Source organism: Eleginops maclovinus, chromosome 21 (assembly GCF_036324505.1).
Source record: "Eleginops maclovinus isolate JMC-PN-2008 ecotype Puerto Natales chromosome 21, JC_Emac_rtc_rv5, whole genome shotgun sequence".
NCBI classification, from domain to species: domain Eukaryota; kingdom Metazoa; phylum Chordata; class Actinopteri; order Perciformes; family Eleginopidae; genus Eleginops; species Eleginops maclovinus.
The window spans coordinates 12,318,747-12,427,101 of NC_086369.1; the positions used below are offsets into that span (position 1 = coordinate 12,318,747).

The 108,355-nt window shown below is 40.6% G+C and overlaps 2 protein-coding genes and 1 long non-coding RNA gene across 9 annotated transcripts; 1 reads left to right on the forward strand and 2 right to left on the reverse strand.

The window, feature by feature from the left end:
- Nucleotides 1-234: 234 nt before the first annotated feature.
- Nucleotides 235-66,923, reverse strand: col11a1a (collagen, type XI, alpha 1a). 4 transcript variants are annotated; one of them, XM_063873972.1, is made up of 67 exons: nucleotides 66,583-66,923; nucleotides 61,836-62,000; nucleotides 61,254-61,467; nucleotides 58,649-58,811; nucleotides 52,301-52,426; nucleotides 50,374-50,466; nucleotides 49,014-49,109; nucleotides 47,226-47,507; nucleotides 45,940-46,005; nucleotides 45,700-45,741; nucleotides 45,513-45,575; nucleotides 43,935-44,009; nucleotides 43,772-43,855; nucleotides 42,631-42,687; nucleotides 41,524-41,577; nucleotides 41,353-41,406; nucleotides 40,296-40,349; nucleotides 40,102-40,155; nucleotides 39,179-39,232; nucleotides 38,751-38,795; nucleotides 38,537-38,590; nucleotides 38,378-38,422; nucleotides 37,863-37,916; nucleotides 36,997-37,041; nucleotides 36,547-36,600; nucleotides 34,913-34,957; nucleotides 34,243-34,296; nucleotides 34,088-34,132; nucleotides 32,780-32,833; nucleotides 32,578-32,685; nucleotides 32,396-32,449; nucleotides 31,272-31,325; nucleotides 30,855-30,899; nucleotides 30,689-30,742; nucleotides 30,452-30,496; nucleotides 29,287-29,340; nucleotides 28,618-28,671; nucleotides 25,240-25,293; nucleotides 24,862-24,969; nucleotides 23,184-23,273; nucleotides 22,353-22,406; nucleotides 19,964-20,071; nucleotides 19,735-19,842; nucleotides 19,237-19,290; nucleotides 18,996-19,049; nucleotides 18,571-18,678; nucleotides 16,534-16,587; nucleotides 16,401-16,454; nucleotides 16,147-16,200; nucleotides 15,626-15,679; nucleotides 13,971-14,078; nucleotides 13,526-13,579; nucleotides 13,319-13,372; nucleotides 12,295-12,348; nucleotides 10,145-10,198; nucleotides 8,887-8,994; nucleotides 8,515-8,568; nucleotides 8,148-8,201; nucleotides 7,266-7,373; nucleotides 6,168-6,221; nucleotides 6,043-6,078; nucleotides 5,731-5,784; nucleotides 5,369-5,615; nucleotides 4,247-4,359; nucleotides 3,835-3,903; nucleotides 1,980-2,213; nucleotides 235-1,702 (listed from the first exon to the last, which is right to left on the reverse strand). In XM_063873972.1, the coding sequence occupies exons 1-67, from the start codon at nucleotides 66,695-66,697 to the stop codon at nucleotides 1,556-1,558; spliced, it is 5,430 nt and encodes a 1,809-aa protein (XP_063730042.1). In that variant the 5' UTR covers nucleotides 66,698-66,923; the 3' UTR covers nucleotides 235-1,555. The 4 variants fall into 4 exon arrangements, with proteins under 4 accessions (XP_063730042.1, XP_063730043.1, XP_063730044.1 ...); XM_063873973.1 differs by lacking the exon at nucleotides 50,374-50,466; XM_063873974.1 differs by lacking the exons at nucleotides 47,226-47,507; nucleotides 49,014-49,109; nucleotides 50,374-50,466 and adding an exon at nucleotides 49,319-49,504.
- Nucleotides 66,924-78,585: 11,662 nt separating this feature from the next.
- On the reverse strand, nucleotides 78,586-80,990 carry LOC134883788 (uncharacterized). The gene is made up of 3 exons (XR_010168331.1): nucleotides 80,751-80,990; nucleotides 79,857-79,931; nucleotides 78,586-79,366 (listed from the first exon to the last, which is right to left on the reverse strand). It is a non-coding gene; the product is annotated as an uncharacterized LOC134883788 (long non-coding RNA).
- rnpc3 (RNA-binding region (RNP1, RRM) containing 3) lies at nucleotides 80,807-92,550 on the forward strand. Of its 4 annotated transcripts, none has more exons than XM_063912208.1 (16): nucleotides 80,807-81,008; nucleotides 81,609-81,765; nucleotides 81,860-81,907; nucleotides 82,024-82,133; nucleotides 82,334-82,423; nucleotides 83,969-84,080; nucleotides 84,684-84,752; nucleotides 85,169-85,311; nucleotides 85,549-85,674; nucleotides 86,027-86,169; nucleotides 88,241-88,426; nucleotides 89,157-89,251; nucleotides 89,467-89,525; nucleotides 90,191-90,323; nucleotides 91,983-92,060; nucleotides 92,197-92,550. In XM_063912208.1, exons 2-15 carry the CDS (start codon nucleotides 81,613-81,615, stop codon nucleotides 92,049-92,051), a joined length of 1,536 nt encoding a protein of 511 aa, XP_063768278.1. In that variant the 5' UTR covers nucleotides 80,807-81,008; nucleotides 81,609-81,612; the 3' UTR covers nucleotides 92,052-92,060; nucleotides 92,197-92,550. The 4 variants fall into 4 exon arrangements, with proteins under 4 accessions (XP_063768278.1, XP_063768274.1, XP_063768275.1 ...); XM_063912204.1 differs by having other exon boundaries at nucleotides 80,942-81,033; XM_063912205.1 differs by having other exon boundaries at nucleotides 80,942-81,033; nucleotides 92,487-92,550.
- The last annotated feature ends 15,805 nt before the right edge of the window (nucleotides 92,551-108,355 follow it).

The following is a 108,355-nucleotide window of genomic DNA, read 5'->3' on the forward strand; positions in this document are numbered from 1 at the left end:
CCTCGGAATGAAAAAAGAAATCACTTCTCCTGTGAAGTTAAATGGCCTAATGTGTGTGCTTCTTGAATAGGCACTTATTACACTGAGATACAAAGGGAAATAAAGATCAAATCCATAGCTATTCCTTCTCGGTGATCCTGAGAAAAGAAGCAAATATGAAATTGCTTAAATAAGATTGAAGTTTTTAACTATTGAAAAAAAGGAGACTTTACTCATTATGTACTCAGAATGAAAGGAACTTATGTAAGATGTCTTTATTGGTTTCAAGAGATGCAATTGCACCAGCCCAGTCTTAGTTGAATTATCATATCCTTGATTTAAAGTATGTACAGTAGGTAGATCTTACACAAACCATTGAGACATTCAGTTCACTGTTGTTTAGAATCCAGTTTTTAATATTTAAATGAACTATAAAAAGCACATTAAAACATTTTCTCATTTTAGTTACAAAAATGGGTCACCTAAAGGGCTTCTCATTGCATTCACAGAAGGATTTGAACAGTGGATGTCTAACAGTTAACGTATTTCTCTCTTAAAAAAAATCCCCACCCAAAATATATAAACTTAATTGCTTAACCAAGGTATATACAGGGCATATCATCCTTGCATCTTACAGGTTATCAAGAAAGTTTGAGGTATACGACCAAAATAAAAAGCCTGTCAGAAAACAAAACAGAAAAAAAAACAACAAATAGAATTAAATAAAGGAAAAATGAATGCCATGATTGCTTCCTACAAGCACAGGATCACAACATTAGTGGGAGATGTTGCCGTGTACGGGCTGGTGTGTTACTTCCAGTTGTTTCTTAAGGGCAAAATAGCGAATAACCTCAAGCTTTGGACTGTCAATATATACAAAGGGAATACAGTCTAATTTAGCAATAGAGAATTGTTTGAATGCTCAATTTATTTGCTTCATGACAAATACACAGTATGTGTTGAACAAAAAAATATCAGAATTATAAATGTATTCGATTGAATGATGTCTTTAACTTACACTGTATAACTTTGAACCAACATTGAAATTAAAGAGCCGGAAGCAGAATCACATACACATGCAAGTTTTGAAAGTGGATTCAGAAAGAACAGTATTGTACAAAATAATAATTACAGTTTTTTTTATTATTATCAAAATACACCTTCTTTCTTAGCACCTCTTTATATTTTTTGTGTGTTTGAACAAGCACCATTGAAGTCGTTTTCATACAGCACCTGGAGAAACCAGAGAGGAGGTCTGTGTCCCCCCATGTCTCCTGACCCCTCTGATGATTACCTCCAATTCACCCTCCTCTGCCACGCGTTCAAATGTCCTTCACCTTTGCTCCATAACGTGGTTAAGTCATGTGGTTCGAGCCCTACAAGGGCAACAAGTATTTTCCTGGGTTACACGTACATACATGGAAAGACATGTTTGCTACACCATCTCTTATTCAAAACTTGCATGTGGCATAGAAAGGGGTGGGGGGCTAGAAATGGGGTTTGATGGTACCCAAAACGTCTCAACTTGACTTTCTTTTCTGGCCCCATCAAGTCCTTTTTTTCTCTTTCTTTTTATTTAGCCAAGGAAGCAGACGGGCCCAACTTCAAACCCAAACTTCTGGCTGGGGTCCCCAAAGTCAGTGAACATGACATCGATGATTGGAACCTGATCGATTTTGGGAGTATTAATCTCCATCACAGTCTTTCCATAGCCCTTCCTCGTCTGCAACAGGGGAGACACACACAAACACACACACACACACAGAAACCCATTAGACAAGCAAAACAATACACACACATTGGCTCACATGTTCCTAACAGCACACGTTGAAATGTATGTTCATGCTAATCATTAGGTCTTCAGACTTGTGTGTCACAGCCATTAATGGGCAAACATCAGCTGCAATGTTAGCCTTCCATTCTTCTTGATGCACTGCTGATGTGATTTCATTTCAGGAATACATTACTGCTGAATGGAAGAGACAGAGGACTGGACTTACCGCACATCCGTCTGAGAGGGCCCTGATGTAAGGGTTGTTGTCGTAGGACATCTCCTCATCGTTGGCGCCCAGGAAGCGCATCGACCTGTCGTAGCTGTTGCTGGTGGCGTCGTGCCATGCCACAGACTGGTGGCAGCTGAGGGTGAAGTTTTGCCTGGCAGAGGCTGTCAGTAGTCTGAGGAAGGTCATCTGAACCATGTTTATTGAGTTTCCATCTACGTCAACGTAAGAAAGCTAATGGTGGAAGAACAGAGAGAGAAACACAGGTTAAAGGGAAGAAGAATGATGAGTCTACTATCAGATTTATTATTCCTCAACATTTGCCATCATCTTGAATTAAAAAGCGATATTAATGTTCGTAAGACTGAATAGAATCAATTACTAACATGTATAAAAGTCTAACCCTACCCCCAATAATGAATTCATATCATTATTGGACAGGGTTTTGAGAAACATTAACCACGGCTGCCTCTCTTAACCCATTGAAACCCAAAACAGCTTTGACAATAGTTGCCTGACCAGGAGAGTGAATATGGGCCCCGGCCGTGGCACAACTGGCTGGGGCACCTGCACCGTACGCTGGCGACCCGGGTTCGATTCCCGACCCGTGGTCCTTTCCGGATCCCACCCCGACTCTCTCTCCCACTTTCCTGTCACTCTCCACTGTCCTATCCGATTAAAGGCAAAACCCCCCAAAAACCATCTTTAAAAAAAGAAAAAAGGGAGTGAATATGCCCACTAGAAGACGCGTTGCTGCCATAAAAGCCCCCTGTACAACAGAGACACATGGCTCAAACAGACAGGCCACACTCACACAGATAGAGTCAGGCTTCTTGCCCACATCCCCCAATCCAAAACAAAAACTACTTCACAGACTGAGGACTTCTACACTCAAGCATCAGTTATTCTGGTGCTTAAATTGTAACCAACATTATCACATTACTTTATCAAATCTGGAGTTTTCATTAATTGGTTAATTGACAGTGGAATAGCACAATGTGTACAGATATTTGGTCCCTATGTAAAGGAGAAGGAAACCCGGATATAAATGGCAGTTTAAATGCTCATTGTTCATCAAAGGTAAAATTGTAAGTCTCACTTTATGAAATTTTACTTATTTCGACTTGTATTTTTGTCTCTCCAACAAAGTTTAAGTCAAAGTATCCTCAGAGCACCAGCGACCCTGACTGAGCCTTTAACTGTGGGAACCTTGTCTGAGTATGTGCATGCAAAGCGCCCTTGATAAGTTACCGGGAGATGTACGGTTGTTTGCAGCGCTCTGTCGCCGTCAGACTGTTAAAGTCTGTTTTGTGTGGAAATACATCAGCTTGACAATGGTACGATGGAGCGGAACAAATTCTCATTTCTGACTGCAATAAATAGTAGTTGATGTTTACTGGAAAAATGTTTAACGGTTCAAGGCCAAAGAGGCGACTCCTGGAATAATAAAATACTGAGGCATTGTTCTAGAATCCTCTGTTATGATTTATGGATGCTCTTTCTATATGGAACCGTTTCAAATGTGTAATGACTGAAACTGAAAATTAAGCAATTGGTTTTTTCTTCCTGATAATCTGGCTCTGCCTAAAGTATGAATTTACCTAAATAACTTAATACTGCTTAAATGTCTTTTTGGGAGGCATCTTTAGTCGCTGCATCACAATTTCAGGCGTAAAGCTGCTATTAGAATATATATGCAGCTCCGTGCCGTTTTGCAGTGTCCTTGAACAGGTACAAAGGGGAATGCAGGGAAATAGGAGATGGAGCAATCCATCCAGTTCAGCACTAAGTGAATGGGGCTGTGTTGTGCAGTAAACTCAACGGGCTGGATGAAAGAAGAGGAAAAAATACTTACTATTTGACCACGCTTAAATTCACTGAACCATTTTCCAGGAAGTTCTTTGGGCCATGAAGATATTTTGACCTGTGAAAAGCAAATCACATTAATACCAGACTTGTCATACTCATGACAATTAGATATGAGATCATGGACATGAGGGCTAATGTCTTGTTGAATAAAGTAAAGCCTCAAGGAAAGTTTATAATGTAGGAGCAGGAAATAAATATGTGTACTATTTGAATATTTTTGGAATACTGTTTTCACCTTTTGGTGAATATCACATCTGTCTAAGCTTAGCCCTGAAGCAAATCCAACTTCAGCCGAGTGCTTTGCTGTTTGTGGATGTTGGATTTCATGATGTCCTAATATTTGATGAATGATGATTATAAGGTTGTGAATCCTATGGGTACAATCCAAAGTCACTTACTACATTAGACTTCTTATCAGGATAGATGCAGCTTTCGCCTCCGGCGGTGAAGTTACAGTAGACTTTGAAGGAATCCCCAGAGCAGCCTTGGTTTGGATCAATCCAGTACTCGCCTAAGGAGAAGCAGGCACACTCAAACATCCTGTTTCACTTATGTCCACAGAAATTGGCTTAACGCTCCTTTTCAAACGAAGGCATGCTAGAATTCCTAAACAGTAATTCCATTATCTTTGTCATGGCTTATAAACTGCTGGATAAGTTGCTTTTACGCCTGATCAGGTATACCTTTTGTGCAGCAATTTTCTAAATATTCTCCTCAACTATGTCAAATAAATAATGATAAACTTAAACCAAACCACACAGCTTGTATTATCCTCATTGCTTCACCTTGCATGTCAACCACTCTTAATTGTACTAAGTAAACTGAGGGCCCAGAGGTCAAATTGCTTCAATAAAGTTCAGTTGGGTTCAGTTAGGTCCAGCAGTGGCTCAGTCAGTAGGGGCTTGGACTGGGAATCGTAGGGTCGCCGGTTCAAGTCCCCGAACAGATATGAAATATGGAAAGTAGACTGCTACTTGGAGAGGTCCCAGTTCACCCCCTAAGCCCTGCTGTGGTGCCCTTGAGCAAGGTACCGGACACCTCCAATCCCCCCTCCCCATTGCTCCCCGGGCGCTGCACAATAGCTGCCCACTGCTCCTAGTACTAGGATGGGTTAAATGCAGAGGACCAATTTCACTGTGTGTGCTCTGCTGTGTGCATGTATGTGACTAATAAAGAGGGTTTCATCCTCCGATTCTATCTCTATTTACAAATGTAGACGAACCAAAAGTACAAAACAAAAAGGGAACTGTTCTAATCTTCTCAGGGCAGTGTTTACAGCCACTCATTTCAACAAAGTTGAGTTTGTTTCTTTCACTTGAGTCTCATTTTTTTTGATAAACACGTGTATTGATGAACAACAATAGTTGAGAAAATCAAAGCGTCTTGATTCCTTCAGATTGAATGAAGGTCTTCTCTGCTGCAGCCTGTCTTTGTGATTTTCACTGTGGCCTGTGTTGTTATATAAAATGTCTACTAGCTTTTTCTCTAAACTCACACACTCCTGCTTTGGTTCAGCTTACCATCAGGGAACTCTGGGTGGCAGAGCTGCAGGTCCTTGCATGTCCTGGCAGGATTGTTTTCTGTGCCCATGGGGTATTTCATGCGCTCGATGTCTTGTTTGAGGTTGTTGAGTGAGCCGAAGATGTCCTCCATGCCCTCGCCGTAGTCCATGATGATAGCAGCTGCGTCTGACTGCATGTCACTGGAGCGCTTGGTCTTCTTAGGGGACTGGATGGGCAGGGGCTGGATAACTTCACCAGGAGGGCCCTGTAGATAAGGTTTAATGAAATAAGACAGACCTTTAATGTTGTGCAATACTACAGTAGAGACAAAATACTACATCATGGGAAAAGAGACAACAGTAGTAGTCTTAACTACTCACAGGAGGACCAGGAGGACCGATGGAACCAAGGTCTCCCTTTGCACCAGCCGGACCCTGAGAGAAAAGAAACATGTTAACCAAAATAAATCAAATGTACTCGTACCTTTATTTATGTAGCACCTTTAAAACAAAAGGAGCTGCCTAGAAATGCTTTATAGTCAAGGCAGATGGGTTACCACTTGTGTAAATACGGGTGTACTGTGACAACAAATCATAATAGGACTTATGTTATGAGGGTGAAAACAATATGAGGGGGGTCTCATACTGGGACACACAGTGAAAGGATGTCTTTAAAAACTCGATTGTACTCACAGATGAACCCTTGGATCCCTTGGGACCTTGAGGACCCTGCACAAGACAGGACAGAAGCACAGCAATTTAGGAAATTCATTCCATCATCAGTGTAGATTGAACGACTGAATCAGTAAAATACTTACAGGCAGACCAGGGGGACCTGGAGGACCAAGAGGACCAGAAGATCCACTGACACCCTGGGAAAAGAAGATATTTGGAGAGAAAAGTATTATTGTGAGGCTTCAATAATGAGTGTAATACAAAGATATAATTTTGGCACATGATGTGGAAGGGAGATTAGTTTATGAGCTGAATAAAAGCAGAATGAGCTTTTTTCTTATTACTGAGATGAGAATAAATCTTGATTTCAGCCATCAAGAGACGGCCAATCACTACACTTGCAAGATTTTGTTTCTTTGAACCCAGCAATTCACAATCTGATAGCTCAATTTTGTCAGGAATTAATACCAAACATTATGAGGCCCATTTATTTCGAGTCTAAAATAGAAATGGTAAACTGAGTGAAAACTTTTCTGAAGTCTGTGCCCTGACAAAGGGGTCATTATGATTTCATTAGGCTTAATCTCTAGATACTTAATCCAACCCATCATCTTAAATCACTAAGCTAGGGCAGTCCAAGGGCCACAGCAGGACAGAATAGCATATTCAGTCATGCTGCAATGTTTATTTAAAAATGGATGAAGGCTGTCATCAGTCCTTATCCAGACTGAGCCTTAACCTTCTTTCAGGACTGCTGCCTGTTTTTATGGAGGGCTCAGTGGCTGACTTTAATGCTTTAGTTCAGAAGGAAACCTTTTCAGTGTTTTCCACCATGCAGTTATATTATCAGGGCAGGCATCAAATACACAGAAAGTGAATACCATCTAAGCAAGTGCAAAAAACAATTCTGTGTTGGCAGTGTTAAAGAAGCTCATCGGCAAACAGTGTGGGGACATTAAGAAAAATATCTGATTTCCTTCAAACATACATAATAAGTATAGTTTTATCCTTCCCAACATTCTTTATAATCCAATCTGCCAAAAGTTAAAACCAACAGAATGTTTGATCATTGAGGTAATTGAGAGTACAGAGAAGCAGTGCATGCTGGGGAGCTGCGCCGCACTGCAGTGTGTTTCAGTCAACAGGGATTGTGGAAAGACCCATGAGCCACAGAGGAAGGGCAAGATGTGAAGGGCAAATGGCTTGAGGACCAATGTGGGTACGGAGTCATTATTACTTACACCGTCACCCTTGCCTCCGGGAGAACCTTGGGGTCCGGGCAAACCTCGGTCGCCCTTCTCTCCTTGCTCACCAGGGGGTCCGATCAGACCAATCAAACCTGGATGACCCTGTAGGACGAACACAAATGTGCAAACACAAATAAGATTGAAGTGTAACAGCAATGTCCTCAAACTTTAAAGCCCTTGCATACATTTCCCACATGGTAAAAACTGTAATGGCTTTCTTTCATAACACTTAACGCACATGGGAGGCTGGGAAGGGTGAGTTCCATTACCATACAAATACTCAGGTATTAAATTGAAATGTCTCTCCAGCAAACGACACAGGAGAAACACTCAAAAAAACACAAACAATCCACAACACAAAGATGATGAATTTGAAGTAGGCAAGTTTAAACCAGGCCCAAAGATTTGACAGCATTATAAACGCACAACAGCGCGCCACTTCTGTGTGCTCTAAACCGCTCTCTCTCATGCCATCATGTCAGTGTGTGGGAGGCAATTTAGATAGAGTAATGTGTGCTGTCTGAATATGCTCTGCAGTTATATTTCAACAGAAAATATGACGGTGGCAGCGTAGAATAATAGCAAAGAAAAGATTAGACGGATTAGAGTGATACATCACATTCAGCTGCATATTCAATCCTGTTGAGAGGTTTTCTCTTAAAGTAAGGTTAAAACTAATTTGGTTTCCATAATGTTAACATAAGTGCTATGATCATCACTGCTTTGTAATACTAAAAGATGTGCATTGATCAATTGCAAAGATTTGGAAGCTGTGTGCAGAGTCCTTTCACTGTTTGTGTTTATTGTCCAGACTATTTGGAACCTGGGAAATGTAATCAGCTGCAGTCAGTGACAAGAAAATGGGGTTACACTCACCTTTTCACCTTTAGACCCAGGATCTCCTTTCAAACCAGGAAGGCCAGGAGGACCCTAAACAACAATAGCAGAAGTACAAACTCAATTTCACATAGAAAAAAAAAAAGAGAGGATATCAAATGCACAACTAGCAAGACAAAACATGTCAGAAAATTAGGCAATAAGGACAAAGAAACACGAGATGAAACAAGAAGAGGCATATTCCATAAAGAGAAACATAGGAAACCATCAATGTTTTAATGAGATGACTTAAAGGGACAGTTCTGTTTGTCAAACCTCTATAAAACTATTCCAAATCCAAATGGTTAATAACTAGTGAGAAATTGTGAGAAAAGGGGAGAGAGAGCAAGAAGTTACGCATACTAACCATAGGACCAGGTGGACCATCTTGTCCTGGGGCTCCAGGCAGTCCTTGTTCACCCTGTGAAAAGGCATTAAATTGCAGTGAGCATTATAGCTTGCTGTATTTTCTCCGGCCTGCCATTGATTTGCTGTGCTCAGCACGATGATTAATAGCCCAAACAGGGGAAAAAGTGTGTGGAATAAACAAGCGAAACTAAAGTAAAAGCCAAATGGGCGTATTGATTATTCCATGAAGTCTATCATCATGCCTAAGCAGTTCCTTTTTATGCGTACACTGTATGTGTGTGTCTGTGTTTGTGCATGTTTGTTTGAGAGTGGAGCTGGATTGTAAAATATTGTATCACAGCGGAAGATTACTGTTGTAGTTCAGACTTACCACAGGGCCAGGGATTCCACGCAGACCTTCTGGACCAGGCTTTCCTGAGGGTCCCTGGGGTCCAACTGGTCCGGTTTTACCTGCTGGACCCTCAAGTCCTGCTTCACCCTGTATACAAATGTGGTCAAAGCATGATGAAAAGTATAAGAAGTAGACTAAACCTGATGTATTGTTTTCATATTTTTCAGAATGATTTAAATTTGATTACATTTATGTCTTTATTCATTTGGATTTTTTTTACGGTTTTCTTATCAAACAGAACCGACCAAATTCTGCAGCTTTGAACAAACACATCATTTGTTGTTTTCAGGGTTTCTTTGGAGCCTCTGTATCTCAGAGTATTTTTATCGGGATTCAGCGGCAGGCTGCTTGTAGCTTTAAGTTCTGCTGAGACAGTATGCAGTGTGAAGATGGGGTGGATAGGGACAAGTATACAAGAGTGTAAGATATCAAATGTGCAGGAGTGCTCATGCTCCTCCAACTGAGGTTCTGGCACACACACAATAATATATGATGCTACATCGTATAATGTTTATATTTCAGGTTCATGAACATATTGTATGGCCTCAGGATCAGTTTGCCTCAGCTGCCTTTAATCTGAACCACATCAATATGCACAGAGACAAACACAGCTCATGGAAATAAGACGCCAAGCATGAGCTGCAAGGTGTTTCAAGATTACAGGCTTACTGCAAAGTGTTAAAACTACTTTACTTAGTGTTGCATATGTACACTGAGAGTGAAAAAGGTTATATAATATAGAAGCATAGTGTACTAGAAACTTAAGTTTTGAATCCATACTGATGTACCCAGAATGGAAGTAGAGAGGTATGTTTGAGCAGTCAGTTTGAATATACTCAGCATGCACCAGCTGCTTATATCTGAGTGAGCTTCTGCACAAACCAACATGTGTTTAGATCTAGACTATGAAACCAGGAAATTGTTGTAAAACACGTGTTAACTCAGGAACACTTGATTTAGGCTCTGATTTAGACGAAAAGAAGAACAAATAGGATAGCTCTGAATACCTGAGGGCCCCTTTTTGTTAGAATAGAAATACAGTTACAGCACAATGTAAGAAACAAGTGTGTCTTAGTTTCCTTTAAATAGGCTGGATCCATACATTTCCTTTTAATGTGTGTGGGGTTAAATTACTTTGACATTTTAGCACTTTTAATTCAAGAGAGGGAACGCTGAGGGGGGTTGGGGGACTTGCTGAGAGGACTCTACTGTGCGGAGGATGAATTGATTTTGTTACCTTAGCGCCTTTCTCTCCTTGCCTGCCCTCTGCACCAGCAGCCCCCGGAGGTCCCTGAGGAGGAGAGGACACTGCGTTAGCACTTCAACACAGCATCAACACAAACTAACTGTACACGACCGGGCAAACAAGTAAATGTTCAGCATTGACCTTTCACAATATTTAGTTTCATGGTCCCCAACAAGGGATGATCATCACCACTAGAAATTTAGTAAGGTCATCACGACAGCCCCCTGTCGTTTCCGTTCATGAACCGTGCCATGGGATGTCAGGTTGTCTTGTTTGTCTGGTTAGATCCACCTCCAGTCGTCCCTCTTCAGAACTGCTCTTCATCCAAATTCCTCTCTCATCTTTGGCCGACTGAAGCCTGAGTGCTATTGACTGAGAGTCTATAATGTGGGTTCGCCCCCTGTCTTGGAGCTTTCATCTTCTCCTGACGTGTGCCTCTTACTGGTGGGGAGGCTTGCTCTCAGCCCAAAGAGCCATCTCAAGTGTAGTATGATATAACGCAGCTAGAGTCTTTGTGTAGGTGCGTTCTCTTTTCAAGGTTGCGAGAGCGCCTTTTGTTTGGCTCTGCAGCATCAGGTGTGTCTTAAATGCGTACAATTGCTATCAGTTACTGAAATTGGATAAAAGGGTAAACATTTAAGAAGTAGAATTAAAGCCAGATAAGACTCATAACTTTTTAATGAAGCAAAGTTGAATGCAATTTAAGCATTAAGGCCTTAGCAAATGAGATTGAATACTATTGGCTGTTATACTAAATGAACTTATTCAGAATCATAGTCTGTGCTGGAGAGAGACTGTTGCATTTTTCTACAGGCAAAAAGATGAGAGGACACAAAAAGGGCCACCAGATCCTAAGCAACTCCTGCTGTTATGTATTCTAGAGAAGCACCTCTCGGGGAGCAGCAGGATTCATCTTAGGTCCTATTTTTTCCCTAAGCGATTAAAGACCTATGAGTGATAAAATAGCCCTATTCTTTACCATAATCCCTTGGCCATTTAGCTGCAGCATATGCTGATACCATGCTAAATGCTCAAAATGCAAATTTCATTGGGCACATTAGAAAAGCAATCAACTCTGGTTTTAAAATGCAAGACATGTTCTTCTCCCATTGGACTGAGCCTATGAGTCTTTCTTTGAAATGCAGTCAGTCATTTGAGATTGTGACTTTTTCTTTCAAATTCAGGAGAGTAGCAGCTCATTTCCATGTGGACTTAGAGCTTCACATCATATTGGAAATATATTAATGTTTAACTTCAGATGTGTGCATTCAAACAGCAGCTTACTGGCTTTGATTTCAGTTATCTCAAACTCATACTGGAGGTTGCTGGATACAGTGAGAGTAAACATCATAGAAACATACACTTTTCATTTGGTAACTCGTTTTTCATAACTGTGAAAGTAGTTCTTAAAGTATTATCCACTTAAAAAAATCACATCAAAAGTTTTTATTTTAACTAATTAATCTTTTGGTGAGAAATCCAAAAGCCCCCTCTTTCTCCTGTCATAACCTCCTAACAACTTTAGCTGGTCTATGTTATGCCTTTGTTTTGCTCTAACTGTCAGTCCAGCAGCCATGGATCAATAATGTGTCAGACTTGCTATATCTCTTTCGCTTTCTTCCCACAGCCACAAGGGCGTAATGAGTTTGGACCCAAGGCTCTTTTGTTCCAGCTACTTTGGAAAGCCTTTTCAATTTCTTGCTGAAAAAAAGATTCAAGACTTTCACATCCTGCCATTCATTTCTCAACAGGCTTTAAGGGGGATTTCTTTTGCAGACAGCGCAACGCCGTGACCCCTGAAATCTCCCACTTTGCTTTCCCCACTCTACTTTTAATGAAAATGAATCTCTCCTGCTTTTCTGCCAAGATGGAGTTCTTGAGGAGGAGTTGTTGTAAAGCAAAGTGGGATACGGGTCTGTTGGCTACAGAGTCCGATTACAATGCCAACAGATACACACAACCTGCATCTATTTTAAAATAGAGCTATGTTTTTTAGCTTGGGCTCATTGAGTCATGTTTATAACACTGATGAAAGCTTTGGTCAGTAACACATTTCATATCAAAACAACTCACTCACGCATTGATAATATGCCACAGTCAGACTGGTCTATCTTGGGATGTTTTGATGGCATCACACTTACTCTTTTGCCAGGTGGTCCAGGTGGGCCAGATTCTCCTGATGGACCTGGAGGTCCCTGAAAACACAAAAGAGACAGGAGGATGCTATTAGAGACACAAAAACAAGTTGTGTTAGAAAATGAGTCAGTGCTGATATGAATTTGGAGATACCAGCATGCTTCACCAAATCTCCCCTTTTTCTGCCAAAAGGACAATAACAAAGAGAGCATATTGACATTGGGGAATTTTCGACCAGGATCGTCCAGAAGCGTAGAGCCAATACTCAAAGTCGGATAAGGCACTTAACTGCCTGAAATGATACATACTGTGCTTCCTGACACACTCTCTTCCAATTATGTGAGGTAATTACAAGCAATCAAGCCAATTTTTTTTCATTCGCACTGGTAAATATTTGGTAGTTCTGACAAGTCAAGGCAGTATTTCCAGCTGTTTTATAGGACACAGTTAGATGTTAATCACAAATAACTCAAGGATAGATATAGCTTCCTCTTAAATAGCACTGTGCCATCATACTGAAAGATTACAACCGATTTTAATATATCTTTCCAAACACTGTATTCCATTTCAGTGTTCAATCAGAGTTCATGAACATGCATTCATTCAAAACTGAAATATGTAACATCATGGAGTAAATAAAATCATTTTTGTGGCATTGATAAAGGCTCATTTAAATTCATGAATGCTAATTGAGAGTTGTGAATCATAGCGCTTTGCACAGAGCAAGGACATTACTGGGTTTTATTTCTAATGACATTCCATGAATCTGCAAAGCAGATAAGTCTATTTACCTTACACCCCAGAGAATGGACTACATATCATGAATTCAATTGCTGCAGTATTACTTATTTACTGACTAGATGTGATCACAGCTATGACTGCAGTCCACTTTTGGTGGTAAAGTAGCATTGAAAAGTTACATTATATAAGGTGTTTGTAGAGTTTCCCTTAACTGAATCATATGAAGTACATGTTGTATACTCATGCAGTCATTTGTTCTGGCCAAATATTCGGGAAAAAGCAACTTACCGCCTGTCCAGCCTCCCCATCCTCTCCTTTCTCTCCTGCCTCTCCATCAGTTCCCTGTAAAAGAGGGATGAGCTGGTTAGAAAATGTCTGCCAATCAAAATATTTATCCTATACCTTATTGCTTCATTAATGGAGTTAACATAATGTATAATGTGAAAATACATGAGCCTGTATAAAGTAAACATGGCTACAATATTTCATACTTACAGCAACACCTGGCTCTCCAGGAGGCCCAGGGTCTCCAGGGAATCCAACAGGACCCTGCAAGATAAAAGGAATGCATCAGTGTAACAGTAGTAGCCTGAGGCGCTGCAATTGAGACATCTTTTCCCTGGCTACTGGTATTAAGGAGATGTCAGTAATTAAGGCTGTCATGGTTCTAGGTGCATCCGATGACAACCATTGAAGGCATGTTGATGGAATGATGGTGATTTTGCAAATCCATGATAAAAAGCCTCACTGCATCCCTTAGCATGCAGCATAACATGTAAACTCTGTCAATAAAAAGGCTTTTTAGCTCTTGAATATGTTCTGGGATAAAATTGCCTGATTCAAGGCTGGGGAAGTTTCCTTTAAGCAGTGTATTTGAGCCTGTTCGACTGAGCGCTGGAGAAGGCTCTTTGGTGATTGTGAGAGTATTTGGCAGACTTACAGGGTTACCCTTTGGACCGTCATCTCCAGGGGGTCCTTTGGCACCGGCAGGTCCAGCAGCTCCAGGGGGGCCACCCTCTCCTTTCTCTCCTCTCTCGCCTTTAGGCCCCTGTAGTAGTGGGGGGTAAACGAGGACATTCATCAGTACAGTACCACGGGGGGCCGCAATAATAGTCCACACTGAACTGGGTATAAACTGATGTGTGGACACAGCCTGCTGAGCGAATGTTGGATTCAAAGCGGATATCAGTGTGAATACCAGAGGACCACAACCCCGCTGAAGTGGAATAAGGCTACACGCATTTTTCAGCTGCATGAGCTCTTAGGTATGATGTTACTGGGTTTCTACAGTCCTGTTTTGTATGGTGCATGAAGGGAATAAGCATAGCAATGTATTGTAATATTGTGTCAAATGAGTCATCCCATTTATGTGTGTGAGTACTAATTAATACACACAATAATGATGTCTACAGTACATTGTATAGCTAGGATTTATTGACTAATTATTGTCCCAATGCCATTAGAACCTAATGTAACACTTCAATGTAGAATGACTCTAAGGATAACTGAAAGGCTATGGGCGGAGCTGTGCTTTTCATTGAGACGTAAGCTGCACACTGACTTTGGCAATGTCAATGACACCAGCAGTTTGCTGGAAAACTAGCAGGGGACATTATGAATGCCTGTAATCATGCTCCACTCCCACTGGAGATAGGCCATCTTTCCAATCTGCTGTTGTGCCTCAATACTGATAAATGACACAGCAGAGCAAATAGAGCCATCAATGGTGTTTGGTAAAAGTTAAAAAAGCTAATCAAATAAATCTCTGTTGGGTAATTACACAAGCATGCACCTGGATATGGTAAATGCACATGCAATCTTTAGAATTGTTTACATATCACCATAACAAACACTAATTCGAACAATCTACAAACATGGTATTGAAGAGGACTTACACAACTTTGTTTATCATTCACTTCTGCACCATTGTGGCTATCAAAATAGGGTATAAATTAAAGCCCTACAAATAAGGTGTGTTGTTTTTATGCCAACTGCAATCACCGTTCTTTAAGACAGAAGCACCACAGCATATCCTCCTGGTAATTATGTCTTAAGAGTCTGGGAAGAGACTCAATTTGGCAGGCCATGTGGACATGGTGTGCAAAGCAGAAGAGCCATGCTGAGATGAACTAGCAGCCTCAATTTGAGGAGAAATTACTTTCAGTGTGATGAATACACAGTGGCACACTGAAGGAAAAAAAAAGCCTTCTCGTCAGATTGGATTTTGCTCTATATGTGCCTTAAGCTATCCATTAAGCATCTGTTTTCATGCCGATAAACTTCAAATGTATATTGCTGTTGTTGCTGATACTGTTAACTACCCCGCTGCAACAAAATTACATTTTACCAACCTTAGTGGGGTGTACTTTTAAGTATTGTAGAGTAAAGAGCGGGTATTTTTTTTTATAAAGGACAGCTGTAAATAATCATTTGAAATGTGAGTGGTATGTTAAAGACTACGAATCTAAAAAATGTCATACGTAAGCTATAAACACACACATATACATAAACATGATGGCATAAACATACATAAAGGAACACAAACATGAGTTATTCCTGGAACAAATATCCAGATTGACAAACAGTCTCACTTACCCCAGTTCCAGCCTCTCCGGGTTGTCCTGGGTTTCCGGCCTCACCTTGTTCGCCCTGTGGTCAGACAAATGTCAGAGTCTGGACAGAGAAACCTTTACCCTCCACATGGAAGGCTTTCAAATTCACATCAAGTTATTTAAAAGCTATACACTAAGATGGTTCCAACAGTTATCCATATCAGCAAAAGACAGTCATATAACTTTACTAATTCTATTACAGCAGTTTATACAGCAACTGTGCCCCTTTTAAAAGTTGGTAGCCCTTCATTTTTCATATTCCAGACTCATTTAACTGACATGCTAAGGCATAAAGCACTTATAGTGCAGGAGCCTGCAGTAAAATGGACATTACTAGTGTCATGGCACTGAGTCGGACAGAAAGCCTGGGTTTATGAAGGGGAAAGCCTGCTGGTTGTAGCAAAGGGGGCTGGATTGAGTTGGCCAGCAGTATTTCATTCTCATTGACAAACGTCCCATCAGGCAGGCTACAAACACCCTGGGTTGCCAAGTTGTGACTCTTACCTTCTCGCCAACTGATCCCATGGGGCCCACACCACCTGGAGGGCCTTGGGGACCCTGTAGCAGGAAATGAAGAAAGAGATGAGTCATCCTCTATTTGGTAATGGGGTACACTTGATGATATCAAGGCGACACCAGTTAAGACAGGTGAGCTATGGCCAGTAACGATGTAGTTTAACCTTATGTCACAGTCATAAACACAACCGGTAAACTAAGAAAATATAACTGTATCTGTTATCAAACGTATGCATACATACATCAGCTCCACTAGGACCCTGAGGACCTCTGGGACCAGGGGGACCGGGAGGGCCCTGTAGAAAAAAACACAGTGTTTTTAAAGTGCATTAAACAATTATAAAAGTGTTGGCAAGAAGCAGATGAGTGTCTTACCATGGGGCCAACATCACCGTTCTCTCCCTTCTCACCAGGAGGTCCAGGAAGCCCCTGGGGATAACAAAACCCAATAGAGTTTAATCATCAGTGAAGAAATTAATCATCATATGAGCACAAGATGCTGTTGCATGAATAAGCAATTGTTATCTTATTGATTTAAAAATGTTTTTGCTTTTACATGCATTCACATCAGCTGTAACTGCTTGATATTTTCAACTTTGATTTGACTGCGAGAATAATTGTAGTGATGCACTCAAATATTTAATATCTTCCAGGGCCAGAACATGCATAAATGAATCATTTTGAATCCATGTTTTAGCTGCAGTCTAGTCCTATTATCTGTTCAATAAAATATTCAATGAATATATGCTGAGCAAGGTCAAGAACAAGTCCTACTAGATTAACTGAACAGGAGACCTTCAAAAACAGACAATGTTGTGCAGGCAAACTGAAGAGGACTAACAGAACAAGGAGCAGTGAAATTCAGTGATGACACTGAACAAGGAGTCATCTCAATATTTATCCATAGCTCTTTGAATGAGGTACAAGGCATAGAAGGGCAAGCATGCCATGCATTGAAAAGTCAAACATAACCATGAAATATATTTTCATAGTGAAGAACTCATGTATCTGACATTTTCACATTTGGATGTCAGCAGGTTTTAAGCTCCCCTATCAATACTCAGGCAGATCATTTTATTCTACAATGCTTTCCCCGGCTCCGCTAACATGTAATACAAGACTCTTCTTGGTTTTGATTTTCCTTTTGTAGTCAGTGAAGGTTTCATCTTCGCACAAAAGGTCCAGACATAGATCTAGCTCACTCATGCATGGTAAATTAGCCGCTTGGTCAAGACCTCATATGTGCGTTTGATCCCTGACATTTCTTCCAGTAATTGCCATGATTAAATAGCTGTACCCTTTTTCGCCTTCTCTGTGTTTGTGTGTGTGTGTGTGTGTGTGTGTGTGTGTGTGTGTGTGTGTGTGTGTGTGTGTGTGTGTGTGTGTGTTTTTAATTCAGAGGCAGTTTGTCATTAGTCTAAGGTGTATGATTGCAAGGGAGGATATCAAAGAATGCATCCCTTTACATGTGGTTGGACCATAAACTGACTATTCGCTGACCTTTTGTGCATGATGGGCATCGCTATACATCAAAGCTTTGTTTCACATGCCCCTGTCTGTGGGGGTAAAAAGTGTATGTAGCTGCATGCTGATTCCTGCCGTAATAAGAAATCTCATCTGTGGAAAGGTCTCCCCTAGTCTGAGAACATTAGCTGAGCATCTAATTATGCAGCAAGGTGAATGTGCTCAATGAGGAACTGACTATTGGAGCAGGTCAATCCCCACAATTAATGGAATAGCTATGGGAAGTAAATGACTTCCAATTAAAAGTCCATTGACTACAATCCTGCTGAGATAGGATAGTACCTTGGCAGAATGAACAGTAGTTTATGTAATTTCATCAAGACCCCAATCTCTGCAGTAAACTCGTATGGTGTTAAGCTAAAGGAGTTGATCACTAATAAACTAATAATTACAAACAAATGGGCTACTAAAGAGAGGAAAGACCTATCTCGTTAGATTATTATTACAGTGATGAAAACATCATTAAGCCCAGCTGTAGCATGGATTGGTTGTGTGTACATCAAGGTTATCTATTTCTTTTTATCCTTATTATTTTCATTGGGGCTTAAACTAAATTCTTGGTTACCTTACACCGTTAACTACAAAAAGCAAAATGTAGCACAGATGATAATGCCTTTTTCTCATGTGGCAACAGTAGATGGTGTTGCTAGGAAATAAAGGCAGTAGATGGAATCTTTGGGGCTAATGGCTAAGTTAACATACAAAACGCACCACAGATCTGATCAAAGAGTAAACTGCATGGACTGTGTAGGTGTTCTTCCCCCCCCCCCCCCTTGTACAATTAAACCAGATAGTGCTTTCATTGCAACGGGGGATTTTTGTAGAGCATGCTATGCAAAGCAGTTAAATGACAAACATATCCCCCGCAAATGTTTGAATGGCACTGACCTGCAGACCGATTGGACCAGGGGGTCCAGGGAAACCTCTGGAACCTTCATCTCCCTTCTGTCCAAACATGCCCTGCTGACCTCTGGGACCAGGCTCTCCATCACCTCCCTTAAAAAACACAAACATACACACACACATTCACTGGGTCCATTCCTCCCAGGTTTAACAGTTACTGCATGCTCATGAGTTGTTAACAAATAGGTTCTTCTACAAGCTTTCAAAGCACTTTTGGCAAAGATGGTGTCGCGCGCAATTAGTCAAACAGTCATTAAAATATGTGTGTATCGATACGCTATAACACAGAAGACACAGTCAGGAGTGTCTGGTCTTAATCAGGAAATATCCTTTCATTTGAGAGGACTTTCTGTTAGGTTTGTGATGCTGCAGAAATCACACATACGTTTTTTTAGGACAGTTGTACTTACAGCAGGACCTGGTGCACCTATGGGACCTTGGAGACCAGCTGGGCCAGGAGGACCCTAAACACAAACAAGAAAAAGATTACACAAATGTAGAAGCATTTTATGTATTGGGATAAGTGTGTGGTTCTGTAACTGGGCATCTCTTAAGGAAATATTTCACACCACCAACTACTCAATTGCTTCGAATAATGAATGTGAACGTTTGTGTTGTCCATCAAGGAATAAATGGACTCTGAAAACGCACCTGTTCTCCCTTGTCGGCTTTGCTTCCTTTCTGACCGGGCTCTCCAACCTCTCCCTGGAAAGAGAAACACACACTCAGCTCGGATTCGCTGCTTCTCCAAATGCCAACAGCTTGTACAAAAAAGATTGCAGCTTTACAAAAACAACCATTATCTGCAGCTATACCTGTATGAAGGTACAAGTATGGACATGTAAGATTTCACTGTCCACTTCATTGCATTGTTAAAGCCCTCAGTGACACATGTGTGGCAGCTCGGTAGAATGCCATAAAGTGTCATTCAGGGGCCTGATTATTGCAGGAGATGGAGCTACAGTATTTCACTTCAACATCTCACTAATTGTGTTAGCTGGCACATTTGGTTATGAAGATGGATAGGCAAAAGTGAGAGAGACATATTTCCCATGCAGATGGAAAGTGTGAACTGAGTTTGGGAATGGAAAAGGAGTTGTAACTGGGCCAACAACATGTGGTGGGTGGTGGTGAGTGTGGGTGACTGACCTTGTCACCATCTTCTCCAGGTGGACCCTGAGGTCCAGCAGGTCCGGGCAGACCAACAGGACCCTGGACACCATCACGACCAGCAGGACCTTGAGGCCCTTTCTCACCCTATGAGAACAAAGTTTTAATCATTGCTTGAAACACTTACTACAGCAATTCAAGTACTGCTGTTTCTTAGATAACGGAAAGACCTTATGTTGGCAACTGTAGGAAAGAAACAAATACTCACAGGTGCTCCTTTCTCTCCTGCAGGTCCAGGGGGACCCTGAGGGCCAGGTCTACCAGACAGGCCAATTGGACCAGCAGTACCAGCAGGACCTCTTTCACCAGAAGAACCCTGCGTGTGTGAAAGAGAGAGATCATTTATTTCTGTTAGCCTGATTCTAAATATAACCTGAGTATTCTGAACAAAGCCAGAACCCACTAAGTCGCAGTGCTAATGGATCAACCCACACCTACACACCTACATACACAAAGCTCTTTTAAGAAAAGAAAACAGCAAGGGCAGGTGGCTTTTAAGTTCTCAGAAAGCTGTTCTGCTGCTTGAAAGCAGCCAGCATTATCTGCTGTAGGGGAGCTGAAATCTTGGTGGCTCTCTGAGCAGCTCTCTGCGGCTGCTGAAAATGCATTTCTGGATGAAAGAGGCTGCTGCCGCGTATCAGTACTCAGATACGCCTAAATCCATAAGACATGACGGTGAAAAACACTCTACAAGTTCTTGGATATCTGATGCACTCAATGATCTCAATTCATACATGTACACATTTGCACAGTGATATAAAACAATTTGTTAAATGCATTTAGTGAATTTTCATATTACATGAATTCTCCTGATGCAAAGGCTGTGTGGTATTATAGCAAAGTGAATCACACTGCTATCATGACACAACTTTTAGTGTCCCATTCAAAGTGTAACCCTGTTATTTCTCTACAGTGTGAAGTGAGTAACTCTTAAATAAATCAACTATGTATGTCTGGTGACATAAATATGATTTTCATTATGATCTCTGAAAATCAATGAACAACTGCTGTTAACACCTGTATTCACTTATGCACAAGAGTGAGGGACGCAACAGTCATGTCTCAATAATGAGATATTTAATATTAATTCAACTAACGTTTGAGTGCAGGTTACTGTAATGAGTGAATTGTGTTGTCTTGAGCAGCATTTTATGGGTCCAATTGATGCTAAATTAATCAAAACATGTTCAATCAAGATATTGATGCATATGTAAGTGCTAAAGTATCTCCTGAGCGGAACATTAACCACGATACACGCTACGTTTGCCATTAACACAATCCTATTATGCGGACACCTGACTTTAGACTACAATTAATAACATTCATTTCAAACTGTAACATAGTTTTTCAGATTGAGTCATGTGTAGCAGCTGGTCTTTTGTGATTTGACTGTTGTTATACAAATACATGGATTGGTGCAAAAAACAACAACTTCCTGATTAAGAATGAAAAGAAAAACAATCTACTTTGACAGCGGCACCCCGTCACGTCGTGCTAACCTTAGCGATGAGTTTTGTGAAGAAGCTCTAGAGAATATGTGGCAATCTGAGATATATGAACACAGCAGGCGTAAAATGCCACGGTTCAACCTTTTGGGACGGATGAGGCAGGTGCAGCAGCAACACCGGAGAAGACCAGACTCTGTGACTCACCGTATGGCTGTGGGGGTTATGTAGTGTATGTTTGTGTATGTGTTTGTTTGGATCTCTTTCTGCGTGCCAAAGCGCAGTGGAGCAGTTAGTCCTGATACTCAGATTCTCTTTCGCATGATCGCTCCTACGACAAATGGTTGTGTGCACTGGGACAAGAGGAAATTTGGTGATGCTTTCATTGGAAAATGTATAATCAAACACTGATTACGTGACCATGATGGCTTAATGAGATGATGTTTACTACACATGTACTTAGTTTACTACTTTATGCAACTAAATGAAGTTTCTCTGATTTTCTCTCGGCTGACTTTAATGCCATCTGCAGTTTCAACTGTTCTTATTTACATATAAGACCTGCTGGATTTGAAAAAGCAGAGGCTCTCCTTAATCTGCTCGAGTTTCACCTAGGATGATCATGAGCAAGGCATTTAACATAGCTGCTGCAGTGCATTTTCCAAGGACAAGAATGTGTGTGTGCCTGAATACATATATGTGCAACACTGTCCAGCTAAGAAAGATCATACAGCTGACCACAACTTACCTGGGGCAATTGAAGTTTAAGATGAATAAATAAATAAAATATATAACTCTGTTCACAAGTTTTCCTAAAACATCCCTGATGCTTCTGTCTTGGCCGGGTTTCCCTTGGAAAATTGATTTCCTAATCTCCATTGGGCTTAGCCGATTAAATAAAGGTTTAATTAAATAATAAATCATGAATGAAAAGCCAGTTTAAAAATGGCCTGGCAGATAGGCAAGGGTACTTTCAGTACTTTTCCAGGCCAAATTATGTAAATTGCCCTCTGGTGCTTGGCATATGCCGGCTGCACTGAAACATGAAATACACTGCCCAGGCCTTCACACTAAACAATATCACATAATAAATATTAAATGTCTGACGGGGAGGAAAGAAGATACTTTGATTTCAGGTTGAAGTATACTTACAACAGGACCAGGTGGACCTTGGGGCCCCTCTCCTCCCTTCAGACCTGCAGGGCCCTGAGGAACAGAAGGGATAATCACATGAGCTCTCCCCTGACATGTCTGTTGAACATTCTTAATATGGCGCTGCATTTCAAAACCTCTCTCCTAAGATACTAATCGGCCACAGAAAATCCTTTTGAATGTGAGTTTCATTTGCACATGCACAGGTGTGTGTCATTTGTTATTTCTGGTATGATTTGTATTGCTAACATAGCCTTATGGGTAATAGCTGTTGGCTGTGGCTCGGTGCTGAAGTAAATTACAATGGGAGAAAACATTCAGTAGTGCTGCTGGCCTGCAGAGCGTCCTTGACCTTGAGAATGCAGGAGGCACAACACTTCCTCTCCCCACAGTCTATCCCTTTCCAACCACAACAGTCTAATTGCTAACATTTCCCACTTAATAATTTATTAGGTAAATAATAGATTAAGAGACAAACAAAGCACTTTGCTGTTCCCTTGACCTAAACCAGTGACGTTTATTTGCAAATGGATCTCTAACAGACAAATTCCCTACTTCTATAATAGAGGCCCATGATGCATTGTGGCGGTAAAAGAGTGGTGTCGGTGTTGGTGGAGCGATGCATAGGCACGCCTGTTCATTTGTAAGGTGTCACTTTGAGTTTCCTCTGGACCCGATTGATTGCACAGAGTGAATTCCAGGGCTGGTGTTTCTAATGAAGAGAATGGCTCTAGATAGAGGCTGGTTATTTGTTATGTAGCAATGATCTGTCACTTTTTACTAGCAAACTCATGTAAAGGGAAATAGGTTCAGGTGCAGTGTAGCTCTTACCGTGGCACCAGGTAGACCTCTCTCTCCAGGGAAGCCTCGAAGGCCAGGAGGTCCATCTTTACCAGCGGATCCCTGGGGTCCTGGGTCTCCCTTTAAACATAGGCACACATGTTTGGGTTAGAATAAGTGTACTTCAATGTACTTGCTTTAGTCCATGAGTGGAATTACTTGCTAGAATATAAAGCTTTGAAATTAGCAAGAGGGAATAATAACAAAAGAAAAATATAATAGATTATAAACATCCGACAAATATAATGTATACTAATGGCTCTATGCACCCCAGCAGGAACAGAAGTATATTTGTTTTGTAGCTGATATCCATCTCAATGGGCCATTAGCCGCAATTAGTTTGAAGTATGTGTGTTTTCTGTGGATTCAATAACAGTCAGCACTAAGTTCCAACCGTCTCAACCGATCTGCTATTGCTTCAACAGAATCAGCCTCAACATGAAAAGATTTTAGCTTCTAGACTCGAACGAATCCAGGGACAGAATTTTGTTTAAAATGTTTCATAATATATAGAAAATATGTATTGTTTAAAGGATGAAAAGCTCTAACCAAAAGTTAAATATATCAAGGGTGACTGACACCAAGAGGATAAGGACAAAGACTTATTTTGACTGGTATGAGCAGGCAGTGTGCATGCTATAAGAAAAGACCAATAAGACATTTGAGCAAAAACTTTGTTCAGATTCTACAACTGATTGAGCTCACCTTTTCTTAACCCCCACCAGAGAAACTTTTACAGTTAGAGCCAATAGTTGTAGGGCAACCTTGTTTTTTTCTTGGTTGATTTTGAAAACCACAAAACAAGAACATTTTGACTCCAGAAAAAGTGACTTCTGGCTTTGTTTGCTTGCCTTATTTATTGGCAGGCAGACTTCATCTGCAAACATGGAGGCACAGTAGAGTGGGCTTGAGAGGTAAAAGAGGATTTGGGCTCTGCTGCCAAGACCTCCACAAAGTGTCCCTGGCATACAGATGCACAGGACTGAGTGGAGTGGGGAGGAAAGTGGGGCTGTGAGTGGCGGCGGGTTTGGAGTTTGCAGACGGACTTGATTAAACTGTCTGCTTGGCGAAGACAGGAAGAAAATGAAAGCCGAAGACAGGGTGTTTGAGGGAGGGGATGATCAGGGCAGGCTGAGTGCTTCTGGGAGTCAGGTTTTTTTTGGGAGCAGCCCATATTTCTACAAAATGCCTACTGTCTGTTAATAATGGGCACTCAATTGCTGGCCAGGAATAGAATGTCCCCAAATCTTGGCTACTGTACCTCAGCAGTTGTTTCCAGAGACTCATTATATACATACAGTGTTGGTGGAACTCTGGAGTCAGCTGATGTGTATTTTCGGGTATCATTTTTTAGCATATACATCTGTTTGTTTTTTGGCAATTTTATTTAAGCAATCCAGAGAGTAGTCCATTGAGCTTTGCATGAACTCCAGAAACATAACTGTTTGTGAAAGCAGCTGGCCACTCTCCAGAATCTAATCCTGTATGATAATTGCGACTGTGGCAGTCCAGTTCTGTCTGTCAACTTCCCGGGCTTTCTTTTTTAGGATGCCACAAATCTGATACAGCCAATTACACAATCTGAACCCACCCTATTATTAAGACCGCAAACAAGAGAGCATTCATTTCATTGTTGGGAATACTTTTCTCCCCCAAGTACTGAACATACCTTTGCTCCCTCCTTGCCAGCAGCTCCTGGAAGACCCTGCTCTCCGGGTGGGCCGGGTGGTCCAGGGTGTCCTCTCTCACCAACGGGACCTGTCTCTCCGGTTGGTCCCTAAAAGGCCAAGACACAGTAGATATTATTTGCAGTTCAAAAAAGCAAAAAGAGAGGATCATGTCGAAGATCTAGTCCTCACAGGAGAGGTGTTACTGCTGCATTGACACAATACACTGCTTGCTTCACATGTACATACAAATGTTAGCAATGGCCTGAAGAAGCTGTTACAGTGCTTTTCCTAAACAATAAGCATTTGTTTAAGATAATTACAATGTCCTTAAGATGTCACATTCAAAGACGTTTCTTTAAATATCAAAAGTCTCTTACCTGGGGCCCGACGACACCGCCTGGACCTGGTGGACCAGTTTTTCCTTGGAAACCCTGGAGAAAAAAACATCACAAAGGTTTATTTATAGGGTTTATAATATCAAAGTGAAGCACATTGTTAATCTACTAAAACCCAAGGAAAGAAACCAAAGGGATTCCACTGGAATTAGTTTCAGCAGATAATCAGGGAAATATGTTTTGGCTTTGTATTTGTGTTGCTTAATGTAGCAAACAAGGATTCATTTAATAACACTACATTGCTGACTGGTAATTGCCTTTAGGCAAATATACAGTCTTGTGATATATTGTAAACAGAAATCTCTAAATGTAGTAGAAGTTAGAGGGAGAAAGTTCCCATTGGTATGTATAGTAAGCTGTATACACAGGTACAGGGGTGAAAAAAGATGTGTGTAGATATAGTATGTTACACTCTTATATCAGGGTGTGTATCCATGGATGCAGTATTTACTCCGCAAGTAAAGATGCAGGACTGAAAGCTTTCCTGAGAACTGAATAATAGCTTACATGCACTGCAGCTTGTAAACCCCTCTGCCTGTGCATACACATGTGAAACTGGAAAAAGGTTTTAAAAAATATTAAAAAGCTTTGGTAAACTCTGTGATATGGTGATTCACAAATCTCATTGAAATGTTTGCCTGGACATGATTATTAAATATCACATAACACTGTCGGTCATAAATCTTCTCTCTGCTGTAACCACATCCGCTTCCAAGAGCAATACAATAACATAGAACCTCTAAAAACATTATGAATGAAAATCCTGAAGTGCGTCTTGCACAGTTTTCTGTTTCAAACCCTGATATGATATCTAGGGGATAATGCTCTACTGAAGGTCTCTTGCTAGAATGAAACCAAGCCTTCAGGATGCCCATTCATGAAGTTCATGACCTGAGACAAAAGGCCAATATTTGACACAAATGGATCAAGCAGACTGACAGGATGTGGATCAAGTGCAATTGAAAGGAGCCATTACTTGTTTGGCCACTGGACCAAGGGGCTCGCAATAGGATCACCAATTCAGGAAAACAAATCCAATCTCCCTCACCACTGGGAACGGGAGGGCTCCCTACAATGCTAATAACAAGACCCATCTGTCACTCTGCTCTACTTCAAATGAGAGAAGGCTGAAGGCCACAGACCTATGACCAGGTTGCCATACCTGCACAAATCCAGACAACTATGCCATTTGCATTTTGTTTGTTGCACAAGTTTACATTCAAAGCCCATAGTTGATGTGCTTTGTGTACAAAGTAAACAGCAGAGCGGGACCATCCAAGCGAGATACAAGTTCAACATCTCAAGTATCGACTCAAACACTGCAGCACAAAAGAAGATGAACTTATGTCTGCAGGGTGAAAAGCAATCCAATCTGCATTGGTCTTGTCCAAGAACTCAATATTCCCAAAATGGATGGGGTGAATTAACAGAGCAGCAGTGTAGAGATAAGGACAGGCTGGTATCTTTACCCCATTTTTAGTCATCTAATAGAGACCTATCTGCCATATATAAGTTGCTAAATGCTGGTGTAATGCCAGGCATGTAAACATGTAGATATCCATTAGGGACACAGTAAATGCGAAGGGATTAGCATAAAGCAAACATATCCAACTCCAAGGTCAGAGTTTTGGGTGCACACTGACACAGTTTGACTTTGCCACTTGATTTTTGAATACAGCATTCATCACACTCCATACAAAACCACTTTCTAAAGCAGGCACTGCATTTCTATGTCATTTCCAATTATAGTTTATTACCATACAACCAAGCAAGAAAGTTTCCTAGCTTAGAAGGAAAATCCTGGCAGACTTATGACTCCTGTGTTATTGATCATTGTGATGTGATTTATGGATGTGTTTTATTCAACCCTCAGGCCAGGCTGTTACAGCCACAGCCCTGATTCAGAGACACCAATTCAAATCTGTATTTGCACTTCCTTAAATGCAAGTTGTGTTGCCGGGAATGTGTGCCTTTGAGCGTCTTTATTGCCGTGATCTATTCTCATACTGGATGCTTCTGGAGCATGTTCATAAGCGCAAAAATCTACAGCCGTTAACATCTTAATGAAGACTTTATCGTTATCACTTGAATAGCAGCAAAGGAGGGGAAGCACTCGTGTGGGGTATTACCTTATCTATAGGAAAGAGGCAGGTTGAAAGGGAACCTTTAATGATAGAGGCAATGATCTATTGAGCTTTTAGTAGAATGTATTGCCTCGGAGTCTCGTCAAACCAAGGTTCACTGACGCATACCAAGTACAGAGGTATGGCAGTTGAAACAGGGCAATGCAGCTAGATGTGATCACAGACTCAAACTTTGACTTGATTCAGTTTTTTTTAATGTCCCATTGGATATGCCATCTTTTCACCAACAACAACAACAGGTTTAAAACTTGAAATGTTAAAAGCCTATTCTCATTAAGCTCATATTTGCATTCTTTAAACTGCACGAACCACTGTTTTGTGCAGCTAAAACAAATGGAAGTCTACTGGTGTTGTTTACCTCAGTAACCGTATTATTGCTCAACTATTTTAGAGCAAGGACACCTTGTTACAACTGGACAATCTAAGTTTAGCATCCTTCCATTGCATATGTGTAAACTTGCCAATGTAATAAGAAAGAAAAGCTGCACCAGAAAAGGATGATTTCCCAGCTCCCTGGTGTCCATCTCTATGAGATAGGAGTCTGAGCCATCTGGATTTACTCAGACAGAATGCAAAGAGCACGTGTGTGTGTGTGTGTGTGTGTGTGTGTGTGTGTGTGTGTGTGTGTGTGTGTGTGTGTGTGTGTGTGTGTGTGTGTGTGTGTGTGTGTGTGTGTGTGTGTGTGTGTGTGCGTGTGTGTGCGCATGCAAATAGAGACAAGACAAGCAGATAGACTTAGACAATGTTCACAAGGGCTTTGTCCTGAGAGTTATGCTTGAAGAGGCATGCCTGCCCCTTTGGCATCCCTCTGAGAGGATGCATCAGTGAATGTTATCCCCTGCATATAAGAGCAACAGAGATAAGATGTGGGAGAGTGGGAGATTGAATTGAAGTGCAGCTCACTGATTGGAAGGATCAGATCTGTCCTGCAATCGAAAGGCAATTTGAGGAATGAGAGCTAAAAAAAGGTATCGTTGGAGACTTTAACCTGAATAGCAGTGGGTACCATTAACAACAACAAACCCAATGTATGTGGGATTAAGACTAGAGCAATGTGAGGAGATTCATATTTAAAGTTATGAGTTGTAGCTCCTGCAGTGCAAATCTGTCCATGTGTGAGAAATGTTGTTTCATTGAGTGTCTTTCTGAGTTTTAGTCCTGCTCTTCCTCCACTCAGCTGAAAGCTCTAACAGGATAATGCATGTTTAGGACTCACCGTCTCTCCACGCTGACCGGGGTGTCCGGGCAGTCCATCCTTTCCAGGTGGGCCCTGTCAGGTTGAATTCACAACACACACTTTGTAAGTAACCAAGTGCATTCATCTTAAACACATTCATATCTGAAGCGAAACACAGCTGTATGACATTGGCCTTATTGCTTGAATTCTCCAAGCATTGATATTTATTAAAGCAGTTTATTGCAAATGTTTTGATGGCACAGAACAAACATAACACAAACATAATTTTCAGACTAGCCAAGTCATAGTTAGACAACTGGAACACTCTAATGAAGAAATTACAGGTTCTGTTGAAAGGAACAACATCACTAGCTAAGGGCTAACAGCCTGCTATGAATCTAACCTGAATCGATATGTGGAAATTACCACTTGTCTCCTGCCTAGACTGGGGAGTGAGAAAATTGGTTCTGCTTCAGTAAAAGTGTAACTAATGATCCCTGCACAGAATTAGGGTTATTGCTATATATTACTGCACTCAGTGAACTTCTCAAATGCAATAATGTAGACTGACAATGTTTGCAAACTAAGCTAATCTGCCGCTGAGACAGTAGGAGGAGCAGAGTGCAGAAAAGAGAACTTCAGGAGCCATACAGCCTTAATCGTTGTTTGACACTTGGAGTAAAGTATGAACGCAGGAGGAATACTTACAGGGGGGCCCTTAGGTCCAGAGAAGCCCACTGGTCCCTGAGGTCCTTGAGGCCCCTATTTTAGAAAAAAAAGAGTCAGTTATAAAGTCTCTTACTGAGTTATGCAAAGATAACCAAAGTAAACTCTGCTAAATGTTCAGTGAACAATCATTAGAGAACTCTTCATATTGTATCACCTACTGTACAAAGTGAGGTTAGATCAACGAACAACTGGTTGGGAAGGGATCAGACAGTCAAAGGGATGTCAAATTAATGAGTAAATATGAAAGGTGATATTTATTTAATTTGTTCATTTAATAATGATGGTTGGGAGGAGCTGAGATATAGAATGCCAGTGAAAAATGATACAAACGAAGAAATAAATGTTGGATCCACAAACGCTGAGACTCTGGAAGCTGACAGATGTTCATATTCAAAAAGAGTTTTTGACAAATTAAACATTTTGATGAAATGTGTTTTTGGAAAGGGTGTTATTGGGAATCTGTTATATTATTCACATAAAACATTCAGTAGAAACTGATTCAAGCTTTTGTTTACAGGTTCACAACTTTTCAGATAGTCCAGCTGGACTTTCACAACTTTAAATCCCATCCCACCTCGAGTCATTAAGATTGAAAGTTAAAAATTGCCTATCAAGAGCTGCTAGTGTTCTGTGAAACTGCACTTTCAGCCACAGGTAGACTCAACACATATTGTTTAAAAGTTCAAATCACTAGAAATGGGGAATGCTCTTTATCACAGCTATGAGAACCATTGACAATGCAGAGGGATAAAATGCTGCTGTCTTCAAATGAAGGTAGGAACAGGAACACGGCAGCAAGTGTTTCACATGGCAATATGTGTCCTGTGTGTTTCAGTAAGTGAAACACTGTCTTATCTTTTGTGACCAGTAAGGGACCTTAAGGGGACACCTTAAGGGAACAAAAGAAGCATACCTTCTTTACCTTACCACTTTTCTTTTTCCTAAACTTTTGAAGGTGAAGGTTTGACCAGTTTGACATGTACATACTGAATAACTCTTGGATTGAATGATTAAAATCAACTTATATTAGTTTACAATATGTTGAGGTCCAAACATCGTCATCATGTCATTCTTTTGGGGATAATAGGGAAATATTTAAGATATGAATGACACTGAATGGCCTAAGACAGAATAGTAGACTTACTCTCTCGCCAGGTCCACCTGGAGGCCCGTCGTTGCCGGATGTGCCCTGGAACACACAAACAAAACCATCATCACTGAATACTGATGTGTTTCAGGCATGGAGCTTAATAAGAGCAGTAGAAGCATTGTTAAGAAGGGGCTTTCCTTATTTTTATTGCCCAGGTTTTAATTTCTGCTTGATGGAACATATGAAATAAGTGTGAGTTGTGTTTTGTTGTGAGCGCTATAACTCTTGTACCTTGGGACCAGGTTTTCCTGTTGGACCTCTGGCTCCTCGACCCCCACGAGGACCCTAGAGAGAGAGAACAACAAACGGGTCAAAAGAAAATCCAGAAAACAGTCACATTAACTCATCATAACAATGTTGCAATAGTATAATTATGATTTGAGTGAGATATACATACCGTTGGCCCTCTTTGACCTCTTGGACCAGCTTTGCCTGCAATGCCCTGTTAGATAACCAACGGAAAAACACTGTGACATATTCGTTTGAAAAGGATACTTATTTTCACTATCTCCATAATCAAGATAGGCAATGTCATAGTTTACTGTTGAGTACAAAACTTGCCTCATAAACATTTACTCATGAATTTTTAAAATGTACAAGTCTAGAAATGAGGGAGAGGGACTCAAGGAGAGCACATTGTTTCCACAGCTTGTGTTCCCTCCCAAACATTGATTTTGTTATTTTCTTTGCCAAGACACAATACAGGTGCCTTTGTAATAGCAAGGTATATCATTGCGTGGTGTATTTGAAACTGAAACAGGCAAAGTGTGTATTTTCAGTGTGTGTGTGTGTGTGTGTGTGTGTGTTCTCTTACCCTTGCTCCTTTCTCGCCATTGGCTCCAGGGAACCCAGGGAAACCGCTTGAGCCCTGTCAATAGCAGAGGGAGTTATCATGGAGGGGAAATAAGGTGCAGGAGGGGTCAGGGCATGTATGACCTTATATAAATTCCATGATTTAATTTTTAGGATTTTAATTGTTCTTAGAAATATCCTCAGGTACGTTTTTAAATTGTTAATATTATCCTAAATATTCCTGTTAAGTGAAAGTTTTGCACCAAAATCACATTGAAAAACCTTTACCTAGTATCCAAAGAGAATATATCAAAGTAACAATCTTTCCCCACTCTACTTTTTCTAAAATGTTCATCAAGTTGACATAATAGAGGAAGTTTGTCATGCAAGTTCTTTAAATGAACATGAGCACACAAACACATACACAAAGAGAGGAGAACTTCAAAATACAAGGCTTAGCCTAAGACCATCGTAAACACAAGCCAAGGTGACATGTTTTTGCCTTTAGTCAAACTCTGTGAGCAGGGGATTAAAAAGCAGCATACCCACTGTGCAGCACCTCACTACAGGTTGCATTTGGGACATTCAATAAAAAAGTCAATCAATGACAAACCATGACTTCCTCCAAATGGAATAATTCTACAAATCCCTACTGCCAAATAATGTTGAAAACAATAAATATTGCTCTGTCAAACCTTGATTTGATAATGGTTTAATATGTGAGATGCCTCATTAAAAGGTTGTACCAATATTTACCAAAGGCACCTAAAATAATATTAGGTATGCTTCATTTTTAAAAACAGCCATGTTTAAGTGTTGCCATATCAAAGCATGATGTAAAACAAGTGTTTCACAAAAGATCAGCACCAAAGCCGTCCTTCTCCCCATGAATGCACGTAATGTTTATCTGCTTTGACCGTCGCTCTGTACTCAATTGGTTATTTTGAAAAGATAAGTGCCTCACTATGAACACTTTCCAACAAATGTTTTCATGGAACATTTCTCCAGTGGTACAGTTTTGGTCTGTTGTGTTATGCCAGTGTACTCTGATAACTGTCATGCCTCTACAGTTCTGAAGAAAGAGTAGGTGCGCATTTAATAAACGAAAAATAACATCCCTTATTGCGTGAGAGTGTAGTAAGTTACCTTAGGTCCTTGTCTTCCGGGATAACCTGGCAATCCTGGAACGCCCAGTTTACCCTGAGAGACATTAACAACACAAGTCGTCAGTCCAGCAACACAACTTAATCACAAAGAGAGCAACAACCACTCAGACACATGATTCTTGTAACGGCTTTCTATCATCCCTGGTCATTGAGCCCTATTACCTTTTCTCCAGCTGGACCAAGGGGACCTGACTCTCCGTTGGGGCCAGATCGGCCTTTGGGACCCTCAGGACCATCCTCTCCACGGGACCCAAGCATGCCAAGCTCACCCTATGACACAAACACAGAGAGTATCAGGATGACGTGTCAGAATATCTGACTGGACACTTGGAAAGATATTTGTATGACAGATGATCTTCCTTACCCGGTCTCCTTTGATTCCCATATCTCCCTTGAACCCTGGGAAACCATCCTCGCCCTAAAATAAGACAAACATTATTACTGCCAGAAATTGTTTGGTTATTTCATTATATGTTTGCTTATTTCCCACCAAGAGACGTTTTATAATCTTTATTAACGGCAGGAACTAATGAAGTGTTCTGACATTTTGTATTTAATGGCATCTGTTAAGATTTCTGCCTGCTCATGTTCACTCTGTGGATCACAGGGTTGGTGCTGCCCTCTGCTGGCCAGAGAGTGGAACAGCATGTGCAGGGAATTGTGTTCATGCATGTGGAATGTTTCGATGTTATACTAATATCTCATGCTCAGATACGACTATTTTAAAGCATTTTGGCAGTACATTGAAAAGAGATTTTATGCAATAAAACCTTAAATCAAATCAAACAGAGACTGAAGTACATGTTTACTTTAGCCGGAGCCCTTTCTTTTTTATTCTGTCACCTGTCCATGTCCTCTTCCTAATCTGATGCATAATGCCCCACTGAGCATGTTTGTTGCCATCAACTCCCATCACAAAGACCACACACACACACACACACACACACACACACACACACACACACACACACACACACACACACACACACACACACACACACACACACACACACACACACACACACACCTGAGGTAAAGCACATGCTTGATTCATAAAACCTTTCTCCTCAAGGTTGGCTTTTGAATCTTTTTCCATTGTGTAAATAATTTATCAATGAATAAAACTAGAACAACACCCCCCAGTAAATGGATTTTATACAGCAGCATAGTTTTATTGATCTCAAATAAATGTCATGAATATTAAAACCCAAAGCCTCAAGCAGGACAGCTTTACGTTCAACAACTACTAGAAAGTCTCTGTCTGCTCTGGAGATATCCGGCCATCCACTCCAGCTCAAAAGAGCCAAAACAAAGTTGGGAGGGAAGGTGGACAGCCACAGCTACAGGCAGAATATTTGTGAGATGAATATATTGACAGGCTGCTGTCTCCGCCTTTATCACAGAGTGAGGAAGGTTTAGACAAACACCCTGACAAGAGCATGTGGATTTGGACATGTATTGAACTTTAAAGTCTCAACTTGTCCAAGCTGGATCAACTCAGCTGTCATCAGTGGTCCAAATATGAACAAAATCTTTCTTTACAAAACCGCGGTAAATCTTTCTGGAAATTAATTTAGTAATTGGATTAAAATAAACTATATCAATTAAGACCTTTGATGCTGCTCAGTGGCTATAACCAATTTAGGAAAGATGTGGAAAAAAAGGTTTATACCTTCTCTCCCTTTCCCCCCTTTAGACCACGGACACCATCAGCACCCTATTTGACAGAAAAGATGGATTAAGGAGCATTAAAAACACAACAGAATTCAGCACACGTAATTACAAATAATACAATCCAATGCCCACATAAAGAAACTGAATCCTTACCTTGACACCACGAGGGCCAGGATAACCAATAGGACCCTGTGGACCGGACGGACCCTGCAGAGTAGAAAACATCATGATAGTCAATGCTTTACTGAGGTACTATGAAAGGTGTTCAGAGATGTAGGGATGCACCACTGCATGCCTTCATGAGCATATAAGACGCAACTTTGAGGACTTGGTATGAAACTTTAGGATGTCAGTTTATATTATGTTTCCTTATACCTCATGGCCAGGTTAACACTATGTCCACAATTGTTATGAAAATGCTAACTATACTAACTGTACTATCAAATATGAATGTCCATCCATGACAAACCCCTGAAGACGTATTACCTGATCTAAAAGTAAAAAAATAAAATAAATTAAAATTAAAATATTGCCATCTAACCCTGACTCTTTAGAATTTAACTCCATTCAATCATAGGAAACAATACAATTTGGATTGACAAAACACTTGTGATTAATTTCTTGAAACCTAATCTCGATCGTGTTGTTTTTCGAGCATGCATGATTATTCGTCCTAATGCAAAATATGTGACCCACATGTTATCCTGTAAACACTATTATCAGTACTTCAACTGTACTAAGACATATTGGTAATCTCCCCAATGCAGCACACACAAGCATATACATATCTTACCATATTCTTTCTAAAATATGAAATACCTACCAGGGCTCCTTTCTCTCCAGGTGGTCCCTCTTTACCAGGATGACCCTGTAAAACAGGCAGTCACAAATTTGATAAAAGTGCTTGTTACTATGATGTGTTGAACACTCAGCAATGTTAAAGTATGTTTTGGCGTATCAGTATATGTGAATTGGTGTTAATATCATAATCTACAGGGGGAAAATGCCTTTGTGTTGGTCGTGAAAGCTGCAGATTGCATGGCAAATCTAAGAAAGGACAGCAAACACCAGACAAGGAGCTCACTAACTCATGAACTGTATTGATACAAAATCACACAGAGTGATCTGTAAATATACCTTCTCAAATCAAAGCCGATCCAAACATGGATGAAAACCTTTTTTAAAAAGGACTTTGTATAATTCACACCGACACAGTTTGTTTTTCTTTTCTGCTGCACACACTCAGTTGTTAGTGTTAAGTGTGGTGGCCACTGGTGGTGTCAAGGTAATAGGACAGGTAGGCATGCCCATACACACTTCAGCATATGCATCTTTGCACACACACCCACACACACACACACAATTACACACACACACACACACACACATCCTCCTTCAGCTGTGAACACCTGGCACCTTCAATTTGAGGTGCGAGGTTGAAGCAGAAGGCTGTTAATCACGAGGCTTTTGGGGCCTGAGGGAAACTAAGGGCTGCCTGCATCTTGAACTTAGACACCTCTCCTAGCGAGGGCAGAGAGGGAGGAATGACATGAGCTGCAACAGGTCGAGAATAACTAAACTCAAAGGCACATTTCTTATATATCTGCCTTGAGTGATTTCTAGGGCCATAGAAGTATTTCACAAGAAGGCTCTGTGTGTGTGTGTGTGTGTGTGTGTGTGTGTGTGTGTGTGTGTGTGTGTGTGTGTGTGTGTGTGTGTGTGTGTGTGTGTGTGTGTGTGTGTGTGTGTGTGTGTGTGTGTGTGTGTGTGTGTGTGTGTGTGTGTGTGTGTTACACACCAAAAGGGTAAACCCATCAAAACAGAGTGTCTATATATCATACATTATTTATATTATTACAGAACACAGTTTACAAACCTTCTTAAGAAGACACACTCTCTAAAATGCATTATATAACACGTTATATATGTGTTATATATCTGTATCTATTTCTAGATTGGGATTTGTTGTAATGTCAAGATCTCTAAAATAAATAAATACTTTAAATGAAGATGATTAATGTCACTTTTCTTATCTTAAGGTTGGCCACAACATTTTACAAAATATACTTGAGCTAGACAAATTAAAATGGTTTTATAGGTTAACCAGCAAATTGTAAATGACAATGGTTCAGAAAGGCAGGAATGTCACAAACTACCTGGCCTGCACTCCATGCTTATATATTGTGCAATCGTTTGGTTAGGATATTATAGGTTATCAAATGTGCTTTGAAAGGTCATAGAAAGGTCAGCGCTGTGTGGTAGGATGAACCTCTACATCCACCACTTTGCTTACTGACTTAAAAGGGATTATTGTATCCATTGTATGTCGAGAGAGTTTAAGAAAGAATAGGGTCTGAGGTTTGGGTTGATTATATGGGGGTTAACCGTGACATATTTCTATTTGTGTGTGTGTACTGATATACCACGTGTACGTATACAGATAATAAGAGCACGTACGGGAGGCCCATCAGCTCCAGGTAATCCAGCCAACCCCGACCTGCCGTGAGGTCCCTGTATGGGGAAAAGAAAAAGACATATAAAGTCAAAGGTCAGAGGTTACAATCTACTTTCAAGAACTATATCAACAAGGTCTATTGCATTCATAGTATTAGCCAAACATTAAACATTTTAGACATGTCCTTTGTTAGCTGGAGTCGGCTTTAAGAGAGCAGACTGTCACTGAGGAAGCGTGGCGAATGAAACGTGTTTAACTACATATGTTTGCTTAAAATAATGCAGGGAACGTAATGCAAAAAGCAGGTGTGACACAATGCTGTGATACTTTGAAATGATGCTAATTATCTGCGTACAGTATGATAATATGCTGTAACTCATTGTGGCACATATTGTGCTCTGATTTTATTGGTACTTTTTCACATACTATAACAAGCAATAGAGGTTACATACTTTTTCCCCAGGTGGTCCGATAGGGCCTTGGGGACCAGGAAGACCCTATAAGAAAGAGACAAAAGGGAATGAGTCTGTTGCTATAGCTACAACAAGTATTCTCAAACACACATACAAGCTGGATAAACAGAGGAGTTTGTTGGAGCTATAAATAGTTGAGCTAGTGAAGGTTTGTTAGCTTTGTACCTTTGTGTGTGTGTGTGTGTGTGTGTGTGTGTGTGTGTGTGTGTGTGTGTGTGTGTGTGTGTATGTGTGTGTGTGTGTATGTGTGTGTGTGTGTGTGTGTGTGTGTGTGTGTAATACGGGGGGCACATTAGCATCTAGCATGCTTGTGGTACTACTGCATACACTTCAGTATTTGTGCAAGTGTTCCTAGGTTGCTACCTGATGTGTGTATATGTGTGTGTGTGTGTGTGTGTGTGTGTGTGTGTGTGTGTGTGTGTGTGTGTGTGTGTGTGTGTGTGTGTGTGTGTGTGTGTGTGTGTGTGTGTGCATGCGTGTGTGTGTGTGTTTGTCGCAGGGGTAATTTGAGGCACTGAGCTTGCCCCAACAGGTGTGGCAGCTTTGCAGGAATTCCACCAACATGAATAAGATGCTTTCAACTGGATCAACCCCGAAACATTCCCCTTTCCCAAGGTAAACCCCTGAATAATATTTGCGGGGGTGCGTATATGTGTTCGTGCAAGATTTGTTCGTACAAATCTTATTTTCTCTGTGTGTGGGGTGTAAGATCAACACGCTCATGAGGCGCAAAACAAAATGCATCTGTGGCCACTTCCCTGTATGAGGAGATGCATTTATAGGCAGTGCACGTTGTACATATTCCTTTGTCTTAGGTGTCATGAGTGTATGATGGATTTGTTCACCTGTGTCCCAGGGATTCCCTGCTGCCCGGGTGGGCCTGGCTCTCCTTGTGGTCCCTGAAAAAAAATGCAAGATATCAAGCCAAACTGTTGGCCCAGACTTATCTGGTTTTCCAAAAACTGCCACCTGAATGACACACATCAATGTCATTGTGAGCGATCCGATGGATACCATACAACTTTCAGTTAGCTGTTTGAAGATCGACCTGTGTGTTTACTTCCCTCACTGCTTCATCTACTCCAAGATGACCCACCATTGTGTCCTGATGTGATCACTTTGTTCAATGTTTTCAAGGGCTTGCTTATTTTTTAGCTGTTGCACGTTTCAAACCATGCCAGTTAAACTTGTTACACTACTTTACTTCTCCAAGGTCTCCAGCTGTGAATACTAAACGGATTTTAACACCTAGCCTAACCAAGACAGTGCAAAAACAGTCAGACACCCACCTGAAACTCTGCCTGATGAGCTTATAAAGGAACTTATTTATCAGTTTAGTTAGAGTGTGTTGTGTTTATACCATATTTCCTTTTGGACCTGGAGGCCCGTCAACTCCAGCAACACCCTGCGAAGGACAGGGGGAGAAGCAACTCATGTATATCTTATATATATATATATATATTGTATTCATTTATAAAATTATACCAGAGATAGGTATGTTAAAGGTTATGGTACGTACAGGAGATCCAGGGGGTCCGGGAGAACCACGAGGTCCCAGCAAACCTCTAGGACCCTATGAAAAATTAGAAGCAATGACTTTTATTAGGGCAATTGTGTTCCTCTGGTGGATACTTTTGATCACTGTGATGTAGGATTGAAGAGGATTTTGTTACAACATGTTATAATCACATGTTTTGGATAGCCTGATAAAACAAAACCACCAGCAGCCTTACACTCTCGCCAGCTAATCCTCGGGGCCCAATCTCTCCATCCTCGCCCTACGGGAAGAAAAAGGTCAGATTAGATGTATTGAATTGGTCTTTATCACAGTCTCATTGTTTCATTTAAACAAATAAAATCTGGACAGTCAATATCTATCACCGTATTTAATAGTAAGCCCTCAAAAGCCTGTATTAAGAAAGGCTTATTCTCAACCTAACCAATATTATTGAACTGCCTGGGGGTGGAGGTGGAGGTTATTGTGGGGTAGTTAGTTTCATAGGGAGGAAAGGTTAAACACAAACCCTCCTCCTTCCAAGTTAATAGTCCCGCCCAGCTGCGGCTGCCTAAGGCCTGAGCTGGCGGACCACAGCTAAAGGAGCTGAATGTAGGGGTTCACCTCAGTTGAAGTCCTTTTGCTTATAATTCTATAAGTACTTACTCTCTGTCCATCCTCTCCAGGGGATCCTGTAGGTCCCATTGGTCCTAGCTCCCCCTGTGATAGAGAGAAAGATAACAGAGATGAGAAAGAGAGAGATTTATGAACTGACCTAACCTTGGAATAAATCAACTCTGGGCTTTTTTTCTTTCCATTTCTTACATATATCTTTACATATTCTGCTTTATATATATTGTTTTTATTTTTAAACTCAATAATAATTATGCTGTATCTCATGCAATATACTTAATACTTAATCGTACCGTTGTACTCATGCGATAATTGGTTACTTAAAAACCTTTCTGTCATCCCACCATCCAACTTTATGAACTACAGCTTATTTTACAAACTGGAACACAGAAAATATGGCTACCTGCCTTTAATACAACACTGCCATCACATTCTTCCATGTGAAATTAAATAGTGTAGGCATATTAGAGGAACGAAACAAATAACAACTTCTCATTCAATAATAAGCCCCATGTCATGGCAGTATTCACTCATCACACTGACATGTACTCGACCCACTCAACACTCACTGACTGCCGCCAAATATATTTCATTACATCTAAAATGCTTGCCCTCTCAAAGCTACCCAACCCTCCGGTAAATCATAATAATCTAAGAATACAAATCCCCAATCACTAAAGGATTTCATTTTAAGGCCAATTTTGCGTCTTATCAAATGAAGAAACATTTTTTTGCTCATAAGCTTTCATAAGCCTGAACAGATCTACAGGAGTCCTTTTTCAGGCAAACACTACTCTGTTGTTCATGAGGATTCCCCAAAAACTACTCTGGTGTATTATTACGTTCAGTGGACATATTTCACAGGTCTTCAACCTCAATGGAATCAGCAACAGTAAAGGTCTCAATAGGTGTTTTTGAAATTCTGAAACTGGTCACAACTACCATACTTTACTTACCCTGTGTCCCTTTTCACCAGGCAGTCCGGGCAGTCCATCAAAGCCTCTGTCCCCCTGTAAGGGAATACAGCAGAGGATGTGACCACACCGCACAGCATCCTCACACATCAAAGGCATCATGCACTGCAGTATGCATGTAGCAGGGCTGTGTGAAAGTAATACACATTAGTGACATGTGTCATGACATGGGTTACCTTGGATCCCGACTCTCCAGGCATTCCACGGGCTCCGTCAGCTCCGGAACGACCCTGGAAACATTAGCAGGAAAATTACACATCTAGATAAAGACTCACATTTGTAGTGAGTTGAAGGGAAAGAAGTGTAAGATAATAAGAAGTGGTTGTATGGTGTTACTGTTGTGTAATCTGTTCAGCCCTTTCCTGATGGTTAGTTGGGTTGTGCAGGCCTTGCCAGAAATAGGAACAATTAAATCTGCTTGATATTTCTTCAATCAGTGTATAGCATTAGACAATGTTGGCACTAAAAGTGCAGGTAATAGAGAGAAATAATGCTGAGTGACACATAATGGTGTTTAACGAAGTATTAAACTCGATATACAAATCATTAATCAGTCAATAGGTGTTACTAAGGAAGAACGGTAATCTAAAGCATGCTGCCAGTATTCATTACTGATGAAGTACTGAATGGATAACTGCTGGAAAGAACAGTAAGGAAGAAAAAAAGAAACATATCTTTATATTGTATTACTGTTGCAGTCATGTTTATACAATCCTCTGAAACTACCAACTTATTCCCATATTATTCTTTACTAGATTCCTATCAAGGACAGAAATGCACCATAAGAAAAACGTGCCCAATAACAGCAGTAGATGAACAGGTTACATATTAACACTCACATCAGCAGCTTAGTGAATGACATGAATTATTTGATGGTTATGAAATTGTCATGTCTTTTTAATTGTGTTTCCTAATGTTTATTAATAATCAATTTGTTCAGAAGTGTGGCCATGCAGAGGGGTTGCACTGAGACACTATCTTCGTCCTATTGCCAAAACCAGTTTTCCCAATTTGGCATTTTCAGGCCGATTTGCTGCCTGGCCATTGATCCGAGGATTGCAGGCAGTGCCGGCCTTTAAGCACATATCAAGCAATTATTTGTTGGAGTGGAAATAAGCTTCTCAGCGTTTGAGCAGAGACCACAAGTACAAACAACCACACAACACACACAGAGACATGTGAGCGCACACACACAGAACAGTGAGAGTTGACCAGGTCAGCGAGTACACTCACCCTCTTGCCAGCTTTGCCAGGTTGTCCTGCAGACCCCTGGATGCCACGGGGGCCCTGTACAGACATATGATGACCACTTAGTGACAGAGGACTAATAACCTGGGAAGTACGCCTTCAATCACCAGTGAGGGATATAATAATATAATGTTTGCGTGATCTCGTCATACACACCTGAGGACCATGGTCTCCACTTTCACCTTTAAGTCCAGTAGAACCATGAAGACCCTTAACAGAGAAAACACAAACCAAACATAAATACTTTTTCATTAAATTGTGAATTTGCAGTTTGCTGCAGGGAAGATAAATAAAGAATGGCGCAAAGTAAACAGCAGATGGCAATGTTTAGCTCAGTGTATGCATTCTTTTTGTGTGTTCTTCTGAGGAAAAATGAATCCACACATTCCTGTTACTACAGATGCATGAAGTATCTGGGAAAAGATAATGACAGTCAAAGACAAATGGATACTTTAAAGACTTATAAATGATACCACTCTTCTGAGACTTTCTATGACAAGTGTTCTATAATAATGGATGATTTGCAGTGTTGAAAGTTAAAAGACATGCAGGCACATCAACAAAACTGTTTCTTTTAGCATGTATTGTACTTAGGTCTATAATGCAGTGCTAAATGTAAGTTCTGGGAAGGAATTGGGGGCATAAAATATAGTCTTTCTGCAGACAAGTATGACTTCAAAGCTGGTGGTTTGACAATTACAGACAGACATTTTAGAATCATACATAGGTTGACTGTCTGAAAATGTAGGTTTTAAACATGCAATCAATCAAAAAAAGCTACAGCCACAGCAGCCACATATTCCTTATCTCGTCCACTTTGATTTGAATCTATTTGTTGCCCTATGATTTCAGATCATTATTCTGAAGTCTGAGAAGAGCAGATTAAACAGAGGGTAATTCTTGTGTCTTTTGCATGGGACTTTTCTTGCAGATAAATAGTGGATCTTGTATCAACAAGCCCAGGAGAAAGGAGGAGCAATTTTCTTGGCAGCTGCTTGCACCGGCGTTCAGGCAGCGTGGCCACCGAGCCACCAACCATTAATGCAACAACATTTATCAACTGGTTTCCGGACACTTCAATGCTTTGTCCTGAAAATACTAGGATGATCATTCTTTGACAATGCAAAACTGTCGACAGCGCTTTGATAATAATACATTCAGAAATATTGGTTTGTGTTTGATAAAACGATAATAAAGTCATAAGTAATAAACAACTGGTGGAGAACAAAATGTCCAAAAAACAAATACAACGAGCAGACTTACCACTGGTCCTGATCTTCCTGTCAAACCCATCGGCCCTGAGGGTCCCCTCATGGCCAGCTGTAGGTCAGATGCAAGAACAATGTCAAATTTCCACCAAATCTTTTCCAAATAATGAAGTGTGTATCCATTTTTAGAAGGAAAGTAAACATTCCATATTGATTACATATTATTTGTTCACAAGTTTGTATATTTTTCACATTTTAATTGTGTTGTTTTTGGTTTTTTTTATGTATGGCTTCAATGTTATACACAATACCATGTTACTCTTGAAACGATATCACTGATTACGATGAACTCGTGTTGCTTGTCGATGTTACGTGGCTAATTGATGCTGTGCTTACTTCCTTTTTACTGTGGCGAGGGTTTTTTTCTGTCATGATAGGCAAATGGCCCATCGTATTTCATATTAGCAATTACATATTCTGATTGGACAAATCCCAACTCAAGCAAAACCTTTACTTTCTAACAAAAATATTTATCTTATTTTGCATATCTTGCTTATTTTGCTCACATACTGCCTACAAAAATATTCAGTGTAGAACATGAACAACAATCATTTCTTCATTTCTCTACATTTTATTTAGGTTACCCTTTTGGTCTATATCCATATTGTTTTTATCCGGGATCATTCTTTAAATGCTTCCTAATGGTGTTGATTTATGGTAAAGCAAAGTCAGAGATTTATTTCCACAATGAGTCTTTTGTTTACTGTGGTGTTCGACTGTGTAATTAATGTGGGAAATTTCACATTAATCCAACAGTTCTCCTTAATATCAAGACCAGATTTTCTCCCTTTCTCTTGACCGCCCACCTCCTCTCCGAAATATACACAAAGATATTTTCTACACCTGTTGGTTTAGCCCACCCGCAGATTGAGGGACCCTAAAGTATTTTTAACAGGCTCTCCTGTCCATCTGTTCAAAGTGGCCTTTTTATGTTGTTGCTCTTCAGTCTGCTTGGCATGTCTCCTTTTAGCCTTGCAAGGCCAACAAAATGCAGTTTTTCCCCTCCCCTCCCCACCAAAATACTGTCTCCTTCATCCTTTCCCCCTACAGCTGTGTGTAAGGAGTGGGTGAGGGTGGGGGTTTGTCCACAGCCTTTTGGCCTCCCAGTGACTTTTCAAATGTCCTTTTCTACTTACTCTGGCCTGGGAAAGGATGGCCTGGGCTTGGGCTTCTTGGGCTGACACAACTGGACCCTTCTCACCATCCCCACCAAAACGGAACTGTTGAACACACACAGACATCAAAATGGTGCTCATACTGTTTATAAAAAGAATTCAAAGCAATATTCTGAACACTTACTGGCAGCATCAGCATGGTACCAGGGGGCCCTGGCACGCCATCAGCACCAGGCAGACCAGCACGACCAGTAGGACCCTATAATACAGAGGAGACACAGCCAGTTTATGCAACAGTCTTTAGATTAACAGTAAGATTTGTACAAGAATAAAACAAAACAGAAAAAGGACAATATGACGATTGGGATTTGGGTTTCCTCTTCTTGATTGTCAGTCATTTGAAAGATACACAGATACTTGTATGCATGTAATGTTTATAATGCTATTAATGTTGATTATTAAACAACACTCTTGATTTCTGTAAGACAGTTCAACAAAAAAGAGTAGTCAAAATGAAACTATACACAAACTAATGCTTAGAAATGCTGTGTTACTCTTTGAAAAATGTCCCTTATCCTATGTCGTTTTTCATTTACTCTGAAATCGTGCTTTTCATTCACTGTTGTGGAAGTAATATGAATGGAAACACAAACATGAGGAGACACACAGATGAAGCTGTAAAGGCTGGAGGTGTGCTGTTTGTAAATCTGATTAACATTTGCTCCTCCTCCTCCATCACACACAGACTGGGCCTGTGTATCTGTAAACCACGCTACTGTCCACAGTCCAAGAACAACATCCTCTTCCACTAACTCTGGTGCGCATACTTGTGTGTGTGTGTGTGTGTGTGTGTGTGTGTGTGTGTGTGTGTGTGTGTGTGTGTGTGTGTGTGTGTGTGTGTGTGTGTGTGTGTGTGTGTGTGTGTGTGTGTGTGCTGCATGTTGGTGGAACAGAGAGTGTAAAGAGCAAAGCGTTAGATATGGATACCTCTTTACTAAAGGAAAACCAGTCAGTATCTTTACTCATCTTCTAATCCTCAAGAGGCCAACGTCACTGCTTTGTAAGGGGTTAAAACTCACCCACATATTTTAGGACTCTCTTTCTGGGGAATAATTTGTGCCCATATTAAGTTTTAGTATGAGCAGGAAATATTGTGAAACAAAGGATGTAAGGGAGCTTGGGAATGCCAAATGAATTAAATCAATTCTGTTTTAATAAGGTATGGATATAGTCAAACTGTTGAGCAATATTCTTTTCTGCCATCCGACAATCAAAAAACATGTCTTGTGAGGCCATTTGGAATCAATAGCTGTATTGTTCTTTATGTAAATATAGCACCAACAGCACTGGAATACTTATCTTTTGTTTATCAGATTGATATTTGATGAGAATGTCTTACAGGTGACGTTTTTAAAGTGATGAAAAAATTCAAGGAAATAGATGATTGTCTGTAGGGTTAAATGCTAAAACATGTAAAGTTGCTAGCACGATCTCAATAGATAGAATGTATTAACTTGAGCAGCACCAGAAGGACATTTATAAATAGACAATATGCAGCTGATAAGAGAGTGTTATGTAGACAGTTGGTAAACTCGTATATATTACTTACACAAGAGTCCCTGCATGGATTAGCCAAGAGAATGATCTTCCAGTTTTACCTTGGTTGGACTTTTTGTGTCATTTCAGAATTGAACAGGTAAGCCGATACTTCGAACACACATTATATTTACGGCTTGAACATTTTTTTTTAAAGACCACTCACCCTGTCACCAGAATCTCCAGAAGGACCTGGGGGTCCCTGAAGGCCTGAGGGACCTGGAAGCCCCTAAAAAGACAACGCTCAGTTAGCACACCACTAGCATGCAATCTTAATACATTCTGACAGCAATGGTGTATAATCAGGCCCAGGAGCAAACACTAACTCATTCATTTTTTAACGGTATACTCACAAATGGGCCTGGGGGTCCAGGAGGTCCTTCAATCAGCATGCCCTTTAAAAAACAACCATATAGTTTCTCATCACAAACACTGTCCCGTGAAACATCAGGCAAACTGCAAGGTTTGGGTGTTTCAAAGGATTTTAGTTATCAAAATCTACTTACTGCTCTACTGCAAGTTCTAATAAAAGTGTAAGAATGGCTCACAGTAGATTATAATTTGGCCTAAAATGATACGATCACATGACTTACAGGCTCAATGACAGCCGGCTCGCCCTTGTCTCCCTTCTGGCCGAGGGCTCCTTCAGCCCCAGCAACCTGTAGCAACAAAGCAAGCAAAGAGGTGACATTCTTAACACAGCAGCTTCAGTCCACAGGTGAGTGAAGAGCAATAATGAACAAGGAGGAGGCCGTTGAGCCGTCAAGAAGAAGGGTTAGTGCTTGAACAATCAATAGATTCAACACTACTGCAGCTATTTCAGAGGGAGAGAGGGAATCACATATAAACAAAGGCGTGGTGACATTGAACCAAACAGGTCAAATGTTAGTTGTGATGAGCAAGAATAAACCTCTATGTGCCCGAAATGCAGCAATGCTGTCGTTGCATTGCCATTGTGCAGTGTGGCTTTTGGTGATCAAACACGTTAACTCAACACCAGCAGGTTATTTTTGTCATGCAAACTTCACAAAATAATATAAATCAATACATATAAAGAAAGACAGAGAGAGACTGCCTTACAACACACCTGTGTTTCATTAATGATAGAATAAGTTCAGCTGTTGTGTGTTTGTGTCTGTTTTGGATTATTGTCTAAGAGTGGAGGGCGGGGGATGGTTATGTGCATGGGTTGGTAATAAAAAGCCATGCAAGACCATTTAACTTCTTGCCTCTGCAACACTAACAATACTAGGGCCATATTGTAATAAAAAACAAATATAAAAGAAGCATGGACGACATGGGGAAGGAGGTCCAATGTTTGAGAGGGAAGTGAAAGGACTCAATATGTGTGCGAGTGAGTGCACTGTGAAGACAGATGCCTTTGAGTTATGGGCTAATTGAAGTGCATACAGGGAGGGATATGTCAAAGACGGACGGCTTGTTAAAATGGCAGATGAGGAGAGGGAGGGAGGGATAAAATCCGACTGCTGAGATGAGGGGTGTGGAGGGGGCGGTGTGGCTCGTTGGGAATGTATGGGTGGTGCACAGGTTGGGCCGACACACAATGACAGAATGCTATGAGTGGAGCAACATGAATGATTTTTCTGAGCATACACTGTACAGTATGCCATAATGAGATCTACTAAATTAGGATGTAATCAGTTACACCCTTTCAAGGTAAACACAGAATCATGCATTGTCTCTTAAAAAAACAACCAAACACACACCAGTAAGACAGCAGCAAGACCCCACATCAACATGTCAAGCAACCAACTACAAAGGCGTGCACTTGAAGACAGAGTGAGTCCATAACACAGACAGAGTCGCGTGCCGGTCATGCTCACACCCCTCAGACGCCAGGTTAGGGTGTGGTACTTACGGCGCTCTCAGAAACGTCAGTTTCAGCAGCGACCCCAGGCCCCACCTCATCATGGTAGGTCCCCGTGGGTTTGGGCCCGGCCCTGCCGTACTCATCATATGCCCCGTAATCATACAACCTGCTGTCAGCCTCGCCCAAGTCATACTCCTTTAGGTCATAATCCTTTAAGTCATATGCTTCCGCACCAGTGTCCAAGTTGTCCACTGTTTCTGGGACAATGGGCTCCGGAGCAATGGGTGTGGCCTCGGTAGCATATGCACCGACATAATCCTCCTCCACAGCCTTCCAGGTGTTAACCAGGCGGAGAGGGGGAAGTAATGGTGACCAACCAAGGAAATAGAGATGTTAGTTAAGCAATCAGTGCAAATAGTCTACTTTAAGATGTTATTAAAGCAAATTCAAACTTCAGCATGATATGCAAAAAAAGGAATTTAAAATAGCAACGGTAACACATTATTTAAACCAAGAACAACTGTTCATTTATCCTGAAATAACTGGCGTGGCAGTGTTATGTGATTGGAATTTGAATAATACAAAAGGGTAAGTACTGCATACATGTACCAATAAGGATCTACAATAAAAAACCTGTTGTTAAACCCTTTAGATCGATGTTACCAACACTGTATGCTCTCTTAAAGCGCGTACTCAAGGAATACATAATTGCAGGATTTCCTACAGCATAATTAACTTCTGTAGAAACGTGTGCTATAATTCAAAGGAATAAATAAAGTGTTACCATAATGACTAAATATGATGATCAAAATGTTGTTTACTACACATATCAAAACATATGGGATGTTATTTCAGCCTTTCTTTCTCATCATACACTCATGATAAACTGCTGCAGACAGTCAGAAAGAAATGGATGTTTGAAACGACACAAGCAGCAATTAGCAAGGACAACTTATCAATCATCAGATTGTAGTAGCTGTGCAGATATACAGAGTGCATAAACAAACACTAAATAAATTAAAAAACAAATCTGTTTAGCTAGATTTGTTTTGATCAGCCTGCAATTGAACCCTGGTACACTCACAGTGTATTCGGCACAGCTAGTACAATCACCCAATTTGTGTTCTTTGATTCTAAACTGATCACTGCTTAGCGTTAGCTTTGAAAAACAGCACAGTGGATGCAATCACACATTATTGGTAGTACTCCATCTTGTTAAAATACATTTAATTAAAATTGCCTGTAGAATTACATCCACTTGTCAAACACATTGGTAGACATTGCACAGCTGGCTGTGAGCAGTTTTTAGCCTTGGAGATCACAGTTCTTTTAGAGGTAATTAGCAGAACTAGTGATTAATACCAAGCCTAAAATGTGATGGACAGGGCATATGTTGTTAAACAGATAATCTCATCTATCAATTACTTTAACCAGGATTAGCTAATAGAGGCTCTGTCTTTGTCAACCATTTCATTCCTGGATTAGGCTGCAAATCTTGTCAAATCTTTTCTCAAATGTGTCTTTCTGAGAACTGACAAAACCTGCAGCCTTATCCAGAAAGATAAGACATGAATCGCCACATTGCCCACTGCATTATGTAGCATTGCTTCCTTGGAACCCACATGCTGTATGCAGAAGGACATCAAAATATGCACACTGTCCATCAGTTCTGCCACGCACCATAAAAGGTCAGAAAGACACATCGATTCATTAGAATGGTTGTGTCTTTGTCATTTCATACCAGATACTTCGTTGGGTCAAAACTTCCTGGCTCACATTTCCCAAAACATCTAACACTGGCTTTTAGAAGCTGATGAGAATGAAGATGAAAATTACCTCATGTGGTCCGCTCGTGGCAAAGGGTGACTGAGTGTGAGTATCATCTACAGTTCCGTAGTCAAAGTCTGTATTGTAATCCACTACATTGTTTGGCTGAGTCATGTTGAAAAAAGGAAAGAGCGAGGGTTAACACAAAGGCTCAAACCAGGGGTTATTTGCTAGGGGTCCTTCCAAGCTGGCTACAGACTCTGCTACTTCTACACAAAAGAGGTTAGGGAGCTCTAAGTCTGCCATCATAGATTTTACCTTCAAGGCAGGAAGATCTTGATGGCATTTAGCCTTTACTTTACATGAACCTTTACCCTAAAATTGCCTCTGGGTCGTGCTGGCGCTGTGGCCTGGTAGCCAGGGATCTGTTGTTTCTTCTTAGCGGCAAACTTTTTAGCTGATGTTTTTTTGGCAGCAAAGAAGTTTAAGGGCTTGGCCTTAGTTTTACTGAGGGACTTTCTGGTCCTCTTCTTTTTCATGGAGACACTACGTTTCATTCTCTGGAAGAGGTAGCGGCGACAAAGACACCAAGACAAACATGGAACATTTAAAAGTGGAAATGATTTAAAGGCACAATCCACGACTGTAGCTCAACATATTTTCCAACTCAACTGTGCTCCACTTTCCAAGAGCAGCCCGTGTACAGTAGTTGGCCTGCATGGTATTCCCTAACATGTTGACCATGAACATCAACCACAAGGGCTGCAATTGCAAAGCTGGCCAGGTTAACATGAGCTTCATGTTATGTTGTAGTTGGGTGGAGAGCATGCTGCACAACAATGGAGGACTGGGCCTTTCACGTAACATACAGGAAAATGTTTGGCACATACGAGTTTACATCTGGGACAAATGCACAAATAAAACACACAGGATTTGCCTTTCAGCATCTCTTTGGAGCTATTGCAGTAATAAAATAGCCAAAGTGCTTTTGCTTTTATACAATAGTTATAAAGACTTGCTGGAATGCAAAATAAAACAATCAAAGCAGATGGCAATTACCGATGAGAGAAGGCAGCAGCCTCATAAAACAAGGACTGGCACACTGAGTCTGTTTACTTGCACCCTTAAAATGATACCTCGGCTAACCTATTTACCAGGCCAGAATGATCTGGCATGACTATGTTAGGACACCTAGAATATGGCTTATTATTTAGATGTAGAGGGGTAAATCAACACATTTGACTGAAGTATTCGTACACCAATATTATCATTGAGCTGATTACACACATTACTTGAGTATTGGTGTGCAAGTAAACATAATCTTGAGAAACACAGACAACACACAAGACACACTGAGGGATGGATAGATGAGTGACAGAGAGAGACATTATAGGAGAAACATCTTTTTTCTTTTCCTTTTTTCATTTACCTGTGGTTCAGAATACTCATCGGTTGGAATGGTGTCTGTGGCTCCCTCAGAGTAATCATAGAACTGAGAGTAATCTAAATCATCAGTAGTGTACTAGATAGGTTGAGAGAGAGGGAGAGGAGAGAGAGAGAGGAATGAAGGGAGGTCTTAGTGTTAGCATTAGTGCTCCTTCAGCAAGAAGATGATACATATGGCACATATCATCCTGGGCATGCATCCTGTTAACAGTTAAAGACTTATGATGGTGTTTCATAAAGCATGACTTATAACATATTAAGATTCAGGTCCAATAATATTTAAAAAGTCATCACTAGCTCTACTTAATCAACGCCAAGTGTTCCTAAGTCAAACAATGGCCTTATTGTGGTGAACAAACAAATACACAAGTGCTGAAACTAGCCATGTGGGTTTAAGCCTTCAGACATGTAAGCAGGTGGGGTGTTTAAAAGGCTCATAAAACACAGGAAAACAACGGGGAAAACTCTGAGACACAAATACCAGCTGCTTTTTAGGGATACAGCTATGGGACTTTCTCAATGCATGCATATGAATTGTAGACTTGTGTCTGATTTAAGGAAAGTGCTACATCTACCACTGTTATTACGCTCTCCTGCAGCTTCTTATCAAAGAAGAACAATCTAATTATGCAACATAGAACTGATCAGATAAAGCACATGTGGGAAACCCCAGCTTGTAGTCGTAAATGTTTATCATGTTATGCTGCAGCTTAGAGGTGAGGTCTGAACATGATAGCATATACGTTTGTATATTTAGATTATTGAAACGTAGATTGGTATCTGGATTTAACCTGGCACTGACTTAGCTTCAGGCCGTGATTGTTCCATCATGCCCTTGTAATTATGAAAATGATAAATAAGCCAATATAAAATACGTGTTAAGCTGATGCAGTTTTAAGTGTGTGAATGGTTACTTTGGTTAAAACATCTTTGAAATGACAAAGAGTTTAACAGCTGCTTAGTCTTTCTGATCTCTTATTCACAGGAATAAGAATTGTAAATATACAGTTTGTGTTAATAAGCTTTTTATGAATTGCAGAATAAAGATCAGAGAAACAGAATTGATGGCCCTGTTGGATGCTTTCATTATAACTTCAAACTTAACAACTTAGACTCTTTATGTTGCTCAGTGCTGATGGAGAACCTCGTCTTGGTACTGCTACACAGTTTACCATATGTTACATTTTCTGTGCAAGGTGCACATCTTGCCATACTTCCAATTTGACCCTTGACAGCTGATGGAAAACACCTGCCGTGCAATATACAGTTTGTCTGCCAATGTGTGAAAATAGCTGAAGGCTGTTATTTGTGCTGGATGTTTCGGGTGAACGGATTTCTACTCCACCAAGGATGAGAAGTTTGTAATTAGATCAAGTTCAAACATAATATGAGTATTACGCTTGTCAGAGTAATTGTCTTGCCATAACTCGTGTAGGCAGCCTCACTAATCAGTTGTCTACTGATTTACTAAATTAAGTCTTGCTTACATGATCTCATGCTTCTCTTTTGTATTGTAATTATCCTTATCTACATTATATTTCAACAAAGAGAAGTGTAAACCCTGCATTTTTATACCCGGAGGGAATTTCCAAATATCTAACGAATGACTTGTGTTAATCAGTTACATTAATTGACTAAATAAGAACATTAAACCCCCTTTGGACAAGTAAATAAATAGGTCTCCAGGCCTGCAATATGTCTTGCTCCTCTTAATATGAAGACATGCATATGTATCATTTACAAACTAAACTAAACTGTGGTTTCTTGTTAAAGACATGAAGGGAAAAAAAAGCAATACACAGGTTAAAGTGAAAGTCTTCCATATCTCCTAGTTAGAAAATAGAAATGATCATGAAGGGCACTCAATTAGTTCATTTTTGAATCTCCCCCGCCCTCCCTGGTTGGCTGACCTCATCCTCTGGCTCCTGGGCCTGCAGAGATTCACTGTGGGGGGTGTCGCAGTCGGGGCTGTAATGCTCACAGTAGTCGTATGCTGCTTTGGGATCAGCCACGATCAGAAGTTGCTGGATGTCACCCTGCAGGAAAGAGAAGAATAAACACGGGTTACATCACCTATCCTCACACAGCAACATATATAACACACAGATTGTGTACATCTACAACTACAGCTACAAACATACGGTTGGTATTATAAATCACTATTTTAAAATACATCAATTTACAAACGTTTTTTAAATCAGATCACTAGCAACCTGACGAGACGAGGCTGCACACACACAGACACACACAGTCATGTCTCATCCTGCTCACACATACTGGGTAAAGTGGAATAAATGTGATGTCTAAGGTTGCATGCACTTATTGAGCCTGGCAGAGTAACCCCTCCGCCCCCATCCCCCACCCCCCTTGTTTCTATGATTAAACAGCTTGTACACACCCCACAGACTCCACACTCACATGGTGCAGGGGGGAGGAAACTAAGTTCAGTCACTGGAAAGATTATTATTATTATTATCAGCGCCAGGGTTTACCTCAGGATATCAAATAAACATGTATCGTCAAGACACAAGCAACACCTGGCATGGCCCTGTGCACTAAAGGAAAATACTTTTTCAGTGAGGTTTATTCATGTTTGTTGTATTAGAAATATAAATCATTTTCAAAATACAGGACTTTGTTGTTACTCTCCAACAGATTTTTTAAAATTCTTGCCCTGTTTCACACTTAATTAACAATATTTCTACAAACCAAAAATAATTCAAGATCAAAATCCAAACCATTTGTCAACAGCTCCTCATTTTAAGTTTGAAGTATCAGATTAGATGGTAGCTGATTAGTGTCAAAAGGTATTATGCTAAAAATGAGGCCTCTACAACTGTTACTTGAAATAAAGTCAATACACAAAGAAACAATGCACAATGACTGACAACTATTAGAAAAGCACGCAGGAAAGAGTGAAACGTTGAAGATGCATGGTTTTGGAACATTGCTGAAACCACAATGTTCTCTCAATGGCCGGGACAGGACACCACAATGGTCTGACACCATTCCAGCCCTGTCCCGCCTTGTTATCAGTCCTACAGCCAAAGCACACAGCACACTCTAGAGAGCCAACATATTGGTGAAAGCATCTGGATTTTTCTTTGGAGTCGGTAATTGCTTGAACTGAGTTCCTTGAGGCTTGTTTTTGAGCCTTAATTCACATTGTAAAGACAACTGGGGGGGGTTCTTGTGAGGTGGAAGAAGGGGCATGTCTTTGGTTTGGAAGTTTGGCAGGCGAGCACACAGGGAAGCCTGAGCCCAGAGGTAAAATCCTGATGCACTTGTGTGAGCAGGGACACTATACGTTGAAAAGCAGAATAGACATTCAGCAGAAAAACATGAGCGAAAGGAAGCAGGCTGCAACATGTCAAGAGAATGTATGTATGTGTGTGTGTGTGTGTGTATCTTCCATGAGTTAAAACTAGATCTATGGATCCTTAACATGCACCTTAGTATAAACATCCATCTGCTAAGGCTTGTCCCATTGGAAAACAGGCCGTGGCCCTTGGAATTTTCTCTCTGCACCCATCCATCAACATCTCGTTACACAGCTACAGTCTGACAGTGGAGAGATTCCTACTGTGCTCAGGAGGGTGGAATTCTACTTAAACCTGAATACAACTCTTACAATTTGAGTATATATGTTATATATATTAACATAACAAGTGTGAAACTATAAAAAGCAACCCATCCCATCCTTGCTTAATCTGCCAGTACAGTACATTCAAAGATTTTTGGCCCATATCTCAGATTTCCATGTAAAAAAAGCTCATCTCTATCTTTTTTATGCACACTCCTGTTCAATAAAGAAATAATCACATTTCTCCAGTGTGAAACATCAGTTGAGATAACACTGCACTGCTTTAATTTTGAGTGAAAGAAGAAAAACTAAATAAATAACACTGTCAAGTCTGCAGCTGTTTAGCTTGGAATCAATTAGCCTGGCTCTGTCTAAATGGAAGAAAGTCACCTCCAGCATCTCAAAGTTCACTTATCTAGTCTGATGTATCTGTACAATTAATGGATCCAGGATCCCATTGAATGGACACATCATTCCTTAACATCTCTGTTAGCCTTTAAAATATTTACTATTCTGAGTGTCGACCTGCCAAATGGGCATGAAACAGCAGGAAACCTAGGTGCCAAGTCTGGAAAGGCCTCAGCTGAATGTGTGTCGGTATGTATGTGTGTTTGGGAAGGCTCGACAGAGGAGGAGAGATCAAGCTTTGCTCTGAGTCAGGTTGACATGTATTACCTCATGTGTCACCCTAAGACCAACAGTGAATGCTTGAACCCTGCCTACACTCAGCTCTAATTAGTCCAAGCCTGAGAGCCACCGTCTGCACACAAATACTCTGTGGAGACATGGTGTTCCACCTCTGGACCAGAACAGGACAACTGGCGTACTTTTGACTGTGCCACGGGAGGACAAGAGCGACATGAGAGACACATTCAGTGATACATGTTCGCGAGAACAAGAGAGACATAATCTCTCCTATTAACTCTAGGTGTGAGCGTGAGAAAGATGCTTCTAATTGTTAGAATAACAAACACCTGTATTAATCAGATACCTTCTTTACTTGCTTACTTAACTTAAAGTCTAAAAAGTAATACACCTATTGTAACAGAAATGGCACTAAAAAGGTTTTTCCCTCAAATGTGCACCAGTTGAAAATAAGAGCCAAGTTACCTAATGAACAAGCACAAACTCACAAAGCAAGTAAGAAACTGGTGTCGACTCAGGAAGGGTAACCCAAGAGGGATCCAGAGACAGACGGGCAGGGATTTAGAGAGAGCAGCTGGGATGGTAAAATATGTTTTGTGCTGGGAAACACCTGGGGGTGGTTATGCTGAGGCTCTGGGCCTGTCTTCCATTGTGAACTGCTGAGATAAAAGCCCATGGCAACTTGGAGCAAAGCCAGCGTTCCAAAATATGCGCTTTCTGGCTACAGCACAGCATAGTACAGCAGAAAACAGACCCACAAGGCTCAAGGTTAATGACTGCTGTGTAAGAGGTCAACAAGAAAAACAGAGAAGCTAAAAGAGAGAAGCAGGGTCAAGATCAATAGGTGAAGCTTGTGAATACTTGATGGTCCATTTGCTACCATCACTGTTACATCCTTTGTTTTGTTAAGCTTTTTGCCTGAGTTCACCTCCATTCAAGCTCATTAAGTACTTAAATGCATCATTCACTTTTAAACTCATGATAATTCTTACTATCAGAGCGGACAATACATTTTACATTTTACATTTTTTCATTAAAACACTGATTTTTATTGAGATTAGTGAAGCGCTGAGGTTTTCAACTGGAAGCCAGTTTTGACTCTGTCTGTTTAGATCTATCTGTAGTGACCTCATCTTGGGATACCACTGGATATAAATACTCAAAGGGGGGGTCAAAGGTTACAGCAGGGGTAACCACAGAGGAGCTGCATGAAGACAACCTCCATGTCTTGAATGGTCATTATACAGCACTGTTTAGTTCTGTTGTGACAGATAGCTCTTTTGTCTTTTCTAGACTCAAATCCAAACACATGTCGTAATTACAGGGCGAGAGCAGGGCATCACACTGGCTGAATCAAAACACAAGTGGTCGTCACCATTGGTCCTTTGACATACCTTTGCCCAGGGCAACAAACCCAAAGTCCAACCATAGCTAACTGTAATTAGACAGCCCTATACAACAATTAGTCACTTCCCCAAAGCCTATACAGTAGAGTGTCTCTGGCAGGAGAGGAGGACTGAGAGACCAAGAAAAGGGCAAAAGGGAGTTTCCACACCGGACAGTTGGATGATCAGCGCTGTAAAACATGACATCAAAAGATAGCCAGAGATTAGCTCATTAAAATAAAGGCTATATAGTCGTTCGACTGTTTTATGTTAGTATAATCCGTTCAAATTTGGCTTTTGCTTTCGGCTACCCAGGCTAGAAGACTGCTTTAAAAATATCTAAGACAAATCAGTATCTCATTTTTAAAGGCATCTCCTGGCAATACTGGTGGTGTGGGATTGCGACATAGACCACCTCTAGCCCTGAAGGTAAGATACTTGAGTGTGTGGATGAGTGTGTGCTTCCTAGGAATAGAGGGAATAGGTATGTAAACTAGTGTGCTCAATTCAGACAGGTAATGTCAGCGAGGCATGAATAGACAGTCTCATGGATATGGCACGGTAGGGAGGCCTCAAGGTGGAGGGGGTGGAGAGGGAGGAGGAGGTGGTGAGCAGGGGAGACTATGCTGGGGGAAATGAAAGACTCCCATTCATCTAAACCAGATCCCTTTGCGACGGTGGTCTACTCAGACGTGGGGCAGGTATGGCATGAATAGACGTTTATGAAAAATGTCGGTCAGCTTGTGAAAGCGAAAGTTAGGCTTTGAATAAGGGAGCAAATGTTTTATTAACACTGAAGTGAGTTTTTTAGGAAATATGTATCTATCACTTCGAAGAATATACAACAAATCACTGCTTAGTGCATGCGTTTGGTGCATTCCTCCAACTTTGCTTTGTAAACGAATCGTGTTTCATAACTAACTGAAATAAAAAAAGACGTGAGAATCAGAAATCCAAGGTATTTCCTTCAGTGGTATATCCCAGCATGCATCAGGCCCTGTGGATCTCTGAGGAGAGCAGGGAGACAGAGAACAGACAGGAGACCTGTTCCAGGAACCACACAGAGAAGACCCTGTTAACTGGCTCCTATTTTCAGCCCTTCCACCGGCCTGCCCCTGACTGGACACACTGTTTCATACAAATGTTGGTTTTACTGCCCTTTCATAAATCTAATCCAACCTGACAGGAGATATGAAAGCAAATCTGCTCATAAAACTCGCACCTAAAAATCTGACTCTAGCTCTAACTTGAATGAATGATATGACACAGCAATGTCAGTCCAGTTCAAAAATGTCTTCCTAATAAAGGTCAATTCAAAATAATTACAAATGAATGAATTGACTTTTTAAACATCACTATACAAATCATCTACAGCATGATGAAAATATATTGCTTTTCTATAAAGTAAAGTAGATATTTATTTCGTTATGGCGTCTGACAGGTGATAAAATACCTAATTTATATCTGAACTCCGGCATGATCCCAGTAACTTCACCAGGACAGACATTTCAAACAATGCAAGAAAGAAAATGTAAAGTATGAAATAATGAGCAACACAGAGATTATAAAAGAAATCCGGACCCTCTGTTCCCATGAGGATGACAAACAATTCCAAAAAAATGCTTTACAACAAGAGCAGCGGCGTCAATCATTCAAATTTGGCATTTTAACGCAGAGTCATTACAGCTACCAATAAACAAACCAGCACCCTCACAAGCAAACACTATCCTCATACAGCCTATCAGGGGTGTTTACTTCCCACCAAAGGAGCGTCATGACAATTCAGCCATTGTGTGTCATTATTTACATCTGCCTGACCCCATGCCAGGCTCCACCTCTGGATAAACTGTGCCTCAACTTTATGTTCAAATCACTGACTATGGACGAGGAAGATTGTAGCATACCAGTAATGGCTGAAACTCAATAACTGCCTATTCTATAACAAAACAGGTGGAGATAGACTAGTAGGAAAATCTTTTTACTTTCATGTTCGGGCTCAGAAAAAGATTTACATCAGTGTTCAACTCCGACTATTTTGGAGAGTTAATGTATAGTGCCAAGTCCAATAAGACCCCCCACCATGATTTCTAACTCTCCTTGTGGCACAGTTTATATACAACTGACTCAAACTTAGAAGTGACTCATTGTCAAAGCAGCATTCATGTTTTTTAAATGTATATCTTTGAACTAACACATGACGAAACTGCACTTAACACTTGAGAGTAAAAGGACAACTTTTTCCATAGGAGAGATTGAAAAAATGGTGGGTCGATTCCCCACTGTACTCCATGTCAGTTTAAACTATTATATTAAACCAATCCAAGAGGACGTTTTAACAAGGCCACCTATTTTTGGTAAACCATGTGAAACTCCCATGGCACTAAGTGTCAGTAATTACAAGGTAAAGAGAAGCTTTAACAACGGATCTGAGAAAACTGAAAGGTTGACTGGTAGCCAATGTGTGCTTTGCAGAAAAAACACAAACAAGCAATAACAATGTACAAAGGTGGTAGATCGAGCCGATTAGACATAGGCTTAGGTCTAAATATCACCACTTCCATGTGTTTAAGTTTCCAAAACAAACAACTAATTCCATTAGAAATGGTGGCAACAAGCAGCTTAAACAATCACACAAAAAACCTTACCTGGAAAACCTCCTCATCCATGATCCTGGTGCCAAACACGGTAATGCCGTTGGTGTTGATGGTGCCATACTCGCTCCTGAGGAGAGGCTTGGTGATCTTCTTCTTACAGTCTACAATGATGGTGACCGTCTTCTTCTCCACACTGATGGCCACACGATGCCACCTGGTCAAGGACACGAAAGGAACCACGGTCAATCATTTCACAAGTCACTCGATGTAGATTCATTATTTACGAAAGAGTTAGGTTACTAGGAGCACATAGGGTATTGTAAAGCATTTTAGGCATGGTAATTAGTTAAATCAGAGGTGGATGTAACATAAACGACACGACACGTCCTTAAAATGAGGACAATTCATTGTATGTGGGACAGGTGTTCAGGCAAAAACATGAACATCATTACAGACATTCTTAGGTAATGTTATCAGTAATAGGATTATAATCTGCCTTTGATATATCAAAACACACAGGTCCAGGAGAGATGAACTCTGGTTTATCATGTGATTTATTCAGAGTTATTTATGTATGATATATTTTGATAAACAACACCCATAGAAGCAACCAGTTAACCGGGGTCACACGTGAGTCTGACACCTCCGTTGCTTCTGGACCATTTGCCACTGCACTTAAGGGCTATTGCATACCAGGCAGCGGTGGACCACATTCTTGCCCCCACACTCTGGCCCTGTTTAACACAGGATTACACTCATTAAACTCCAAACTTAATCCTCCTTCTGGATTACTCGGTATGACAGACATGGTGAACATTGTGGAAAGTGTGTCTCAGGATCCAGGAAGGCCTGCCTTGCCAGAGCAGGAGACACACAGTCAAAACATTGTTCTGAGGTGGAAGATGAGACCTGGCACCACTGTAGCTCAAGCTACGCAATATAAGAAGTGCCTACAGATTAACTGTGACTCTGACATCATATAGATACATCTGTATGGGAAGCCTTGGTATCAGAAGAGGAAAAATGTCCAGCTCCTTTGAACACAGCCTGATTATACAAACATATTCCAGGGTAGGCAATAGAGCTTGTAGGAAAATAAACATGCAACGCTCTCTGGCCTCAGCAGTACAACAGAACGGATTACTTGTCACCTTATATGGCAGCAAAACAAAGGTTGACTTTGACAGATTTAAGATGTTTCTTAAACATTTGAAGTGCATTATGTTAAAAACAAGAATAATAAGATTGCATTTGAGAAAGCAATGCAATCTTTTGAAAACCATGTGTGAACAGCTTGAATTAGAAATATCTGAGGGCATGCACTTTACAGGACCAGCTCATTAGAAATCCTCCTTTCCACCTCCCCTTCCTTTAAAGAAAGGATAACGCTCTTTTTATCCTTGTCAACTTACCATTATTGTGCCTCTCTTGTTAGGCTTTGCATATGCTCTTAGTACCACTGAATACATCTACGAGGACTTTAGTTTGTACAGAGCCTGAGCTGTAGTCAATGAAGATTTAGAGAAGGCATGGAGATCAAGAAGTGTTCAAATCCTCTACAGAGAACACTGCTCCTTAGACACTGGGTCACCACAACTACACACCGGACATAACAGCTCTACAAGATGGACACCATACTGGCTGACCTTCTCTTTGTTGCACTCTGCACCTTTCTTCTGAAAACAGCGTGCACATCAAGTCTCATTGAATGTTAATTTGGGTCACACAACTATTGTTACAGGGTTAGGACTTCTTCTGCTATCCTCTACTATCCTCACATACCCTGTTCAGCAAGTGAAACAATGTGTTGAATAACACTGCAAGACATTATAAAACACAATTCAAGTGATACAGTATTTCCCAGCAGCCATTCTGTTTTTGTATCCCCTCTTGCCCCTGTACACAGGCTCATGCCAGCTAAGCCGAAGCTCGGAGTGAGAGTTCTGGGATTTCTGAACCTGGGAGCAGATAATCAGGTTTATGCTAAAAGGTTTGGAGCGCTGTTTGTGGTTGGGTAAGGTAATCCAAAGGGGTAAAAAAGGAAGTTTAGGACTGCCCCTTTCCCCTCCTTGCTTTCCCCCCTCTCTAAAATAACAGAGGCAGTGAGTTCATGGATGAGGTCAGGTTGCCCATAGCAGACCCTGCTGTGCCCCAATAATCCAGTGTCTCCCTGTCTCTGACCTGTCTCTTTGCCCATGGACCCCTGATGGGATGGATAATCCGGTCATGAGCACCTGTGGTGCAAAGATGGGAAGATCCTGTTTTCTTTCTTTTTGAGGAAGAATAAGTCAGCGAAAATAAGCCAAATGTTTGAGTGTTCTGAGCTGATACAGAAAATATAGTTTTAAGATGATCAAAATGACTCCACTTACAGTACCAATACATAACCATGATTACTCATGAGAAATGATATCAAAATATAGAACAATTCGTTCCACGTTGTTCATTAAAATAATGGATTGATCGGTTGAAACCCAGTTAGACAACACTTCTTGAGTACTTTCTGCACCATCAAGCTTTTTTATCTCAGACAATAAATGTACCCCCCTCCCTGCAACACCCATTCCTTCTGAATCAGCTCAGACCATGAGTCGGAGGGTGCGTGGGTAAGTTTGAGTGTTATATTACATGAGTGGATGTTTGAGCTTTGACTTACTTTCCATCAGCAAGGTTGAGACTACGGAACAGAGGGTAGTCCTCCGGCGCTGGCTTGCCAGTCTGATCCTCATACAGGAAGACAGGTGAACGTCCCACTTCCACACCCAGCTGCTGGACTCCCTGCTCGTTGTAAATGGACAGCAAGAAGGACTGGAGGCCGGATTTGGGGCGCACTGTGGTCAGGATGGAGAAGTCCTCAGGAAAAACACCTCCTTCACGGCCAGAAGAGAAGGGGGGGGAAGAAGGTGAATGGGTTAGAGGTATTCAGAGAACACTTTAGTATAACTAGTTAAAAACTGTAAATCTATTATAATATTTTGGTTACAAAACATTGAATTCAACACTGTACCCACTGTAGGGTAACACTCATATTTAAGATTATAATGATGTGACTACAGCCACTAAATACAAGCTTTCACACATCTTCAATTCATTCTTTAGAGATGTGTCATATGACACTTTATTAAAAGCCCATATCCTGTCCATAAGCGGAGGACCCAGATTCAAATCTGGCCCAGGACACATTACTAGTAAACACTTAGTGGTGGAAAGAAGTTAATGGCTGAAAAGTTGATCTTACCAGGGAATAACTGCGTGGTCGGGGCACTGATCTGGACCTCCTTGGCAACTCGGTAAGCTGAGTCCGGCTTTGATGCTCTTCGGTTTGTGCAAAGTCCTGATGTTTTCGTCACTCCTTCGGGGTAATTTTGAAATTCTAATACATTTAGCACGTCCACTGGCTCTGCTGATGGGAGAACACATAAAAAAAAACGTTAGCTCATTGCATTGATTTGATTGAAGGCTAAATTTGATTCAGCACATGTTTGATGGGTAACAATATTGAAAGTGACATGCATACTGTATCAAAGTATGTTATTGTTTATATGGTATATGGTGATACTGGTAACGGGCAGTGATAGAATCACAGCGTTATTTATGTAAAAGGAAACACTAACCCATCTTAGGCTGTGAAACACTTGAGAGTTACCTTCAGTATTACCTCCTATACTAGTCCCTCTGCATTAAAACTGAACTTATCATGGACACAGTACACCCTATTAATGAAGACCAATATACTTTACCCCCCATTGAGCATTACATGTTTAAAGAGTGGTTTTGGGGGTGGGGGAATCCTTACTTCCTGTTGTTCTACAGGCTCATCTGAAAGGACATTTCTCAGTCATGGCCAACCAAAGAGCATGTGCCAACAGATATCTAGTTCTACAGTAAAACACCTGGATATGTTTACCTTGATAAGGCTCTCTGGGTTTTCCATTCTGTTAGATCTGAGTCACTTTATATAAAAGAGTCTGTGTGGTGATGGTGCCCATAGAGACCCCTGGGAAAGGATTGTAGTCGTGCCTCTTCTTCAAAACACCCTCACAGTATAAACCTTTGGATTGGTTAATCTGACAAGGGAGAAACCAAAGTGCTGCAGTGTATGGACGACTGTAATGAAGGCTATTTGTACCTTGAATATTATTATCAATACAAGGTTGAGACAAGGTTGAGTCTTGACAATGTTTTTCTTTTGTGGAAGAGCACATTTTGATGATAAGGACATACAGTGTGCACTATGAATAAAGCCCCACATAAAAACTTCAAAGCCATGCTAAAATAAAATAGGCACTCAATTCAGTCCACAGAGCAGCTTTATCCCACCAAAGCCAGGTAATACAATGGCATACTGTTAAATGGAATTGCACTAATCTGTTTTTGTGGGGTAAATAAGCATGCAGAGGTGTCTGAAAGCATCAGAAACTCTTTTCCGACAGCTCTAAAAAACACTGTTTTGGTTGGCATGTAGAGGTCAAATCTTTCTGAAAGTTTCTTTAACTTCTTGATACAGGGGGGGGGGGGGGGGGGTGGGGTGATGCTGCTCTCAACACTTTCTGGTCAACATTCCATCTGTGGCATGAAAAAGCAAATTAAGAGCCTGTTCCAGTCTGTTTGGAGAAGGATGTGCTTTGGGGACAAATCTCTTTTTCAACATGAATATATTCCTGCTACATATCAGCTTTTAATATCACTTTAAGATCCTGAGGGAATTGTCAAATAAAAAGGACTTGTCCTTCATGTGGTCTCCTTATCTTCAAGTACCTTTTAGAATACCTTCAATGGACCAGATGTACATCATGAATTAAGCAAACCACTCTCAAAAGCAATCTTAACCTGTTGGTAAAAGATGTATGACATTCTAAGGGAAATCCGTGTCATGATTAAGCTCCTCATTGTGGCAACACACAAGCGTATAGAAGACAAATTATGTAAAAACATCAGAGAAAATGTCAAGTTGAGAGCAAAATCTGCACACTGCTACTCCATATGAATGCCGTCGCTAAGGAATCTTTTTTGAAGCTTGTGAGGATGAACCAACTACTTACTTTGGAGAGTGAACTGAGGATCTCATTGTGAGTTCCTGCCGAGTTGCTTTCAGTTCAAACTCCAGGACTCATAGGTTCCAGATGTGGCAATTTGGCCAGGCTACGACCCTCACACAGAGGTGCTGAGAAAACGTCAATACTGGCCAATCCATTTAGGTTGCCAAATGAGTGTGCACAGGTTTAAAAAGAGTGCATCTGATAGGCTGGTGTGAGTTTGCCCTCAGGGCTGAGCAAACAGGCCATATGGAAACAGGCCAGCAGAACCCAGGTGGCATGAAGTGATGGACCTACCTAAGTCTGGGAAAGGGTAATCATTCTAGCCAGTTCAGTCAAGCCAGCTTCTATTGTTCAGTTGTTAGAGCATCTAAACATCATTATGCAAATGGAATGCTGAGAGGGTAGGTGCAGTGTGAAACATTACCATAAGACATACATCTACTAATAATATAATCTCCATCATGTTCACAGGTGTACTTGGACTTAAACAGTGTGTTCCAAGAGATAACAACACCTGCTCTAGGACAGAGGCCAAAAAAAGTCTGTCTCAGCTCATCCTTTATCACATAGTTTGTTAGACTTGAGCAAACTGATCCCATAAGTACTCCTCCTGTTGTGTCAATTTCCGCTCTCACATTTTAACAGAAAGGTAAAATTGGCAGATAAATGGAGGACCTTTTCACCTGCAGCTCCCTTAGACTCTAATAATATCTTCAGCCAGTATGTCTCTCTATATATCCCCCACTCCTCACTCTCCCTCTCTCCTTCCTTTAACTTCCACCATGCTGCCGGCTAAAACAAGACAGCTTTATGCTGGTGTCATACCAAAGAAACTTAACAGAGACCAACCCAGTTTTTCAAAGCATTTCCCCCGCTTGCTTTTCCTCACATTTGCTCCGTTTACTGCATGACTCAATATAACTAACAGAGCATGTTAGTGTTTCTTTTTTCACAAAACAGGTCATGTTGCAGAAAGAGATCTAAATGTGATCCTACACATTTCAGAGTTTTAGTTTCAATTTGCAGTATTGGTACATTTTCAGTGGAGGAAAAAGAGGATTGTTCGTCTGATTCATGATTCATAAATGAATATGGATGTGTGACAGCTACACAGGACAAAGGTCCAGCAAGGAGCTGATTATCTGATGTTCCCGGGTGAGCACATTAGGGAGACTCTGAAAATCCTAGCTTTGTCTCCTGGAATGCACATGCCTGCGCCCCAGGGGCTGAGAAAACGTGTCTGTACATTGCTAGATGGAGTGGGCACCCTGCAGAAATGGTTTTGGTTGACTGAGACCCTTGAACACAGAGCCAGCAGCAGAATATTTAGGATTACAAATAATAGTATGAAAAAAGGCAGTAGTTGATGTGTTTTAAAGGTGACATGTTCAATCATTGGAGGCCAGTATCTTCTGAGTTAAATCCTAGCAGGAAGCAAATGACTGCAAAACGACAAAATGTTATGTTGAAAATGAATAGAAACACTTGGTTTGTGCTGTAAAAATTAAAATAGCAATAACACTGCATTAATTCAAATTGTGGCCATTCCTTGCTTTAAGTAAATATTTGGTTGAAAGGTCGAGTTATCTGACTACCTCTGTGCTTATCAAACATTTGCAAGTTGAGAGAAAAATGTAAACCAAGTCTTTAATTCTGTATCTAAATCTGTTTTCAACAATAAATACTTGCAGAGTTGTCTATAAATGAGGTGTGAGGCCTATGTAATCCTGAACCCTGTGACTTGCAGCTATTATAGCTGCAGGCTAGGCCCATATGCAGGCCTACTCTTTGAAGGCTCTGAAATCATAGGGAAGTGCAACAAGGACCATCATCAAATAACTGCTCAGTACTTAGAGGGGAAGCATTCCCACCGCTCACACAACACAGCCTTGTCCAGCAGCCGACAAAACATCTAAGTGCAAAGTTGAGGGGAAGAGCTGGGCACTGCGGGGGTTGCACAAGCCAGCTTTTGGGCTTCAGTGTGGACCAGGGCAGTGTGGAGATAGGGTGAACCTGCCTGACCACTTAGCCCCCTGCAGACACACAGGGGCTTTGCACTCTACACCCACAGGTCAGAGATCCACTGAAGCCTTCTTATTCCTTTCTTACTACAAATGTATCATCACATGCTCTAACCCCATAGAACACATGTATATGTTTTGATCGGTTAAATTGTTGAATGGTCAACATAAAGATATGGTTACAGCAGACAACTCAATATCCCATGAAATGAAATATAAGATTGCATTTCAATATGAGGGTTGGTTTCAGCTCAATTCAACATCTGTAAGTAGCACGTTATCAAAGTTCAGGGTCTGTCCAGTGTCGTCTGGCTATGAAATCCACCCTAATAACCATGTCCACATCCACCTAGCGGACCACAGTCCAAACAAAGAGCTTTCTTTCAGCCTAAGTGAATCTTAAAAAAATAGGGAACACTGCTCTGCTCTCAATAAGCACATACCAGCGGCTTAGGATGAAATTAATTGGACGAAGTGTTTCATCTTCTGAGAGGATGCTTTCCATTCATGCGTAAAAGTAGCCCGCTGTAAAATGTGTGATAATGAATATTGTGTTTAAGCCACAAAAGTATCCCCTGCTAACATGTACTGTATACGTTGGTTCTCGGGGTTTAACCGTCCGCTTTACAGCAGGGTACCTTTTTACTGTACGTCACCGCAGTTTTTTGTCCGGTGCATTCCACATAACGCTCAATCATACAGGTGGCAATGAGGGGTATTCTCGCTTGAATGATTCTACTCTGGTTGTGGAACGGTGAAAACACTCAAATGATAATGACCACGAAGCAAACGTGATGCCGCTGTGTCCAGGTAAATCTGATAATACTCCAATCTCCATCACAGTTACCGAGGTTTCCCAGCCGGTCGCTGCTCCGTCCGCTTTCGGCCAGATAAAGTTCGAGGCGTTTATTCCTAATAATCTTACCTGCTCTGACATGGGTAGCTTGTAGAACCAGGGTTAAAGTGATGAGAGCGGTTACAGTGGGATCCATAAGCCACCTTTTCGTTTTCCACCTTGTGGACCACCTTTGCATCTCCATGGTCGCGCCGACAATTAAATAAAACTTTTGAGCGACTTCAGGTGATTTTTAGAGACGTCCCTTCCACAATCCCAAATGACGATGAAAACTGTCCTACAAAAAAGCCATATGTGTGAAGTTTCAGCCTCTTCTGTCAGCCACACCGAGGCCCCCGATCCTCCTTTCCAGTGCCCAGCCTTCAGAGTGAAGGAAGTCGGGCTTTAACCATAACGCGCAGAGTGCAGTCGGTACACTTGGTGTGTCAACGGACAGGAGGGCTGGGCAAGCTCCACAAACCGGAGCCACGGTTACAGGGAAGTGACAAGGGAGCCAGCCCCCGATTAGCAAATCACGGGGCTGGAAATTCTCCTTCGGGTCCTCCCATTAGCTTTGTAATGTGCCCCCAAGTCTCTCCCGAGTGCACTGAGTAAAGAGATGAAAAATAAAACCGTGACAAAGTTGGTAACGACCTGAGAGTGATGAAAAAGCAGGATTGTGCCTCCAGAGTGAATATTAGGCTGATTATATCCTTGGTCCACTAATATTACACCTCCTAAACTGGTGCATGTAACTGCAGTTATTTGAAGCATAAATACAATATTGAGTAAGTATATGTTGTTACATTTACTTTATATATAAACCTTTTCACACTTCTAAATAGTAGCCCTACACCACAAAAAGCACAACCCCACATAAATATAGGCTAAATCAACTAACATGCAACAATAATGTTAAATCATATCCATAAAGAGCTCAATTTGATTAGCATTTGTTTGGTGTCGTGAGAGGAAATCATGCAGCCAGTACCAATCCAGGACATTTGACCTAATGGTGTCAGTTTTGTAAAATTGGGCTTCTTCTTTGCTGTTATTCTAGTTAGTTGTTTTTCTATTAAAAAAAGTATATGCACATTTTATATTTTAAAAGAATGCACATGCCACAGTATACTAAGGGAATTCCTGAAGACCTCTCCATTTTTCTCTTGTAGATGGGCTACATGGCTTAGGCAACTTGTTTTATTTCAATTTGCAAACTCTACTTCCTCACGGTCGATAAAAGACATGCATGACATGTAGCCTATGCTATAACTTTTAATGAAACTACACAAATCGAAGCTCCAAAATAATTGATGGATTGATGTGCCTAATTCCACTTTCTCTTTTGCAGCCTTCAAAAGCTTGCTCCATGTTCACAGACACGTTTTCTCAGCTCAAAGTAAAAAATACTTTTGACAGGCCTTATATGCAAATGTGCATTTAAGGGCATTTCTACAGCCTATGTTGATCTGGGATTGCGGGATGGAGGCTGGTGCACCAATTTTAAATACAAAACAATAAATTAAACTGACAATGTGACACAAAGAAGCAGACACACAGATGCAATAATCTTCCAGCCATGTGAGATAAATTCAACTATTCCCAGACCGACTTTTGGACAACTCTGAAGACGATGTTGGATTTAAGGATTCCTCATCTCATATGACCTTTGAGAAACAGGGGTCACTCCAGAAGACAGTCCGCTACTTGTATCTCTTGGCTTTCACCAGTAAAAGCATGGATCCTGACCAGGTTCTGTCTGTCAGCCTGCTCGTCCTTCCCAGCCAGCCAGACTGTTTCCTGCCAAATGGTATCAGATGCTCCTACTGGATGGCCAGTGGCAAAACTCAGAGCAATTGTTCTCGGAAGAATTGGTGGCTGGGCAGGAAAAGTGTTCTTGCTACATCCCATTCTCATGGTTCAGAGAGCAGGGGCAGTTATTTGCAAAGCTTGCTCCAGTGTGGGTTGTTGTAGAGGTCCATGTGTTATCGAGAGGAATCTCTTACCATTTGGTGCAGAGGAGGATTATAATAAAAGAATGAAGAAGGGGGCTTGGCATTGCGCTGACCTTCTTTACTATTTCCTACATACCAATTCACACAATTATAGGCTTAGCCTTAGAGAGTTAGATGCACACTTCAGAAGAGATGTTAATTCTGACAAGGCACTCAAGGCAAATGAAAGATGCTGCGGTGACAGCAGCAGATGGTAGCCTCAGGGATTGTGAAGGATGCATTTGATATTTTGGGTTTGCCGGTTTGATTTCCTGTTGGATGGGGATATCTGGCCAAAGAGCAAGTCACATTCCCTTTCCTTCTAGAGACCCTGTCAGTACACTTGCCACCAAATAAACCACTGTTATTCTGTTAGATGCGCATTGTGACCAGCTGTAGAAACTAGCCTATTCAGACTTTGTTTCTCTTTAAAATATCCCCTGATCTCCTCCTTCGCTCAATACAGACATGAGTCGTAATCACTACAAAGCCTTTGTTACAACATTCATTTCCTTAATACAGCATATACTTTACAAACACAACTGCATGTAGCTCTCTTTGTGAATGAAAAATTAAGAAAAGCAACTTTTACTGAGGAATGCAAAACCTCAAAGAGATTAGGAGGGATTTGCTGACTCAATGTTTGGATACTTACCAGTTTTAGCTTCATGTTGTCTTTACATATGGCCATACCAGGAAGCAGACGAGGTAAGAGCAGCCATGCAGCCATACATGTTATATATATGTAATACTATATTAGGAGAAGTAATCATCCAAGATGGACCTTATAAGAGGTTGACTAATTAATTGGCTCAGATGATACATTTATTTAACAACTTGTAAAGTGCAATCATAATCTCTTGGAAGTACATTTCTGTACGAGAGGTTGTGTCATTAGCCTTATGCAATACATACTCAAAACCAGTAAAAAAAAAAAAAAAGGATCACTTGAGAAAATGTTAGAATAATCCCACTGCTGCTCTTTATAAATACACCAAAGTAGCAACAAACCACAGGTTGGCATCCTACAGCATTTAGCTGCTGCTTAGTATTTAGTATACAACACATAATTCACAGAGGCCAGCAACATTTAGTAGAAGAAAACATCAGAACCTTTTGCTAGAAAGAGATAATTATGTCAAATATATCCTGTTAGTGAATGAGTACTGCATGGTAAAATGAGAATAGTTATTTTACTTGCCATGAGTTTTACCTGACATGGTATTGAAACACAAGCACTTTTCACAGGCACACTCAAACCAACCACCCGCCACTGTCTGTCAGTGTTTACACACTGCATAGAGGAGAGGATAAAGAGCTCTTTCTCCAGCCTCTCTCTAGTCCTCTAACACAAGCAAGAAAACATTCCCTAACTTCACAAACATCCTTTTTGGCTACCATAGTATTTCATTAGAAATAATACACTTTATAATCTTATACAAATTGGTAAGCTTAGTCATCATTGGACCAAAACACTTTAGAAGTCTAACCAGGTATTGGGTGATTTGAGTTCATCTGTGGAAAGCCAGGTCTTTATGTTTTAGGAGGTTTCTTTGCCATGGGTTTTGGTGGTTTTCAGAATTAGTTTTGCTTTTGAAATGACTCTTCATTGATATACAATACTATGGAAGAGTATCAAATGTGTATTTTGATTCTGTGGTCTACCATATAGCACACCATAATGAACGTTTAGCTAAATATCACCTCCACTTTCATTGGGCATGTGCATGTCCCGCCATACAGGAGACGGTGTCATTCAGATACGGAAATGTGACATGTAAAGTCCAATATATCAGCTGCAGACCTGATGCAGAACACCGGGATATTTCCAGCTTTTAAAACCTAAAGTTGCTGGATAAAATTACTATGATGCTAGGCTTAACACATAAGCCAAAATAATTGTTGAAGTAAAGAACAGACTCTGATTTCCTTCAATGAACAGGATAACACTGCGCCACTTAAATAGTAAGTGCTTTGGCAGTAATGATCCCAATTCTAGAAAATGGAGGTGTAAAATAATTAGTCTTGCTTATCTACAAATTAAATAAAGCTGAATTTACTTGCACATTTATTTTGATAAATAAATACAATTACAGTACCAACAATATATGTGTAAACAAAGAGTAGTGTTGCTTGAGCTGCATAGCGATATGATGAAAGAATTGGAATACAGGTGTTTGTAATGGGAAGCAGCCTGATTCTGAAGCACATCAGAGAAAGGAAGGAGAAGTCTTGCAGCCAGACATGCAACCCGTTATATGTCTCAGAAGGTCAGGAATGTTATACACATTGTGGCTGAGGTATCTAAAATGAGAGCTTTAGCAAAAAAAGAGAAAGAAATGTAATGTAATTTAAGGGCTTCTGTGCTGTTCCTGTGTGAGATCACTTGATAATTACAGGGGTTTTTTCAATGCTGTATGAGGCACAGAATGCATCAACCGCATGTTGGAATAACAATAATTGTTGGCAACCAGATCTAAGGTAAGCTTGTCTTAGTAGAGTAATTCAAAATCAATCTAAATCTTTGGTTGAACCTTTTTCTTTAATACTTTTTTGGGCCTTAAACTTTATTTAAAGAACTCTTCTCCACTTCATGCTCCTAGACAATAGTCCAACACAGCCACATATTTCATACAGGGCCATTTTAAAACAACACAAAACTTTAGTTGATGTGAAGTTGATGGAGCTATTGAAAGTTTGCTTAATTGCTGTGGGGTTCAGCACAAGAGCCCCTATGTGATGGCTTCATGGACAGTTTGAGTGCCACAACAATTTCCCTCCCCTAATGTAATACTTACAGGACAGCTTTGCTTTCAGCCAATTATTAAACGCTGAAGGTAGAGCTGTATGTTCACACCACCTGGTTGGGGCGGATCTTCAGTGAGCCCTCGGGTCAAAAATGTAGAGTTAAGAGAGTTGCATGACAAAAAAACAGATGGCGGACATATTCTGCAGCAAATATACAGGAGACTCTCTGTTTCACCCTCCCTGTTATGGGTGGAACGGTGAAAGTTAGAGGTCAAAGCTGTGGAAATGATCTGATTTGGTATAGCTGGGTACAGACCTGAAAAGATGTCATGGCAAAATGAGTTTAGGTGGTCAGATTCAAACAAGAAGTGGGCATAAGCATTAACACCCTCAGCACAAAATAACTTGGGAACTTAATACACTTGAATAATGGCTGCAACACAAACACTTGGATTAAAATCACTTCCCAGACATGCACTGCAGTAATTAACCATTCGACATCCCTGGCAAAATGGGTTAATAGACTTGGAATTTGGGAATATTAAATAACAATAGAAAGCAGTGCTAGTGTAGATCTACACCAGGTGTGTCTGAGGGCAGACTGTGTGTCCAGCAGTAGGCACTACAGTAGTGGAATGACAGAGAGACAATATGCAGGTGACATTATTATTATAATCTTGCTAAGACTATAGGAAAACACTTCCTTAAACAGATACAATAACAAGTGGATAGACGTTTTAAAAATCAACATTATATCTCAGTTGCCTGCTGTTTCTAACGGTTCATACTTGTATTTTAATTACAGTATTTACATTTTTTCTTTCTTTGCTACACCATGGGGATCTTTCGCCTAATTTGGCGGCACTGTTTGATAGGAACGGCACAGCAAGCGCCGAGCCTGTCAAGAAAAGGCCGTTTATTTTTGCTGTTATTAAAGGAATAATAATTTATATAATAATGGCTGAATGTCTGGAATAATAATTTAACATAAATGGAAATGTGGCCTTTAATTGGGATGAAAATTATAGCATTTGAACTGCGATGGATCTTTTTATGATGCAATACACCCTCATAATGTGCCTTAGCCGCACAAGTTGCTAATATAGAGCCCAGGTTTGCTTTACTTAGTCGGCCCTGGCTAAAATCTCCTTTCCTGGTTTGCTCTGTGGGCAGTGGTAGTCAGCCTCGATCACACAGCTCCTTTTCATATGTCTCAGTGTCTCCCTCCCAAACTGTAACTGAGTTGTTGAAAATTGCCCTGTAACATCACTCAGTGTGCACCCACAGGGCCGGCACTGAACTACTATGGGTTCTAAAGGGCAGCCAATGGGACAGGGTTTGCAGACTGTGATGCATTGGAGGAGGCGTACTTTATGTGTCTATTCTTATTACAAAATGACAGACTGTGTGTACACATTTGATGTGGTGCAGTATGGATATATGTTTGATGCAAGACTGTCTGTCTGTCTGTCTCTGCCATGTAGCCTTTGATTGTACCGGAGCATATGAGCACAACCAGGTTTTTTTCACTATCTCATTTACTGACATCCAAAATCAGTTCATTAACTCACTGTCGGAGGACTGATAGAAAAACACTCTAAAAAGTGTGCAGTAGTCCTGTTCGTTTGACCACTAAAGGAGTGTGGTGAAGAGGTCGCAACCCAGCCCAAGACCGAGTGAAGTTACACTCACCTCTGGACAGAACTGCTGTTCTGTGTTGCTTGTATTATCCAACGCAGCCCTTCAAGGCGAGCTTCAGGTGCAGACCCTTGCAGTTCAGGTATGCTGCAGAAACATGTTAGAAAAAAGGATGTGGGGAGTTCAGTGATGAGACAAAATATGTGTCTCCTCATATCAAATTAGGGCTTTAAACTTTTCATTGCGTAAAGAATTGCTTGTTAATGCAAACCAACGATCACTTTTAATGTCATTTTAAGAAAAAATGTAAGGACTACAATCCCTGAGCCATTTCTATGGTTAAAACATTCTATGTTGTTATTTTTAAAAACAACAGGTGTGTCAGGGCCTGGGACACATACTGTTCATGGAATACAGGCATCGTTAATCAGCCTCATGGTTATTGGTTACACCTGCATTTAAAGAGCCAAAATGTACCAAAAGGTCTAGCTTCCTAATTAACACACCTGCCATTAAATGAAGTGGAGACATTGTTAGTCGCACTCAATTACTTGATTGGTCAGTTATTGGTCAGTTTTTGATCAGTTATTGATCATTTATTGATCCGTTTTTGCTTGAAAACACATAATATGACTTTGACTGTTAGCTCCTGGCACAGATTTGATCATGTAATCGTATAGAGTGGAGCAAAGGTATAATGTTTCCTTTATGAAAATAGTGTCTTTTGTACTTTTTGGAGCCTACTCACAGTAAGTTAAGTAAAGTAATTCGCAAATGTATCCTGCTAAGTGAAATTTCACTGCTGGCCACTTGAGAGTATCATTAACGACTAACAAGACTACCAAGGTTTTTCAACTAATAACACATACTACTGGCTGAATAACTTCACCAGTCTGGTTTTGAAAACACCATGACTCCATTGGAGGCAGGCAGGCCTTAATTAAAGAATTGCAGCCAGCCATGGGAGGTTGTGGAGACTAGCAGTCGAGACATGGAATAAGTGGGAATCCTAATGTCAGATTCTTATGTCCTCCCTACATTTGAATGATAGGTCTGGGCTTTAATGGCCATTTGACTTTTTAGCTTGGTTGACAACATATCACTTAGCACTTGGAGGAGTGTTGATCATCATTTTTGATTGTAGGAGGCTAAAATAAAAAGAGCTGATTGGACAAAAGTTGATTATGAAAGACCATTTGTTCATGATACGTGATGTATACTCTATAAGCAGTGGTTTGGACCTGGGCTGCGGCTGGAATCACTTAGAATTGTGAATGGTCTCCGTATGTGCATTCTTTTGTAACCAATGCCAATGCACTCTCAGTGGGTAAACTTTGTTGCCAGGTCAGATGATGTCAGAGCAATGGGGAGTTCTTCTTTAACTTTATTTTATTACAGAGATCTTTCTTAATTGATACAAGATTGATATCGAAGCAGCCAAGAGAAATAGTTTGCATGGATGGGAATTGCTGTGAAAAGTTTAAAGTTGTCTTGTTTTAGATCTGTAAAGCACGTTTAGAGGAGGTATTTTGGAAATCTTAGAAGGCACTGGAGTTAAAACAGGATCATACATAATTGCTGTGTTACATATAACGTTCCCTCATTAGAGTCCAACAGCTGCAGCAACATTAAACCAACGCGATAGGATCTATAATGTCCCCATATACAATTCTCCTAAAATGTGGAGTTGCTGTAGTCCCGCTCTGTGCCTCCATTCAGCATGTTGTCCAGTCAAGCTCATGGAAGTGCGCGGGCATTGAAGAGATAATTAACTGTTTGGAGAGGGCAGTCTGGCTGGACCAGTGGATTAGGGTGATGTGGAAAGACCAAACATAAGACAGGATGTCAAAGTAGAACACAGGGTACATGACTCTTCGGTAAAATTGTGATTATGGGATTTGTGCACTGAAATAGAACGGCTGGGTCCCAGCATATATTTTGGTTTGTAGTAGAAGCTGAAGTTTCAAGGGTAGCTATGGTTGTTCCTTATTTTCATGACAGGAGGCAAACAAAGAAAACTGGACACAAGCTGACTGTACATCAACAAACGATGCAATCATGTATGATGTTGTATAACTACTTCTATTCTGAGCAGGGTTGCATAAAGGTCACACTAACAATGTTCTCTGGGGTTTGCCAGTCTGTCCACCTCTTTCATTCAAAATGCAATATCCCAACAATCATGAAATTTGGTACAGAGATTTGTGGTCTCCAGAGCATAAGCCCCTGTCTTTTCAATGAGCACAAACAGTGATTCAAAGTCTTTACTTGTGAAATATCACAACATCTACTGGATTGTTGGGCCACTTGGAGGCAGTAGTTGAAAGCATTGACTTGTTAGCACACAACTGCTTATTTAGGCCATAACAAGGTGTTACAGATGACTGTATCACACATTTGGAGCCATGTTGTGGCATGTATTAGCCTAGATCACTTTTTTTAGCTCTGTTTTTGGAATCTACCAACTGCTAAAGGAAACAACTCTCAAGATGTTAACTGCTCCACTGTGTTCAATCACTAATGTGTCTTTCTTTATGTTTACCTACAAAACAGCAACATGATTATATGTGTAATATGTAACATTGATTTTGTCTTTACATCTACTCGGTTATGAGTTTTGTCATGTTCCAAAATATGCGAGTGGGTAAATCACAATGAATATGATTGAGTAGTGCTATTGTAAAACCACACGCCATAGGCCTCATGCCAGCGCCCTCTGTGGTCTCACCAAACCTCAGAATACCTTGAGAACATGTAATGGTGTCAAAGCAATAATTTTCTGGATGAAATTGAAAATTCGGAAAAGAGTAGAGTTGCACTCATCCAAACAACTTCATGCATTTGGTGGGAATTTACGTTTTGACCCAGACTCTTGCAAATATCACTTATCCTGTAACTTTGACGCTGAGCCATTACTCTGCAAATCTCTGAATTGTATCTCTGTGTGGATGATGGTGTTTAGTGTTCAGGTCTGCAGGCAACATTCCTGACATTCTGCCTTAAGCATGAAGTCCTGACCTCCATTCACCCTCGTTAGGTGACACCGTGTTTCATCCCAGCACACCTTTCTACCTTTCCCCACAAAGCCTTCTCATACCTGGCTAGGAAGAGAACACACAGGATGGTTTAAAAGTGCAAGTTGCATTAACAGAGGGCCCTCATTATTATCATCAATCACAGAGAGCAGTTAAGAGCAGAAGTGTGCACCGAGAGACTTATGTTTCTCACACCAGTAATAAGTCTGGAGGAGTTAGGATTTCACCTGTAAAACTACAGAAGATTGACTTCTTTGTTTTGAGTGCTCGGTCTTTACTTTGCCATTCATCCTGACACTGACCATGGTATCAGATCCAGAACTACCATATACATCTATAAAGGCGTTTGCCATTGCAATTTCCACTACCATCACCATCAGCATCCATTAAATGCTAGCTGGGAGTGCTGATTAAACAGAGACAACCCAAGATCCATATTATTTCTGTCTCTGCCTGGACTCACCATGCCATGATTATCAACATCCATCCACATCCGCACCACACCTCCCTTTTCTAAGCATTGTTTAGGTTTAGGGCAACACAGACATTATCTCTTGTTCCTTCCAAAGAGTTATTTTATATAACAAAGAGTAAGGAAGTGTTAAAGACGGCATGCAAAACATGATGAGTAAACATGTTTTTACTTTACAATAACAACTGTTGCAGATGTTCAAATTATAAGAGCAATCTTCTTATTATTATCATTATCATGGCACATCTGTTGGCCACATGAGTCTTTAATACGCTGGCTTAAGAGTGTAAATCGGTCTGCAGGACGGCTGTGTCATCCATTCTGACATTCAAACATAAGGCAAGCCTTTGATAGTCTTATGTCAACAGCATGTTGTGTCTGTTGTGGCTGGTTGAAATATCACTCATATGCAGTCAGCTTGGGACATTGAAAATTGTGCTTTAGAACGCATGTTAGATGTTTTTATATTGACTTTGAAGACAAAGTGTTATTGTGCATATTGGGCCAGAGGCGTTAAGTTAGGGGCCAAAAGGGGGACTTTTCCCCACTTCTTAGCCCTGTATCTCTGGTTTATCTCAACTTCGAACCTGTAAAGTTATTGAACATTTCATGTGGACAGAATTTGTCCAAAGAAGGACAGACTTATTACTCAAAGTTGCTTATGTGGCACTTTCTGTAACAGGTCTCTCCAGGACCAAACTTTGCCATGTCACACAAAAATACACAGAAATCCCAAGCAGGAAACAATATCAACCAAACCCTTTTATTGGTGGTTAAAAGATAACGAAAATCAACTCATCGTTGCTTGATGAAAGGAGCTCTGTTTTTTATGGAAGTCACAATTAACAAAGGTTTACTTTGAGTCTACACATTTAAATGGCCTATTCAAACAATTAGCTTGGCGTGTATGCTTCTGTAATCATGAATGCCTGGACTGAAGGATCACTGGCTCTAAAGTGCAGACTGGAAACCAGTATCTACAGTCAGGCATTCCACACCAATCTGAGAGATAGGCTTTGTCAAACAAACACACACACACATGCAGTGTTAAACAGACTGACTGAAAAGGAATTCTGGGCATTTTGAGAAACGGGCTAATTTCTTTACTTGCTCAGAGTTAGATGAGAAGATTGATACCTCCCTCACGTCCTTCTGTTCATTGTAGTCAACAGCCAGTTAGCTTAGCATCAACACTGAAAACAGTAGTCTGGATTTATCCTGAGGAAACAAAAAGCTACTACCGCACCTCTTAAGCTCCCTTATAAGCCATTTTGTTTGTTAACGGTACAAAAACAACAATTTTCGTTTTTTCTAGGGGTTATGTGTAGGGCTATTTCTGGGTCAGCTTTCAGATGCAGTTGTTAAGAAAATATGGCATACTTGAGATGCAAATGTTAAAACTTTCAGATCCCAGCACACCGAGAGCAGTTTCCAGTGACATAAACCAAGTCTTGTCTGTGACATATTTGTAGAGGCACAATGGAGGCATGATATGCTCTGGACCTGAGTTTTTCAATGCACTTTCCATGCAGGCTGCTGAAAATACACACTATCCCACCACAGAGGCCCCTGCTGCCCCATTCATTGCCCCAACCATGAAAGAGTCCATTTAAAGCCTCAGAGGCTGGACATGACCTGAGTTTACTGTCTAGGGTGTATTAGCCTTCCCTCTGTACCCAGTGAGGGAATTAACAGGCCATATGGACCTGATGAGGACTGTAGGACCCTGTTGAAAGTTCAGAGCATATTTTGTGACCTACACTCCCAGTATTACTTAGTGTATACTATTTTTATATAAATAAGTCACAGGCTTAGGACAATTATGATCTTCATGAAGTATTTATGTTGTTATTTTATTAACATCAATTCCTAAAACGCAGAAATAATGGATGGTTGTATTTGATATTTGTTTGCATCTTTTCATCTGAGGGTAAAACCTTAAAGTATTTGTGGGGCCAACCTCAGAGAGGAGATGAAATACTGGAGAGACATGAGAAGAATGTTCAATGTTGACCTTATTTCTAATGTAGCCATGCTGAACCAACAGGTGGGAAACCTTGTTTAGAATCTTACCATAAATATATAAATAATGTTACCCAACAAATACCAAAGCCAGTTCCTTTTTAGTAAATGATAATGTTGATATTTAATACACTTTTAACCAAAAAACCAACATGCAACATTAGCATATTATTTTTGGCCCACTTGTTCTGCTGTCATTTTCTCTCAGTAAAATAGAAAGTCTTATATATTCATCAGGAGTCGTGGCCTAACATTTGCTCGGGGTAAAGACAACATCTCTGCCCCCTGCATGAAAAAAGACATGATTATAAACATCTAACGTTCTCTCTAGATGACAGACTCAGTTAAATGACTAAAAATACAAATATCAATATTCATCCCGGTGACTGCTTTATATTTCATAATGTCTTGATGCAGGATCATTACCTCAGCTTGCCAACAGAGGCAGTAACAGTCCTGCTTCTTTTTGCCACCAGAAACTTCACTCAGTTTCTACCCTTCCTCATGCACTGTCAGTCCCACACCTTTCCCTTAAAGTATTTTATTAGACTGATGTGCAGACTGGAATTAGCATTTTATGTAGAAAAAGATCTAGAGGTGTATATATATTTATCTCTTTATAAACTTAATCAACTAAAACTAAGTCAGACTTGTTTCTCTCCTATTTCCCGGGCCGAAACATTCCCAAAGAGCATCTCTCTCTCTCTCTCTCTCTCTCCCTCAGTCTGATGCGTTACGTCGGAGGGAGGAAGGAGGATCGAGTGTCTACCGTTCCTCCCATCACCTGTGAAATTTCAGAGCCAGGCCACGGTGAAAGGGGGTATTGTGTCCCCCTGATGAGGAATGCCCTTGCGTCGCTCCTCAAAGAAAAGGCTTCATTTGGCCAGGAATTTGGAGGCATCTCGAGAAGTGTAGGGGAGATTTTCTCGGGGGGTGGGGATGGGAAGCTGAAGGTCTTCATAAGCCTGGACAGCAGAAGGACAGGCCTGCCTTAACTGGTACCCAATCTCTGTGGTTATGATAGCTTTGCATTGATCAGAGCTAGGGGTGGTAGGCATACATTTTTTACTTTGTGACCCCCTTAAATCTTTATCCATGATTATTAAACAAATTAACCATTTTCATGAAAGGCAAATGATAAGGGACGTTATTTTTATTAGTCTTTAAACATAATGCATAATACAATGCAAGAATATTGTAGTTGAAGAAGGAAAGCAAGACATGTCATCCTACATAAAGTTGGAAATGTCACATCATTACTCCTGCAGCAGCTGCTATTTAGCATGGCAAGGCTGACACCTGCTGGTGAAAGACAACAACTAAACTTTAAATACAGTATGTATGGCTGTTCATTTATGTTTAGTTTATTAACCTCACAAACACAAGAGTCTTCTTGACACCTTTAAAACATATACATAATAAGCACTTATATCTCTATAGTTTGTAAGAACTCACCTGAAATGTTACTAAGCCGACCTCTCTGCATTTCACTGAATGGGTTTAACTTGTTGATGTTCTTCAGTGGGGCCACTAGATGACAGCATGAAAAGACACGTTTAAATACACTCAGCTCAAAATGTATTTTACTGTTTCCAAGTAAAAGTTTCTATACTCTCTTTAACCCTAATTCTTTGTCTTCTCATGGTGGACGTAGGGAAGACGTGCAAGTGTGCCTTTTAGAGGGCAGGGCCGGAGCTAGCTGGTTAGCATGTTAATTGCAGTAGATAACTCTACAAAAATAATACATAGACATCTTTACCTCTTCACATTATTCTGACTTTGCCCCTTTCACACACAATAAGAATATACTGTACAGTTCCTAGCTTTGACCACTGGAGGGCAGTGAACACACACGCAGAGCTTACACTATTTTTATTTTACTTTAACTAAAATAGTTAGACTATTCAAGTGCGCCACTCCATACGCAAGAAGAGTTGTGTTCATAAATGTAGTTAAACGACCCCAAGAGTTTATATTCTAAAAAAGAATAGAACATTAATGAATCAAAACAAAAATGTAGCCTTTTTGTACAAGACATTTTAAAATTGAAACTTCTACATGTAAGAATAGTATTTTTTAATAAAAACATGCTACTAAAAAGTAACTGAAGGCTAGCCTTTTATTCAAGACTAAAGTTCTCACGACTTTCTGTAAGTGTTTCCGCCTTCCTGTGGTCACGGTGAGCAACAACAACAACACGTGCTCCACCAATAAGAGATGTATTTGAAAAGTAACTTTTAAAATAGATTTGCCATAGTTATACATTGTCTTATAGGAAAAGACAAACAACTGTACCTCGAACCAACACATTACACATTTTGAAGTACACTTTCTTATAACTGAACTCACCAGTCTCATGTATTATTTGCACTACTGTGATTTGGTTAGAGCGCCATTTTAACTATCCCCAAACATTGTCTATAACTTTATAAACGGTCTCTAATGTGGACATTATAAACTAATCTGGTTAACTTGTGATTCAGAAGGACTCCTTACTTTTCCTAAACTGTCAAACTTGAATGTTACTACTCCAGTCCGGAAGGTGGCTGTGCTACATGTCGTCCCCCCTCAATCCCGAAAAGAAGAAGAAGAGCCGGGCGGAAGTGGGTATGTTTACTGGCTGCAGCAGCAGGCATGTATTTGATGTAATATTTCACTTCAGCTTTAATTAAATGCTTAAACATTTGTTAATGGCTGTATTTAAGGTCCTAGAGTCATAATATATTTTATTGTTAGCAACGAAAGGTAATAAGGTAAAATACATGCATGTGATATGAGCTTCGTTCAGATAGCACGGAGCTAGGTCTGAGCTAGCCCAGTGTAGAAGCAGCACTCAGTCTCCATATAAAAGTGGCTGTTTAACTTTGCCTTGCTTTTCGAAAACCGTACAATAATGATAGAATAATACATGGGCTATGTAAGAAATGCTAATGTTGGTTCTTTAATCCAGTGTTCGTTTTCAAAATGGCTAAAGTGTTACAACAAATGTAATGTAAGACTGTCTCTTACCGACTTGTTATTGTTTTGTAAGGTCGGATCATTCATTAGGAGGGACTTAATGAGTCTCTTTCCAATAATTACTTATTTAAGATGTTTTTTAGTTGGTGGCTTCACTTTGAAAAAGGTCTCTTTTCATCTGGTCACTATTTTTCATATTATTACTGTGATGTTGTGTAACTGTACTGCTCTTTGCCTGCTATCCTACAGGGAAATGGAACCAAATGAGGACCTGGTCCAAACAAGCAGCAGTAAAACACTGCTCATCCGACACTTACCTTCTGAACTAAGCCAGGGCGAGAAGGAAGACCTCTTGAAGTATTTTGGAGCTGAGACAATCAGGGTCTTCTCAAACACAGGGCGCTTGGTAGGTTGTACTGTACTGAAACGTAGTGAGCCTTAACATATATAAATCCATTTGAGCTGCTGTGTATTTAACAAAAGCTTTTTCTTCTCCACAGAAACATGCAGCATTTGCAAGCTTTAGAAGTGATAAGTCAGCAGCAAAAGTGAGTTATTTATGCAGTGTTTCTAGTTAAATGACATTTAACTAATACATTTAAGAGGTAAATGTGATCTAATAATCTGTTCTTTTGTCCTCCAATCACCATTACATCTATTTTAGGCTCTTCAGAGGCTCCATCAGTTAGAGATTCTTGATAAAACACTTGTTGCAGAGTTTGCAAAAGGCCAAGATCATGTAACAGTATTAAAGGACCCATCAGTGTCCGTCAGGTACGTTTCCTAAATCATATGAGTTAAGAAAACACATTTGATCTACAAAATACTCTAGTTATCAGAAATGTAACTTTGAACATGGGTGTTAACCTCCCAGTTAACTAAATAACAAGCATGCAAACAAGCATCTAATACGCAACCAAAGAGGAAAGCTGCAGTTGAATCCTTTTTGTAACATGTTTTCTTTTTTTCTACAGTGGAAAACATGTCAGGAAGGAGCAGAAGAAACAGGAAACCAAGCTACCAAACATTCCCCTCATAGAAACCGGCATTGCACCTGACCTTGGGTGAGTGTTAAATACAAGTTAATTTGGAGGTATTTTCATAGTGTTGGTGTAATATGAGGAAATCTTGATGCAATGATAGCTAAATCCCTAATTGGGACAAGGCGTGCAATTTTTGAGTTTTTTTGGCTGATATATTTGTTAGGGTTTAAGAAAAAATTATACACAACCCATGGGTCATTCTGTAGTGCATTATATGATAGGCACCATATTGAATTCTAGTGCTTGATCTCGCCCTGTGTTGTGTGGTTAAACCAAAATGTCTTACATTGTGTGAGTTTGGTATCAGTCCCAGTCTCCCTTTGCCAAATCATTACCCACCCGAGCGATACTTACTACAATTGAATGTGTGACACATGCTGTCCAAACCTGGAGTTGTCACTTTGTGTCTAAAGGCTGTCTGGAGGCTTGCTGACAATAATCCTGGATGAAAATCTGAGAGCAATATTCAGGGCCGTCAGCGGCCTTGTGTCCAATTAAACGGTCAGGCCGTCTGTGCTGCCAGTTGGTGGGACCAGGTGGTCTTTGATAGCTCTCGCTCCATCCTACCTTGTGCTCAGATAAAACCTGGAGCAGCAGCATCTCCTGATATAATGCGGTTAGCTTGATTTACATATTTGTTTTTTAGCTGATCACTCTTTTCTTTTCTTTGTAACAAAAGCACACAAACAAGGCACTATGACTGTTACTGCAGCTGAGCCTAAGAAACACAATTGGGGCTTTAATAAACAACTTTATATTTTAAATTGAATTGGTCTGCATTATAGTACAATGTGCACAGTTTTACTTTTACTTGCATATCTTTATTTTATTTGTCTTTCTATTCTATTTCTTACTTTTATGAATATTTTTTAATGAAGTATTTTTCTGTTCATCTTTTCTTTAGTTTTAATGAAATTAATTCATTGTTTTTCTGTCATTTTTTACTGTTATTGTAATATTTTTTGTATTGTATAACATTTGTGCATTTCTTTTTTTTACCTTGTAGCAACATTAGTATTCTCCTATGCATTATTACACATCACCAACACACATTACATATGTAATTAAATCAGTTTTCAAATGTATTTGATTTAATTAACTAACCTACCGAGGTTCATTATTCGCCTGAGTCCCAGCAGAACTGTTACCAGCTTCCTTTGTCACCCAGCCAAAACTCACTGTCCCCCCCCCCCACACAGACACACACACTTTAAGTCTTTGTTTAATAGGCCTCAGTAGATTCAGGTTTGTTCTCTGGTGCCACGCAGAATCTTGGCTTATAAAAGTTTTTATTTCATGAGGACAAGCTTTGGTGCTGACATGGCATGCTGGTCCCAACGTCCCTTAATGGCTGGGCTTCACATTCTGTTGCCTGAGTGCTTGTCATCTGAAGAATAAGCTACCTGGCTACAGCTCACTGGCTGGACCTCATATTCATGTGTCTCTATTATTAAGACATATTTCACGAGTTGTTAAGTGAAGGGGATAATGTAATGTACGTTTGTGAGCTGCAGCTGCAGTTTCCTTTGAAGTCATTCTGTTTTTTCCTCCCACTCTCTCCTACAGGTTGAAATTTCAATCGAACCCCACTCTGAAATATTTATACCCACCACCTTCTAATGGCATTCTGACAAACATAACACACGCCCTCATCAGTGTGCCAAAGTTTTATGTTCAAGTGAGTAAATCCTGCTCCTTTTACATCCTTTCTTTCTTCTCCCAGTACCTGCAAGTCTTTGATATGCAGATGTTGGTTATCTGTGTGGATTGTACTTTTTATATTTCCCAACAGGAATTTGTTGAACCGAATGCAAATGTGACAGATTCATATTGTTGAATGTATAAAGGAATATCCCAGAGGTTTTTGAACTGAGTCCAGCCTCTTAAGATCAAACAGCAAACATTTGCCTTTTAAATTTCAATTTTGGGACCAAGTATTAATAATAAACCATAAGTGGGAGGCATGAGTTATGGGTTTAACATTTCCCTGGGAGCCGTACTGCCTGGGTTTTCAGTGCTGCTGTTTACTGCGTTGGCGTCTTGGTGGTGCTAGTGTGTCGCAGAGAAGCCTCCCCGCTTCTATCTCACTTCAGCCTATATCTCTGATCCTTGTTTTTTAAATGAAAAAGCAAAAAACCTCAAATTGTTTTACATATGGAGTTACCGGCTGCCTGTCTGAGAGAAGCAGCATCTTTATATTACCAGCTTTCTGCCAGCTTTTGGTTTGAATCATATAAGATACAATTATCCCTGTCTCATACTCGTATCTCCAATTAAACAGGTCCTTCACCTGATGAACAAGATGAACTTGCCCTGTCCGTTTGGCCCAATCACTGCCAGACCCCCCATGGTAAGCTTGAATGCATGACTGTTGGATTCATGTTTATATTTTTAAATGAGATATTTGTTCATATGCCATTTAAGTACTAATGTTGTGCTCTTGGAAATTGTGATGAGCTTTCCTTAAAAATAATGTCCAGCATTTCATCAACCAAATGATTGATTTAGGAAGTACTCCTCAAATGAATCCATAATAAAAATCCATCAGTCATTTATTATTGTGTGGCTAATATTTGAACACTTAGCATAAACAAACCTAGTATCGATCAACCCTACTGTGATAGTGGACATGGATCATGGCTCTGTATTTATTTCACTTGTATATTTGCAAACCAAAAAGTCCTTGACTAAACCTACCAGGAGAACACACGGTCAGTTGAAGCCAGACTGATTGTAATCCCAGCCATGTCGCTTTGTTTCCTGCAGTATGAGCACCTGCCTCCTGCACCACCCTTCCCCATGCCTCCTCCCTTCCCTCCTGAATACCCCCCTTTGCCAGAGGAGGAGATGGAGATGTCCAGCGGAGAAGAATCCGAGTACGAGAGTGGGGAGGACGAAGACAAAGAGAGGTGCGGGGCGATTGGATATCTCTTATCCCTGCACAAACATTTTAGACTTTCATTTAGTTCTGCATGAAATCGCCAAAGCCAGTAGATCCAGGGCCTTAATATGTCATTCAGAAGTAATAATGCTTCTAGAAACACAATTGGCTTGAGGGGAAATGTCTTTAAATTCCAATAGGCGAATTTCTTTTTGTTCAAGGTGGACATTTGTGTCCTTTATTCCCTATGCTTGCTTTATTTCAGGATTGTTCGTCTGATGGGCCTGGTCAACCAAGCGTGCAAGAGACCCTTGAGACCAAAAACAGCTTCAAAGAGAAAGAAGCCCAGGATCAAGGATCTACTCTACGCTCCCAAAGCAGACTCTCAGAGGTACAGCAAAGGCACTCATGCATGTCGCAGTCCTCAAGCAGAGACAGTATTCACAGGCAGCTTAAAAAAGGAGGACAAAACCCTCCAGACAATATGTCTTCCTCATAAAGACAGCCTTTAGTGGCTCAGAGACTTATTGTTGCAGCACGCACACACATTCCCTTAATGACAGACCACAAACTCTGTTTCTGAACCTATAAATACACACACACAAACACCTCAGTGGGTTCGTGGACTGGGAAATATCTCTGGTTGACCACAACCCTTAAGCCGCTCAGGTGCCAGGGTTTACTGTGGGTGCTTTTTAGAGGCTTCTTTTGAGGGGGGTGCTGTTTGTCTCTGCTGCCCTCAGTGCTCCTGTGCTGCAGCCCTCTGACGTGTTCGAGCAGCCCCCCTCCGCTGGGCAGAAGAAAATTGAATTCCACATTGCGGTTCCAGAGGTGGCAGCGACAGAGGAGGGGAGGGGGCCATGCCAGTCTGAAGATGAAGGCAGAGGTAAGGGACCTTAGATCCTACTCGTGTGATCACTTTCATATCCACACACTCAAAGGAAGGAAAAAAAAGTACATACGAGTTTTCTATAGCCCAAAGGGATGTCTTCCACACCCAAAAGCACTTAATTCATAAAGATTTCTACCAGTGAATTATTGGATATCTGCCAATTTAGCTTGAAAAGACAATCAATAGATTATTAAATCCTTTCCCAAATGTTCACTCAACATGTTTCCACTAATCTTGACTTTAAACCCAGTTTTCCTCTATAGTCTAGTTAAGATAAGTTGTGTTAATTGAAATGAATCTTCTCAACAGGACTCTATGAGCTGGCTCTAGAATACTAGGTCAGAGGTTATCAGTTGAATAGAACTAAAGCATATGTGATGTGTAATCAGTTCTCAAAGACATAAGGGATCTATGCATGTAGTATTTGTACTGAAAACTCAGGCTTTCATCTTTTTTAAACTCACCTGACCAGGACTACAAATTAATCCATAAATTGCTTCCATTATTCCTCTTGAAATACTATAACAACTGATCATTTCTTATTATAAGAACTGAAAGGCATTTAAATGTTATATGAGCTCCGTTTGTGATGCATTGAATAGTTGGCACTTATCAAAAAATCTAAATATCCGCCATTTTTATTTCCTGTCAACATACATTCTCAGTTTTAATTTCGAATGATGTCCTCTGTTTCCTATGACCTATGTTTTATTGATAATGTGTCTTAGGGAGGACTTTAGCGAAATTAATCAATAAGCTAATTCTCTAATTATCACTAAGTAACACAAAAAACGTTATTTTCAATTAGCTTGTAAAAGTGAATCAGAGGAAGACTATAGTCTGCCCACACATTGGGGGCACGGCATTAAAATAGCACTGCCTTCCCTCTTTTGAGCAGGAATGAGAGGATTTGATTATTACTATACATCATGTTTATTATCACATTGTAGCAGAAGGTGGTTTGATACTCCTTTTGACACAAGTTAAAGCCCTTACCATGGCTGAAGTCAGAGCCGAGTGTTCCACAGCAGTATATCACAGCAGAGAAAGTCGCACAGAAAAGGTTTTACCTTTATCTGTATGAGGAAATGTCATCGAGGGCACAGCCTGTGTTACTTGTCAGCTGTGCAGGTCCTCGTCGGCCTTATCTCCCTTCTCTCTAGCTACAACTTCACTCCCTGGCAATCCTCTGAGAAGTAAAATAGATCTCAAAGTCAAACACAAAAGATTTCCTAAAGGCAGGGAAAGATAAACTATGACAGGTGGCTTTATGGATTAGTCTTGTTTTGGGGAAGGGGCTGTGTGTGATCCGATAAACAAGCTATTTAAATGGAAAGGGGAGGCGGGAGGTGGGGGACAGATAAGGAGGAGGATAATTTTGAAAGCACTGATCTAGTTCTCTGCCAAGAGTGTATCAGAAAAGCTCCCCAACACTTCTCACTCCGGTGCACACACACATACATCTTCCTCGGATTTGTACAGCCTCACTGCTCTTGGTAATTCCATCTACTACGTGTGTGTGCTCCTGAAAAGTCTGCCAGCGTTATCCCTCCCTCTGTCTTTCAAAGTCATGTTTGCAAAACAGGAATGGATTTTGATTTGATTACTGTTCTTAATCTGACACAGCACTGGATGTGCTTATGCCTCTCTCTTCAGTTATCATTAATATGCCAAAAGAAGGCATTTGTGGTATGAAACACATCTTTATTTTCAACTCGATTAGTTTAGAATGAAGACACGGTTCTACATTTTAAACTTCAATATGGTAAATTTGGGTTTGCTTCCACTGTCCCGTCCTGAGTGTGTTTGGTTTACTGAAGAGGATAAACACTGTGGAAGTGATTACTTCACCATCTGCTTTTGTTAGACACTTTGAAAACTTCCTTGTGTAGTTGTGCTAGGGGGGGGGGGGGGGGGGAAGTCCACCTACTGTTTTGTACCATCCTGAAACCTATGTGCCTCCACATAAAAGGAAATACAGCTCAGCTTCTTCCAATGTTTCGTCCAAAAGTAATATAGTAACAACATGATGGAGTGTTTTTGAACCTGTGTGTCCCTTTTTTAGAAGTGGATGAGTTGGAGCCCCCGCCCAGCAGTGACCAGGAGGTGACGGAGCCGGAGGGTTTTGGGAAGCTTTACCCCAGCACTCAGGCGTCGCAACAGGAGGAGGAGCACAGTGACGAGGAGCAGGATCTCCCCTCTGATGTCATCTCCAGGAAGGAGCTGGAGAAAGGACGGCTGTCAAGAGATGGTAAACATGCCCCATGTTTGCATGTTGTTGTTTATTCTGGGGGCTTCTATTTACTGCTTCCCTAAAGACATGGATGTTAACATCAGGAAAGTGATAATTGCCCTAAGAAACACAACCAGTCTTAAAATGGGAATTGGAGACAGGAAAGTAACAAAACAGACCTCCATCTTTAGTTTTCAAACTGGGAAAGCATTGATAAATGATTCAGGTTATGGAATACTAATCCAATAATGACTGTATTGATCCTGTACAGGAATGACCTTTTAAAAAGCTTTTGCATTTCCCTTTAAAACCATTTTCTTGCCTCTCTCAAATCCTGTTCTTTGTAGAAATGATGCAAGAGGAATGTGTTGGTTCCTCAAAGTAATATCTAAAACCCTTCACTACCATAAAGCAACATTTGATGATACTGAGCTCGAAATGTATTTGTGGAAATTATAAAAATGTGTTAACGTCTATTCATAATTACAGCACACACCAGCTGAAATGTATCCAAGTCATATCTGAAATACCTGCATGGAAGATCCAACATGTATCCATGGCTTTTCATATCTAGTTCTTCAGTCCACTCTTTCTAAAAAGAAAACCTTGAGTGAATGTTATTGAATTGAGACTATTTTGAATTGACCTTTTGCTCATATTCGGGCAGCTATGAGATGATCCCTTATACCTGTTTTTGAAAAGCACCTTGCATTACGTTTCTTTTCCTCCTTCTCTCCTTTTGAAACAGAAATAAAAAGGATGTCTGTGTTCAAAAATTACGACTCGGGTGAGCCAACCTGCAGACTGTACGTGAAGAATATCGCAAAGCAAGTGGAAGAGAAAGTAGGTACATTTATAGCACTTGACCCACTTTGGGTTACTGAATATGAGGCTTATTCTGGAGCTTTCATTTATTGCTTCAGACTCTGCATGTCATCGTATGTCATTGGGTGTTAAAAGTTACGTTTTGCTGTGGGTTTTAAGATGACTTCTCCTCCAACAAAAGACTTCTGTGTATATTCAAATATTTTTCTGATATTCATCTTTTTGTGTTACAGGACCTGAAGTATATCTATGGCAGATACGTCAACCCTTCATCAGAAGCCGAGAGAAACATGTATGTAAACAGAGGCTTTGTGTCCTCTGTCTTTCATGCGCTATTTTTACACCCTGGCAATTTGTCATTTTCCTCTGAGAGTTTTTAGTAATTCATGCTGACTGTGTGTTTTGTTATTAATAAGTATCTAACCTGACATGGAGATCATGAGGGACATTTTATGTTCGTGCATCAGCAGTACTTGAAATGAATATTCCACCTGCGTCATCAAACCGAGCTTATGTTGAGTAGAGAGCCAGACTCTGATCGCAGATGTAGGTGATAAACGGGAAGATGCAACTCTGCCAGAAAAACTGTTTGTCCTTTGCTAACCTATCTATCATGTTTTACCATTTGAGGGTTACTTCAGTTTATAATGTAACTTTCTTATTATTAAACCTGTGTGAAAGCATGTCCTTTTGTCACCTAAAGTGACATTTTTAAAATAATGATTAAACCTTCTCTGCAGCAATGAAATAATTTATTCACAGGGCTATTTTTTTACTAATTTCCAAGTCCATATTTTGAATTGATAAAGATTAGATTAATTGTGCAGCCCTAATTTCTTTGTTTCTTATTCAGAAGCGGGTAACGTTTGCTCGTGTAAACACTGATTTTATGTATGGTGTCATGTTGACTCTTTAATCCTGGAGTGATATTGAGGAGTCCCTGCTTTTTTCCCTCAGGTTTGACATTGTGTTAATGAAGGAGGGGCGGATGAAAGGTCAGGCCTTCGTAGGACTCCCCAGTGAGCAGGGTGCAGAGAAGGCCCTGCGGGAAACCAACGGCTACGTTCTGTATGACAAACCCCTCGTCGTCGTATCCTTTTACCTCTCACATGAACATGAAACCAGGACAAGTGGATCCTTGGGTAGGGTTTGGTTATTTGGGACGGATGGACCTTATATAAATAGTTATTTTTACAATATTTGATCAATTATTTGATTGGTTGTCTAGAATTGAAACATATTATTGAGGAAAAAAAACTCTGTAGTTGTACTTAGAGTTTCCCTAAAGCACAAAACAAATGTATTGCTGATGTGTTTAGCAAGTCTGGGCTAATATCCGCTTCCTGTTCAATATCATAAGGCCATTTTATTGAATTTCGGAGATCTTTGCGGACACCGTTTTGTGCAGTATATTATATTACATGGAAAGTGTCTCACACAAGTGACCAATTAAGACCTAGTATATATAATGAACAGGATCAAATGTCACTGAACGTACATAAAGGGGCAGTTAGGAGGTGGTGTTTGGTTATAATAAGGTGGGCACCTCCATCACAGCGGCGTGTTGGCTTTGCTCCTCGGTGCCTTCAGGAGGATGAGCGCTAATTTTCTGGCAGCCCCAACCCTTCCACCTGCTCCTCCTCGCCTCCGCACCCATAATTACACATCAACCTTTGAACTTGTCAAACGGAACAAGGCTATTGATTTTGATGCCGTTTTAATTTGCATCCCATAACCAATTAGCTTGGCGACAGCATATTAGTCCTCGAGTTCACAGAATGAACCGCAAAGTCTGCAGCGTGATTTATTAGTTGGAGATGTCCTGCACGTGGCTGTATTCAGTCACAAGTTTCTTTGCTAACTGGAATATGGTTTTAGAGGAAACGGCAACCATAAATCTTTTCAAAATCTGTCAAATTTGACCAGCTATCTATGTTACATGATATATTTTGTCTGATATATGAGAAAATAGAGCCACACATTGGTTATAATCTGCATTGTATTGGTTTTTTTTTCATTTGGAGCATCAAAAAGCCAGGTTCATTTGAGTACAGATGTCTTTTGAGGCAGACAGAGGACAGCCGGTCCCAGTTCGGATTCCCTGTAATTATTTTTTCAGTGTTAGCTACAGACTGCAGTATGGCACTTGCCAGAGAATCCCCGAACAGCCTGCTGCTGAGATGAGTGAGCCGGAAGAAAAACCTGCAAGAAACGCTAGTAGTTTGAAGTGCACGGTTTATTAAGAGACCGCATTACAGAGGCTCCTCTCCCTTCTTTTAACCTGCCACATCTGCAAAGTGTTTCAATCTACATGAACAACATTAGCCGTCACTTAGGAAGTTCCAGAAAGCAGGACACCCAAACTCTCCAAAGGTTTATGGTCAGTAGGCTTCTGGCATTTATGAGCAAACAGCTGTAACCTTTCCTCAAATTGAATTCATGAAGTGTCACAAAGAAGAGGGCCCCTGTGGCTTAAAGCTGCTCCATACAACTCAAGGAGAAAAAAACATGATCGTATATGAGCATAATATAAACCACAAAACTATGATTTTCTTTCTGTGAACCCGTGCCTACAGCTGGAAGTGTCTTTTCGGAGAGGTTGCTGAGAGAGAAATGAATTGTATGACAAAATAGAGCACAACATTGGTTAATGAGCTGCATTTGTATTGTTTTTAATCAAATCAGAATAAACCGTTGCCCATTTAATACAAATGTTTGCTGCATACAGACCTTAACTTAACATTCACAGCAATTTGCCAGATCTGCCAGACCAAAAGAAGACACCACAGTTACCAAGAGAGGCCCGAAACAAAGGTGAACCCTACAGGTGAGTAAAGGCATTTTGCAAAAAACACATTTCTCATTATGTCATAGTGTTTCTGTAAATATACTGTAGAACAAGCCTTTTTATTTTTGTAATGGTGTTTCTTTTTACGTCTGTGTTTACACTTTATATATTCAAGATGCCATGGCTTGATATTGTGGCCCAGCAGAACCATTTGTATCCTTATTGTGGCATATCCTTTGGAAGACAAAGTAAAGAGAAACGGGGGCAGTTTATTTGTAGTTACTGTGGTGCAATTGGAACTTGAAAACAACTCGACCTGTTTTGTAGTCTAAATTTAAATAAGACTGAGTACCTTGCTTTGTTTGTATAGCTTCAGTATGTTTCTTTTAGTGTAGACTCTGTAAACATGTGCTATTTTGGAGCTTGTCTTTACACTTCTCTCTACCCTGTGTGACTGAATTTCAGGTGATGGTCGTCAGATGTCATCTTCGTCTTTTATTACTGAATAAAACATATTTTATTAAGATAACTTTTGTCATGTTTTCTTCCTGTCACAGCTTTGAACGTATGTCACCGTTTGTGTGTACTCTTCAGTCATACTACCATAAATGATTATCTTTAGTCCCAAAATTGCAGCAGCGTAAACACAGACAGGAAGGTAGGCATAGCAGATCTAGATTGGCTCTGCGGCAGATGGTAGGCTGTCAGCACAGTGGAAAAACCCAGTCCTGAGGAGACAGCAAACAAACCCAAACAGACTGCAGTCTGGGCAATTGTAAGGGCTTGGTTAGCTTACCGTTATGATCCCTGGCTGGCCCCTTCTGTGTGATAAAAGAGAGTAAACCTCGGAGGGTGAACTTCTCCCCTTTAGTAGATATCATAACTAAAGACTTCAAAATCCAATCGGGTTTTTTATCCTCCTTTGGTTTAAGCAATGCTTGGAGTGTACTGGGTGCATGTCAATCACAGCCAAATATAAAGTTTGTGCTGGCTGAACTGGAGATTGAAAACATTCCATTGCTGTAGTGAACGGCTGGTCAACTGCGTTCAGTTTAACACCGCTTTGGTGGTTTGACTACGGACATAAAAGCAGCCGCATGTTTATATTATGTATAAGGTACTCAGAGTTTTAACACTGTGTCTTCCTTTATTTAAGAGAAAGACCCCAGTTTTCAGTTTGCACAGAAATTGGAGCATAAGAGAGCCTATGCTGGGATGTGCTTTCCTAACAGGATGAATGGAGCTTGCTACGACACCTACAATAGTAACAGTTAATCACACTGAAACCAATGCCAGAAAATGTGTACCTTTTGGACACTCAAATAATGAGGAAAAACATGTTATAGTAAATTATAGAAGTGTAGTTGAAACTAAGTTGTTGTTGACAACAAACCCGCTCTCAAAATGTCAGAATTTCATAAATGTGATGTATAATAATTAATTGTATCTCTCATAATGACTCAAACAGTCGTTACCTCCACAGAACCTCACATCGTTTTTCCCCATTTGACCTAATTCCATTCAGGTTTATTCATGTTGCAGCTCAGGAAGCTTAATAAACACAAGTCCATTTTGTATCCCTTTTTAGAATAAGTTAAATATATTAAAGCCTTGGAATAATTCAGAGAGCAGCCATGATACCAGCAGCTATTTTAATTAACTGACTAACCAGAAGGCACGCAGCGCTTTGTGAGTAAGCAGGAACATCCTCACAGCTCTTGTCTTGAAGGCTTTGTTGTTACACATGTCCCTGTTCAGATTTGACAGCAGGGGGGGCGTATTTAAAAGAAAGTTGGTCTCCTTTTGAAGAAGCACTTCTGAAAAACTCCATGCAATCCATTTAATGTAACCACCAATTGTTTAGTTGTTCAAAGTTGTTTCCTCTCTCCTCTATAATGCACATCATTTAGCATCACACACTGTAGCCATGTTTCATCAGATTCATGAGAGCCTAATACAAATGGCAGCTAAATGGGCTGTGATTGTAATGTCTTCAGGATGGACAATTGACATAAATAAAGAATTGGTATCTCCTATTTTAAAAGCAATGTGAGAGACAAAAGCATATTGTTTTGTAACAGCGAAAACTTTTAGAAAGCAACTTCCTCCATTGATCATGTGAAATTGCAAATCCATTGCACTCCTTGATTTTGCTTTTGTGCAAGTTTTCTGTAAGATCTGTTGTAGTTCATTAAGTTCCAGCCCTGAGTTCAGCGTCTCCGTGGTTGAGATCCAGTCGCGCGGCGTAATCAATCACACGTGCTCGTCTGGTTCAACCTGCAGCTCATACGTCAACGCCAGCGCGAGGGAGGGGGTTCCCATCTGTGCCCTACTCCGCCCGCCATCTCAACGATGACAAATGTGCCAACCGCAGTGGAAATATTGAGAGTTACCAGGACATTTATCAGGTAACATTTGAGCAATATGAAAGATAACCTTTTGTAAGTGGACACAGATAAAGATGTATGTTCTGCCTTCCCTCCACACAGGCTCCAGCTCTGCAGCTACCCACAAGTAATACCACCATAATATGTTTCTTATTGTGCAACCAGGTGTGCAGTCTGTTGGCTGGTTCACAGTGTTGGACATTAAGCACATGTGACCTGTTTTTCTGGCACTGTTTACTCAATCTTTTTTTTTTAAAGAAAATGCCAGGAAGACTCGAGGCAACACAAACGCTGCAGGCAATAAGGTATCTCCAGACACATCCAATGACAAGTTCAACGTCTGACTTTTTCTGCTGTTTTGTCAAGGTTTTGTTGGGCCTAGTGCATTGTAAGCTTCTGTTTTTACTGAATACTAATGCTCTCACAGGACAGCTTTCAATCCATGCCGCTGCAGACACATTCACCGTGAGCAGCTGTTTTAGCAAAGAGTGTCACATCAGGGAAGAAAGGCTCAATTGGAGATAATGTGAACATATTATTAGCATTTTATTAAATGTAACTAATATTGTGTCCCACGAATTATGTTCTCTCTGACTGTAAGCATATCAATCCTGGAAACCTGACTGTTTGATGACTGACACTGAACCTATACATTACCAGGGGTTGCAGGCCCCCCAATGAATATGTGTTAGTGATTAATGTAGTGTGTGTGGAGTTATATACTGGAGCACAGGCCTCTAGTGGGCCACAGCTAGATTTGCATTAGCAAATAGAGCGTAAAGAGGCATGGCTCAGTTTTGTTTTATAGCAAAACCATTTCTACTTCACACTATATTTACATTGTGGCTCCTCAAGATACCCCCCCAACTGTATTTCCTTTTGCTTCAGCCTGGTGAAAATAACTTCTCCATATTACCTTATTATAAAATCTGCAACAATTAAAAAACACACAAGGAAAAGAACAGCAGGGATGCACATGATGAGCAGTTGGTGGAACTGTATTGTAGCACAGACTACACCGTCACCTACAGCATGGAGTTACAAATTAAAGACGTACCATTTGCTATAGCTTGAAGCTTTCCGTCTCCTGGTTCGATGGGGCATGTGTCATCTTTTCTGTTATCACAGGATGGCATAACTCCTCCAATCACCATCTGCCTCTTCCCCCACAGCCATGGCTGCTCTTTGTGTACTGCTGAGTACAGTGAATAAATGAACATCCTCACTGTTTGGAAAAAGTGTTCCAGGTAAGTTAGGTGCTTTTTTTAATTTGTAGACTCTAATTGCTATGTAGTATCAAACATGATCATTGAGGTCTCATCCTTTAATGACTGTCAGCACAGTTAAATGACGTGGGAATAAAAATACAGCTTTAGGGAGATAGATTATGCCACGCTCTGTTGGCTGAGAAGTAATCAAAGAGCATTTTATTGGAATGCTTTTAAACCCTCTTGACCGTGTGGACCTTCCAGCAACATGCATCAATAAATAGAAATGTCTGTACTTTAAATGAATGAATGCTCACTCTGAAAGGGGCTGGGTTCTCTAATAGAGTTCATTCAAGGTGATGCACACAGAATTGATAAAAGATCTAAACATGTACCAAAATATGATTACTGCATAAATGCACCATGATGCTTTTCAGCTGCCTGTTAAGACTTTTATTGCTGTTTTCTTTCATCATTCATCACATTTTTGTCTCAACAAGGTTAAATTAAATCAAGACACAGTCGGCAAGATGTCCGTCAAAACAGATTAGATCATGGTATACACATGAACTCTTTCTGAACAATCACTTTGTCTCTCTAGGTGACCTCCGCATGAACTGAAATCAGTATCAACAATTAATGCCTTCTATTGAATTCTCTTTCTGCACAAACTTATCTGTGAGCTTTTGCTGACTTTGGAGGAGCAAATAGTGGGAGACAGACACGCGGTGCTTAGTCAACTCTAATGTGTACGTCTGCTCGTCAGTCTTACAACTTGAGCAAATGTGTCAATTCTAAGGTACGCTTATTCATTATGGACAGAGTGATGGCCTGTCCATGCATATTTTATGCCTTTAAACCCTGCAAGTTTCATGAAGTTGTCCGAATGAGTAGCATTTAAAGCTGAAGTGAAGTAATGTGCTTGAATAATTCATCCGTAATGTCTTTGATAAGAATTACAACCAAGGTCATCAGTTTTTTTAAGACAGGATGTTTATTTATTCATAATAATTTAACTTGTTTAAGATAGGCGCTTTAAGGATGGACTTTATTTGGTACATATAGACTGACAAAAAAATAGTTGACCCACTGCTAGACCTCTTAAGGCAGTGGAAATTGAGAGAGATGTTTGCCAGTTATTGTTATGTAAAATTACACCCTTCTTTGCTATAAAGTGCTCTTCCCCAATGGAACTTTTTTTCTCCCCTTTTTTGACATTACACCTCCTTCCTCATTGCTCTGCCTCGTGCTGTCAGAGTCGCCAACTAAATCTCAGCCTCATCTTGTCCGCCGTAACCTTGTTTATTCCCAACAGTGGCATTAGCAAAGCTGTAAAAGTATTTATGGGGGTACAAATGTGGGACAGCCAATCTAAGGTAAATCTATAAATCCCGGCTGTTGATTTCTCAGGGCCAGGAGGTGCAGGCCGGTGATCAGTAGAGGTAGAAAGTATTCCCCGGGTGACTCTATGTGACTAACGTGCAGAGGCCGAGCAGCATGCCAAGCAGTGCTATGGCGACGCTGTTGTGCTTGCAATATGGCCGAGCTGGCCTTCGCCTCTGAAGCGAAGCGCTGCCCGGCTATCCATCTACAGTGAGCTGGTATCATTAGCTAACCCCCAACAGGGACCTGACTCAGCAATAGTGTGTGTGTGTGTGTGTGTGTGTGTGTGTGTGTGTGTGTGTGTGTGTGTGTGTGTGTGTGTGTGTGTGTGTGTGTGTGTGTGTGTGTGTGTGTGTGTGTGTGTGTGTGTGTGTGTGTGTGTGTGTGTGTGTGTGTGTGTGTGTGTGTGTGTGTATCGCATTTTGCACCCTGTCCTTGGCTTGTTTGTGGTTAAAGAACAAGCTAGAGGTTGGAATTATGAAAAACAGTGTAAAGGGCACAAACATAATCCCATGTGTAAATGTTCAGTTGCTCTTGCTCTTGGCCACTAGAGGACAGAAAAACAACCAAACAGCCGCCGCACTTTTTTGGTCTTTAACTATATGCTCAGAATCCTTGCCAGGTGTCTGTATTTCTTTGCCATTTTGGCACTAAATGAAAAGCTTTCAGTATGTGTGTCAGGTAGTTGCCAGAGACTGGTGCCTTGGGGTGTTGCAGTGTAACTCAGAGTTTTTGTAAGCATTGTTGCCAAGTCTGTGGTTTTCCCATGAAGTTGAGTTCTGTTGGAGTGTTTTTCTGTGGGTTTAACCTTTCGTATGCTGGTTGGATAAAACTATTTTGCATGCTAGATCTCATCTAAGTAAGATCCTTACTTGACTTTACTGTACATTCGTAACTTTAGCACAGAATACACAAATGCACCTTTATTTATTCAGTTGCAAAGTATTTAGCCAGCCATTCAGCAAGCTAGCAGCTCTATTTAGCTTAAGCCAACAGCCAAATAACTAACCAAGCACATTTTTTGTAACTAGAGACATCGACATTTGACTTAATGTTAGACCTTAGACTGGAAATTTGTGCAAGGTGTTGACCCCAAAGTAACCCTGTAAACCACAGTAGGAATGGATGCAGATATGAATGCATTAAAAAGTAACAACTTAGAGCAGGGATAGAAATTGGAAAGGAAGTTAACTTAGAACTGCTCAAAAATAATAAGCATTACTCTGTCTGAGAGATAGATGAAGGCTACTATTTTGAGTCAATAAAGTGATTAAAACAATGCAAAATAGCACTTGAAGGAATATTTACAAACAGCAGTTAACACTTTACGGTTAAGGTATTATTGTCACAATCTCTTTTCTACCAGATAGTGAAAATGATAAGTTTAATCACTTGAATAAGATCATATTTCTTTTGTCCGTGTAACAGGCTCCCTCTTATGGCAGGAGTAAGTTTAAGTCTCCACCTTTTCCACTTCAGTCGAACTCGTCTCTTCCTTTAACCTTGTGCTCTTCCTCAGTACCGTGCAAGGAAGGAGCTTCCATCAGCTCCCATCTCTAATAAGATTTACAGAGAGCATAGCAAAGAGTGCAGGGTGATACGTCTTGGGAGCTCTACCCTCAATATTGGCAAGGAAATCAATGTGGTGAGTAAACCTACCAGCACAGTTTGCAATCAGCTGCTACGCCAAAAGTAATCACTGAATTGAAATAATCCTGAAAGGTTCCCCACTGTAGCAAAGTTAATAACAAAAGAGTCACCGTGGCCTGCGCCTTGAATTAGATATTAATCCTTGTATCAAGAATAATTACCAGGAAGGTTTTCGAACAGTGACCTTGCAGAGCCTCTCCGGGTGTCTGTCCTGACTCCATTCAACATTCAACAGGCGCTTCGCTTCCTGGATGTGTACTCAGGGACACAATTTGCAACGGGACGATATATAGTTTCAAACTGTTGAATTCTTTGCACTCCACTCGCAGGGAATGGTCCCTCAGCAAATACAACCTCATCATCAACAATTTCTCACTTGTTTACATTAATCCTATCTACATATCCGCTCATTCCCTATGGCAGCTCTTTATAATTCTGCTCTATTGTTACGGTTTTGATAGACAGTCGGCACTAATTAGCGGTGAATATTGGCAGCTCTCTTCTAATGCTCCTTAATGTGAGTCAGGTCATTTGTTAACACTACTAGGGCACATTGAAAGGCTTAACATGTACACACTCCCATTGAGCTTTCACATAAATCCTGGTTCTTTGCTGTTTTATTAATTAGGAACTGTAGGCAGTAAAAAAGAGACACCATTGGGAGGACCAGTTGCATGTGACCTCTGGGATGCAATAAAGCCACTCCCTGTTGTTCTTGAGTCGGAATATAATCACTATTCTGCAAAGTGTGCCTGCCAATCGATTGTCAGACAGCTAGGTCAGGTCTTTGTCAAAGCCCCAATCATTTTGGTTTATGAGAGGTCAAGGGGAGTTGTGTTAGTCGGAATCCCTCTGATCTGCTTCCTCAAGTGAAATCACGATTCATTTCATGTTATGAAATAAACGACCATTTCTTGGAGGCAATATGTTCTGAAAACCTGTTCTGTTTATGGTGAACCAACGAGAGACTTATATATTAGAATATATATTTCAAAACAGATGCTTCTGGATTTATTTCAATAAAAAAATGTAAATACTTTTGTTGAGATTAATCTTGCCCTTTGTTCTCCATTGAAATGTGTTATTAAGGGATCATTCACTTGTGAAATAACAACCACCACATGGCTAGAATTGTTAATGTAATTTAATGCACACCTTGTAGGCTGTCATGAGTTTTATCTGTGCTAGTCATATGTGATCATAACCCTTTTTAATAAAAAACAAGCATTAGTTGTCCACAAATGTGCACCTTTTTCAGTTTGTCATGGCGATTGCAGAAAGGAAGAAGGCTCATCCAGTAGCATGCATCCCTTATTATAAAACCTAAATCAGCCTCTTCAAAACTTTATTAAACCTTTACGATATATAATGGAACTGTCTATTATGTATCCATCCACTGACCCCTGTTCCCTGGAAGCTATCTCCCAGCTCCTTCTGCACCAGTGATGGGTTTGAATTACCTAAAGTCATGCTAAATTTCCCTCAGTGTTTGAATCTGTCACAATGGCTTTCAGATTGTTCTGTCAGATTTTTTAAAAACGACTGAAAATATTTGTTTAACGTGACCTCCAGTGGGAATCAGTCCTTACCTATTGGTCCTTCAGCATTTGCAATGAAGGTTAACTAGATTTGACTCGCTACATCGAGAGTGCAATACAAACAGTCCCTGCCTCAGTAGTCCGTTAATATTGAAGGTTCTTAATAGTTTAAATGCAGGCTCTGGGTCTATCCATCAAGCATTCTGCTCATTTCTTGCAGCGTGCAGATGCGAGCGTGAGCCCTCGGCTTGGCCCTGGGACTATAAAGCAGCAGTAATGATTATGGGGAACCAGGGCCACATAGCTATTTGGTCCACCACTGAACTACCGACACATCATACGGGCAGGCATTTCTTACCCCCCGTTTGGCATGTTTGATAGCGTGTGTGTGTACATAGACAGTGCTGTGCGGAGCCGTGGCTGCATGGTGCGGCTTGCTCCATGCTGCTCACTGCAGTAGGTCCCAGTGTGGTGTACAATAATGACCTGTCAGAAATGCAGGCCTTTGAAAACAGGCATAATCCACAGAGGCTATCTGACTAAATGAATTCTAACAGGAGCCAAGCCAACCCCTTGAGACCCATGAAAAGCATAATCTATTCCACTGGTCTCTTATCAAAACTGACACGGAAAAAAGAAGCACCAAAATAGCACATGCTTGGCTGTAGGAGGAGGATTTCTGTCATAGAAGCTGCTGCCGTTTGGTACAGGATAATTATTCTTTTATATGTTATAATGATGCCTGTTCGTTTATCTGTTTTGCTTGGATAATTCTATAATCGGTTCACTTGGCTACATTGTTTTCAGCCTTTGAATATTTGAAGAATTTATTTTCTGTTACAGAATTTACATTTTAATTACTATTAACTGGGGCAGCGCTTGCATTGTTTAGCCTAGGTTTCCAAAGAAGAACAAGCCTCACTAACCAGAGGAAATAGAGTGTTTTACATGGTATCATCTCGCTTGCAGTGCATAAAGATAACACAGAAGGAAATGCAATGTCATTGTGCTATTAGGGCGCACTTAGCTTGTTGGTAATAAATTGAATTTGAGGACGCTGTGACAGGACAATTTTATGGTTCCAAAGTGGAAGTACCTGTGGCATGAGGCTGGTTTGAACATATTATATGGAAGCACAAAAACAAGCAAGCACTCTAGCTGATTTTCAGGGAGCTGCTTTAAAGAGGCTGTTTGTGATAACAAAAAACGGATTCCAATTAAAGCAGCAAAAGGCAAAGTTTTGAAGTCACATCATCATAAATCACAAAATGGGATTGCCAAAGGGAGAGCAACCTGCATCCGAACTGTAACTGTAAACTACCTAAACTTATATTAGCTAGACTGCAAGGGACTGTAATGCTGGATTCAATCATATTGTTCTGTAAACTGAAAACTTCCAAATGGGAAAACATGTTGACGCCAGCCTTTAGTGGTAATTATAAGTTAGATATATGGGATTCCCCTAGGTGGGGGATATTTTACTGTGCAAGTACATGAACCCGGATAGGTGATACTCAAAGAAACTGAACCACTAGAAGAATAACTTAAGATGAATTTCTGAAATTGTCTTAAAGCTCAAAATATAACAATCTAACCCAGAAAACATTCAGGTAGGCAGTTTGAACACTTGAATTTCCCCATGGGGATTAATAAAGGTACATCTTATCTTATCTCCTATGATATCGCATGATTTCTGGCTGATTAAGTCATTTAAATGGACTTAAAACGGAAACAGTCATCAATCACTGCCACTTTGGGTTGCCAATAATGTGCCGCAGTCCAAGAAAAAAGGAGAAAGGATCCCTGGATCTCCTGCGAGGAGGTTATTGCCTTTAAGATGTAGCTGTCAGCAGTGTCAAAGGTGCCTTCCCTGTCAGATATGAGTGACGTTGAATCTGAACCCTCAGTTTGCCAAAATGACTTTCTGATGGAATCTTCAGCCCATAATAATCCTTTTCAGTCAAATAATCAGTCCTAGGATGTGAGTGAACCTAAACTGTCAGCATTCAATTAAGCACAGATTTTGATCTCCCCTCGGCACAGCTTGTCAAGATGAATAATAAAGCCGTCAGCCCCTGAAGGTGAACGGACGGATGGGACCTTTTGTCTGGAGGATTGACAAGGGTTGATGCAACAGGCTTAAGTGAGTTAAGGCCTTCACACACTCGCGTACACACACACACACACATCAACACTGCTCCTCACCGCTCGTCCTCCTTCCGTCCCCAGAGAGAGTATTTTTCATGCTTTCAAACCACCCTGCAGTGACAAGCCTCTGACAACCTCTGCTTACTGTGACACCTTTGTGGGTCCAGAGGAGGTTTCCACCACAATGCCTGCTTTGACGGGCGTTCTTGAGAGGAAACACACATTATTCTGCCAGGACGCCACACTTGATTGATTGGCACAGTCAAACTTTTCCGAGTGAGAAATGACACGGAAGACTTTGACGCCGGTTTATTTATTTTTTAAGGAGCCCCAGATAAAATGTACGGATGCTGCAACTCTTGAGGTTAACAATAATAAAACTAGTTTTAAAAAAACTTTTATTTCCCATTGTACACAATTCAACCCCACCTTTTTAAAGGTTATTTCCAGAAAATTCTTGTTGAGCCACCTGTGAAGTTACATTTCATTCCCTGGAATAATTCCAGGCTACATATTACACTTATTTCAGAACATATTCAGGAAAATAGGAGTATACAATCATAATTTCATGGCCATAGAGTTAAAATATATGACTACATATGTCAAAAACCTAATAGAAAAACAGAATTATCTGCAAAGACCTCCCAACCTTAAATAATTGAACAATTTAAATCCAATTTTGAGCTTCATTGTGTTTTTTTTTCTGAAAGGTTATAACATTTCCACATATTTCGTTTTTATTATAGGAGTACAGCTCCTTCAGTGTGGTTTTATTTGAGAGACTCACCTCCTCTGAAAGGAACTCTATCACTTTTATATTATAATAATTGCGTTCATTATTTTGAAGCGTATTATTTCCCCGAGCGTCACTTTTGTTGATTCTCTTCAATTGTCCTGGGCCCTTCATCCTCAGCCGTTTATCTAATGTCCTGCCCACAGAGAAACCTGTAGCTGTATATCGGAGTGTTGTTGTCCGTGTCAGAGGGCTGCGCCTCGCCTTCACACAGAGTCCACGTCGGTTTCAGCTGACTGAAGCTGTGGCACTCGCCATGTGTGGCTGGGAGTCTGGATACCTGCTTCACAGCCTCTCACTTACTGAATCCACCCTCCCCCCTCTCCCTAAACTCTGCACGGGGACACTCACAAGGTCAGTCAACCCGACACACATACACACACCTACACTTCCACTGCTGACAACCCTTTCTGTGAAATCAGGAATTGCTATGGCCGTCATTCACATGAGGTGAGACAAGGGTGAAGTGCTAGCGTGACATCTCCAATTTGTTGTCATGGCAACTTGGAGACTTTATTACAAACCTGGAATCAAAAACAATAGCAGAAAAATAATTGTTAAAGATTGTGTGTGTTTTCAAAATGTGGCATGAAGGGAGTGTGCTGGAGAATCTGAGAAATGGAATATTTCAAAAGCAGCTGACAGCGAGGGCCTTCAGGGGCATCAAGTGGAATGGAGCATGTTTCTACACCACAAAATGCGAGGCAAGTACTTTGACATTTTCCCCAAACCAACATTTGATGACTTTTACCCCAAGCAGAGGACACTGCAGACATTCTGGGTGAGATCTGCTCCTCTTTCCCCCCCTCACCCACAACCGAGCCTCCCCCACCCGGCCTCAACATATTGCACCTGTTCAATTATTTAGCTGCTGTTCTGTGGCTGGGTCCTGAGCTGCAGTGAAAGCTGTACCTGCCGATTAGAGCGGGGCTCGTCACCAGAGCCGGCCACATATCTCCGCCTTGTCATCGTCTGAGAGCGAGAGACGCCTTCGGCCACATTACGCAGGAGGAAATGTCATTACCTCATTGCAGCCTTGTCATCTCCAGCCTTTGGTCTCCCAGAGGCAGGGAGGATTTGAATGGGTGTGAAGGTGCGTGTGTAGCTCAGTCAGACGACACGAATGCATGAGGCCTAGGCGGGGAGAGTCACTCTTGGGGTTTTAGATTGTAAAACTGTTGAGCACTTTGAGTTGCAAAGTTGAGGTGAATCTCCTAGTAAATAAGCAATCTTTACTATAATAGTGACAATCATTTTACTTCTATCTAATTCAGTGTTTAAAATTGGGCTGTTCTTGTAACATGTTACCAGACTGATCAAAACTAGATGCATGCTAGTCTGTAACTGTAGCGGTTGTTAAGAAGATGACATTTTAACAGCTATTTGTAAACCAGCTTTAATACAAAGTACATTAACTGACATTAAGTTGTTGATATTATCTGCAGAGTAATTATCTGATAGTTAATCAGGCACGAGGAGCACATCTTTTCTCCCACTGGAGGGCACTGTTGAAGCAAATACAAGCCTCTAACATCTTATCTGCCATCACTGTCCAAGGGACGGTTTAACCAAAGCCCTGTCTTGGACATTTTTTGGGGGGCGGGTTGCGTCTTCTTAAACTGCTGTTTGTAGCAGGAACAGCTGGAGTAGTAAGGTCTCCATTTTCCCAGCCTTTCTGTGTTTGGCTGGGGCCAAGAGCTTAAGGAAAGGATTGGAGAAGGAGGGTTTGAAAGTTCCCTGTGAGCGTGGTCTCTGAGTGTGTGTGTGTGTGTGTGTGTGTGTGTGTGTGTGTGTGTGTGTGTGTGTGTGTGTGTGTGTGTGTGTGTGTGTGTGTGTGTGTGTGTGTGTGTGTGTGTGTGTGTGTGTGTGTGTGTGTGTGTGTGTGTGTGATTCAACCTAAGAATATTTATCCCTCTCCTTGGAGATCCCTCGTCCAACCGATATTTTGTTTCTCGCCGGACTGTATTTACTGTGTGAATGTCTGTCCTCAATTTCAGGCATAGATATGCAAATTAATCAGTGTCACAGGGATTATGCAAATGAATAAAAGAGCGGCGAGAGACAGAGAGAAGAAAGAGAAGAGTCCGGATTTCAGCAAACTTGTGTTGGCTTTCAAAAGGAGATAGCTTTGTTTGAAAGGGTCGGATGGAGGCTGTGATCATTGCTCTCCTTGTTCTGACCTGACGCAGGGAAAAGGTCATCTTTACGTCCAGAGTTGTTCCACGTGGATGAGTTGGAGGCCTGTCAGAGTGATGATGAGCCTGCTGTTTCACAGGGGAAAGCCGGGCTACACGTTAATATTGATTTCCCTTTTGAATAGCTCAGCCAACACTCTTGACGTGCAGCAGATGTCGAGTTGACAGCCTGCACCAATATGAGAAACCTGTGTAAACATTAATGCAAAACAACAGGAATATATAAAAAAGACCAGATGACAAAAGTCTAAGTCCAAATCATTTATTTTTTGTTAAAAGTGCCATAGCTCCACCAAGAAAGAATGTGTATAGGGCCCAACATTTTCCATACGTAATGTTGATGCAACATTTTAAAACATAATACTAATTACATTTAGGTGGTGACACGTATTCATTCAAACTGTTCATGCATGACATCAGAGCATGTAAATGTATTGTTGATTTGTTATTGTAAATGACATACTGTACTGGATCCTATGCTACATTGCTTTCACGTTTCAAAATAATAACACTTCTATGGAACAGGTCGTGGTGACAAAACAAGTTATCATTTATCCTAGCAACTTCATTTCCAAACTTGCTCGATGAGTAAATAAGCAACTGTTTGCTTTTAGGATTGCCATAAACAAACAAATCAGTCTCGCTGATTTCTCGAAAGACTTTCTCCAATCCAATAAAGGAATAGGTCACGAGGTGAGCAAAGTCATTTTACTTTTTCACAAGTGGAAAGTTAACAAGTAATAATAATGGATATGCCTCTGAGCTCCTCAACAGTATACCGGATGTGTGCTTCGACAAGTGATCCCCTTTTGAAGACCACTGCTACCCCTTAAAGCCTGATTCTACTTGTCCCTAATCTACCTGTGGGACTTTGCAGATTGGAAATAGATCACATGAGGAAAGCTGGGCTACCTGCAGTGATTCTTTCCCGCCCCAGTGGATGATTATTGGCAGGTTTGGGGGCCCTGCTGCGAAGGTTGAAGGAATGCATTTCTGCAGATGACTGTGAGGCAAGGAAAGATTGAATTCTCAGTGCCTTCCATCTGTGTGTGTGTGGTGGGGGAAACGGGTGAGTCTCCTAGAAATAGGCAGTGATAGATGAGGTACATGGAGGAAGACAGCTACCCCTGCTCTCCAGCCTGGCTGAATCAGGAAACTGTCTGCCAACTAAATGCCTCTCCCTCCAACCCTCTCTCCCTCCCTCTCTCACACTCTCATTATAATTTTCTCCCTTCCCTCTTGGACTCCTCTTTTTGCTCTGCTTACGAATCAATCGTTTTGTTAGTGCTTACCAGACAACAGATCTTTAGTCATTATGAGATTGTGCTTTATATCACTGCTTAATGAGCACTACACCCACTGCAAGAATTCCAGGCAGCAGCTAATGGTCGAAAAAGCGACACTTTCTTCCACTTGCTTTTTTTCCCTCTGTGTGTGCATGACTATACATCTGTGGTAATTAAAATGTTTGCATACTGTCAATTATGCAACTGGGTATAATTGTTTTCACACAAAATAGTTTTATTTAGTGGAAATACTGCTCACATTAAAGTGGATAAAATGGTGTTACTGAAAACACTGCTTTTCTATCTGTTAGTCACAATTATGTATTGTTTTGGGTGTGGAGGCTGGATGGGAAAGAGTATCAGATCATTGAGCCAGGCCAAATGTCACCTAATGACAAGTGACAGCCATCTTTGACCGTTGACCTTTAAAAAGTCTCCATTTTTTAAAACCCACTTCACCAAAGCAAATGTTGTTTTTCCATCCTTTTCAGTTGTAGCTCTCAGGCCTTTTATTGCAGCCTGTGGGTGCTTCTTTATTCATTGCTCGGATAAATGTACATGACCCCTTAAAATAACAGGAGCCGCCCCAGAGGGCACACTTGAGCGATGTGACATTCCTGCTAACCTGAGATGACTTTTAAAGAATGGATAAGTGAAAGACAGTAACAGGATGGAGGGGAAATGGAGCATGAGGGGTATGGCAGAATGGACTAAATCAAATCAGTGTAAGCAGATAGGTTAAGCAGAAATGGTTAGAGACAAAAAATGAGACAAAAAAAATAAAATGACGTCGAAAACCTTTGGAGATTCCAGCTAATGATTTGACAGCTTATTTGTTTGTCTGGAAGAAGAGCTTGTGCACACACTTAACATACCCCTAAAATAGTTTGATCTTTTCACAGTAATTGAGACATACACACTTGACGGCTCATCATTCTTCAAAAACCTGAGCGCAGTGTTGGAATTTGCATGCAGCAAAGGTAAGGTCTTCTGTCAAATACACAGGCGAGCACTCATCAAGGATCCCGAATTTAATCAGTGAAAGTTAATGCTTTACAAACAGTCTCTGGAAAATGTTAAGCAGAGTTCCTAATTAGCTGATCGTGAAGTCATAATCACTTCAGAAATAAATTATGCTGAAGGTGGGCTAATGACCTCACAGTCAGCCTCTTCTACTAAGTTGTCATGGTCAAAGAGGAGCAGTGAATGGCACTTGATCTGTCCTAACCTCATTCTCTGTGCTCTGTGGGTAAATATATTATACTTTAAACTAATATAATATATACTCTATGTGTGCACGAATCAAATAAGCTCACCTAGCTCATGTGCTTTTGGAATTTGGAATTTTTATGCGTGCTATACCAAATGTATGTATATTTCGATGTTTGCTGTGTTAGTCGGTATTTGTACAATACTTTGTCATTATTGTAATGTCAATAAAGCTTTTGGAATTGTGGTGTATGGTTGTAATCAATATATAGTCATGAGATATGTAATTCAGCAGCTAATGATAAAAGATCATATTTTGATAATCACATAAGTCCTGTAGGTGCTCACTTGCCTAGCTAATAGACGTTCAATAAGGTGCAAAAGTACCCATGCATAAATGTATAACTCCCATCCACTGTTCACAGCTAACGATAGCATTAATTGCAGAGGTGTAAAAAGTAGTCAGATCTTGCACTTGAGTAAAGGTACCGGAGAGTAGGAATACTCTGTTACAAGAAAAAGTCGTGTAATCAAAAT

Coding starts and splice junctions, on each gene's coding strand:
- rnpc3 (XM_063912204.1), top strand. CDS start 80,957: ATGTCGTCCCCCCTCAATCCCGAAAAGAAGAAGAAGAGCCGGGCGGAA. Junction 81,908..82,023: donor GTGATAAGTCAGCAGCAAAA/GTGAGTTATTTA, acceptor CATCTATTTTAG/GCTCTTCAGAGGCTCCATCA. Junction 90,324..91,982: donor ATGACAAACCCCTCGTCGTC/GTATCCTTTTAC, acceptor TAACATTCACAG/CAATTTGCCAGATCTGCCAG.
- col11a1a (XM_063873972.1), bottom strand. CDS start 66,697: ATGGAGATGCAAAGGTGGTCCACAAGGTGGAAAACGAAAAGGTGGCTT. Junction 62,001..66,582: donor AGCTACCCATGTCAGAGCAG/GTAAGATTATTA, acceptor TTCTCCCATCAG/CAGAGCCAGTGGACGTGCTA. Junction 32,450..32,577: donor TTGGTCCAGCTGGAGAAAAG/GTAATAGGGCTC, acceptor AATGTCTCTCAG/GGTAAACTGGGCGTTCCAGG.